Source organism: Melozone crissalis, unplaced genomic scaffold, assembly GCF_028551555.1.
Source record: "Melozone crissalis strain CALT ecotype California unplaced genomic scaffold, PUWL_Pcris_2 ptg000045l_1, whole genome shotgun sequence".
Classification (NCBI taxonomy): Eukaryota; Metazoa; Chordata; class Aves; order Passeriformes; family Passerellidae; genus Melozone; species Melozone crissalis.
The window spans coordinates 15,775,141-15,912,157 of record NW_026535823.1 but is presented as its reverse complement, the minus strand read 5'-3'; the positions used below and the strand labels follow the sequence as shown (position 1 = coordinate 15,912,157).

The window sequence follows — 137,017 nt, the reverse complement described above, 5'->3', positions numbered from 1 at the left end:
AATCAACTTTAATATATCTTATAGTAGTACTAAGCATTATCTTCCTGTCTTTTTGTGTATAACACATGCAACACTGGCAGCACTCCGCTATAGTATTATATTTTTAATGTATACTTAATTTTTTGTTATCTTATGCAAGAGTGATGATTGTTTATGTTCTTAATTATAGACATAAATGGAACTTGGAATATGCTGATAGCATTTTGCAGCTATTTTTCTCTGCTATGTTTGTGTATTGGCTTTTATATTAGTTTGTGTTGTCGAACTTCAAAGTATTAATCTGCAGTGAAGAGAACTCGTTAGGGTAACATAAAAATTTGCTTAAAATACATTAATTTAAGGAGTTCTTTGGACTCTAAAGGTGAATCCCTTAATGTCTTGAGTTAATTATGCATTCAGATGCTTTAATTTTATGCTAATAAGGTAGCAACTGCTGCACTTTTGGAATTTTCTTTGTTTCTTAATGTAATAACAGTAATCAGTTTGTATCCTGTGTTACAACATAGCTGATCGTGGAATTGAGGGAATATTTTATTAGTATTTCCCACTGTAAATATCTCTGATTCTTTACACGTATACATTATTATCTATTGTAACTTGAATGCAAAGCATTGTTTTAGGATGAGACTTGTTACAAAACAGCTCTGCATGAGAACATTAACTCTACTTTGTGCTGCTTTTCCTATTGTCAGCTTTTACATTCCTATGTATCAGCTATGGGAGGCTGTCCAAGGATCAGTTTTCTGGAGCTGAGCTTAACAGGCCAACCCAGTGTGTCGCACTAGATCTCAGTGCCAGCTGGGTGGAGGCAGGCTGCTCTCCAGGCCTTTGTGGGACCACTTTTGATAACATCTAACTGCCACTGAAGGGATTAGCTGGATATTTCTTGAACTTTGTGTAGAGAATCGATGGAATGAATTCCGCCAATGCAGAAGGTGAGTGGTTGGCTGCTGCTTGATCTGAGCTTTACATAGGGAAAGCTCTCTGATACTCCTTTTATGTTAGTGCCACAGAGGGTAATAAGCTAAGTTTACACATGTGCTAATCCCAGGGAACACTGCACAGCAGAATCAGTGCCACGATTTTAAGACTGAAGGTGGTAAACTCAATGTACTTTGACCATTTTTTAGTTGTACTTAGAAAAAAGACCAATGGAAAATGATTTTGTTGGTCTCTGATCAGTCACTCATCTGTAGTGGTATAGAGACAGGGTGCATTTTTATGGTAGATGGTGCTATGACTACCTTTCAGCCAAGATACAGTAAGAAGCAGTTCTTTTATGAAGTAAAATAACTGAGTTGCTTGTGAGAACACTGTCCACGTGAGATGCTGAACAGAAGCTGAGCTGCATGGATTGAGCTGTGCCAGAGGCTGATTTTTATTTGGTGGAAGTGGAGGTGTTAGAAAGGAACAGACAGCAATAAAAACACTGGTGATGTGGCTCTCAGAGAAGCCAAAAGGAAGGGTTTTTGCATTGATTTCTCTCTGGAAAGAAGTTCTGGAGTATAAGCAAAGTTTCTACTGTATCCAAGCTTCAAGTAGAAATGTCTGAAATAAATATGCAGCTTCATTGTCATTTTCTCTTTTTAGCAGAACCAGCATGTAGAACTGAGAACAAGTAGTGGAAGTTTTCACAAGTATAGAAATGACAAACCTCACTCAAGAGCTGTAGGCTGTCCATGCAGGAATTAGCACAGTTCTTAGAAATTGTCCTCAAATGACTCAGAAATGACAGAGACTCTGTAGAGACGACAAACTCCAAAAGTCTCATGGTTGAAAACCAGGCTGTTGTGTCCCTGAGCAGTTGGGAGGATTGATGGAAGAGGTGCCCAGCAGCTCCCAGGAGCAGATTTTCTACAAAAATTGAGCGTTCTGGAAAGCAAGGGCTAAGGGGCTAACAAATCACTTTTGGGAAAAAAGGTTTTGCTTACATGTGGAATCAGAGAATACAGGTAAGTGTTTAATTTTTACAAGACTTTTTCTGCATTGATACTGTAGACACATGGTATGGAGATTTTAGATGGTCCTTGCTCAAATAGTGTCTAATGTCTTGGGAACCTTATGTATTTCAGTTCCACATCAATTAAGAAGATTCTTGGGTGATATTGGTAGTCAGTGGCATGAAAAGATTTAAGTACTGCAGACCTATTCTGGATCAAGGATTTGCTCTGGAATTAGGAAACAGCTTTTAACTATTAATTAGACAAGGCACATCTAATATGAGCAAAAACAGGAGGGGAAGAAAACTTTTCACTGGAATAACTACAAGAAATCCAGAAAGTCATGTTTCTGAGGTACTGGTGTGGCAAAGGAAAACTTCAGGTTACCCTTGCCCTGACAAGGTGCCAAGTGCTGTAAGCTCATCTAGGTGTGAGGGTGTCAGTCAGAATTTCCGGGCTGCACAGTCAGTGCTGGGCACAGTATTTGTGTCTTCTCTGCCAGCATTGCACCAGATTTCTTTATTTTTTTCACCCCCTTTAATTTTTTAATTTATTTGAAGGAAGCTGCAGAAAGGGAGCTTGCTATGAATTCTGTTCTTACAATACTAAAAGATGCTACAGGTTTCATTCAGACTAATTTTGAAGAAGAAGGGGAATACTTTTTAAAACAAATAAGGCAACGGAGATAAAATCTCAGGAGAAGCTTTTAATTTACATATTTGAGCTGTGAAAAAAAGATGTATCACAAGATGAAGAATCATAAAGCAGAGTGGGAATAAACATGTCCCCCCACTGGTCCAGAGCTGCCGTCTCTCCGAGCTCTGGCAGAAGCTGATGTTAGTGCTCAGCAGAGGAGAACAGGTATTTCTACTCAGTAGTGCCTGATGCTGGCACTAAAGAGCTTTTGGTGCTGGAAGACTGGGGACAGCTAAAGGAAAAGCTTGGAAGCACAGGCAGCATGCTGACAATTTTTAGGGTCTCAGCTTTTGAACAGTCATGAAAGCTGGGCTACTCGCTGTGCGACACGTAATACCCACAGGAGCTCTGGTACTGCCTCTTATTTAAGACAACGAGTCTATTAGAAAAGGTAACAAAATTGAATTTGTGTAATCATTCCCAAAGAGAGGTGATGATTGTAGATGCTGAAGCTGTTCAGTACTGGAGAGCACTGGTTTTGGAAAAATGGGTAGTTTTCAGGAGTGGGGCAGTGAAAAGCTTAACCGTAGGATTTTTTTTTTACATGGTTCTTAGCTGTGAAAAAGGGAAAAACATTGATTCTTGCTTATGTAATTAGGGAATATTTTTTTCTAGAAATTCATTGCTAAGTTGAAACAAATGAGTTGTGGATAATTGTTTATCAGCAAAAGTTTTACTGCTTTAGGTAGAATGTGAGAGAGTTCTAAGAGAAATTTTAACTGTTAGGTTTCTTATGGATCTGAAGTAGGAATGAGTTACAGCTCCCTAAAAATGTCTTATTAACAGCAAATCATTAAGTAACTGATACAAGCATTAGAAAAATTTCAACTGCTATGGAATAAACAACAGGAAAAAGTTGTGAGTATAACTGCTGTTATTCAGTATTTTTCAGGGACCCTTGGGATTTGCAGCAAGGGGGGGGTCAGAATTTTCTGAATAGTAAGAATTTAATTTTGTTTTCCTTAGCCAGCAAAGAGTTTCCATTTATGCCAGCTTTCTGACATCAGAAAGAAAAGGGATATAATTCTGGAATACCATGAAGGGGTAACAGATTTTAACCGATCTGTAGGTCTCATTCATAAATTTCAAAACCAAACACCATTGAACCCCAGAACAGGGAAAACATTACTTTCATGATAAAATATAGCTGGTGGCAATCTAAAATGATAGCTTTTGGGTTGTGTATATGTATTTGAGAGAGTGTCTGCTCAGGTGTCTTTTGGTTTGGTTTTGTTCTTTTTTTCCTGTTAAAGCCAGAAGGGATGCTGGCATGCGCTGAAACATTTGAGCAAGAACTGGTATGTGAACAAATAACCTGCAGTAAACCTCAGGTTACTGCTCAAGGTCAGACATGATGTGAGCTGTTCCAAAGGTGTGCTGAGGAATACATTCAGTGCAGGGAGCTCTGGGTGAGCCCCAGCTGCAGGGAAAGGGCCTGAACTGCTGCCCTTGACCTTGGCCCAGCTGGGGACTGGACAGGAGCCCAGGGTCCCCAGACATTCCCACCCTTGGGTTGTGAGGGGTAAAAGCCTTGGTGTTCCTTTGTTTGGGGTCCCTCCTCAGAGGCACCAGCTCCAGCTGTTAGTGTGTTATTTAGTTATTGCACAATGATCAAATTATCTTCAGGAGCAGGGATCTGAGGCTGTGCCATGGCACAGCTGGGGTTGAGCTGGTAGGGAAGTGTGGTGTGACTGAGAGTGGGATGTGCAGCTGGGAAGGGGCCTCAGCCCCAGCTCCGGTGGTGTGAGAGGCATGGCCAGAGTGGCTCCTGCATGGCTGGGCAGGAACAGGGAAGCTTCCTTAACAGGGACTAGTTACCCTTGGATACAGAGGAAGAAGGATTGAAGTTCTTCAGAGAACAGGAAGCCTTGGCAATTCTGGAGGATAATTACACAATATGGTAAAAATCGGAAATGTGCAGTGGTTAATGTTACTCTTTGCTCCATTTGGCTTCACAACCCCTTGTGTAGTGAATGCAGACAGAATGGTAATTAAAGGGCTAGTGATTACTAATTCTAATAGAATTATTAATTGTAAATAAAGATGTAGTGATTGGCTTATGGTGGCTGCATCCTAAGGTTTTTAGTGAAGTGTCATTTCCCTGGAAAGCTGTAGCTGGCATGGTAAAGCCACTGCTTCCCACAGAGGGTGCTTGTGGTCAGGACAGGCTGGGTGTTACTTCAGTGTTTCCATTTGCCAATAATCACCAAGAGAAGAGAACAGAGGTTTGCTTGTTCCAGGAGCAGGCACATGCTGCGAGCAGTGTTCTCCCAGGCTTTCTCTCCTGCAGTTTGTGTTGGTGCAGCTGCTGGCTGAAGGGGCACCAGATGGGCAGAATTTCACTCTGGCTGGCCCCAGAACTGAGGAAGGGGCTCTGGCAGCTGGGGCTGGAAGAAATGGGAAAGCCATGTCTGCTCTGTCCAGGCAAAGGGAGCAGAGGCTGTTCCCAGCCCTGGCTGTTCCTGGCCACCTTGTGACAGGCACAAGGGTCAGGTGGCTATCAGGACTGGATTTAGGCAGCATGAGGACTGGTGCTGACAGTGCCTGTGGGGACACCTGACTGCCACCCCACATACATTATGTGCCACATTGTCCCATCAACTGTCCAGTCTACAGGGGTGCTTTTGTGTATATGGGCATTTCTAGCCCTGACACAAGGGACTGCCTTGCTGTCATGAGGATGGGAAGACCTTAATTCCAGAGCTTTGTGCTACAAATCACCATTCTTTTGTCTTTTTACCATGAAATGTCTTTCCATTTCTACGCAGTAAGGAAATAACCAAATGGTGAAAGTCAACTAGACAGCAAAATACTGACAGCATGGGATGTAACTGTCAATCTGTCACTTATAGAAATGGAACAATAATTGTTGTTCCTCTTCAGAAATGTAGTTTGTGGAGTTCTCTATAAAGGCATATTATTTAGTGCAGTGCAAGGAAAATTCCTTTTTCCTATCTGAAACCAATTTAATGTTAACTGATGAAACCATTAGAAGATACTGAGCCCAGTATGAATCCCTTTGGTGGAATACATCATGTGGAGGAGGGGCTTATCTCACAAAATGCCTGCCTCCATTTTGGAGGTAATGGGTTTTTTATTTTTTCGCTTTCTTAATAATAGAGGAAGAGAGAGGGATAGATCTGCTAGAATATTCTCCTTATCATCTTTGCAGCCTATGGTCTCATGGAGAGGAATAGCTGAGAGTTGAAAGGGGGAAAATCCTGACTATTGTGCTTTCCCTGAGATAAGAAATATTTTAGAATCCCTTGTCTCATGCATGAAGCCTGGTAAAAGGGTTCCATATTAACATATGGAAGAGTTTTTGGGGAAAAACAGATCTTAGCCTCAGGAGTCTGCTTTTGACTCTTGGTTTGTCTGGGTGTTTTATATGTCTTTGAAAATGAATGTTAAAAGGGGCACTATGAGCCACACAAGTTGAGATTGCTGCATTGACCTCAAGAGGTGAAAGCACAATTGAAAAGGTCTGTTTTAAATGTTTAAGGAATTAATAATTGCTGAAAAGTGCAGATACTTGAAGAACAAGCATCTTATATGCCGTGTACAGACAGATCTGGCACTCATGGGAGGCATTTGTGACAACAGTCTTCCAGTGGGTGACATTTATGTACATGATAAAGAGACAAGACCTCTTTATGTAAAATTTACAATGAGCTTTCTAATGTCATCAGTTTTTTTAGGCTTACAAAATTGTCTCTCTTATAAAATTAACTCCTCATGTTCGGCCATCGGCCTTTGGGAGGTGTGGAGAACAGTCCCATGGGTGTGTGTGGCAGGGGGTGCACGGGGTGCCAGTGGGGCTGGGGACACTCAGAGATAAGGGACAGGATGCTGCTGGCCATGGGCATGTGGCCATCAAAATGGCTCTGGGCAACAGCTGCTGCTGTTAGTCTGAGTGCAGTCAGCCTGGAGGAGACTGAGGTGAGACCTCTCTGCAGTTACAGCTGCACCACGAGGGGAAGATAAAGGGCAGACATTGATCTCTTCCCTGTGGTGACAGTGACAGGACCCAAAGCTGTGTCAGGGAAGATTTAGGTTGGATATCAGGAAAAGGTTCTTCACCCAGAGGGTAGTCAGATGCTGGAATCAGGGAAGTGGTCTCAGAACCAGCCTGGCAGAATTCAGAAGTGTTTGGACACCACTCTCAGGCACATGGTGTGACTTGTGAGGATGGTGCTGTGCAGGGACAGGAGTTGGACTCAGTCCTGTGGGTCCCTTCCAACATAGGATATGCTGTGGTTCTATGAAAGTGCATCATTATCCCCATTTTTTCCTGAAACTGTATTTGAGAGTTGGGAAGACACTTTTTATTGATAAGGGCCAGCAAAGAATTACAAAATAGAGAAGAAGTAGTCTGTACTAAATGCTAAATGAAGGAGGAAGAAAAAGACATTGGATTAGAAACTGATGCCAAAACCAGTGTGAGGGAAGAGAGCAGAGAGTGCCAGACAGAGCACAGTGTGTTAGAGCAGAAAGTGTGAGTGGAGACCACAGACTGTAGCAAGGCTTCTGTGTCTCCCTGCAGCCTCCTCTGAGCAGTGTCACTCATGTCACTTGGTCTCCCAACCTCTGTAAACTCCAAGTGTAGGCACTGACTGCTTGGTTCCCTTGTTTGGAGCAGGTGGCTTCTACATGATGGAGATCAAGAGAAAGCTGTGTCTACTGACTTTAATTAAACTGGGAATTGCCTCTTGTGGTGAGAGCCCTGGTGAGAGGTTTATGGCATTGTTCACCCAGAATGCTTTCTCATTTTCAATGTATGAATTGATAATCACTTTCAGTAGAAAGCCATAAGCATTGTGTCTCTTGAAAGCAACAAGATTCTTTCATCTCTCAAGCCCTTTTAAAAAACGAAACCCAGTAATAGCTAGAGCTGTCCAATCTGAATTAATTTTCTCAAGCAGAACTCTGTATGCTAGAATTTTTTTGTTGGGTGATAGATGGACAAGGCTTTGAATTCAGCCATCACTTGACATTCGTACCTTCAAAAGTAAGTATTTTGTTTTAGGGTATTGTAGGTGACACCTTTGTGGTTGTTTGAAGGATATGCTCTCTCTGTAGGATACATGTTTTTGTGCAACGTTTCTGCAGGGAAAAGGCAATATGTACAGGGAGGCTATGTTTTGCTGAGCAATGCTCTGGAAGGACAATTTCAGCTTGAGAAATCCAAGGAGGTGAATGGGTGCTCTGGGGAAGTGATGGGGGCTCTGACCACATGCTTTTGCTGGCTGTGATCTCTCTTTACTCATTTTATCCTGTTTAATATGTCAGTAGTGTGTACAGGAGAAGGTTTATGGTGCGGAAGTGAGCTCCCCCTGCTCTCACAAAACTCTGCCTTTTTGCTGAGCCTGCTGTGTCTCTGGTTTAAAGCAGAATAAGCTGCATTTTGCTAAGAAGTTCACTAAACCATTCAGATGCTGTCTTAGATCTGGCAGCCTGCAGTGCATCAGAGTATTTTGATAAGCATCATGTCTCCTTGGAAACTACTACTTAGCAGTAACTTGACGCTACATTTGGAGTGTTATGATTAATTTAAGCCTTGCTTCTGCAAAGACACATGGTATGGGCCTCCTCCTACAGAAGTGCAGAGTCTTGTTGAGCTTATCAGAACAGCTCGCGTGTTCCAAAGTGTCCCTGTGGGGTTTAGGAGTTCTTCTCTGCATCTCTTCAGGCTCTGCTTTAAGCTCGTTGGTTATAAATCTCACTTGTTATTCTAAGGTACATTTTTAGGAGTCTGTTGTCTAATTTGATATTTTAAAAACATTTCTAAAAAGTCTACATTCACAGTTATGAATAAATATAAAGCTCCTTCTGAGGCCATTAAATAGTATTTTAATTAGGCTGGCAAAATTGCTTTTGGCTTGTCTTTAAAGTCTTTAGTATCTTATTTCTATTAACAAAATGGTAATCAAGATTAAATTCTAAAATGTAACCAAAGTAGGTCATATTTTTATTAACTGGAGATAGATAATGAATGTGCCCTATATAAAGATTTGGATTAAATCTTCTGAGATACTGTTTTAATTAAGGTAATCCTTATTGCATCTAGCCAACACTATTGCTGCTTAGGAATTTAAGATACCAGTCATGCATATTAGTACATTACCTCAACGAATCTAATAGAGATTTAATACTTGTATTTGAAGTAACAATCTGTTATAAATTAAAAGCATTTGAATAATAAATTTAAATCATGTCATTCTTTTCAGAGTTTTATGTAATTAAGGAATGCATTCAACATGTTCATTAATGCTTTGTAATTTCTGTAGTGCTAAGAAAGTGTGCTTTGTTGTTGCTAGTTGTTGTTTTCACCTGATTGTAATATAGAGAAGTCCAGCTATTGCAGCAGTGTTTTATATATGTGCTGTGTCTCCCTAATCCCCCAGGCATTTGGGATACTTGGCATAAAGGGTGGGACTATGTACTATCCCACAGAATTCTAGAGTGAGGTTTGCAAAATAATGCTTTAAAATTAAAATAAGAATATAAATAATTCATTAATATAGAATAAAAATAAAAGAATGCTTTAAAATGCTTTAAAAATTGACAGAAGGGTTACTGATTTGTGCTGTAAGTTTCAGTGTTTGAAGATTTGGCCTCTGGTACTTGCAAAAGGGCTGTACTTGATGCAGTATGTTGTATTCTCCCAGTATAGATGTGTATGCAAAGGCAGTACTCGTCTGATTTCAGTGAGAATTAGCTTAGAAGTCTAGGCAATTTTTATGTATTAAATAACATAACTGGAGGCTTTTACACTGCATACATTTTGAGCATCTTTTTTCCATGAAACATTATCGTTCCTGTGATCTCTCGGTTGCATTTCTGCCCTGTGCTCTGTATTTATCCGTGGCAGGAACAGCTCAAAGGGAAGCGGGCAGACACTTTCTCACACAGCTCTGTGCTCTCCGTGTGCATTGTGATGCCAGGGTCAGCTGGAGTTTGAGTAAGGGCTTTTAGAATACCCTGCTCTGAGTTAGGAGAAATGCCAATGTTTGAACTCAGCTTAGCCTGAGAAATACTGGTTGGAGTGTACTGAGGTGCTGTCTGCCTCAGCACTTGCTCCCAGTGAGCAGTGATGGATGCCTGTAGAGCAAGGATAAGGAATGGGCAGTATCTGCAGAGAGGCTCCTTCCTGGTCCGTGTTGCTTTGGTCCTTTTACTTGCACTGGCTTCTCCTGAGGAGACCATCCATCACTTCAAATAGGGGATGTACAGGGACTTTCTGGCCATGTTGCTCCCAGAGCCCCACTCCCCATAGGAAGGGAAGAATGTGACAGCAAATCTGCCATCTTCTTCCATTAAAACGTCCCCGATGCTGATGTTACTACCATTGTGCCAGATCTTTCTGTTTCACTGGGATGCACAGAAGAGTCAAAGCACATCCAAAACTGCTTTGTTGAGTTCCTATAGGGGTAGGGGTTTCCTTACCTCCTTTAATTCTGCTTTTCCTCATGGGAGAAAATCATACTGATATTCCAACTTTAATTTTTGTTTGCATAAACGTAACCCTGCTGCTCCTTTGGGAAGCATGCTGCACAATTCTCATCTCGTGGGTATTTATGGCCATCAGAAACAGTATCTTTCTTGCTCACAAATGAAAAACAAATCAATGGGAAGATCATAAAAATTATCTTTATTAGCTTCCTCCCTGCATAACTCTACAACCATAAAACAATGTTCTATAAATTAACATTGTTCTATAAATTAATGTAAAAGAATGTTCCTGTTAGGAGTTTCCTGTTATATGCAGTCAAGTAATATTAAATAATTTATTTATGTCAAAGTCACTGAATATTACATATTCTTGCTCTCTGTAGATGACAACTACTAGAGTAGTCACAGATTAATAGCTCTCTCTTTTGGGATGGATAATTTTGCTATCCTTGATCTGATGTTCTGTTTTGTGGTCTAGTGAGGAATATAAAGATAAGCTGAGACTACTTAGTACAACCAAACAAGCTTGTTTAGGTTCTTCACTAACTGTTAATGTTCACTATTTCTTACAGATTTTGTCATTTAAATTGGTAATTGATATATAAACTTTACACTAATTTACACTGTTTGGTTTTGGCATCATTAGTTAGAAAATTATAACCTTTCCTGTGTTTGTTATACTTTGTATTCTGGTTGCAGTGATTCTGCCTCTCTCCTCTATTTTAGCATTCCCTGGATTGATGCTGAAAATTACATGTTATTTTTTCCTCCTTCATAAAGCAGTGTCACAGAAGTAGAAAGACCTCAGCTATTGAGATCAAAGGTTGCTCAACTTTGCTGGATAGCATGGCATAAAGTTCGGCCGTGATGAATGGTGCCAGGACTTGAAATAAGAGTAGCAAGTCTAAGAGCGTGAGTCACTGTACTAGGTCTTCATGCCTGCAGAAAATTTGTGTGAACTGCTGGCTGAAAGCATTGACAATTTTCCATTAGTAATGAATTACAGTAGTAATTTCATTAATTTCTTCACCTCAGTCAGGATATGTTGGTGTAAGTTGCTTAACCAAGCATCAGAGGAGCCATTGCTGTTAACCTTTAGTCCTTTGCTGTGTAACCAGGACCAGTTAAGAAGTAAATTAACGTAGCATCCCTTTAAAAAAAATTACTTTAGATAAGCAGTGGACATAATTTTTGCCTGTTTTTAATTTAATAGCAGGTTTATGGTTTTATGCAAAACCATTCACATTACAGCTGACCCTCTGGGAACTGGGCTTTTTCGTCTGTGTAATTTGGTGTCTTTAATAATCTGCTGTCTGTTAAATCCAGCACAGGCTTGATTAATGAATTGTGATGAACCAATGCATTAATTTACAGGTTTGGTCTAATACCCTAAAAGGCTACATCAGTGCTTCCAGTTATTAATGTTAATAAACTTGTGAAAGAAAGCAATGTGAGGAGGGGTGAGGGAAGGTAGTATGTAGCAAGTTTTGTCTTTATTCAAGCATTTATTTCTGCAGCTATTTTTCTTACAAGAGAACTGCAAAAGCCCTTGACAACAGACAACATCAAATGGAGAACAGCTTAGTAGTATTTAAAAAGACTGTAGAATGTCTGAAGCTGTGTTCCATAGTAAAATCTTTTTTTCTGTACTGAAAGTCCATGTTCAACCTAGGCTTTCATGCTGTTTTTCTAAATACTGTGTAATAGTTTTGAAACCCATTGCTGTTAAATCTGTGGCTGAAACACAATCTTGAATATGAATGTCTCTGAAAAGTCACTCCAGAAGCCTGGCTGGTAATAGGTAGGTGTGCATATAAGGAGGCATATGCATGAGAATGGTGGGTATTTGACATTTACGGCATTTGCTATGATGAGCAACTCTTTTCTAAGATGATATTGAAGCTTTTAAGACTATCCTTTTGAAGACTTTAAATAAATCTGCAAGGTAAATTGCAAAATTTTATTCCATTTCATTTTAAAAAAAATCCTTCGTGTGTCTATTGCATGTAATGATTCCAAAGAGTCGAGTATATTCTGTTCAGTCTCAAAAGAGCTGGCACATTGAGAAAAGAGAATAGTAATTGAATTTATTTATTTTTTATTGGGAAAGTAGGGTTTGGGAATGGGATAGTAATATGGTGTGAAGATTTTAGGAAGGTGTAAAAAAAGTATGAAATTTTGTCTTTGATGCTGAGCCTTTAGATCTTGAAAACATCTTAAAACAGCATAGAAGTTCAAAGAAGGAGCTATGTGTCCTCTCTCCTTGGATATTAGCTCACAGTACTGGAACTTAGACTTCTTCAAATTAATTCAAGCCTTTCCTTGTTCTGATAAATATAATCTAAGAATTATTATTTTAGACATTGATGTATCCATCTTTCTGTCTATTAAAATATAGCATGACGTTTAAAGCCCATTTTAGCAATCATGCCTCGGGCATTGTCTTTCTAGTGGGGCACAGGAATTTTCACTTGTCCTTGAGATAAATGACACTGGTATTGAATTGGCATCTCTTAAGTCTTGCTTCAGCATCCATGGTACCAAAGTATTGCTGGAAATATTGGAATGAGACAGAGAACACTGTTTAGATTGAACAAAATAAATTCCCCCTGTTTCTGTTGCTTCTTCCACTTCCTTACTGGTAGGGAGAGAATAATTTCTGCTACATCTTGGCTATTTTAATAGGATTCAGAATGCATGATCACATTAGACACTGTACCTGAGGCAATCTGTGTTTAGACTGGTGATAATTACATGCAAAAGTCATTCAACAATGAGGCAATTAATGCTGATGAACTTTAATAAAGTCAGCTGTCAGCAATAGATATTGCTGGCAAGTGTCCTAATCCTATATTTATAATACTTTCAAATTCCCTTCTGTTCTATTCTATAATGCATTTCTGTTTAATGTGTTAAAAAAAGCACCAGAAAATATTGCCAGGAACATATTTATATATGGCACAAATATGAACAAAGAGGTCAGAAGTCAGCCTGCTTACCAGATTTACTGCAGTGATTGGTATTTACCAAAGGAGATGATAGACAGAACAAGGCAAATCCTCTAACTCTCTCAGCAGAGGAAAAGGAAAGCATTAGATAAGGAACACAGGGCTTACATTTCCCCTCATTGTTGATTAACAAGCATTAAATTATGCTTAATGTCAGATGTAGGCAGGTCATTGTTATGTGGTGTCAGTGTAAATTAGAAGATCAAGCCAGTTAGTGTCTGGGATTTGAAAAATTCTGGAATCTTTGTCATTTGCTGCAGAGACATACTTCTGTGAATTTCTTATTTATCCGAATTGGTTATATGATCAGATGAATTTTGTAATTGGAAAATTTCATTTTAAAACCATTATTCTTTGGAACAGAAAGCAGAAAGTGACTCCCAAACTTTTTTGCCTTTCTAGCACAGGCAACAATGAAGTTGCAAGGAGTAGCCAATGGAGGAATGGGCGTCCTCCTCATTAAACTTTATTGAGCATTACAAGGGCAATGCAAACCCCTGTGTGCCTTTTCCTGGGGATGGATTGTTCCTTTGGTGGGTTGCAGTTCGGGAACCACTCCTCTGATATGAGGAAGATGGAAAATATGGGAAAACCTGCCACAGGCTACAGATGAGAGAGCTAACACAGGGGTATGGAGCCTTCTGTGAAATGATATAAAAAGTCTAAATATGGGAGTTGTTTTAAAATGGCAGAAATATAATTTGTCTCTTTCCTAGTCCAGTCAAATTCAGATAAATCATGTGGCACTGCAGAGCTGTTATGTGTTAGGTTTAGGACATGAGCTTGCTCTGGGTCTCCTGGAAGAGCTGTTCTAACAGGAACACTGCAAACTGCCAGTTTGGGGAAGGACTGCTCTTGTCAGAAGCTTTCTCCCCCTTTTTTAAGAGGAATGCAATGGGAAACAGCAGAGAGGTGTTCTTCCTTGTATGTTTTCTTGTTACTATAAAGGCATTCTCTCTAAGGCCACAGATGGCCAGAGGGACTATCCCTGTAGGTGTGTGTGTTCTCCTCCTTTTCCCTGTTGGCTGGGATGAGAGCCCTTGCCTGGATGCCCTGGTGGTCTAAGCCAATGTGACTCTTCTCACTCTCTTCCTTTATCTGCCTGGAGCAAAAGCAGTGTTGGCAGTCCCACGGGGCAGTGAGCAGCTGTTAAATACAGGTTCAGTAGCTGAAGCTACATAGTATTTTCTATTTTAGCTGTTGTACTATGTTAATCAGTAAAAAACATACACAGCTGAGGAAAATCTGTTTATGGTGGCTGAAAGTGTGTTGTGACTGTTAAGGTTATAGATGATGGTTCATGTGTGTAAGCCTTTGGTTTCAGTTAGAAAATTCTCTGGTATTTGAGATGAGGTTAAGTTTCTAGGGTGAGGCTGGAGATGAATCACAGCTGGATTTTGGCTTTTGGCTTTAACATCTACAATCTCTTTTCGCAGCTGACAGAAAGATCACATTGTACTAGATAAGCCGTACAAAATTCCTGCTGTTTTAACCTGAAATCGTATGATAGAAAGGTTGAGAGTCGGAAATGGAAAATGTAATGGAAATGTTTGTCATGAAATGTTGGAGGCAAGGTGCAGCAAAGCCCCAGCAGGAGACAGGTGAGAGTCAGGAGAGTCCCACCTGGGTCTCTCTGACCATGGAAAATGTCTGTTTTGGCCTGTCTGCCTCTGGCTGCTTGTGTCCCTCAGTGAAAGTAGAAGGGAGAGAGGAAACTGAGACAGGGACTCTGGGGACAGTGAGGGGATGGGGGCCTTGGCCCAGGGAGGTGGAAAGGCACAGGCAATGGGGACAGAGGAGAGGCAAGTGGTGAAGAAAGAAGTTAATGATTTAAAATAAATGGGGTTGGGGGTTCAAATCTTTTCCTGCTTGCACTGAAGCAGGTGACAGCAGCATGGAGTGGCTTGTACTTGCTAGTTAGATCTGTAAAGTATTGAAACATCTGTTACACTGTGCAATGACTCCTTGAATTGCTCAGGCACTTATGGCATAAGACAATGCTGCATAAACAAGCGTGTCTGTAAAGTCAAGTGTAGGACATTCCTGTGGTTTTCCTGCTTCTCCACTCTTTGATAGGAGTAATGGTCTTTTCCAGTGGTTGGGTTGCTTATTCTGCCTATGGAGGAGGTTTGGACAGAGACATTTCTTTTTGTGCTATGTCAGTACAGGACAAAGCACTTTTAAATAGGAGGAGGCTGGCAAGCACCCAGCTTAGGATGCTGAGACCTGGATGGGTAGAAAGCAGTGAGGATATAAAGCCAGGGTAGGTCTCAGGAGGTTATGGGTGATGGATCTTGCTCTGCATGTCAAAAGTGTGGTACCAGGGTCTGTCCTGTCTGATATCCCTGTCAGTGACCTGGGGAGGTGATGCAGTGCACTCTCAGCAAGTGTGCAGGTGTCAGCAGCTGCAGCTGGGGGAGGGATACCTGTCAACATACTGGAGGCCTGGGCAGATCTACAGGGAGAATTAGCCAGGCTGGAGAAGGGAGCTGCCAGGGATCTCATTGAATTCAATGGCAACGAATGCGAAGTTGTGCCCCGGGGAAAGAGAAACCCCTGGGGTTCCCCTGGGATGGGCTGTGTGGGGACAGCTCTGTGGAAAAGTGCAGCAGAAATGAAGGCTGATAGCATCCTGGGCTCTTAGCAGGAACAAAGCCAGGAAGCTGAGGAAAGTGATTATTTCCTTCTCAGGACTTGCTAGATCTTGTGTAGATATCCATGAAGTTAGTGCCTCCAATACAGTAATGACATCCTTAACGTGGATTTCAGTGAAGGGCCAGCAGCTTGGTCTGGGGCTGGAGCCCTGACAGGGAGGTGAGGGAAGGGAACTTGCTCAGCCAGGGGAGGGCATGGAGGATGGATTTGGTCACCTTCCAGCAGCCTGCTGAGGCACTGTCCCCATTGTGGGGGAGCTCCAGCAGTGCAGCAGGGGGGAGCCTGTGCAGCCTCCACTCCTGGAGGTTTTCAGGAGCCTGACAAAGCCCAGAGTCACCTGGTCTGGTGTCCTGGCTGCCCTGTCCTGAGCACAGGCTGCATAGGATGGACTCCCATGCTCCCTTCCAAGCAGCATTGTCTGACAATTCAGACAACTGAATATAAAAAGGAGGAGGAAAAGAAGAGTTGATCAAAATACATTGCTCAAAAATTCAGTGGTAGATACCCTAATGTTGTGACTCTTAGACACTTAGGTGTCTGTGGACTCCCTAGTTCAGAATCTGTTTGCCCAGTGCAGTCTGTTTAGATTAAATTTAACCATTTGCATTTGTTCTGGTTGGATAATTACTTGAAAATAATGCTGTGGGCTAATTTACCTGCATTTATGTGCTTGAATGACCCTGGAGATATTTGTAACTGCAGATGGGGCTCTTAAAGGTTTTTTTTTCTTTTTTTCCACCCTTTTTGAGATTTTGCCCACTTCTTTTTGAAAAATTGGTGTTCTGTGACAGGGTGTGTTTTAAGTACTATGCAGGCACAGTGAAATAGACAACTTTCAAGAACAGTCTGAAAAAATGCAAGGCCCCACTTTTTCACATGGGAGGAAGCAAACAAAGCTGGAAAACTGGATGTAAAATTCAGCTGCTGGTGCTGCCTGAGCAGAAGCAATTCCTTTTCTAGGTGCAAGAATGAGTCATGCATTGTGCTAGAGTTGGTGATTTAGGCAGATGTGCTTCATCTTTCCCTTCAGCAGTACGGTGTGGCAGTTCCTGCCCTCAGTTTCCACAGCTCAGTGGCAGCACACGAGCTGCTGGTGCTGTCCTAACCCACGGATGGGTCTGTACCTGCACAGCTCTGCCTTAAAAAAAAAAAAAAAAAAAAAAAGGCAGGATGAGGAGAAGAAATGGTGTGCAGTGGTTTGGTTTGTCCTCATGAAGAGGTCACTGCGAGATGTTGGTCCAGGGTGTGATGGTGCATGGCCTGAGCTCCTGTGCAGGCACCCAGCACTGAGCAGTGGCTCCTGTGTGACCCTCAGTGTGTCCAGAGCGCTGTGTCAGTGGATTACAAGGATGTAGAAGAGATTGTGTAGAGAGCCCACGGGCAGGAGCCTGATACCCCATGATTGGGGTTTAACATGAACCCCTCGAGCCTTTGCACAGCACAGCTGCAGAGCCCCATCCCCAGGGCTCTCGGGGGCCTTCGGATGTCAGGTAAGTAGCAATTATTAATCGCGAGGGCTGAGATTATTCACACTGTTTGCTTTCCTCACATTCATTCCTCCCTTTCTTGTTCAAATAAAGTGACATTTAGTTGAAACTTAGAGTGGAGCTTTTTATCTCCCTTTCAGTGATTTATTTGATTTCATTGATCTTTTTAACTCATAGCCAAACTGATTTTTGTATCCAGAAACTGTCTGATCTTACCCCTTTTATTTTCCTGTGTATTGAAGGAGCAGTTGAGTCTTGCAGAGCTCAACAGCCGTTGTTAGAACCAAGTTTGGGTGGGGGCTGTGGAGCAGTCTTGGCTTTCTGCGTGTCCTGGTGTGGGACAGGAGTGCGGAGCCGTGGGGGACATGGGGGCTCCTCCCGGGCTCCTCGTTGAACGAGGGCTCGTTGCCTAAAATCAGGATCCATATGCGACGCCTAATATCATACACGGCCTTTTAAACCCAGCGAGGGCCGCGATCGGACGAAGTTTTGGAGAGGAAATCTTTGCAGAATTGCCAGCTTGTCTGCTAAATCACCTGTCTGAAGATAACGGCATTTTAACGAGACGATTAGACATTTCTGAACCTTCCCCACTGGTTTTCCCTCGCTGGGTGCCAGGAGGAGCCGGACGGCGAGGAAGCACACGGCGCAGGGAGCGGTACGTGTCCCGGGGAGCAGGGCCGCTGCGGGCGGTGTCGCGGCCGGGGCTGTCCCTGCGGCGGGCGGAGCGGCGGCGGCGGCAGCGCCTCCCCGGCTCCGCCAGGGGCTGCTCGAGCACCGCGGCGGCGGCGGCCGGACCGGGCCCCGCTCCGCACCGAGAGCTCTGAGAGCCGCGCTCCGCACCGAGCGCTCCCCGCCCCTCTCCGCTCCCCCAGCTCCGCACCGAGCGCTCCGAGAGCCCCGCTCCGCACCGAGGGCTCCCCCGGCTCCGCATCCCAGGCCCTCCGGCCCGCTCCCCTCGCCTCACTCCCTGAGGCGTGCGGGGTTTCCCCTGCCGCCCCCGCCTCCCGTTACATGCAGGCTGTAATTAATTAATTAATTCTCCGAGCCGCACGGGATATTTTTCTTTTTTAAAATTTTTTAAAAAAAATTATTTTAGTTTTTTTGTAAATTCTTCTCCCCCCAAGGCATGAGCGCGGTGATTAAACTCTAGGTCCCGGCCCGCCGGTGCGCTGGGAAGGGCCGGGTGCCGCCGAGCCCCGGCGCTAATCAGAGAGGAGCGTGTTCGCAGGGGATAACTCACGCGTCTCCCTTCCGTGAGGCGCTATCAGCGCGATTTTCATCTTGGCTGTGTGCCAAACACAGTGTCGTGCTGCCTGCTTATTCCTCTTCCCGGGCTCTGGAGTTACTGGCTTCTTTCTGCTTGGTTTCTGTAAAATAATGATTTGGAAATGTATTGTTTTAACATTGGAATTAATCTAAAAAGCCCTAAAAACGTTTCTAGCAATGCTACCGTTTGAAAGGTTGATCTGGGATGGAGACCACCCCATTAGGTGTTCCTTCAATGCAGAAATACGTAAGGTAATATGGCATTGAGTAATGCATTTTTTGTTTTCCCAAGGCTAATATCTCACTTGTAATAGTTAAAGAGTTTACACCAGAGATACAATAGATTGGAATAAGCAAAGGCAAGGCTTTACAGATTTCATTGCAATTTATGGAGAAATCTGGTGTCAAGCAAAAAGTCCGTTTTCTGAAAGCGAAGTCACGGTAATTAAAATGCTTTGATAAAATGTTTCACCTTCATAATTGGTGTCCTTGGTCTGTTGCTTCTCAAGTGTTGGGTTTTTTGTTTGTTTGGTTTTTGGTTTAATTTTGTTTTGTTTTAATCTCCCAAATTTTTATAACAGCTGCAGTAGAAGGACCACAGTCTCAGAGTTTTGGGAGAAAAGGAGTTTGTTCCTCCTGGTTTTGTTTTACTTTTGAGTTGGTTTCAGGAGTTTGTCAGTAATCGTGCTGAAAGCATGTTTGTAACTAATAGTGCTCTGTTGTCAAAAACCTTAGCAAACCTTTAAGTGAGTCTAATTAAAGCAGTCTTTGATAATGGAAATAATAAAAGATTGCTTTAATTTACGCTGTAATGAAAGGATTGTGCCATTAAATGCTACAGGAAATAGTAGAACTGCTTTTCCAGACTAGGCAGAAATTGCATGCTGTGCTTTTATGATCTCAGTCAAGTCCTAGTGATTGTCTTTCCGGCCATCAGCCAGAACTTCAGAAATGAGGTAGTTCCTCCCTCTTCTGAGAGAGAGGCATGTGTAGTCCAGTTATCCTGTTTGGTGTTTCCAGTGTGTGTTTCTTCTCTAAACCTTGCACATCTGCCCCCAAAGCCTGTCATTTTAATGGAGTCTGGCAGGCTTTGTGCTATCTGAACACCAAGCTTTGGGCTGGAAACATTGTAAGATTTTTTCGTTGGTTGGTTGATTTTTTTTTTTCCTCCTTGACATTTCTTTTGCATTATATTGTTTCTTTATATTGTCCTTTAAGCCAGGATAGTTCTGGAGACAAGAAATGACAACTTATTTTTTGGACCATGGTTCTAGATACCAGTTGGATTGCCCTTCTCCAGTGAACAGATTGCCAGCCTGAGAGCAGTGGTGGGGTGCTACAGACATGTCAGCAGGACACGTGGCTTTACACTGCAGGGTAATCACCAGACGGCCTCATGTCTCTTCTCCACTTTTCTGCTGCAGGTTCTGCTTTCTTTTTTATTGTGTACTGAATTTTATATTTATTTTCATGGGACCCTGGATGAAGCCTGAACTTCTATGTTTTTGAGAGGAGAATCCAAAAAAGAAAAGTAAGCAACTTACCCCAGGTTATTTCTAAGGTAAATTAGAACATTGAAGTTAAGTTCTATTTCATTTTCTGACGTTTCAGTGTTGTAGTGAATGAGCAAATGAGGTTGCCAAAATGTGACTAATTCACACGTTGAACTAGTCTTTACATGATAAGCTGTTGGAAGGACTAAAACCATATACCTTTAAATACTGAGAAACAAGCATAAGAGGAGACTCAGGAACCTCAGAGCAGAATATAAAATGATGCTGCTGCAGCTGGAACTCATGCTGATTCTGTGTATTGTAGAGAAAACACCATCATAACAATAACAAAAAGAAGATAAGAAACCGAACTGTGAATTTCAGGTTCATTTTTCAGTTCTACCTAACTCTTTGTAACTTTACAATGAAAGATTCAGAAATTGGAGCCAATTACCATAATATGTGGTGGTTTGGTGGGAGCATGTTCTACATCAGACAGTTAAAAGGTTTTATTGCTATTAGGAGCTTGTTAATGCCCTTGATAATGTCTTTAGTTGCTTTGTAATGTCTCTTGTTGAAGTATAGAATTCTTTTATCTTCTTATTACATTATGCAGAAACTTGAATTGAAACGATATTTGCAGGAACATTTAAAGTAGTGCATCAATCAGTTTCAAAGAAGGGAAAATGTTCTCAGAATAGGTTATAAAAGGATAACTGTCAGTTTTATTTTGGATGAACAAAGAAACCAACGTAAAAAGCACTTTATTGTAAAAGTACACTGTGCAATTCAATAAATATTCCATATAAATATAAAGGAAAAGAAAGTTCATAATTATCTGATGGCTTGAATATAATTTAAGTAATACTTCCAGAATTCAACAAGCTGAAACTCCTTCTTCTTTCTTGTGTATTCTAACCCCAGCTCAAGTCCTCAGTAGGAGATAGTTTAAATTGACTTGTTAATGATTTGAATGGCTAAAATATGGTTATAATTTAACATTATCTTGCAGGGATGTAAACCTCCTCACAAAACACCTTGCTGCGCAAGAAAAACAGCAGTAGGACCTTCCGTCACTCTCCTTGCCTTTTGTTTGTTTCGTTGGTTTTCTTCCTCAAACGTGATTCCTTGTTGTTTGTTTTCCCTCTGGCATTTTTTACCTGCTTTAACACAAAGTTATTTGAGTATTTATACATTTGGATTCCAACCCTTCTATATGATTTGGTTAGAAAACACTTGCAGGGGGTGTTATTATCCAGGAAAACAGTTGCAAATACTCTGCTCCCTGAACCAGTAGTAGCTTGCTAGACCACACAAAATATGGCATGTTGCAAATCTCATCTTGTAGCCTGTAAACCAGAAGCAGCACTCTCCCCTTCCCCCCTTCTTTATCTTCTAAAAAAAGAAAGAAAGAAAAAAAAAGAAAATACCAAAGACTGCACACAGAGAATTGTAAATGCTCTGCTCACATGGCAAATGTTTCCCAGAGAAATTTGAGTCTTGCCCTTTGGATCCATTGTCTTTTCAGAATCCAATGTTCACCCTGTGACTTCAATAGAATAGAGTATTTCTAGTTTAAGAAATGTATGTTTATTTCTGAAGAGTTTATTAAGGCAGAGAAGTAATTGACTGTGAATGCACAGATTTTGGTTTATTTATTTCAGTCTATTTTGGTAACTAAATTCTATGGGCAAGGCATTTCTAACCTTTTTTGTTGGTCATTCTGAAAGGGTATGCAGCATGTACCTGCATTATTCAACTGTTTATTTTTAACTTCTGAAACTTTGAAAAGATAATTTATTTTTATTTGATAATCATACCACAATAAACTCACCTTGTTCATGCCCCGTTCTCAATTCTAAGCTTCAACCTAGGTATGTTTTTTTTAAAATTGTGGGCTATTAAAAAAATTGTGGTTTTAAAATTGTGGGCTATTAAAAAAAACTCCTGTGGGTTTTAGGAACTTACAATAGTGATTTCATTGAAGTCTGCTATAATTGATCAATCAATGCCCAATATTCACAATGTATTTAAGATGACGTTTTACTTGCATGGCACATTTTTCTACATAGGACTTCCCTCCTTTAACTGCTGCCCTGTGTTTCCGTGGCTATGCAGCAGCTCTAAAGGCAGGGGTGCCGGGTGGCCTTTGTCCCTCCATCCCCCTGCCCTTCTCTCTCTGGCCCACACCTGCCATTTGTGGCACAGGTGTCATTACAGTGCCCCAAAAAGAGTTTATTTCACAACACTTCACACAACCTCTGAAGGAGCGCCCCCACAAGTTACCAAGCTCTTGATAAAACAGTAATTTCCAGCGAGCAAGCTGCTGGGCTGCATGCATCCGTGAGCTTTGCCTGGGAAAAGAGGGTTCCCATGGCAACTCCCCACGCTGCGCCTGTGGCATCCTGCACAGGTGAGGCTGGGGCTCGCTGTGAGCCCTGCCCTGCATGGCCCCTGCCCCCGGCTCTGCGCCTGCTGCATCCAGCCCTGCCTGGCTCCACACTGCTCTCCCCATGGGCAGGCTCCTTCCTTAACACTTGGCAACATCAGCCCTGGGCTAGAAACCCCAAACACCCAAGGTAAACAAACATCACGCTCTAAAAAATATTGCACAGAAATCACAATCGAGCCCAGGATCATGCAGGGATCTTACCAGAAGGCATTGGTAAGACATCAGATAATCAGCTCTTTCTTTGTTTGGGAAGGAATGTTTACTTGCCTTAACTTTATTTGGCTTTTAAATTCAGTTATTAATAAAGGAGCTTTTGCTGACCTGAGGTGAGAGCAGGGTAAGAGCAGCGCTTGCTCCAGGAGAAACCTGACACAGAAACCTGACTTGAGCAAGACACTGAAACCAGGCAGTCAGAGCAGTTTGCACTTCATCTGTTCCAAAATGTAGGTTACTGTGCCAAGTGTGGTGATGGTGGCTCTCATTTTGCAGGAGTTCCTAGTAACTAGATGTGATGCCATTTCAGAGCAGGACTTTGGTTGGGGAGGTGGCCAAGCTCTGCTTTCAACTAAAGGTGCAAAAGAGGTAAAACACAGGGCATCCTCGGGGAAATGGGGGTTAAGGCTTTCTAATCCAGTATGGGTTAAACATGAGAGACTTGTGGCATATAAGGAATTACACAAACATATGTAAAATTGTTGCTAGTTGAGCTGGAAAGCCTCTTGTAACATGTAATACTTTAAATATCTGTGAAGATAGGAGGAGGAATCTGGCTTTCCTAGATAGAAGCATTTTTGGAGGAGAAGTAGAAGATGTTATGAATAGATGTGACAAAGGCAATGACAAGACAGACTTTTGCATGAAGCACAGAAAGCTGATCTATAGGAGGAAATGTAGTGGCTTGGGTGACAAGAGTGTGAATCATAAAGAACTTTAGAACTGATGGATGTTTTACTATTGTATGACGAATAACCAAAAAGAAGGGACAAGCAGCAGCGCCCACAACACCCAGCCAAGAACAAGAGATGTGAGAGACTCCTCCTTAGTTTACCCCTTTCTAAATCAAAATGGAAGGGAAGCTGTAGAAGGGAAAAACCCTTCTGAAGGAGTAGCCTTGAATGGTTTCTTCTGGCTGCTAATAATGCTTCTAAAGGTGTGACCTGATGTACAGAATGAAACCTCTGGCCCAGGTAGTGAGCATCACATCACTGTGACAGAACAGGGCTCAGTTCAGATTGCAGCAGAGGAAAAGTGATGTCTTGGCAGAAGAATTGAGTGGGAAGTGACAGCTCTTGCTGTAAAAAAGCAGAGAGTGTCTAAGAGTTAAAATAGATTCTTCTCTGAAATGCCCATGTAGCTTCAATAGCTCCACAGGAGTTTTAGGATTACAAATGACAGCAAAATTTGTGCCATTCTGCATAATTGTATTCTCTACAAAGAAATTTTCCTACATCTCCTAGTAAAGACGGTACTTTCATTAGAAGGAAAATAATTTCAAAATTACATCTCTTTGTGCCAAGGATTAAAAAGATCTAACAAGGAGTTCTTAAAAAAAAAGGCATTTATGTTGAATCCTTTGGTTTTACAGGTAGAATAATGACATGAAAATAAAAGGAAATTTTAATTGGTGAAGGGAAGGGGAAACATTCTAGTTCCTGACTCGTCACTATGTTCACCCTCTCTTGTAGCTCCCACCATTTTCACTCACAATATACAGGACTATATTTGTCTTTACTGAGGTTCAGGTCTATTAAAAACAATCCATTTCTATCTGTCTGCCAGTGGAAGATTTCAGCCTTCCTTAACACGAGTCTCTGACAGACAAGGAACCCAGAATGTCTTGGTTTGGCAGTGGCTCAATCCCCTGTAATTTTGTTAATTTAAATGTAGTGACAGGCTGCACTCTCAGGAAATGCCAGCTCTTTTTGCCCCACCACAGCCTGGAAACTCTCCGTGATGGCTCTGCTGTCATAGCTGGAGAGCACGAACCCTCTGTGCTCAGCTTGCAGTTCCGACTGCCATGTATGGACATTTCTAATTACTTTGGAGGCGCTCCATTTTGTACTGCATGCATAATTAGTTAGTTATTTACATTTTATTTCAGCATTTTTCCTAGCCGGTACACTAATGAAATCCCGGCGTGACATCAGAACCTTCCTGTTGAAGTGGGTCTTCCCTTCAGGGATCAGCCACCCTTTTAAATTAATGAGCCGCTTACAGAAACAGCTTCATGGTTTTATGTGCACTGTTTGCAAGGAAATTTATAAATGGTCTGACTCCTTTCAGATCCAAAATCTGTTGAAATTAAAAGAAAATCTCCCACTAGTATTGCACGCTTTGGGTCATCTCTTATGTGGATTTTTTTTCTCATGTATTTACCATAACTCAGGGAAAAAGGTCCTCCTCCATCTTTCACACAGAGGAGCAGATGTATGGGTGGGAAGGAAAAAAATGGATGTAAGGAAGCTGATAAGCACTGGACCCCCCCCCCCCCCCAAAAAAAAAAAAAGTATAAAATGGCCTGTAGGTAAGAATCAGTAACATCATATTATTAAGAAACTTGTTTTTCATTTAAAGACTTTATTTGAGGAATGTAGGAAATACAGTTCAGTTAGTATCCACAAAAATGAGCTGCTTTTTGAGGCGCTGTTTTCATAAAGAAAATGAGATTGTTAATTTTATGCTGTTTTTCTTGTAAGTGCAATTGAACAGAAAAAAGAAAACCAAAACAAAAAACCCCTCCTAAACAAACCAAACTGACCCCAAAAAAACAAACCAAAAGAGAAAGGAAAAAGGTGTTGCTTAGCAACAGCCTCATTCAATTGGTCAGAAATGGGTGTATTTGCTGGAATTTGGGAGATATCTCACAGAGCTTGCCGGGTGCACAGAATAAGGAAAGAAAGAATCAATGTCCAAAGTGGAGAAGGGAACCACTACTGCCATCAGATTAAGTGTGTGCACTTGCGTAAGTGTGGTTTGCAACACACTGCTGATGGCTTGGCTTAAGCACGTTTGTACCTCCTCACCTGGCCCTGTTGTTTCAGTGGCTTGTTATGTTTGTTAGTGTGTTAATTTTCCTTCATTTTTAGGTATGCTCATCTTCTCTCTCCTCAGCCTGGCTTACTCACAGAGCAAGCTTGTCTCAAAGGCAGCCCTTTCCCTTGGGCAGAGCAGGAGGACACAGCAGCTGATGTTTGCAGCAGCCGCCTCTCCCTTGTGCTTTCTTGCCTGTTCAAGGGTCCAGCCCAGTGTGGAAAAAGAGCAAAACTGCCCAGTGAGCACACCTGTCTGTCTGTCTGGAGAGGAGTGGGGGAAAGGAGGGCTTGAGAGTGTTTATTCCTAAGTGAAGTCCTGCACCTGCCATTTTCTCTGTCTCCTAGGAGAGGCAAGCCTTACACTGGAGGCCTGGGAGAGCAGCATCATTGCTGAGTAGGAAGCCCACAGGGCACAGCTGAAGGCTGTATTCGTGCTGTCCTGGCTCTGAGCTGCTGCCTTTGGTGGTTTTTGTCTCCAGTAATGCTGTCAGCTTTGTGCACTGGTAGGTGACCACGTTGTGTTGGGGCTGCCATGGGATTATTGGTTTGTGGCTTGGATTGTTTTTCTTCAGCCGTTTTTGTTCCCTCCCTTTTCTTTCCTATGGTGTTTGAGGAAGGAGAGAGAAGTGACTCAGTACAATTCCTTATACTCTTGATTTGCCATTCATCAGCCTGGAGAGGGATCTCCAGCCTCCACATATCCTTAGGTCAGGCAGGATGAAGAGAATGTGGCACTGGTATTTTGTATACCTGGGCCTCAGGAAAAGCACCCTTGAGGGTGTGCATTATTCTGCATCCCTGTTGAGAGCTAATTAGCCTTTTGCTTTCCTCAGTATTGCCAGGGATTTCTTTAATATCACTGTAAAAAGTGTTTGTAAGTCTGGTTGTTCTCTTTAGACCCTGTAGCTCGGGCATGTTGACTTTGTGGCAGCCAAGTATTTACACTCTTGTACAAGAGAGGGGAGGAACTGCAGGAAGGTGACTGAAACATCAGCTCTGTTTTGGAGTTGACCATTGCTTTATTCCTGCCATTTCTGTTGCTTTTTGGGAATGGCTGCCTTTCCCACACAGCTCCAAGTAAGAAGATGTGCAAAAGAAAAGCTAGGAACTTTGCACTTGCACAAAATGAGGAAAGAGCTCTGAGAGGGAGAAAGTGACCAGACCTCACAGGCAATTCCCTTTGCAGGGGAAGAATCTCATTCCTATGCGGATTGACTTACCAACTCATTTGCAAAAAGAACTATAAAATGCAAATATTTATGAATCAATGTATATGTTGTAATCTTATTTCTAAAACAAACATTGCTTTCTACTGTGCCTCCTGTGTGCTGTGAGTTGAAAGATTTTCCAGTGTTTATCCCATTTTGAGCAATAAACTGCAGGGAATAAGTGCTGTTAGTCAGAACTGGGATGCAGTGTCTCCTGGAGCATTTATCTCCTGGCAAGTTGTTGTGTCCTTTCAACAAGTGTTAGTAAAAATATTCAAATTAGCATTAAAACTGGGTATTTTCTGATATTTAACTTATAGTTAAGGCAGATGTTATAGCCAAACATGTGATAGCATTCTTGTTAAAGGTCTGGCTGCGGTTTCTGGTTTGCAGGAAGGAGCTTCCTTCAGTGTGGCTCTTCTCCTGCAGCTGGGTGTGGAGGGCAGGCTGTGGAGACACAACTGAGCCTGCTGTGTGCTGAGATGGCCTGAGGCAGGGACAGCTGGAGGGGAAGGGAGAAAGGGCTAAAGACCCAGGGGACCATGGAGGTTTGGGATTTTGGTTCCTGCACAGTGAGCCTGCAGGACAGAGAAGGAGGAGTGCTTTGTGTTTTTAGGAAGCAGGGTCTTGCAGTCAGGCTGGGTGGGATCCCTGCTGGGTGGGTGTTTGTGCCTCATTGAGGGGATACCTGCTGGGTGGTGATGGTGGCACCACTGCTGCCCCTTGCAGCCCTCCCTGGCAAAGCATTCTGCTGAGCAGCACTGGGCAGGGAACTCTCCTCTTCTTGGTCTTGGCTGTGTCAGAAAATCTCCTGTGAAAAAAGTCAGCTGGGCTGATTTTGAGAGAAAGCAACTTGTGATCCAGTGTATTGGCAACTGGCAGGAAATAAGGCTGCTGCCATAAATTATGCAATGAATATCTATTTGCACTATGAATTCTGGTGCCCTTTCTTGATTATATTTCTTCTTATAAGAGGCTAAATAAATATTGAGGCTAAATAAAAGAGTAGTGTGGCTGCAAGGAGCTGCTTTGTGTCTGGAACAATTGGTAATATGGTTGTATACAAGTGCTGATGGTTTGCATGAAGCCTGAGGACTTCAGGAACTGGATTGGTTACAAAGATTAAGACCAGTCCTGATGGATGGGTGCAATGTCCTTCATCAAAATAAGAAAGAAAGAAAACAAGAAAAATAGGAGAGAGTAAATCAAAAGGTATGGAGGAAGCAGATTCTTTCATTGTGGAAAATATCTTGAGCATTAATCACTTCCTTTTGCTAGATAGATGCAAGCATGAGAAAAGAGATTATTTCCTTCCAAATTACACAGTGGTTTTTAAGTAAGGTATTAATCCCTGTGCAGAGCAGTAGGTGCTGGTCTCTGAGCTGAAAATTATTATGCACTTCTTAATTTGTCTCTATTTGTGATTAAGCTCATATAAATCAGGGTATAAATGCATTATTAGAATGAAGTTATATAATAAGCATATGCCTCTAATACTAACATGTTATCTGTCTGCATATGCAGCTGCATCACACAGTGTATTTATTAAAAATCTAGCAATTCTACATTCCTGAAATTGCAGGTTTTTACTCACCTGCTTGTGAGCCTGGGGGTATGCAATAGCTGTTTATCATTGTACTCTGCTGAAACTGCTGAAACCCTGATAAAAATGAAACTGCTGCAAAGAAATGTGGCCTTACATTGGGAAACTAAAATTTCAGGTACTAATAACACTTCTGCTTTTCAAAAATTGACTTATGCCTTTGCTTATTTCCAAATAACTCCTTTATAAAATAGCAAAGAATATGTAGTCTCTTAAAAATAGCAAAGTCTCTTATAAAATAGCAAAGAATATGTCAGAGATAGTAGAAATAGAAAAAATTTTAAAAGGCAAATTGAATATAATGTTATGTATTTAGGATGCTTCTCAGCCTGGTTTTGATTGCTCTTGTGTTTCCCCAAGAAGTCAGACTGCTCAAAGAATAAATGAAATAAAAGTTTAAATGACAAGATCCAGCCATGGTCAGAGGTGATGATGAGGAGCAACACATTGGTGAGTCAGAGCTTTTCAACTTTCAACTTTTTTTTTTTTTTTTTTTACCTCCTGTGACAGGTCATAAATACTTACTGTTTTTGAAAAAAAAAAGGTAAAAGTCTACTAATAAGTAAAATCTTAGCTGAGAGATTATGAAATGGACTGCAAAGACATTTTATTTGATTACATTTCTAACCATTTAGCTTCTGGGGAAAAGACTAAACACAATAAAATTGTCACTCTTTTGAGCAGTTTTACAGGTAATAAGTAAACAGGAGAAGGCAACTGTCTCCCCTCATTACAATCAGCAGGGTTTTTCTTGGAATATAGACAGTGCAACAAGGAACTTCTTTGTGAGTTACTGGAGGAAGTAATCCACAGGCAGAACAGCACACACGTGCTTTCAGAAACAGGATGGCTGTCACAGCTTGCTGAGAGTGGGGTTTGTTGTGGAGTACTGTGGGACCCCTTCACTTTTACCAGGCCTGACAGCTTCACAGGTGTGGGTATGAAGGAAGACCTAAAATTCCAGTTATGGAATACAGAAAAAGGAGCTATTTTGCGGCACAATCCAAAATCTTTTTCTTCAGCTATCATGTGGTGTTTCTTTTTTTTTACTTAAGCCAGACTCCTGAATCATGAGAGCTGGCTTTGTGCTTCATCATTTTCTCTCACAGGAGCAGGGAAGCACAATGTGTTTTATTTCATGTTATTAGCTGGGCTATCACTGGGTTGCTTCATGATTGCAGCCCTCTTCCTCTTGCCTCATCGTTTTCTGTCGTGGTGGTAAAAGCATGGCAGTGGTGAAGGAAGCAACCAGCCATCAGGAAGGAATGTAAACACTGTAAATTACAGTAGGGCAGGAGGATCTGTAGCCATCTCTTGTTCCCCTTTGTGGATGTCTCTATAATTCTACTGGCCCTGAGCTGATGTGAGAAGGCAGTAAAATTTCAAATAGAACGGACCGTGGGCAATGGCACACGTGGCTGCACGGGTGCTCAGCAGTGGGCAGTGCCGCCCATCCTCCTGTCCTGCACTCTTATGTAGCTGTGTAGGAGGGCTGGAGCAGACTGAGCCTTCTGCAAGGAATGCAGGTTTCCAAGAACTGCTGCAGTGATCCATGCACTGCCAGAGGCACAGCTTGGAGTGAGCCTTGTTTGAATATGCATGTTCATAGTGAAATGTCTAGAAAGAACTAAAGTCAAGATTGTCGTAATGAATGAAATGGGAGAGTCACCTCCTTTGACCATTTGAGATCTGAGGACATTGCACAGCTGGTATCAGAAGTAGGGGAAGTCCTTCAATCAGAATTTGCCCTCATCACTCCACAGTTGCCATGTTTTATAAGAGCTGCTGAGCTTGTATTCTGCATTTGAAAACCAAGTGGCAAAAGTACAGATTATCCAAGCCTTCAGTAGGCTGTCAGTTTCCAAAAATGGCCCCAAATATTGGCTTCAGGGTAGCATATCAGCAAGAGCCTATTTTGAACTTGTCCATGACTATTTAAATGGACAGAGATGCTTCCACTGCGAAGGCAGTGCAGAAATATTATAAATGCAGCTATTCAATGGTTTGTTCTTTTTACTTTTTTTTTTTTTCAGATTAAAATACTTTATACAGCTAAAGCTTTTCTGAATTTCCCAATTAAGACAGCCAATATGTATCTTTTCAGGACTTTGACTGCTTGTATATATTATGGTTTTAAAAGCTATTTCCCCTTGCAGAATGGGAATATTAGAATCAAAATTATTGTGCTGTGTAACTGAAATAAATCACAGTTTCTGGCCTGTGCTGTTGTCTGTCCAGAGATGGGCATAGTGACAGAGAAATCCTAACCAAGAGTAGGGAAATGCAAAGGTTCTGGTCCAAAGGAATGTGTCCATAAACAAATATTTCCTAATGGAGTTTCTAAAACAATTGGTTCTGAACTGGTGAAGGGTAAAATTGAGCCTTTATGCTTAGTTTTCCTGGGAATAACTTGTCACAGCAGTTAAGAATTGAAAACTGCATGGTTTGTAAAGCCCCTCAGTGCAATAAAACACCTGCTATTTGCATTGGAGTGTAATTGTGCTGTGTGTACCTGGATATGAGGGCCTGTAGCACCATCAGTGAAAGGTGCTGCCCTCCTGACTTCTGGGAAGTTACCAAGCTTTGGACATAAACCTCAGGGATGAAAAGTATTTCAAGAGAAACAGCTCAGCCTGGTCTTTGGTGACTTCCTGTTGACTCAAAGCAAGAGAGTGGAAGGTCAATGCCTCTGACAGGGCTTCAGAAATAATGCTTAAGGACAATACCCAGAAGCAGTACTGCCTTATCGTGTTTGGCGTGACAATTAAAAGACGAGTTGCTAAAGGACTGAGGATCCAAGAAACAGCAAATCAAAGAGGAAAGAATTGGTCCAGAACAGCAACACATGATGAGCCATGGTACAAAAGAGACAAGAATCACTTTTAAATGAGCACCAAAAGCAAAAGCTGCCATTCCTAAAGCATATTATTGAAGCTGTTTGCTGGCAGCACACCACACAGTTTTGCAACATTGTGTAACCTTTTAAAGAACAATGCTTTTACCTTGGATCATAGACTAAACTACTTTTTTATTGTATTCCCTGGTGCTAACCTCTTTTGCACTTGACTTTTGAAACTCCTTGCAAGTTTGAACTCCTCCTAGCTTCTCAAGTTAATCTTTTGTCCTCTGAATTGCTGAAATGGGCATCCCAGCCAATGAAAATATTATTTAATTCTTCCCTATGTTTTCCATTATTTCCCTAAAGAACACCAGAAGAAACTTTCATATTATCTCTGTATTTCTCTGTACTCAGTAGGCCTTTGGAAAGAACTGGCTGTGGCAACTGACCCCCAGTCTGTGAGTGGATAAGCAGCATTTAGCTAATTTTTAATTTTTGGATTTTATATTTTTTCTGCACTGGCTAGAGCATCTTCTGGGGGAGTTTATGGATTTTCTCCCATTAAACCAGTCCATAGCCTGCATATCTCTCTGTGTGCTAATTGTCATTAATATCTTAGTAGTGCCCCTGTTCTAGAATGACATATTATGTTTAATTTTCCTGCCTTCTTTCAAATAGAAATTACTATATTTGCACATAATGTGGAAACTTGGACTTAATTATTTAAGAGGTTGGGATTGGGCTGAAGAAGGAAGTAGGACACTGGTGTTTTAGGAGTGTGAAAAACCAAGCAATGATTTGGACCTTATAGTAAAAGTGTCTTCTTACCTTAAGTAGACCATGACTCTGACAGAGGATGGAGATGTACCCATCAGATTTGCAACAGATTTATGCTTAGATTATCAGAAGGGGAAAGAACAAATATGTCTGAAAAAATCGTGACTAAACATGACTAAAAAAATGAATCACTTACATGTAAGAGTTAAAAGTCCCATTTAAGGATGGTTCTCTTCTGAAAAGCAGATGTCATCTTCTAACAGCTTTCAAACAGTTGACCAGAACATAATAACCATTCAATGTTAATATATACTATGCTCGGCTACTCAAATTTGATTTTTATTTCTTTTTTCTGAATGATACAAAATCTACCAGTCATCATTCAGTGAGCTGTTTTGTCAGAGGCTTGAGGAAAGTTATTCCCCATGCTAGTGCACCACTAACACAACTTTCTTTCAAAAATACTTTTAGAAAGTGCCAAAGATTTGATCTTAATTTTGTAAATGCCATTTCAGTCACATTAGTGCTTTTGCTACCGTCATTCTGGAGCTCTTTTGTGCTAGCTGTTGGGCATTCCATACCTGTGGTTAGAGATTGAAGATTTTGGTGTTTGAGTTCTCCACATTTTTTCTTTTTTTTATGGTCAAAGGCAAATGCATTCCTAGATTTAACAAAGGAAGATGAAAGGAGAAAGCCTGGGCCAGTAGTGAGCAGCTCTGGAAAGAGGAGATAGAAGGATACTACAGCACTGCATAGTTTTTAGCTTCCAAATTGAAATGCAATTCCTAATGCAACAAGCATGGTGGTTTCCTGGTTTGGGTGAGCAGCACTGTTGCTGCGGGCCAGGGTCAGGTCCCAGGCAGGCTGTGATGGTCAGTGGGTGACGGGTGGCTGTGCCACATCCGCCCTGGCCAAGGGCAGCCCTGCTCTCCTCCTCTCCCAGGCTCTTACCTCGGCATCTGCATTTTCCCTGCTGTTTCTGCTCAAACATGCTCAGCCAGGCAATAAAACTGGGACAGTGAGTGGAGCATTTGTGATGGGTACTGAAAACATGAAGTGTTTCCTTATGGGATGAGAACCTGTATGTCTGCAAGAACAGCACTTTGAAGAAGCAAAGTAAACTCATACTGATACATCCCTTTACATGTTGAAGTCATGTCATAAGTACAACTCCAAAGGAGCTTTTGATGGCCTTAGAAAAGGAAGGAAGAAGGAAGACTAGCACAGTTATAAACTACCCACAGTTGTAAATCTTGTTTTTGGTTTTGTTTCTTTTTTTCTGATCAGCACTGCCCACGTACTGTAATGTCTAGCAGACCTAATCTTTTCATGTTGCTGACCAATAAAAATAAGTGTCACTATAAGCCATTTAGATTGAAAGGAGCAAAAAAAAAAATCCCTTTTGTGTTAAAATCATTCTTCAAAGTACAAGCTTAAGAATTATGTATGGCCTCAAGCAAGTCTCATTGCTTGATCAGACTCTGTAAAGAATGGCTGGGGCACTTTTCCTGGCCCAGAAATGGAAAAATGATGCTGTGAGTGTTCAGAGAGTCTATCTCCAGCAAAAGGAGGACATCATTCTCTCCATGCCGTGAAGGCATGGTTCTTTCCTACCTCCATAAATACATGTGCTTATTCTGAGGGTATGAATTCCTAAATTTGGTGTTATCCCTTTCTTTCCCGTAAAGGATGAGGAGGATGTTTGGAGAAGCAGAGACTTCAGGTGTGACAGTGCAGTCAGTTATGCTAGGAATACTGAGGATTGATTTTATGAAAGTTAATTCTTCTTCCTTTCAAGGACTGAAGGTTGTATACAAGGGCATGAGAATATATTGACTGGCAGGGAATGAATGTAGGGTTTAAGGAGTCTGAGCTGCTTTGTGACACATGTCATTTCTGGAAAAATGAGCCATCCAGAGAAACAGTTTGTCTGCCCTGATGTGCCAAGGAACTTCATGTATTGGCAACAGTGATGGAGTGAGAGTGCAGCAAAAGCTAAGCATTGTGAAAGACTTGAATTTTCATGAGGTACATAAGCAAAAGACAGAGCTGTCTGAAACACAGACCATAGAAACTGTGCTAATTTAGTGAGCCTAAGCAGCATGCTTAGTAGGTAAGTACTGCAGGTGTACCAATAACCAAATCAAGAGCAGTCACAGCCCACTCAGTTACATAAAGGACCATAAAGGAAGCTTAGGTAGCTTGGGAAGATAAAGAGAGTTTTTTGGTTGTTGTTGTTTGGGAAGGGGGTTTCTTGTTTTGTTTTGTTTTTAATTTATATTCCTTTTGATTGGGGATTTTTTGTAACTACCGATGTCCCACCAAAAGTGTTTTCTGCTGGAAAAAAATAGAGTTTTAGCAGCCTGAGGTGCTATTTCTTAGAAGGAGTCTTTTGAAAGTAATCTTTTTAGTTCTGTTATCCACAAGTTTGAGAGCTATTTCCACCTGATGGTTATAAATCTTGCCCATCTTCTCAGCAGTTTTAACATATAAGGAGAAAGTGCCTTCACTGGTCCCTACTTGCTCTGCAGACAGTTATCTTTGATATGCTTAGACTGTGTTTGATCTCATGTCCTGGAATGGGTCTGTTTTTCCTGTTCAGGAGTCAAACACCATATCCTTATGCTCAGTGTCAGATTGGAAGATGGCCAGTGGCTCTCTCTGTTTGGACAGCTTTAAAAATATCTGCTTGCAAATGAAGTTCTGCTGAGATTTCTTCTTCTGACCTACAGACACAAGTCTGCTATTCTTGCCTTCCTTCTGGCAGCGTGGAGGGATGGAGGTGGGTGTAGCAGAATGCAAAGGTATGCATTCTTTGAAGCAAAGAGTAGAGCACAGACAAAGAGAATACTGCAGGGGTAAGAAAAAAGCCCAGGAAAACTTAACTATCAAAGAAAAAAATACCAAATGCAGCAGTTATCATGGTCAGTGGTTTTCAGGGCTTTGGCTGGACTTCTGTCCTTTGTGCCTGCTAGTGCAGTTTTTTGCACATGACTAAAAAAATAGGGAATCTAATATCTGGTGGTTTTTTCCCCTTCCCTATTGAGCAAACCTTCTGCTTTTGATTCATGCTTTAATGTGGAACAGGTTAAAATTAAAAAAAAAAAAAGAAAAAAAGACAGTGCACATCCTCTCTGTACTGGTACTGTAGGACTATTGAAATTTGTGAGCCACAACAGATGAAAGCCTGATATTAGAAGTTTAATCCTTAAACGTTTCTCCTTCATTTCATACTAAACCATAAAACATCCATCTCCACTCAGGAAACAAAACATACATGCAAACTTAGAGTATCAAAGCTAATGGTTTTGGCATTATTTTCCTAATACAGGAGCCAAAAGTCTTTTTATTAAAGATGCACAGTGGCTATGCTTCTTTATTTTTTGAAGAACAGCATATTACTTGACTGAATACAGAGGTAATCAAAATTCAGTCAAGTGGGATGACACTGTGAGTTCTGACATCAAAGGGCAATGTGTTTGATTGATATCAGTCAGATGGCAATATTGTTTGAAGAAATGTAGTCAGAAGACTGGCAATTTAAAGGCTGTAAAAAGTTAGGGGATATGTGAGTGCAGTGTTCCATACTGATTTCCAGTGTACAAGACTGTGTATTAGAGAATTGGAACTAACATGGCAATCTTGTCTCTCAGACACAGGCATCATTCGAAAGGACAGAGAGGAAGAAAATCAAGCTCCTACTTTTCAGGCAAGACAGTCAGCAAGGCATTAAAGATGCAGTAGTAAAAAACTGTTTTCTCATTGTGTTCCTTGCTACATGAGACCAGGGTTTGCATTTTGCTTGAAATATATACAGCACATGATATAACAGGGCTTTAATAAGCAATGAGAACCTTAGCATGCCTTTTTGTGGTTTTCAAAAGCCTAACCCAAGGCGTAACCCAAACCTTAGGCAGCCTTTGGCTCAGGTTGGTTCCAAGGAAAAAGCTGTGGAGGAAGCCATGTTGTGGCAGTTTTGTGTTCCCCTTGGCATGCCTTGTGCAGCTGCAGTGTGCCTGCAGCTCTGGGCTTTGTGGTTTTCAAGACTGTAACCCTAGACAGAGCAGTGAAGGCAGCCTTTGGCTCAGGCTGGTTCAAAGGAGAAAGCTGAGGGAGAAGCCATGTTGTGGCAGTTCTGTGTTCCCCACTGAGAGTTTGGGTGTTCATGCTCTGAGAATGCTGAGTCACTTTGGATAAAAGGCTCATTGCTCCAAAGCTGTCAGTGCAACAGAAATAACCATCACACGCAGTGAGTAACTTCTGAGGCACGTTAGGGGTCACGCAGTATTCTGTTGCTGTTCAAGAGAGGAGAATCCTTCTTGGAGGTAACATTACCATTTTAGCTCTTTAATAGTAAGCTGTGCAATCTTGCCACTTGTTTAGGGATATTTCCTCATAACTGTATGGAAATACTAGCTTGGATTTTCAGCCAGGCAAAATGACTGGTGTTGCTGTGAAGAATTTGTAGCATGTAAAAGACAGCTGGTAACACTGTCCACCTGATTAGTGTTCCATCTTTCAATTCCAATTAAGTGATAGCAAACCTGTTAACCTAAAGTTTTTTTTGTCTCTTTTGTTTGTTTGTTTTTTAACCAAAAAAGAAAAAAGAAGAAGAGAAAAAGGCAAAAAAGAGGAGTTTGGAAACTCCTTTGGATCTCTAAGCATAGTTTTGTTGCCAACAAGCTGGGGGATGTAGGCTGACATGCATCCTGTTTCTAATAGCACACACACTGTTTCTTTATTTAGAGCCTCTTTACCAGTATCAATTAAACCCCAGTTAAATTTGACACATCTTAACCTTGCGTTGGATCCAATTCATTGCTACAGCAGAACCCATATGGCACTGAGACAGTTGCAGGCATCAATTCATTGCTTATGTAGAGTTACTGGCTAAATGCCAAGCAGTAATCACTGCTTTTTGTTAATAGACATGTTTGCTTTTGCAGTCGTTTCTATACACAGTGCTCTAGATTAATTAGAACAAAATCTGTCATCCATCTAAGAAACAACCAGAACTCTTGGGATTTTTTTGCCTCAGATTTAAAGAGAAATGAGTTTTGGCTACCAAAGGTGGTGGTGGAGGAGAGTTGCTTATTTTATATACTTTGTTTTTTCTAGGATAACCTATTCTGTCTATTCAACATATAAGTATCTGCTATTTTCTTGCATTACTGGTGTTGCATTTTAAAGATATTTTAACTTGTGATTATACAGTTTTGGCCTCCCACCCCCAGCTTGATGCCTGAATAATTAACATAGTTAAGTGAACTACTGGATATTGAAGTCTTCTGGTTAAATCATTAGCAATTTAAGATCAAATTACTTTATATCCAGATCTGTGCTGGTGAATACATGTATGATGCCCTCTGCTAAGCCTGAAATGCACTTGAGAATATTTTACTGTGCTAAAATAGGGCAACCCTTTTAATCTAGTGCATTACATGATAGAAATATCATAAGTTCTTTCACCAGAAATTCTTATATTGGTGCCTACCATCATCAAAGAAGTTTAAGAAACCATTTTGGGGCACGTTGTTTAATCCATTGTGTAGTTTTTTATCTCTATAAGGATATTTTTGTGGTGTTTTCTTTAGGTCAACTATTTTTGTTTGCATGAATCCACAGTAAATCGTTTTGCTTACTCTGATTTATAAGTAAAGCTTTCTGATACCCAGTTTTTCCATTCAGAACTGTGTCACATAGGACCAGATGAAAAATCTACTGAGACTTTCCAGTGGATTTATTAGGGATTGGATGGTGTCCACTGTCCTGAGTAAAGACCTCAGACTATTGATCGTCCAACTACTCGCTTGGCTGTTTCTTGCTAAGGGTTGGATATGCCCCCATTTGAAAGGAAGAGGTTGTTGTGTTCAAGGACTAACGGCACCTCCAGATTTCATTTCAAGTAGCAATGCTGTTTATAAACTTTGAGGTATTTCTGTTTATAGAAGTGATTTAATATGATTTAAACCTTAGCAGAGGATCTCATTAACTGACTCCCTTACTTCTTCCTCAGTATTCCTGATTTATGACCCGTACATGTTACATAAGAAAACATGTGTATATACAGATCTGTCTATCTATCTATCTGTCTATCATAAATAATTTCTCTTTGCATGAAGGGGCAGTAAAAACACCTCTATTTTATGGAAGTTGTTATCTATTTCAAAACTTTTTCCTAATGTTGCGTTAATGTTTTAGTATTCCAGTGCTGTTGGTCCATTGTTCGGAAGTACAGCTTTATCAGCAGAATGTGTGGCAGATGGTTTACATTTGCATTAGCCTTCTGGAAAAGGAATCAGCTCCCACCAACATAAGCTTCATCTTTTCTTTTCAAAATTTACAACAAATTCGTCAGAATGGCATTTTTAGAAGAAAAAAACCCAATCCGACTGTCTTTGAGTTTCCTTTTTGAAGAGAAAAAATGAGTCCTGTTCTAATGCCCTCATCTGCATATATATCTTCTGTCCCCTCCCCCAGTGTTTGTTAAAATGATTTAAGTATTTCATTATGCAAAATGACTTTTATAAAAAGACCTTCCTTTTTGCCCCACAGTCATTCTTAATTTCGTTTGTCACTTGTTATAGAGTGGAGTTATGTGAAGCTAGGATATATTATTTGTTCTAGTCTGTATTGGATAATTTATTACATTAAGAAACCAATAATTTTCAAATATAATCAGATTTAAGTTTTTAATAAGATTCATCCTCCCATTCACACTTGCTTAATTTAAGGATATTAAATGTGCTCAGGAATGAGCTGCCTCTCAAAGCCTCATGTGCCTATTAAAGGATTTTATTCCTGATGTGTTAATAGGATTTAATTACATTAGCCTTATAGTCCAGAGACACACTACAATTGTTAAACTTGATAAACCAGGCAAATACATGCTGAAAGAGTCATGGCCAGCTCCTCAAAAAGAAAAAAATTACAAGGTGTTAATATTTTAATATCTCTGCTATGTAACTATAGGTTTGCATAATGCTGAAATTTTAAATATTGAATGTTTAACACATTGCTAATAACAAAAAATTAAAATCAAGGCTAATGCAAAAATTAATAAAGGTTTCTATTGAGTGTTTGTATTTGTTTCTTATTTCTGATTCCAAAAGATTAATTTAGATAAACTTTCAGCTTTTCTCTTCTTATGACATCCTCTTGTGTACAGACAAAAGCTGCAGCAAATCATTCTGGAAATTCAGCATGCTAAACACTGTCTTGATTTCTTGTTTCCTATTGCTAATTAGGTTAATGGCACAGTGACAGAAACAGACAACAATGGTTTGGGACATTTTGCAGAGGTGTGGCTGGGGAGAGGGAGAGAGAAGCAAGCACTGAGTGCTGCTGTGTGTGAGTGTCACCAGGAGCTCCTTGGGCAGCAGTGGCTGGAGCAGGAGCTCCGTGGGCAGCAGTGGCTGGATCAGGAGCTCCTTGGGCAGCAGTGGCTGGATCAGGAGCTCCTTGGGCATCAGTGGCATGGAGCAGGATCTCTGTGGGCAGCAGTGGCTGGAGCAGGAGCTCCGTGGGCAGCAGTGGCTGGATCAGGAGCGCTGGCTCCTGTCAGTGCTGAACGCTCTGCGCACGGCAGGACGTGCAGGGATGGAGGCACTGAGGGGGCTGCAGGGAACCACAGGCAAGGGAAAACAACTAGCAATCTGCCATCCAGTTGGACATCTTGCTTCCAAAATTAGATTGATGTGCATTATGGCACATTTCCATTGGTGATTCCAGACACTCAAGATGTATTTTGAGAAGATTTAGGCCCTGAGTTTTTCTCTCGCTTGCACAGAGTTAGGCTTCGGGCCTCTCAAAACATGGTCCAGGCCGCATTTGTTTGGAGGAGCTAAACATGTAAAGTAGGCTTTCATTTCAAAAAAGGAACTTTCTGGCACTTATCCTTGCCATGGTAGCCTTGGAAATGTGAAATGATATAAGCTGTTTTTTGGGTTAAGCGGGAAGTAGGAGCAGGGCTGTGTCCTGCCCGGTGAGCACTTGGTGTGACAGCCCAGGCTCTGCACCACCCTCCTGCCTCAGCCTGCCCGGGCTGGAGAGCTGCTGCTCTGCCCTGAGCGGGACAAGGAGAGCTGGCTCTGGGATGGACCTGCAGGGAGAGGCCTGAGAGAGTGAGCACAGGCTCCATACATGAGAGAACTCCATCCTCACCAGTCTTCTGGCTCTAAATAAAACAGGCTTTCTGAAAATCTCATTACTCTGGGGACTCCAGCTTGTGATTGAAAACACCCAGACCCACACCAAGGTGGGAGATGGATGAGGTGAGCTGCAGCTGAGGTCAGCTCTTGTTAGGGCTTAGGCTGGGCTGCCTTTGGACCACCTATGCCAGACTTGGGAGCTGTTTGATGTAGGAACTGACTGTGGGGTCTGCATCCAAACCTGCAGGGAGGCAAACTGTGACTCCTAGCTGCCAGACCTTGGTTTCCTGGAGGAAGTTGCAGAGTGCAGGCGAATAAGCATCTATAAGAGAGAGTCTGTGTAACAGGCACATAATTATGGTGGCCTTCTTCTACTTAAGGTCCGTTCTGCTTTTTTGTACACTTGTAATGCCTTGTCTGTGTCATTTCTAATTTATGAATAGCTTTTTAAGACAGCATTACAGCTTTCACATTTATAGTTTGATAAACTCTTGAAAAAAATTTTCAGGCTTGGTATCTACTGTTTGAGCAGGATTATTTATTGCTTTGTCTGCATTGGCATATATAAAAAGCTGTGTGTGTTTATTAAAGACAGAAGATATCTTGCTTAAAGATGACTGCCTGTAAACATGCAGCTCGTCACCATTTATACATATATTCACTTTTTTTTTGCCAGCAATACTGTGCTAGGTCTTTCCTAATTTGACTTGGGATTTATGGCTCTGTGGTGGTTTTTTTTCCAGTTAGGTGCCCATATTTCCTTTCACATGAATCTCCCAGGCATTTAAAGGGATATTAGCTGCCTTGTGTTGCCACTAGAAGCTGAAGCTGAAATGGTAGCTGCCAGCAGGGATTAGCTGAGTGTGCCTTTGTTGTATCAGATACCAGGAGCATGAACACAGCTGTCTGCCAGGTCTGGCAAGGCAGTCACCCCACTCTGCCTCCTCACTGCTCCTGGGGTTTGTTGCTCGGTTTATAAATGATGAAAATGGAAATGACATAGAAATTGTGTTCCTGTGAAAAATATTGAGATTTTGAAATTCACCTTTGTTCCTCTTCCAGAGTTTCAGGACTCATCACTGAAGCAGGAAGGATGGTTACTCAGTGAGATTGCTGCTCCCGGGGGTTATGGGGCTTGTTCTGGGACACTAGGGCCATGCCTTGTCAAATGCCAGAGAAATGCTCCCATGGAAAAAGGGTCTGAAACCACATCTCAGGCTGTAAGCAGTGCTAAGGAACTAAACCATAAAAGTTTAATTGCAAAGGAAAAACAGGAGACCTGAGAGTAGGGGGATGCATTTCACAGGGACTCCCAAAGGACAACTGATATACAGTTTGAAAAATAATAGCAGAGCTGAAAAAATCAATGGTGTTGAGCAGATATAATGATAAAAATTAGGAGTTACTTTCAATGGAGACAAGAATTAGACTGTGATGTGAGCAGAAATAGGTCACAGTGCACAATGAAATACAGAAGTGGGATGAGTTTCATGGCATTAAGTGTAAGGTCCTCTGGTGCAGGTGTGATAGGGAGAAGAGCAAAACCTTTGTGGGGACATCTGTGATGAGACATTACAGCCCCAAAGGAAAGATTCTTCTGGGCTGAGGCAGGTGGAAAAGACACAAGCCTCCTCACTCCCTCCAGACATACCTCCCATCCTTGGAAAATGTAGCCTGGCTTGGGAAAAACCAGCAACCTGACATGCCCTGCTGGTAGAGTCTGTTGGCAAGCACTGCAGTCTTTAACAGTGTTGAATTTACTCTGCACATCCTTTTTATACCCACTGATGCTTCTCTCTAATGCCTTGTATGTTGGTGGGGAGGAGTATCTATTTGCACTTGAGATGCTATTGTTATTCTCATGGTCTCTATCACTCACACTTTTCCTCTCACATTATACTGACAAGATGATTTTACCTCTCATCCTTTCAGTGCTTTATTTTAATTGGCTTGCCAGGCTCCTGCCTGCATGTCCTGCATGGACCTGGCTCTTTCTACATCTCTTTGTTCAGGTTTCTAGTAGGACCTTACTGGAGTACAGTAGGAAATTCACATTTCAGCTCCTTTTCTCTGCATCTCTCCTTGCCATTCCCTGCACCCATCCAGCCTGTCTGGCATGTTTTCTGGCTGATGTTCTCCTTTGTGATGCATTCATTTGTTTTTTCTTTTTCCCTGAACCACTTCACCTGCTGTTTGGAATCCTTTCCACCTTTTTCTTCCAAGTGGGAACCATCTGGTTCTCTGTTTGGTGTGTCTCCCACAGGATTTGGGTGAGAGGAGGTGCAAGGATCCTTGCATCCTGTGCCATTGGGTGCCAGGTCAAGGTCGAGCCGAAGTTACTGCTTCTGTTTCTTCCTCACACCATGTTTGTCACTGGCAAGTCTTAGCTTCTCTTGCAGTTGTTCCTGAATTTTCATCCTTCTCCTTTTCTTTCAGACTTAAATTGGCACTGAGGAAAAGGTCACATTAATAACAAAATTATTAATTTCTAGGCGTCCAGAATAGTTCACTTCAGTGCTACCAGGCATTGTGTCGTCTTGCTTGTGTGGTTCATGAACTACATGCTAATTTTCTTTATATTTAATTACTGTCGAATGCCTCCTGTGCTTCAGGGTACAAGGCATCTTCTGAACTAATTAGGGCTTTTTCTCTGAACAGGCTGTTCCCTACAAGTCTACAAAGGGTTTCTTGTGCTTTCCTTTGAAGCATGTGGTAACCGGCCTCTGCCAGCAGTAAATGGATTGCTGGACACTCTGCTCCCAGAGTTCCTCTGTTATTAAATCCACAAATTTACACAAAGCAAACTCAATAAATGTAGAGCGGGCTTGGATCTTTGGCACGCAGATGTGATGGACTGCATATTGGACAAGCTACTGTGCTTAAAAGAAAATAAATATATTTTATCTTTAGACAATTACACATTCTTTCATCATAAGAGTGCACTCCATGTTAACCCCTTCTAGTCCAGGCTTTATCAGGCAAGTCTCCCTTGTCATTATGTAAAAGCTGTGCAGATATCAGAATTTCATCTTCTGTACTGCTTGGTCAGTGATTAAATCAGTGCATGCTGAATGCAAAAAGTGCTACAGCAATGTTACATGTTATTATTGATTATGCATATAGCAGTCAATACCAACATACTGTGTTTCGACTGCAAAAATGATCATCTTAATTAGCTAATGATTTTTAGTCTGGTTTCTCAACAAAAGGAGAAATGTGGTCACTCTTTCTATCTGACTGTTCTCCCTCTCCGCTGTCCCTGTCACTTCTGAACTTGCTGGGTTCAGACAATGTCAGTCTGGTTTGACTGAGGGTGGAGATTTCAGAGGCATCAGGTCCTCAGGTGTTTAAATAGGGCATCAGGAAACCTCCCTGATACAGCAGTGATGTGCTAAACCAGGTCAGGCACTGGACCCACTGGACACACCGTGGGAGGAGCTGTGTGCAGCTGTGAGGCTTCACTCCAGCTGTTGCTCAACAGTTCAGAGGATGTTACCAAAACTTCAGCTTTTGACTTAAGAAGAGATGATGTGCCCTCTGCTCTCCCTTACGTAGCTGAAGTGCTGAAATCATGTGAAGAGCCAAGTCATGGTTACCACCTGCTCAAAAGCAAAACTTTGTATTATTTTTCTTTCTCTTGTAGATCAGGTTATCCATTTCAATTAATGAACCAAACATGCTAGGCTGCTGTAGTCAGTCTTTCAGAAGGAATAAGAGCCATTTAATGTACCAGTTTGTGGTGTAAATGACAAAAAGCTGCCTCCGCAGGCAGGACTCCCCTTTGGGACGGGTTACACCAGGCTTCCTCACACAGCAGTCACTTTCTACTAGGAACTACATCTCCAAAGCCTTTTTACTGACATTAAAGCATCTCATTTTCTGAAGTTGGGTCATGTCCAAGCATATGAGCTTCTTCAAGCATGAAATTCCACTTGACCCCATTAAGGTTTCCTTGGCATCAGATATGTGCACCACAGAGTGGATAATGTTCATAACTCATTTCACATTACCCCCGGGTAGTGGCAGTGGAGAAATCCTGTCTAGTCTAATGTAATCAAAGCTGTGAATATGAGGAAATTGAAACATCTGGCCAGGTTCCTTGTTGTGCCCCAGGAGGTGTGACATGAGAGATTCAGGTCAGAAAGAAGGGGGACAAAGGCCTCTCTCTAGGGATGCATGCTCTGCAGAGGACAGATGTCCCAGCAGTGTCACCAGCAGCACCAAGGGGTGCCTTGGCTGAGCATCTCACCTCAGCTAATTTCTTACACTTACACTGAAGTTCAAAGGTACAGTTACAGTTCATGTAAACTTGTCTGAGCTAACCTGAGAGTAGGGATCTGCACACAAACAAGGAGATGCTCTGGGCAGGCAGAGCTTTTCTGGACTAGCTGCATGGATTTTGGAGTGCACTCCCACATTCCAGCGCTGTGGAGGGCTGTGGCTCCAGGACTGCATGCTGAGGGAGCCCAAGGGCAGGGGCTCAGGCCAAGAAGGCATGCTTAAATCCTTAGAGAAACTGTTTTCATTACACTTGAAAATTTGTCATCTTTTTATTTAGTGCCCATATTCTAAGCTTGGTCTTGGCCCCTCAATTTTGCAGTGCTGGATATGAGGTTTTCCAGGCTGGTTTCTTACTAAAGGAACAAATATTTTGCTGGAAGTCTCCAGGACACACTGCTTATGTCTGTCAGGGATGTTTTTGCCTATGCTGAGAAATTTTCCTAATGCTCTTGTTGCTTTTGTCCTTATGCTCATAAATATTTTTAGATTCTTTAACTAGAATTTCCCTATAAAATGTGTAGGGTATTATTCTTTCATTGCTTATTTTTAAAGGAGGAGGCATTGTTCTTTGCCTGCAAGCACTGAAACCTAGAGCACTGCCATTTCCTTCTCCATAATTTGATACCCTTGCCAGAATTTCAACTATTGTGATAGACACAGTTCCTGTGTGATAGACACAGTTCCTTCTGAAACTGCTGAAACTTACTGCGTGCCTTGAAAAGGAGAGGAGGGAGAGAGGAGAATGGTGAGATCAGACTTCAGCTTTTAAAACCATGACATTTTTTACTGGGTATCTCCTGAAGTGATGCTTTAACAGGGATTGATGACTAGGTATTTCTAGTCTTTACATTTTCTAGCTCAGTGGGTTTCAGCACAGAGGAGACCACAAACTTGTTCTCACACAAGAGTGATGATGGACAGACTAGAAAAAAATAGTTTGTAAAATTGTCCCTCATCCAAGTTTCAGGGAATAATACTTTTACCATTAGTGTTCAGCAGAAGTCTCATTAGCTTGGCTGGATGTGATAGCATAGCTGTACTGCCTTAATTAAAGCAGTTAAACTGTTTATTCACAAAGTGCCAGTGTGTCTAGGATATGTGTTTGGAAAGAATGAAAATCAGCTTTCCACAGAGGATGCTTTCTTTTTGAAGGATGTTTATAGCCCAGTCCCAAGGTATTCTTCCTTTCTGAACACATCCAATTTTTTCAGTTATCACTGGCCGTTCACCATGATGATTGATAACAGCACAAAAACAAATAGTTATTTAACCATTATAAAAAAAAGCCTTTCAAAACAAGCCTTGAAGAATGGCTCACTTTGTACAAGTAGGATTTTGCTGGGCTGTCTGAATCAAAATTAACCTGCTTTCTTCTGTGTCAGGGAGGATGTAATGGATGGCTCTCAGGGCTGGCAGGTTACTCCCACCTGCCTGCCTGAAGTTACTCCTTCGAATGTGGGCCAAGTTGACACAACTTGAAATTTACCCTCAGGCAACATTCAGGACCATATTTGATGATTTTTGGGCTCAGTCCTACTCTCTCTGGGCATATGTTCTCACAATAAAAATATGCTCCCCTTCCCTGGCTTGACACTAATTGCTCAGCCAGGAAGTGAAGGATTCTGACACTGATTTAAGCACGTACTCGAAGCCATCACTCTTCAGCACAAAAATCAGGGGCAGGTAACACATTCTTAGCTGCACTTCAAGTGCAGCAGCATACTTTAACACATGCTGAAGTGCTGTCCTGAGGAAGGGCACTTTCTGGGTCCACTCTGTGACCTGTCATTTCTTACCTAGATCTCATTTGCCAAAAATGATGTGGCAACATGCATGGATGTCCATGGCATCTATGATTTTTCCACAGCATCAGGAACAGGGAAAAGTCATCAGTGGGGCACTTTCTGGAACAAGTAACTTCCCTTTTATCCTCTCTGCATCTCCTGGGAGGTTTCTTTTGTTTCCCTTCTCCTGTGTTAGCTAGCTGGAGCCTTGGGATACCACATAATGTCTGGAACCTTTTCTTTGGTGTTTTTATTTAAAGCCTTCATAATTTACAAACAGAAATCTAACTCTGAATAGACAACTAGCCAGCCCCATGCTGCATGATTACTAGCTGCACCACAAGGAGGAGTGAATGTGGGAGCCAATGCCTGGAGAAATGTTTTTTAAAATATATTTAATTTTTTTTTTTGCTTTGGCTTTCACTCCTTGTTTTCAGAATGTCTGTGGTTTTTGACATGTAAATTTGCCTGTCCTGAAATGCATGTGGCTCCTTAATGCTCTATAGTAAAGATGTGTTTTTGTTTCTCACCATCTTCCTAATCTTCAGCTCTCCTGCCTTTCTCACTGGGGAGGCTCTGTTTTCTCTCCTGTCCTCAGGAGAAGTGTCAGCACTGTGTGTCAGAGGGGCAGATCCTTGGGGTCCTCCCCATAAGTACCTACTTGGGATGACTTCTCAACTATAACTAGTTACTTCAAATTACTAAGATGAAACCTAATTGCCTGTTTTTAACACATTAAGTGCTAACTGTGTTGACCCCATATTATTTGATCCCCTCTATCAGGACTAGCAAGTCAAATACCCTACAGAAGGCTAAGTATATTGCCCTTTTCACTGAAACTTGTATTTTTCTTAAGAAAGGTAACAACTGCTTGAAAAGTTCTATTCTTCTCCATAAACCCACGTTTTTTTACATTACACCGCCTTTCAACACTTCTTTTAAAGCTGCATTCTGTATCAAATGCTTCATTATTTTCCTCTAGCTTCAAGTAGGGCTGAGAAGTCTACAACTATCCCGATTATCTCATTTGCCCCTGTCAAATATTGACACTAAATATTTAATAGTAAGTACTGATAGTAATGGGTAAAATGTTGAATTGGTGACTGTACCAGATTCCTGGCCCTAATGCAGGCCAGGCAGGCTCTCAGCCCTCACTGTGCTGTCCTGGCAAAGAGCTGAGGGCCTAAGCACCTGAAGGAGACACAGAATGAGAGTCCTACCTCCAGTGTGTAACCCTGTCTTCACTGTTAGCCATTCCAAGTGCATGCTCACTTTTCCTTTAGACAGTGCCTGAAAGCTATTTAGGAATCATAACAACAGCACCATCCTCCCAGGTGAGCCCTGGGTTGTCTGTGGCGTTTCATGGTTTTAGGCACTTCTACTGAAATCTGGAGCACAAAGCAGATTCCCTTCTGATCAATGTCCCTGGGAGATAAATGTAGGGCTATTCATCAACAGTGTTAGGAGACACCTTGCAAGTGAAGCAGCTGTACTTGCATCTGTTTGAAAAGTGAAATCAGATCCCATAGGTACTGTGTGTGGATGAAAAATAGTCAAGAGTTTTGTTCTAAGGTTTCCTCCTTTTGTATTTGCCAGGATGTGTGTGTGAAGCATCCAGCATCACCAAACAGGTGGTGCTCTTTGCATCCTTTCCATGTTCCTATTCATGCATTTTTACTGTGATTGCTCTTTCAGGGGCTATCCTCTGTGATAGCTGAACAAATTAAGGCAGCCCTGAATTGGAAGGTCTGCAATCACCAGGTTGACCTATATCAGCCAGTTGTATTACTTTAATTTCTTTCAATGACCTCTGCTTCTTGCATGACAGCCTTCTAGTATATGGATGTTTTGTAGTGGAAAGATGCTGAATGAGGAAGAAAAAGCTGGCCACTCACCTTGAATATGAATCATGAAGAGCTTTCTCAGAGCTGCCTCTTCTTAATTTCCTGTGGTCAGTCTGTTAGGGACATTGCTGCTGGAAAGCCAATATGATCTGTGTTGCTATTTCAAAACAAATGCCTCTTTATCTGGTAAGATTATGTGTTCTTTCAGCTTCCCAAGCAATTCCAACAGGAAATAAAGGAAAATCAAATGGCATTCTATTATTTTTTTTCTCTTTCATATTATTTTACTCACTGTTGGAAGTAGAAATGCTTAAAAAAATACTTAACACATACAAAATAATAGTAGTAATAATATTATATGGGGATATCTTGTCTGTAAATCAGTGGTGACAGAGTAACCTGCAGCCCAAGCAAAAAAAATGTTCAAATGGCTTTATTGAAAATCAATATGCATTTGTAACTGAGGATTGTTTTTTAAATCCTTTGTGTTCATTGCTGGCTTTGTAGTGATGACACTTGCAGGGGCACTTACAGCTTTGTTTCCAGGAGTTAGTCCTAAATTGCTGGAGCAGGTAACTGAATTTCCTCCCTGTTTTCTTTTTCCATCTGTCCTGACTGCCATCATTCTTGAGTAAAAGGAAGCTGGGTGGCGAATGCTGCTGTAGTTCACACTATTGCCTGTGGCACAGGCAAGTCAGCAAAGGCAGGTGGGACACAGGTCCCTGCAAATGGCTGGCAGTCACCTCCCCATCCAGAGAAGAAGACATGACATAAAGCAGGAGGATGAGAAGGACCCTGGTGCTTGGCTGTGTCCCTCAGACACTTGCTCTCTTGCCATGGATGTAACACTTCTGACATTTTGGTGGTGGCAAATTTTCTAGCAACAGTGTGAGAAATGTGTGTACCTGGTGTTTTTTCCTCTGCACAAAAGAGAAAAACACTTGGACCTCAGCCAGTCCAGGGAGTGCAACTAAAACTGATGTCAAAGGCAGATTTCCATTGAAACACAGTTTGTGTGGGGCAGCTGAGGTGTTGATGTGTGAACTTCCTCCATCCCTTGCAGAACCCCAGAGGAGTGGGACTCCTGGGAGCTGCAGCAGCTCCTGGGCTTTGATTGCCTCAAGGTCCAACTGGCTCCAGGTGTGAATAGAGCTTTTTAGGGGTCCCTCAGCTGAGTGGGTCTGCAAAGGTCACAGGCTGTGGTTGGGGCAGCAGCTCCTCAAGCTGGATTGTCCAAGAAAAAGTAGGTTGCTTTTTTTTTTTTTTTTTTTTAAATTCAGTTTTGTATTTGTGTGTGTCAGCTGTTTGTTGGAGAACTGTTTTTCAGCAATTTCTACTTCTGTCTGTATTGGCTTCTGGCAACATTTTTAGTTTATGCAATCTGGTATGTTTTCAAGGTTGTTTTTCCTCACTAGAGATCTTTCCTGTATTGTTATTCTATCCATGTGCATGCTATAAACTTAGGTGACCTTTTCTGTGCACAGCCATCAGGTACATGTGGATCTCAGGAAATGCTAAATCACAAAACTGCTGTGATGAGGTCTGTGTGCTCTGCACAATCTCCAGTGACTGGGCCAAGCTAGGGTGCATTTTTAGAAACTGAGTAATAGAAGTTAGAGTAAAAAGTGTTTTGTCTAGGGAGCATTGTAATTGTCAAGAAAAAAGACTGTTCTAACCTTTGTAAAAAATGCAAGAAGATTGTCGATCTTATGACTGAAGATGAAAACAGGGAATGCTGCTTTCATTTGACTTTTGCTTGATCGTCTAAGCAGTTTCACATGTATGCCATATGCTTGCATTATTTATACTTTCACATTTCGTTATGTATATATTACTCCATCTGTGTTTTTTTCTTTTTAGTCTTTACCATTCTACATTAGGATTGTATTTGAATAGAAGTGTGTAAAGTAAGTTAAAACACCTGTTTCACTACTTGAAGTGCGGCACGATGTATTTTTCAGACAGGAGTCCTAATTAATGTTTTTTCTGGTTTTCTTACAAGATACAAGATGATGTATTGGGCATAGAAATGCTTTCTTAAGTTATGGCCTACTGACTTGTTAAAACAAGACTGAATTAAAAAGAAAAGTCTGCTATAGGCAAATCAACTTGTGTTATCCTTGGTTGCCTTATTTCAATAATTTTGCATATAAAGTGATAACATTCTGGGCATAGTAAAGGCTTTTTGTAGAGTTTCTGAGAATGGCAAAACCCATTACTTTTCACCTAGTATGTGAAGCAAATACTTTCTAAAGCAGACTGTTGTTAATTATGTCCTGGTGTGTTGGCTGAAAGTCCCTATCACCTGTGCTGCTCTAAAAAGAAAAGATTCTTTAAGGTGTGTCCTTTAGCTTCAGAAACCATTCTATCAGCAAAGGCAGTCTCTTTGAAAACACAAGGGAATAAGAGAGAGAGAAAAACGCCAGATACTACTTGATATGTGTGATTCCTATTCTAGCTGCTTACAAAATATCAGTTTTCCAAAAGGAAAAATGTTGGAAAAAGCTTTTGTGCTCTGCTGTTAGAGATGCCACTGCTCATTACCACCTCTTCTTAAAGAGGAATGAGTTAAACACAGCTGACTTGGGTATCACAAGGATGCACATGGCACAGAAAACCAGGAAAGAAGAAACCTAAAATACAGTGAATTTGATCTAAGAAGCTTTTTAGGGAATATACAAAATTAGATTAAAAATGTCACATAATATGTGTTTGTTTCAGTGTGGAGGGAGGGGAAAAATGTTGATTCTTAATTAATGTACTGGCATGAAACAGTGCTAAGGGTTCAACTGAGTGTTCATAGCTGCTGCTTCACCAAACTATGAACCTTCTGAAAGTTCCTTTGTGGCTGAAATATTAAGTTCCATATGATAAATAACCAGGATTTTACATATATCTGTTCTACATGATGCAATTACTTGAGCTAGCTGTAAATGGGGTAGATAAAATATCAGAAATAGTTGAACTGCTAAAATGTGGCATATGTGGAGAGCTGCTTAATCCCACTGGGCAAACAAAATAATACTGCTGCTTTTATGCAAGTTAGCTGCTGTCTAGACATACCTGTAGCCTCCTAAATCTCTTAGTACTTTTGAAAGTTTTACTGCTGCACTCATCACTCATTTTATATGCTTTAGAAAGCCATGAAATGGCTGTTTAATTATGCAAAGTGAAGGTATAATTAAATTTCACTGGAACTATGGGGATTTGAATATGATGAAATAAAATGGGTTTAGTTTTACAGGCTCAGTGTGCCACAGAGTAATCACAAAGCCTTCTGATTTTTTTTTTTTTTTTTTTTTTTTAATTCATATCTGTATACCTCTGGGGGAAGGGAGAGTTTGGGCCCAAGGTGGATCTCTGCCTTTATGCCAGGCAATATGGATGTACACTTTAAAAAGTTAGATGTTGCCAAGCACAACTCAAAGATGATATTTGTTTTGCTCTAGAAAATCTGCCAGTGCTCTTAATATGCACATCTGGAACTTCTTGAACCTGGTAATAGGAGCAGTGACAAAGGCCAAATGAAGAGTCTGAGAAAGCAGCTCTACAATACAACATTCAAACATAGCAGCATGGACCTGGACCCCAAAGCATGAGAGCTGAGTACAGTACTGCCAGCTAAGAGCTGCTGGCTCAGCTGCTCTGGATAATTGGGCTGCTTGCCTAAAAATGGGTGTAAGAGATTGGCTTTTCCTTGATACTGGCAGCTTTAAATCTTCCTCCATCAGCCTTTTAACATGGAGCTGGCTGGTTGCTTCTGTGTGCTGCTTACCATTTGGGATAAGGTGGTAGAGATTTGGTTTCACTTTGCTTTTTCTGATTTAAGACCCATTTTGGAGAAGACCAAGATTGTTGCTTTCTAATGGAGTGGAGACTGGGGAGGAAGAAATGGCTGAGAGAGAAGGAAAATGTGGTGGGAATGCAGCATTTCTCATCTAGGCCAGGCTCTCCTGATGGAAGCTCAGTGCTGTGGGCTGGTGCATGCTGGCTTTTCTCTGTCTTCAATGCTATAATTTTGAAAGATAGAGGAGGGGGAAGTGCTTTGTACAGTTGTGGATGGGAGGCACAGCTCGAGATCCTGCTCTGATGTGGTTGTCTACTATTGCAACTGGATTGTACAGTGATATAAAATATGCACCTGGCATTACATAGGTGTTAAGGGCAAATTTGTAGCTAATATCATGACTCTTATTTCTTATAGTGTTGTCTGATTGTACCTGTTGAGTCTGAATTTTTCAACAAGCTGTCTGACTTGAGCTGGGTTCCTTTTGTTCTCTCCAATTCAGCCATTTCCAGAGTGGGCCTATGTAGAAAATGGCTATTTTTTTTTCTGTTTACATCTTTTGTGGTCTCTTTTGTGGTTTGTCTTTTTTTTCTTTTGGGATTAGTATATTGTTTTTTCTCCTCAAGTCTCTATGTAATATGTCAAGAATTCAGTTTGATTTGTATGTAGTCACACAGCCCCCATAATTGTTTAAGCAAATGCTTTGGAGATCCTGCACTACAAATAACTGCTGGTGGGTAGGCAATAAGTGCATGTGTCAGGAAAGCCTTGCTGGCCTTGGCAACCCCTGTACCACTGCAAAGCCCTGAGGTGACAAGCAGCAAGAAGTTTCCCTCTACATTATCTGTCAGCTGAGGAGGAAAACTACATTCAGCAGAGATACCCTCCCTTTATTTCCTCAGTGCTTCCCAACCTCACCTGTGGGCTTTTTGGGATATGTGTGTATTTTTCTTTATTCTCTCTTAAAGCTGCCTGAGTGTTACTGAGTGGTGTTGGACCATCTCTGATAGAGCTGGCTCCTGCAGTCTGAGGAAGTTTTGACCAACTTGTTAGATAATAGCTGTGGTGTATAAACCATTTGCTGACTTGCCTTGTTTGAGCTATTTTCCTTTAGAAAAAGGAGCAAGGCTCCCCAAGGATAGGTGAAATTGAAATGCAATTGCAGAGGAAAAAGATGCTTTTTGAGACAAAACAGCTGTTTCCCTACATTCTTTTGAGGTAGATGACTGTGCCTCTTTAGGTTTCATATAATCTTTCTAGACTGCAAAGTAAGGCAAAGGAAAGGCTGAAACCAAAGTGGTATGAAGTTAAAAGCTAATCTAATACTTTAAAAGATATGCTGGATGCACTTGTGACACTCTTACCTTTACCTGAAATGATGTTGAGAGGGAGGGGTAGTAACCATTGATATCACAAAAATGAAACAAAAAACCCCCAACAAGATGGAATGATTCCTTCCAGAAAACACAGCTACTTGTTTATTGTCCATCTTTTTGTCAACACACTTGCAGTGAGGGAAGGAGGAAATCCTAGTGGTTCATTTGAATTTAGTATTTGATATTTTAGTTGTGCTCCTCACTTTAATGCTTAAACTTCAGAACATTTGCACACCTTCCTTCATAACTGCCCTTGGTTTTTTTCCCCTTCTTTGTGAGAATATCCTGAATTACTGATGAATTGAACATTTTCAATGGTTTCTGTCACTTTGTCAGTGCTGTGTGGTTCCTTCACCTTTTCAAAAATGTGATGTTATGAGAACTTGAGGTAGCATATGCAGTAAATGGGTGATATTTTTCTGTCATGTGATTAAACTTCGAACAACAATCTTTGGGGCTTGTGAATGCCTGAGCTATAGTTCCTGCAGGGAGCTTATGACCAAGCTTGCAGGTGACTAAATAGATTTGTTTGCAGAAGTGCTGAATGGGTAGATAGCATGACTTTCCACTTGACCCTTGCTTGTCAGATTTTTTTTTTCCTTTTCAAATATTATTTTTCTCTAGAATACAGGGCAGGCCCTTGTTAATGTTTTCATCTTTATTTGGGCAGGCTCTCCAAGAGTGACCTTATAAAAGAATCATCGTTCATTTCTTTGAAAAAAGCTTGTCTACTAAGGAAACCAGTTGGTTTGAAGACTTGTGGTTATATGTAACTGAGATCTATGAGGGAATGAAAAAATTAAAAGAAGTACAAGCTATTCAGACTTAAAACTGTAATAAAAATAGTTTGTCAGCAACAGGTGTTCCTTTCACGCTGCCAACTTTCTGTTTATTACACTGTTGTCCATCTGTGTAAGTCTGTTGCTCTTGGAGCTTCCTAGTGAAATGAACAGGACATTTTTCTCTCTGAAATCAATATTCTGATGAAATCTGCAGAGCAGCACAGATGAGGGAGTTGATCTTACCTTGTCCCTTTTCCCACAGGCATTGTTCCAGGGTCTGTGTTTTGCTGGCAGTGTGTGAGGGTTGTGTTAAAACATGAGAAGGGGGAAAGAGGGGTTGAGGTGGTGCTGGCAGTGGGGAGAGATGAGAGGAACTCTTTAGTACTGGAAGAGTGGGCCAGAGGGGAAAAGGAACTGAACATGTTTTTTGTTAGAAACGTCTTACAGACAAGAAGCCAAAATAAGCAGTGAACAAGGGTTCTCCCTTTTCTGAATTCTGAAGAAGGAGGAAAAAAATAGTGACAAGCTGTAGTACATGAGCTCTACAGTCTATGGGCTAGTATGTTCAGTGACATGAGAGCACATCTTCATAAAGTCAGAGTGCATTTTTGGTTTGGTCTGTGGTGACCACTAAAGGCTTTATACTAATGCTGTTACCAGGGGCAGCTGCATTGTAGTACTGCTTACGTGTTAATTCACTGCACTGACAGTCACATTTCATGTAGCAGCTGCTGAAGCCACAAATATTCAGCAAGGATGAAATGTGATAAAGCTTCAAAGAGGCTTTCTTCTGCAGTATTAATTCTTTATATAGGAACAAATAGTTTTCTATTACTATTTTTAACTTTTCTCTTTAGTATTATCAAAGAAATTCATTAGCTACTGGTTAGGAGTGTCAAGTTCACTTCATAGCATTTTCTTATATATGTATCTGTTCTAGATTTGTACAACCTAGTTCAGTAAAGTCTTTACTATGATAGGAACAGCCCACCTCATGTTATGAACACTTTCAAATTTCCTTAGTTCCTCTAAGTATAATGAGGACTTAGCCTCTGGGCACAGGGAGGAGAAAATTCAAGTTTAATATACAAATGATTTAAGAAACTCTTGGCATGTGCAGAAAATGGTATCTGTTTTGGAAGGATTATTGATTGTGTCTGCTTTTTAGCTAAGCTTTGATGGGGAAAGGGCAAACTCTATCATGCAGGATACCAATGAGATTCTCAGGTTAGTGAGCAAATGTGACCAGAATGTCTGTGGCTTAAGGGTCTTTATTCTGCTGTGATTTTTCAGTGTAGTTGTTTTTTGTTGTGTTGGAAACTAGATCAGACGTATCTGGGAGCTGTGTAGGGTTTTGGAGTTAATGGGGCTTTTTTGGGTTTTTTTGGTTTGTTTTTCATGTTTTTTCTTTGTTTTGTTTTTTGTTTTGTGGGTGTGTTTTATCGGTGCATTTTAGTCATTGCTTGTGAGTTTTTACTTTGAGGCTGGAAGTAGCAACTTGTATGGCTGTAACTGAAGGTTCTGGGTTTGGTTCCTGCTGGCAGCCATGCTCTCAGAAGCAGCTCCAATACATTTGATCACCAGTGCTAAAATGTGTCTTTGCCTGGCTGGGGAGTTTGTGATGTGGTAGCCAGACCTGTGCTGGCAGGATCCTGTGGTGGCTGACCCCAGACAGACCTGCTCCCTGCCTGTGGCAAAGCTCATGGTGCAGGGGCCAGTCTGCTTTTGGGAAATGACTCCAGAGTGAGCTGACTCACAGACAGTTTGTCATCTTTTCTCTGTCTGCATGAGGGGTTTGGTACTGCCCAGCAAAGAACAGCACTTAGAGGAAAAGGTTTTTTGGCCCATTTCTGTTCATCCTTCACTTAAAACTGACAGTTTTCTCTCTTAACTTTGAAGGAAAGTGTCTATAACTTCTGGTGAAATACCAGTACTTTCCAGTGTGTTTACCTGGACAGTAAACACACATACACACATGTGCCAAGGTAATAGAGGCTATATGAAATCCTGACATAAGTTGCTATCATAGACATGTCAGGCTTTCTCATGGTTGAGTACTGGTAGGTCTGAGAAAATACCTTTGATTTGGGATTTGCTGGCCATGATAAAGAAGGCAGTATTGGTACTTGCATTTCACATGCTGAAGGTCCCTGAAAAGCAGAGATGTTTTGTCTTCAGTACATATACATAGGACACCAATAAGGTGACCAAAATGAACACTAATGTGCTGTCTCAAGATGTTGCCCTCACACTTCTCATTTTTTTGTGAGCTGTTACATAGCTGTAGTGATGGAAAACAAGTTGCTATATTTAACTGTATTTTTAATATATATCAGTAACTGACATATGTTTCATATATTTAGCTCTAATTAACAGGTTTCCATATTTATTTTATCAAGCTTTCTGTAAGTGTTTATTTTAGTGCAGCACATGTAATGTTATATTCACAAAACTGGTCAGAAATTTTTCAACAAAACAAATGTCAGAAAGTGGCAATTTGTTGGAAATTTCTTAGGGAATGTGGAATTTTTAATGAAAAACTTTTTTCCTGAGAAGCTTTGACTGGGGTGTAGGAAACTGAAGGAGCTGATATGGGATGTGCTTGTTTTGGCAGAGCAGGGAGTTGATCCTGGTGAATCTTCTCTCTTTGGGTCATTTACATCCCAGGAGGGAATGCAGAAATACTAAGTCTCAAACAGATACCGTGTGGATCTAATCACAGCAGAAATTATTAACCTTCTGCAAGTAATGTAGCCCCAGTTAAAACTGTTGCTCTGTTTGTAGGACAGCTGGCACTGGGTGCTGCACACTGAGCTCATGGGCAGTGCTGGGCACCTGGAATCTGCCTCTGGCTTCATGTGGCAGTCCTGGCTCCTCCTTCAGCTCAGCCATGCTTTGGAAACCAGACCCAGCCTCCATGGAGACCTGTACCTGCCAGGGTGGTACAGGGATAATTCTGCTTGAGAGGGCTTCCTCTGGGCCAGGACCCAGGGGTGGGATAAACAATGCAGTCTTTTGACAGTCTCTTTGAAGGTATCTGGGGGGAAAAGCCATGCCCCAACTCCTCCCTCCTCCCTTGTGTTCCAAACCTCGTGCTCATTTAATTCCTTTTGAACATTGGATATCAAACATCAAATACTGGATCTGCTCCTCCTCATTCACACTGGTCTCAAAGAACAAATTCACAGGAGCTGGTGAGAAGTTTGCCAAACCCATTTGTCTGCCTAAAGGTTTATAGGATAAAGGGACACAAAAAGGTCTTTCATTGCTTTTCAGGTCATGATCTGTAAAAGGCAGCTGCCTCTGCTGATTGCAGTCAGGTCCCAAGGAAGGGCTACATTCAAGGGAGGGTGGGACAAACTCACAAGGATGTTTGTGAGCCAAAATGCAAGTCTCCATCCAATAAAGCAGTCTTGTTCTTGCAGGGAGTTTGTGACAGAAATGGTGTAATTTGCCTTGAGTACAATTTTTGCCCTCTTTACTTCCTAACAGCAATTGCTGATGTTCTTTCCCTATAGAGAAATTTAATAGAAATTCCAAGTTTGTCTCCTGTAACACCAGGTGTTTCTTCTGCACTGGGCCCAGTGGAGCCAGAGCTTGATATGCCTGGGCTGTGTGAGGTGTTCAGAGAGGTGTTTGTTGCCTTCGCTAGGCTGTGGATGTGGCATTGCTGCTTGCCATGCTTTCTGAGCTTTCCTTTAGCACTGGGGCTGGTAGTTCTACTTTTCTGATACCCCAGGCACTTAAAATAATATAACTTTGTTTGGAACCCCATGCCTTAGCTGTGCTCTGTGCAGCTCCTCTCTCCTACGTGATAAAGGTAAAGAAAGCATCAGCATCTCGCTTCTGGCTCCCCTACTTGTTGCAGAAGTTTCAGTAAATCATTGCCATATTCACTGCCTATGTAGCATTTGACTTTTTTTATATTTTTTTTAACTGAGCTCTGTATCTCTGGAATGTGATGCCACAGTTTCCATCATTACCTTCCCTACACAGGGCCTGATTTTGAAACACACGTTTTGACTATGGTGAAACCATCTGCTGCGTGTGGGGAATTAGCAGTCCTAGGCATAATGTTTCTTTATACTATCTAGAAATGTGCCCAAATAGTGCAATATGATGGGGTATAATAAGATTTAAATGCCTGTTCAGTGCATAGATCTGCAGGAAGGCCATTTTCACATCATCTTGCATTGCCTTACATTATGCAGTATTGAATTTCATTTCAGGTTTTGTTTGCTGGTGTCATACAGGACCTGCTGTTGTCATTACCTCAGATACATGTGGTTTTAATAACAGTGTTTTGGGAGTCAGTCTAGTTGGAGTTACATGAGCTGAACCATGAATGTGTTATAAGCTGTCTTGTATTTACTGGACAGTAAAAGCATATGTGTGGGTAGTTACTGTAGAGTAGAGAATGTGTTGTAAATTCACACAACTTCCCAGGTGGAAACTGTTTGTGGAGCCATATCTAAGGGTGGTCAAGAGTTACAATAGTATTATTGTTGTTCTTTTCATAAATCCATAGCATTTATAGGGCTTGGAGCAAGCTATATACTTCTTTTCACAGTTTCTGTTTATCTTTAAAGACTTCTGTTTTCTTCTTTCCTTTTATTTCAGCATGTGCCATATACAAATCTGGGTGCATTCTTTTCATAAAGTATTGAATTACACTTTCATGGGCATCACAGAAAATGTCCCCCCCCCCCATACCTGGTGACAATTTTGTGCCTTTTCAAGCCTTTAAGTCCCTTTAAAATATTAATTAATCCCTAGCCTGTAATTATAATCTGTAATTTGCAGAAGTTAAAACTGAGGCAGGGAGGTTAACTTGCTGCAGATGTAGTGATAGAGCAGTAAAGCATGAATTAATCATTGCAAGCCTCCTTGTGGCACCCCTAGTGCAGAATCTTGTCAGACATCTGAAGTGTGTGTGGCTCCCCAGCCCCAAATTGCAGCAGTAATCTCAGAGCATCCCCTCTGTGTTTGTCTTGTGTCCCTGATGATGGCTGCTCATCCAGAGTGATGTATGCTGTGCTATTAGTTATGCTTCCATACTGCCAGGACATGAAAACTACTGATGGTGAAAGATGTGGGGACACCTTTTGCTCCCTGCCTCCTTGCTGTTTCTGCAAGCCTTTTGCAAATTATCAGTGTTGAAAGAAGTCATGAGGGAAGGAAGATGAACGCATGACTGAAGAGAGCTGGAGATGCTGGAAACCTGATAAGCTTCTCATGTCCTTTGGCTTCCTGGCAGGCTGTGAGGGACCAGAAATCTGTTTTTACTGTTTCTGATTTTATGAAATGCTGTTGGCTGAGAAAAGGAATGTTGAGGCCAAAATATTGGTTATGAAACACTTTATCATTCCTTTTGTTCAGGCTGATAGTGTCCAGAAAAAGCAAATGTTTCACATGGATCCTTGGTGTTCTGTGCTGACACACAGAGAAATGTGACTCCATTCTCAGCACACTGGAGCAGGAGCTCTCTCACACGTTTTCTGTCACAGATCGGGCTCTCTCCATACCAGAATATTGATGTGCTCTCTAATAATTAAATAGTAGTAATTGTTATCTAATAATATAAATAGTATATTTTTATTTGATTAAATAAAAAATATAATAAATAATATAAAATAATCTCCTTTGATTCTGGCCCACTTTTATTTTGTGAAGTTATACTCACAAGAAAAATCAAACCAAATTTTACTTCCTTTTATAGAACTTCCCTGCCTCTACTGCCAAACACCACAACTTGTAGCAGAAGTGGGATTTAGTCTGTGGTGTATTACAGTTGCAAATATTCATCTTGGTACCATGCCAAGTGGTTAGAGAACATTTCATCTCTACAAAGCCATGAAAGAAATACAAAAATCTAATTGGAATTGGTGTTGTTGAGAGGAGTGGGAGGATTTAAGGCTAATATCTAATAACTACAAGCTATGTTTGTCTGCTATTTGTGGAAGTGAAGTACTTGGAAAAAGCAAAATGGCTTCTGAAAGAGCCTTCACAATAATGTACAGAATACAGATTGAAAACATTTTTATGTCCAGAAGAAAGGCTTGAATCTACTTTTTGTTGTCTTTCATTTGAAATCAATAAGAAAAACTGTGTTTGCTTGCTAGATTTCCCCAAAAAAGGAGTATTGCCAGCTCTTGAAATGATAGATGTATTTTTCTCATCTCTCTTTCTCCAGACTCTTTAAATACCTTTGGGTCTGCCTTGGACCTAAGCAGTGAAGCACTAAGCATTTCCAAGGGGTTTGTGACTTAGGGGCAGTGTTGGCTGGCCCACAGCATCATCCAGTCCTGCTTGTGTTGTGTCTCTTGTGTCTCTGTGTGCTGGAATTACAGCTGGTGAGGGCACTCCAGATGCAGTCAGTGCTCTCTGGGCTCCAAGGGACAGCTTCTTGGGAAGGCAGTGCTGTGAACCGGATCATGGTTTCAAGTCCATTTTGTGCAGGCTGCTGAAGGCACACCAAGCTGCTTGGATGTTATCCCCCAGTGGCAGATTCCATGAGTACCCTGGAGCCAGGAGGTTTAATGCTGTTCTACCCCTCCCACCACATTTCCTTGCCCTGTAAATATCCTCCTCTTTTGCATCCCTCTGCTGCTTCTGCAGACCTGTGCTCTGCTGTTATGGGAGGAGCTGTACACAGCTTCTGGCTGTGCAGCACTTCCAAAGCTAAGTACCAAACTGTCTGGGAAGTACTGAATTGTGTGCCCCCCACAATTCTGGGCACTTTCCTTTAATGTTTTAGGACAAAGGATATTATTGAGTTACCTTAAGTTTTGTGGCTCTCAGCTGTTTTATTAAGCTGTTTTATTAGAATGTCAATTTCTCAGTCTGGTAAGGTGGTTGGCCTTGTACAGACCAATATAAATGGTAGTGGTACCCTGACTGACTGGGGTGTAACCATGTAGATTGAAAAAAGCTGCTGCCAAATGTAGGGCTTGCACAGCACACACCAAGAACCCTTTTATTTCTCTGGCATCCCACAGCCAGAGGCAGGATGGACAAGATGTGAGGGAAAGAAGCGAGGCAATGTAAGGTTATCCTTGTCAAACAAGATGGAACGCGGCTGTTTGGTCTGGAGACACAGGATTACATTTAGGACTCTTAAGAGAAGCAAATGCTAAAGTCAATCCCACTTTCACCTAGCAGATGGACAGACTGTCTCTTGGTGACAAAGACCCTCTGACAGGCATCAGAGCAAGTGAAGCTTGCTGTGTCACATTTTGTGGAAAATAAGATCGGACTCATTCTATCAATCTCCTTCTCTAAACCTCTTTCTTTTTTTTGTTCTGCTGCACACCCCAGAGGACATGATGGTTATTGGATATATTTGTTTGCTGTGTCAGATGAGTGAAAAGTTTTTCTCTGATGCTGTGGCTCGTTCCGAGCCCCTGGTAGTGTCTGTTCAGCTGAGGCTCCCATCTGAGCCTGCGGGTGTGAGCGTGAGCACGTGCAGAAGCTGCCTGTGCCTGCCAGGCACAGAGAGAGCTTGCTGTTATTGCTGTCTCATCTCCATGACAGATTTATTTTCTTCTGCATGGTTGCAGTGACTTTTGCTCGTGTTCTATCCTTATTGGTGTCACTAGCCTCTCCCTCCGAGTCTGATCTAATGCAGGGAGGAAACTCTTCTTTGCTGATGCTGTTGGGCTCCTTGGCTTTGTTCCCCTGCTGAATAGCAACTTGAATTTCTTGGCCCCTTGTCCAAGGTCCCACTGTGCTGCTCCACAGCATGCCAGGCTGTTGGGATTTGCAGCATTCCCTGCAGCCATCAGTGCCCAGTGCATACATAGGTGCCTTGCAGCTTGCTGTGCTGCTCTTCGACTTCCTGCAGCTCCTTGGGGAGCTTGCAAAGCCTCTGGGAGACTTGCAAATTCAGGTTTCTATGTACCAAGTTTTTGAGACAGTAAATAAACTTGCCATGAATTTCTGCTGTGTCCGTGAGCATCCTTAGTGGCTTGTCTGGTGTTTTCTGGTTTTCTCCCTGGCCTTGTGTGCAGAAACATTCTGTCCAGAATGTTTCCAGTCCTTTCCAGAGTGGGTCCTTGGGGGAGCTGGCAGGATTTGCACAGGTCAAACACATTTCTTGTATTGGTGAGATTTTCTTGGTGTCTTGCTAGCAGAGTTTTCCCAAGGTTATCCCAGGATGATGGAGGGAGCTCCATCACATGCTGTAAAAATAAACTGGAGGCAGTAATGATGGTTAACTGGAGTGTCTTACAGCCAGAAGCTTGTTCTTTCTTTTTTTTTTTTTCTCTCAGTGAACCAGAAGCTAAGCATCCAAAAGCAGACCCAGTCCTGAGCCTATCTGCAAGATCTTAAAATGGAGCCAAAATCCCTTCTAAATAGGGCTCCCTGGCTTTCAGTTTCAAGAACATCTGAGCTCTGGGAGTCTGTCACTACCCACACCCAGGCTGGTTTCTGCAGTCTGGTATCAGAGCTCCCTCAGCTTTGCTTTCTCAAAAACCAGCCTTTGGGATCCATCACAGCCACTTTTGGCCAAACTGAATATAACCTGGTGGTCTGACAGCAGCACAGCCAGCCGTGGCAGGGGCTGTGAAGGGGCCAGATACCCATTTAAAGCTCTAAATTAAAATGAAACTGCCCAAATAATATAGAAGAAAAAGAGATTTGGCTCCTCATGTTCACTGACTCTTTGCAATGAACAAAACTCAAACCAGTTTTTCAGTGGAAAGCAGTCATTTAACTCTGTACCTAGTTAATTATTGCTTGCTATTGTATTAAGTGAAGAATTATTGTTACAAGTGATTCTACTTTGTTAGCAAATATACCCATACTGTCCTAGAAAAGCCCTTCTCAAAAAAACTTATCTTTATTTTGCTGTTCCCAGATCCTAGAATTTCCAGTAAGATCCAGATGGTACTTTAGGTTGTTTTTAAATTGACCTGCTTGGTATTTTTCTGCCACTAAACACAAGTTTTTCCCCAAAAGTGCTGCCTGCTCTTCTTGAAATATCTAGGATAGTGCCTGATGCTGCCAGCAGTAAATAACAGCCCAGGTAATGGAATTGGTTCCTGCTCAGTGAAGAGATGTGAAGGAGTTAAAATTTCTCAAAAGTGGACTGTAGATGGAACTGAACTGTGCTGATGCTGAACCTCTGAGATCTATTAGTTTTGACAACATCAGTTATTCTGGTGCTTCTCATCATCTGTAAAGTTAACAAGGGCTGATAAGAGATGATGAGGTACCACACGGGTTTGTATTTCAGAACTCATAACTATCTCACAATACCATTTTTCTTACAATCAGATACATTAATTTGTCGACTGTAGATGTTGCTGAACATTCACTTGGTGCAGAGGTTTAACAAAGGCACTGCAAGGATAAACATTTTTAAATCAGCAGATTGGAGCCATGGGTTGTGCTGTGTGCTTAGCTGTTACGTGTTTTCAAATGCATGTTCTAATTTTACTGAAATTGTTGATTTCTTTGACCTGCTTTCTTCCTTGAAAGTATGATTCATAGGCAACCTTCTCCTCCAGCTGTATTTCTGTCTCTTTTTGGTATGACTTGGTAATTTCATACTAGCGAGTCAGATACCTGAGGGTGAATTTAATTTGAAATAAACCTTACTCTTGGAAGAACAATTTTTACGAGGGGATCGAACAATGTAACATAAAATTTTCTCAGGCTGCATGTCACCTGGAGATGCCTGCAACTCAAGTTAAGATGCTCTTTCAAGCAAAAAAATTATGTGAAATATAGTGTGGACAAACTCTCCAAAGTAGTAGTTATTCTTGCTCCTGCTATAATAAGATGAAGCACACAAATATCACTTGATTAACAGCTGCAGTATTAATTTCCCTTTTTGGTTGCTTGACTCACAGCAAGAATCGTGTCAATGCAGCAGAGAAGCAATTAAATTGATTTTAATCTTTGTCAGAGAAGATAACATGCCTTTTTCTCTTCTCATTTAAATAATTAAAGTTTCAGCAGGTATTATTTCTGGCTTTAAAGAAATTGGTATCTTAATGTAATAGAATCCTTGTAATTATACACTTAATGGATCTTAATAAGTTAATCATGGTTTTTCATTTAAAATGTTTTTTTTTTTTACTTATTAAACTTTTATTTGCTTTGATGGTTATGCTTTTAAGAGGGTAGAAAATATTAAAAAAATAAAGTTCTAAAAAAAGCCTCACATCTTTTTCTCCATATTTCTACATGGCCTTTCAAATTCATTCTCAGTAGCTGGATTTCAACACATGCTTTAAAAATTCTTATCCAGTGAAGCTTTCTGTTATGCTACAGTTAATTATTTTGTTGAAAAAGCTTCATGTAATGAGGACAAACAAATAGTCTTTTATCTTCGTTGTAGTGCAAACTCCAATTCTGCAGGAGTGTAGCAAATATTTTTTTGTCCTCTTTGATCCAAGCTGTTAGGCAGTATTTGGGGTCCTGCAGGTTATTCCCATTAGGCAGGAAAATGGCTGGTGGAGTGAGGTGTGCCTTTGATGCGATGCTCTGTTTACCTGGAGCGTATGCTCAGCCTTCCCCTGCACCCAGTAAGGAGACACTGTCTGCCTGGCACACCCGAGCTTGCATGCTCAGGCGGCACTTTACCCCACAATCTTTCTCTTGGTAATGACTTGACATTGCAAACTGCATTTATTTCTTTTGCTTTGAGTTTCCCCCACTCCCTTGGAGCAGGAATGCCACCAGTCTTATGTTATTTGTTCTGATTTTCTGCATGACAGAGCCTTAACCCTTCTTGCTGAGAAAAAACCAGATCCAGCAGCAAACCACTTTTCTCTGGAGCATCCATGAATGCTCCCTGCTCTGTAGTGACCCGCTTCATGTAGGAAAGGCTGTGGTAAAAAGTTTGCTTGCCTTTTAAAGGAGACAGATGCCCCAGTCTAACTTGGGAAGGCTGTCTCTGGGAAGACTTGATTTTTGGGTTCTGGGACCCCCAGCTGTTCCAGGGCTGTGGTGAGCCCTTGGAGCCATGAGTACCTTGTACTCACCAAGGGCAGGCACTCACTGGTGCAGAGCCAGCTTTGCTTTGGAGTTGCAGCCTGTGTCTCTTGTGATTCTTCCTCTACTGGCAAGAGAGGGGAAAGGAAAAAATAACAGAGATTAACTACTTTGCAAGTAGTTAATCTCTGTTATTTGGTTTAGGTTTAGAACAAAGGGCTCTAGAAATATCTGGAAAGTGAGGATGTTTCTATCTGGTAATCTTACATTTTGAGAATAAAAATAATGCAAAGTAACATAGTGACAGATCATGCTAAGTTTCAATAAAAAATCATAAATATGACTAGCATACTTTGTATTCTATAAAGAAAAGTTGAAAATTCCTGTACCTACTCTATGAATCACTAGAAGTTAACAAATCATTGAAACGGATGTTTTCCCTTGTAGGGGATTTGGTCATGCTCTTTGAGAATTCCCATTTGCCCAGTGACCTCAGTAGAAAATATTTGTTTGTGAGTATCATTGTTCACATTCCTGAATCTGCACTGAAATCAGTTGCACCCTAATTTTTTTAAATAAGAACTTTTTCCCCATGTATAAATTATGGTAGTGATGAGCAACACCGCACATAAGCAGCAGGGAGCACACCAGCATCTGATTTATGTCCATGCTTAACAGCAGCTCTGTATTTCTTGGTTTTTTTACTGCATATTAAGATTCTTTTTATGATATTTTGTCTCTTTGTGTAGAAAAATGCTTCGTATTTGCTCTTTTCTTTGAATAGATATAAAATCTTCTCTTCTAAAATACCTTGTTATGTGTGATTTGGAAGCTGTATTAAAGTGACAGATTTCCTTTTCCTTGGATTTCATCACAGGTGATGCAAAAATTTTGGCAGGGTCTAGATGTAACAGATAGTAAAACTACATGAGAGATGTTTATCTGACTTTTGTGTATCCCTAAATCCCAGAATGAAGTAATTAAAAAAAAATCTGAAAAGCAGAGACAGTCACTGGTTTGTAGTCTCTTTCAGGCTGGTTCTAATTTCTCTGTGAGTAAAGCTATTGCAATGTGATTGCTGCACTCTCAGGATTGTCATTGCTTTGCTTGGTAAAGGTCTTCACGTATCTTTTGAGCTCTAGATGTGGCTGTGCCAGTTCTTAGGTATGTACACTTCAGGGAGACAAAGTTTCATAAAGCAAATGTGCATAGAAAGACTGCTATTCTTTCATTTCCAGTTTATGAAAGGAAGAATTCCTCTCTTCTGTGCACAAATAACTTGTGTGTGCAAGTGCTTGTTGCTCTGTAGCTTGGGTGACACCTCAGTGTTCTGCATTGGTGAAAAAATGCTCATCATTGAACTTAAAATCTGTTTCATGGGGTCTAATACAATCAATTAACTTGGTCTTGTCTTGTTTATATCATTGTGCCATATGGTGTATGTGCAGGCAAAGATTTAGTCCAGGCAGAAATTTTATGGAAGAGAATTGCAAATGGGGAAGCAAGGGAGAAACAGAGTGGTTAATCAGCAGAGCTGGGTTCTTGATAAATACATACTGTTTACCCTAAACAGGGGAAAGATACGTAACAGATGCTGAATTCTTCAGCACACTTGGCAGCACAGCACGCTTGGTAGCAGCAGCAGTGTGAACAATGTGAGTGGTGTAGTACATAGGAAGGGATGGATGCTCCTTAACTTGGGAACCAAGGCATGGATACTCCTTAACTGGGAACCAAGGCATGGATACTCCTTAACTGGGAACCAAGGCATGGATGCTCCTTAACTTGGGAACCAAGGCATGGATGCTCCTTAACTTGGGAACCGAGGCATGGAACTCCTTAACTTGGGAACCAAGGCATGGACAGTCCTTAACTGGGAACCAAGGGATGGATACTCCTTAACTGGGAACCAAGTTGGAAAAGATACTGCTTGTTGCAGTGCCTACCAAGTCGTTACTGGGAGTGTTGCAGGCAGTCTGCAGATAAAAGATAATGCTGTCTGAATGGAGTAACATTGGCAATTACTGCCTACATTGCTCTTTGTTTTTCTTCTTTTAAAATCTCTGCTCAAAATGATTGCAACTGCTTCCTAGTATAAGATTTTGTAGGGCAAATATACTCTGTCATGTATTCTCAGTTGCATCCTAAGTTTTTGATCAGAAATATAGAGATATAAACCTTTATCTAAATGATTTTTGAGACGTTATTTTAAGAATAATCACTCTTGGCCATCCATGTCTCTTAAATGTCAGCCAGTGGATATTTACCACTAGTAATACAGTGCACAGATTGTTTTGTTTAAACTCTTTAGGTGAAGCCTTTGAATTCTGTTTTTTTTTTTTGGTGATGAGCACAACCGAGAGTGTTTTTTACTTAATTGGTATATGTTTCAGGTTGATTTCCTTATTTGCATAGTTCTTGCAGTGCCACCTTACTTTTAGGACAAATCTGTAAGTCTTAAACTAGGATCTGAACTTTTTTTCAGTCAAAATTTCCCTAAGTCTGGCCTAAAATGGTTTGTGTAGTAAAAATCATAGGGTAGAAGATGCCATTGTCCTGAGAGAGATTTTTGTTGTTTTTATTTGATTTGGTACAACCTGAAACTGATTTAGCAAAACCCCTTCACCCTCCATGTTAGTCATATAAAATATTATCATTGTAAAAAATCCATAGGAAATGCCTTAAATGACTCTCCTATGAAAAATTTTACTAGCTCATATATAGAAAACCTTAAAATCTCCATCACTGGGGGTATGTATGTGTTAATAATGCCCTCAGTAACCATGCATGACACACTGTTATCAGATGGCAAAAGACTCTCAATCTTCTTTGTCACTTAATTTGTTTGAATATTTTATCTAGGAGTCGGTGATTGAAATCACTGGTGTTGCTGTATCTGGAGTGAAGCTGTATTATACCTTACCGCTTACTTGTAGTTCAGCTGAACAGCTTCTCAAGAAAGTTTTAATTTTTTTTTTTCTAAAAGCAAATTGAGTTGTCCTGTTAGTAGCACGGGTTAAAAGCATTTCTCCATTTTAGAGGCAATAATTTCAGTCTAATAGCAGTACCTTATCTTGCCCTCTTCTCAAGTAGTTTTCAGATGTGGTTTGACAGGAAAAGGTATGGATGGTATGGCTGTGTGATGGTGGGAGAGTAGAGCTGACGATGCAGGCAGCCCTTACCTGTCCTGCCTCCCAGTGCTCTGAGGTTTGGGCTCAGCTGTGTCTGGCCAGGCAATGCAGTCTCAGCAAGGTGGCTCTGCTCAAAGGGTGCCTGGGCTGGGTGGCAGCTCCACAGGTCTCCTTGCCTGTGCAGCCTGGGGCCTGTGCTGCTTTCCATGTCAAATGCTGAAACCTGTTTTGTGGCTTCCTAATGCTCCATGCCAACCAACTGAGATGGAGCATTCAAGAGCTTCAACCTAGAAAATTAATGGGCTGATGTTTCAGGTGTGTTTACCTTTTGTGGCCTGCAGGATACTTACAGCTTGCACAGGAGGAAAAGGAAGCTGAAATTTCACATCTCAATTAGGCTTGGTTTTCAGCCTCTCAGGCTGCTGGCAGTGCCAAACACTTTTTAGTACCAGCAGTGTGAACGTAGTTTACAGTCAGTAAATTTGTGTGCTCCTGACTAAGCATGGCTGCTTTATTTTGCCCTCCTTGTGAAATTGCCCATTGTCAATACTGTGAATAGAAGGTGTTTAGAGTAGCAGTGGGAGGATGTAATGTGGTAACAGGTGTGATGGAGGGCAGGAATCTGTTAAAGAAGCCAGAACTGTAGCTGCAGCACAGAGGCCTTTAGGGCACGGTAGTTACAGCAGTGGTAAGATGTGAGCCTCTGGGGAAGAGTTAGAGAATGTGTACTGACAGTTAGACTTGCTTTTCTCTACTTTTATTTATTTGTGTGAAGTTTTACTAACAGTCACTGTTTTCTTTGCCTAGTATGAAGGTCTTGTATTTTTTTCATCCTGCAGTGCTTTGGCAGGGTGGTAGGCAGGGTAAAAGTGTGGGTGCTCTGCGATGTCCAGTCTTAGTTAAACACTTCCAGGGATGGTGATTCCACCATCTCCCTGGGCATCCCATTCCAATGCCTAATCACCATTTCAGTGAAGAATTTTTTCTTATGTCCAAGCTAAGCTTCCCCTGGTGCAGCTGAAACCTGCGTCCTCTGGTCCTGGACTCTCCTCAGGTTTGATCCTTGACCTGACAAAGGATGCTTCCCTTATGGCTTTGGTTATGCCTCTTCATGGAGAACAGAGTAATAAAGAATGGAAGCCCCCTTTTCAAATGAATTTCTCATTCATAAAGCTTAAATGAGAATGTGGGACTTGCAGAATAGTGAAAATGATATTGAGAGTGTGAGCTCTGATTTTACCTTGTAACTCTGTGCTGCAGTTTTTCCTGCTTTCCTGTTGTGATAATAGTGGAAAGATAACTTTTCTTTCACAGTGTCTATATGTGAAAGCTTTGCTGTTTCATTTCTTGCCAGTTCACCTCTGCAGACCAGTTTTCCTGTGCACTCCCAGCGTGTTTGTCCTGTGACAATAACAGAGCCATAACTGGCTGATGGGGAGGTGGGAACTGCTGTGGTGGCTCTGCAGCTCCACAGGGAAAGCTGAACCACAGCTGGGCATCTGCAAATTAAATGAAATTCTGGATTTTTTGGATATAACTCTAATACTGTTGCAGTAACTTCTGCAGGCTTGTTCTATATGTCATGTTGTCCACTTCAAAATATATTGCCTTCTTGTATCATTGAGAGCATTGTGTGATATGAAATCTTTGAACACATTGAAGAGTTGTACAGGTGCACCTAGCTGACCTCTCTCACTCCATTCACTATATTTCGTGTCATATTGTTTCATCTTTTATTCATCTCTTCACTAGCTAACTTTCCCTTCTTTTTAATTGCTCATTATAAATTTTTTTTTCCAAACTTGTAGTACTTTTCATTTTACCTCTGTGAACCTATTTTGGTTTTGATTTGTGATTTTTTTGTCTTCTTTTAATAATTGACTGTGAAAAAATATGGCATTATGCTGGTTTTGGCTGGGGCATAGTTAATTTTCTTCACAGTAGCTGCTCTGGGGTTGTGTTTTGGATTTGTGTTGAAAGCAGTGTTGTTAGCACAGGGATGTTTTAGCTATTAATGCAGCACTTAGCATCAAGGCCATTTCTGTTCCTCACCTCACCCCACCAGTGAGGAGACTGGGGGTACACAAGAATATGGAGGGAAAACAGCTGACCCCAGCTGATAGCCCAGACCATATGGAGATATGCTCAGCACATGAAGCTGGGGGAGAGAGAAGGAAGGAAGGGTTTTTGGAGTGATTACACTCAGCTGTATGTTTCATGGGCATGGTGGTTATTTGGTCAATGGTGGCACTTGATAATATTTGAGGTTTTTTCCAACCTCAATGATTCTGTGATGGTGTTTGTCTTCCCAAGTCAGGATTATGAGCAATGGGGCCTGGCTTTCCTGGAAATGGCTGAGCACCTGCCTGCCTGAAGTATTGAATGAATTCCTTGCTTTGCTTTGCTTGTGTGTATGGCTTTTACTTTCCCTATTAAACTGTTTTTATCTCAACCCACAAGTTTTCTCACTTTTCCTTCTCTGATTCTCTCTGCCATCCTGCCTGGGGGAGTAAGCAAGCGAGTGACTGTGTGGTACTTAGTTGTCAGCAGGCATAAAACCATAACCAGTAAAAGATGAAGAATAATGATATAATAGCTCCAGTTGTCTCCTCTCCTATACAACCTAATGATTATCACTAGTGTTGGGAAATGAATTTTCAGAATTTATGATTCTCCAGGAAAAGAGGTAAGAGGGAAACAGGAGTTGGGGCATGCAGATAATAGCAGAAATGACTTCAACAGAGATAGTCTTTCTCACCTTGTGTCTTATCTAATTATGACCTGATTGTCTGCTGTTCTTGGGTATTTACTGTATGGGCAGGTGAGCCCATTTCTGAGATTTAACAGATCACAGATGAGAAAGCATAGATTAGCCTGAGCTTTCTTCTCAGTCTTGCTGTCTCCAATGTTGCCTGCACCAGATGCTCCCTTTATTACCAAACTGTTCCTGCTGGGTGTTTGTTGAGGGGTGCTCACATGCAGGGAGGTAGGGGTCTCAGCTCTCACTGACTTCTGCTTGGCAGATTCTTGAATAGCAAACTGGATGAGTTACTGAGAAATAAAGGTGGCGTGCAAGCATAGTGCCCAGAATAAGAGCATTTTATCTTCCTGTAAGTATGACTTCAACATTCTAGTTTTGGAAGTCTAATTTAAAAATAATTCAGTGCTTCACTGTTTAATTCTCTTGTGCTGTTGATGTGGGAGACTTCAGAGCAACAACAAAAAAAGGTAATAAAAGCAGACAATGACTTTGGTTATGTATTGTGTATCATAAATATTTGTGTCTCTGACTGGTTTCATTTTAGCTAGCTGAGGAAATATAACTTGCTGAAGGCGGTTACCTTTGTTCAAAGCCAACTGAGACAGCACCAGCACTCAGTAATTACAGCCATACAGTTTCCAGGAGACTCCTTCTTCACCAGACCTGTCGTCTCATGTCCCCATTTGTAACACTGTTCATTATATTCAACCTGCTGCCGTCACTCCAGAGCTTTCAAAAGGTGTTCTGTGGGCGATCGTGCTGCAGGACGTGGATAATGAAATAGTTAGACGTGACTTGTATTATAATGGGCTCACCTAACTTTCATTTGGCTTGAAAAGTAGACTTAATAAAAGCAAGAGTGAAAGGCATTTTATGTTTTTAATAAGGAGTCTCATGTGCTATAACCTGCCGTTTTTCATTGTGTGTCTCTTCTCATGGTTTCTTTTTGAGGCACCTGACAGAAGAAGAGCAGTGAATGTCTCTTAATCTTAAAGCTTTTTGAAAAACTGCAGTGGTAATCAACAGTACTCATCAGTAATTTCCAACTGCAGTAAGTGACTCAAAGTTTTTACATCTACATCTTCTATTTTAAATGGATAATTATTTGTTGATGGTAAAGATAGTCCTCTTCACCAAAAACAAAACCGAAATATGTACACACTATAGAGCACCATGTCTGTTTAATCACTTATTAGCAAGTTTTTTTTCAATATCTAATAATAATTTTTAAAAAATCCCCCTACCCTTGCAGTATCTCCAGTTGGACTGTAAAGGAGCTGAAGGAGTTTGTGCTGCTCTGTTCTGTGGTGAGACAGAGCCACGCATCACATCAAGGTTTAGAAATTCCTAGAAGAGCAATGAATAGAGACAAGTTCAAACACTGAAACCTGGGTGTGATGGCCGTTGGAAAATAGCTTCCTAATGTAAACCAGAACTCTCTGTTGTAGTGCTGTTAGCTTTGTTTGACTAGACAGTCATTGCTACAAGTGAGCCACAGCGCGGCTCCAGGGAAGCCTCATCCTTGCTGCTGCAGACTTGGATAAGCACACGCACCACAGCACAGGTGAGAGGCAGGATGCAGGTCTGGGGGCAGGATAAATTGGAAGTGAGATGGACATGCAGCCACTGTAGAAACTTGTAAATAGATACCTGATTTCTGAGGTCATATGCATAGTGATAATAACAGTATTACAGTTAGGGGGAAGAAAAGCTCTGTGTCCCAAAATGGGCAGCTGTGCTCTCAGTGGAATAGGTTCAGTAAATGCAGGTGTGACTGATGGGATTGCATGAAACAAGAGCTGGCTAAAATACTCATCTTGCTCTGTAAAAACCAGAGGAAGTGTTGGTCAGTGGTGGAAAGCTCTTTGAGGGAGGGCAGCTGGTTACCTGCCCCTTTGATTAAGCCCCTTTGGGCTTTGGTGAACACTGTCTTCACCTCCCAGTTCTCTTTCTACTTGTATTTCTGGTGGTACAGCTCTGGGTCTGTATCCAGAACTACTTTCAGCTCTGACTGTACTGTCATGGTATTCAGTTTTTCTCCTTGTCACAGCTACTAATAAATAGTCATGTTTCCTGTAAACTTCAGACATCTACTTTCCCCTTCTTCCACTCAATTTTGCCCTTAACTCCATCTGAAATTGGTGGAACACTCTTCTCATGATATTAGTTGTGCAAAGTATACATTGGCTTTAGTAACAACTGCCTTCTCTTGATGGTTTTTGATGGATTGGTTCAGGGACTTGTGTCAATACCTTGTCTTTTTAGCTCTGCAAGAAGCAGGTAGCCAATGGCTGGATTTTCTAGGGTGTTTACATTTGGGAAAGGTATGTGTATGGAAGACAAATAGTTGTGATCATGCAGGAAGATCTTGCCTTTGTGTATTTAGAAATGCCCAGAGAAGTAATCAGAGATATCTTGTGAGTGCTATAGACAGAGCTAGGAAAAAAATGAAGAAAAATAAATTTAAGAAATCTTTTAGTTAAGCTTATTGCTGAAGAGAAGACCTGGAACAAGAGCCTTGGTCATGGTCTTTGGAACCATGCTGGCATCTTTTAGCTCTCATCCACCCCCTCCCCACAAAACCCATTACTTGTCATCCCTTTCCCACTAACAGTTTGCAAGATTTCCTAAACTCCTTTCAGCTGCACTCACACATGACTACTCACTGACCCTTGTAATCCATCCTGTCACTCACACACCATTCTGCAGACCCAGCAAATCCATGTTTTCTCTTCCCTGCTGCAATGCCTGGATCTGGTGCAGCCCAGCCACGCCTCGGTGGCCTTTCACCACTTTGACTTGCTCTGACCTCTCATTCCCAGCTTTACAGTGTTTATGGTTGGCACAGTGTGGTCACTTGGCACAGGTATGGTCTGTTTTCAGCTCCTTTAGCCAGGCATTGCTTGTGCAGTGTGAAAGGGAGTGCTGCCTCACTGCATGAAATGGTCCAGCTGTTGAAAGTAGTATTTTTAATTACAGGATATTGAATGAAGCATGATTTGTCATATTATGTACTGACTAGTGGATATAATAATACTTTTTTTTTTCTGCAATTACACAAGTTAATAACATTTCTATTGACTACAGTTTCAGGAAAGGTCTCTGTGGTGGGAGATATTTAGTCTGTGGAAGTCAGTGACACATGTCTGGTTGAATTCAGTAACACCAGGATTTAACCACTAACTGACAAATCAGATGAAAAATAGCAGTGAAATTATCAGAGCACTTGCAGGTTATTCTTACTCTTCCTCAAGCTGCCAAAGCTTTATATGATACTTAAATCAATTTGGTAAGTCTTTTTCTCTACAACTGTGACCTTCACAGCCAGAGGTATTGCTGGACCTTTTCCATAAGTGGTAGCCAATACCTCTGTGGTAGTATGCACCCCTATTTTAAAAATAACAGAATCATATTGGACTAAATCCAGGAGTGGTGTATGTGGAAGTGAGTTGTTGCTCATACCCTGTGTAGGAGGGCTGCTGGACATTGAAGTGGACATAATTTGCTCTCTTTAGGGGGTTGGTCTGAGTTACTTGTGGGAGAGCTAATGCTCCTTGGAGATGTCAATCAGTTTTCATTTTAATAACATGCCTTGTTGAATTTAAAACTGGCATTTAATATTGACACTGTGCTTGAACTGCCATGTCATTATACACATGCTAACCTAGATTTATAAAATAATAAAATCATTGTGGTTTAAATTCCCACAAAATATTGATGGAAAAAAGTGTCATACACTTATGAGAGTAGCTTACTTGCTAATGTATTTGCCATTTTTTACTGACCTTGCTGTGAATGCAACCTTGCTGCAGGCTCCTGCAAATTGGAGCTCTGCTACAGTATTTCTGTTCAGTTAATACCTGCAGAGCCACATATTTACTGGAAGAGCACTCTATTCTTCCTCCCTTCCTTCTGGAATACATTACCCTAATAACCAAAATGACAGTCTAGAATAATACATCTTTATTTATTGATGTATTTCTTGGTTCTGCTCTGTGATAAGAGGCATAGTGATTTCATTCAAGCAGGGTATTACACTGACAATTTCTTTCTACTTCAGTGTTCGTCTACCTGAAGGAAAACCAGCCTGAATCAGGAAGAAAGAGTTTCCCTTTATTTTCTGTGCTAAAATAAAGCTGTGCTAAGGGAACATGAGGGCTGCAAAGGCACGCTTTCAGTAGGGGGAGGAGATTCCAGGATTAACACGGTCAGTGTCATGTTTTAGGACTTTCATATTCATGCATTATGATCCTGCCTTTTGTTAGAATATGCATACTATTTCAGTTGTACAGTAATGCTCATAATGCCATTTCAGTTTAAAATGGTTTTCAATTATGAGTATGGTAGGCCTTTTGGGGAATACTAAAGACAGAAGTCTGATTTTTGTAATTTCTGAGCTAGAAATGGTGGAAGGATTGAAGGAAGACAGAGTGGGATTCATGTGGTAAAAAGGTGGGCTGGTTTTTTGGTAGTGGGGTGTTACTTATCTCCTAGAGGTAAAAGCTTAAAACTGGAAATGAGGTTAATTTGTGGCATATCCTCCACTGTAAACCAATTACAAATTAAAAAAGAAATTAAACAACTGAATGGAATTATTGGCCAGCTTGGAAAAAGGCCAAGTGTTGATCTTTAACTGGAGCTCTTTACTCCATTTTTTGTTTCTATATTTATCTGATTATGGTATTGGGTAATTTTAGGAGTGTCTCTGAATTTTATTGCATCAAATTATTATTTTATTCTTGTGACAACAATGCCTTTTTTATTGACTCACTGAAATAATCATGCTACACCTATGTGCCTGATTGAATGTCGAAGTCTTGATTATGCATTTAAATAGAAAGCATGCTTTTAGAAGGGGCTGCATGCCCACTGTTTCCCCAGCTCTTGACTTTTTGTTGGCTTCCCTTCCTTGTCTGGTTTTCAATTATGAGCGCTGTAGCTTGGATCCCTCCTGGAGGAAATTTCCTTTTGTGGTGGGCACAAACAGCATTGTGCTGATGAGTTGTGTGTATTTAAGAAAAGAAAAATATGAAAAGAGAGAAATGTTCTGGAAAAAAAATTTGTAATTTGGCCCTGAATTATCAAACTTTATATAAACACTGTGCAGGGAATTCTACTTTTGTGTTTCAATATAACAAAGTGAGATGACAGCTAGAGAAAAAAAAAATCTAAGAAATTTAAATAAAACTAATATTTTAGGAATTTACATGGCAAAAAAGGAGCAAATATTTAATAGAAATATGGCTCTGAGCAAGTAAAGTCATGTTGCCCTGAAAGGATCCTGTCAGATTAAGGCTGTGAAAAGAAATCCAAATTAGTTGTTCCAAGTTGTTTTGGACAGTACGTATCAGGATCATTAAAGCCAACCTTCAGATACAGTGAAAAATTAATTTTCCAACACAGTAGAAAGTGAGAAAGGAACTGAAACTATGACATCTGTATTTGAATATAAAGAGGACACAGAAATTGAGGGAGAACAGATCTGAGATGCTAAGGGAGGCACAGGGGGCTTGTAATGACCTTGTCACTTGTATTCTCCAGTAATGTGCAGTTCTTCCCTTCCTGCAGAGATTTCTATTGAAATCACCCATATCTAGACTGTTCTAATAAACCTGCTTGTAATTAGTTGGACCTGAGCTGCTTTCTGAGATTTGCTTTGGAAAGAAAAATAGGACTAGCTGTTCTCAAGTGAAATGAACTTGGTATTTGATCACAGAATGGGCTGAGTTGGAATAAAAAGTTCAGTATTTGATGTTTTGAGAAAAAGAAAACAATATTAGAATTGCCTCTGAAGAAAGAGGAGCAAATTAATTAATTGTTTCTTTGAGTTGGTAAATGGAAGTGTTGCAGTGTGTACAAAAGAGAATGCTTTACATTTCTCTTGAAAAGAACAGAAAAATAATGTTGGGTGAGCAATGCAGAGAGAGTTCAGAAGCATTGGAATAGATGCTAAGTGTTGAAAGAGGCGTTTGAGTTCAATAAGTCATTTATGAATGGCATTGAAATAAAATAATGATCTTTTAACAACAAACATGTTATGCATTTTGAAGAGGTAACTTTTAAAACAGTTCAATAGTTTTCATGTGATTAATTGCTTTGGACTTGAAACCTAATAGATATTTTTGCCTTTCTTTTTAGTTGTGTAAAGGGGACAAATAAAATGAACAGTAAAGGAAGCAGCAAGACAGAGTGTGTTTCCCTAATTCTTTCCAAAATTATGTATGATTTTACTAATGTTATTGTTCTCCTCCCTCCTACCTCCTCTTTTTATAGATGTACATGGATTAATGTGCTAAAATGGAAATTTGATTTGGGGCTAAGCAAAATATTTCCATGGAAATAATAACATTGTTGATGTTCTTTGGTTTGGGAAGCATTCCAGAAAATGCAATCCATCAGTTTTTCTTCAGTCTAGACACAGGACAGAAATAATGATCACTTTTGCAAATGAGTGCAGTATTAATAGGAACCTTTGTATTTGGATTTTCATGAATTTTGAGCAGCTGAAGTTTATAGGGGGTTTGTGTGTGTGTGTATATATGTATATATATGCACACACACACATACAGAAATAAAAAAATTTCATTGTGTTCAGATTTTTTTTACCATGTCAGTTTTCTTAAAAGACAGTAGATGTCCATGAAATTTTCTTTGACTGTATTTTAGTCTGCAGATTGTTCAGCATAATTTGTATTCTTAGCCATTTATCTAGTTGTGGTGAAGTAAGGACTAAGAACCATTAAGTGTATCTGATCTTGTGTGGGACTAATGGCTTTCTTGAGATTAATCACAAGCAAAAGTCTAGATAAATCTAACCCATTTGAAGAGTTAAGGATAAAGTAGTCTCACAATGAAAAGTTAAAATTTGTATTCTAGTTCCAGAGCACTGTGTGATAGGTTTCACCAATGGACACACACTGATGGTGCTGGGAGAGCCAAGAAGTTACATTTCATCTTGGCTAGAAGCAGGGTAGTGTTCAGTGGGCTTCTGTCTGATTCCCTTGGGTACTTCCAAATGGCAAAACTAACATGAAAAATGTAAAAACACCTTAATCTGGTGTAATTATTTGTACTTATTTGTTAAGAAAAATACCCAAAGTACTGTTTTGCTTTAAGTGATGGCATGGTTTTGTATTGTTTGCAGTAATATGTATGAAACTTATGGACAAAAGGCCATTGTTAAGCCTTTTTAAAAAAAAAACATAAAAGACACAAAGGCATTTTCCTTAAACATCAGTGTATATAAAGCAGTATTTATAAAAGCTTTATAAATTACAGTCTTTACTGATAAGCATATTCATATTGATGTTCAATTTATTTACCCAGGAGACCAATTTATTTTGCTGCCTGGCTGCTAACTGTTCCCATTGACATCCAGGTCTGCTCTGAGCAAGCAACTGTGACAAGTGGTTTATTGAACTGTGAACGGGCACTGTCTGCCTCCAAACAATGGCTTATCTAATTATGAACCCCCTGCACCATTGCAGTCCAGTGTTGTTCGTTAGGCAAACAAGATTTTAATGTTATTGAAAAATTAATTTGAGTCTGGGTAAGCCATGCTACGGTGAAAGATAAGTCTGCATTGACACTCAATGTGTCTGCATTGTGACTGTATAAGCTCAGATGAACTGACTGAGATGTTCTGGCTGCAGTTTGTTGGAGACTGTGAATACTTGAGAGGGCAAAAGTGAACTGCCTTAGAAGAACATATAAAGGAAAGGAATTAACTGAATAAAATCTATTGCTTATACTTTAAATGAATCTGATATTATCAATATGATTTTTTAAGAATAGCATTGATAGAAGAAAAATAGGTGTACTTGTGGAAAGGAAAATTAGATCTTCAAGAAGAAGTTAACTGTGAGACTTGGAACTACTAGCAGAAATTGAATATACCCTCTTGAAAAAACCTCCACTATTGTCCCTATTGCTTTGCCAGAAGATAATTGATTGCAATCAGAGCTTTTGTTTTCACCTATCGGTAAGTCAGCTTCTTCAAGAACATTCACCAATAACCATAGAAAAAAATTCAGAGGGTTTACTCTACTTTATTGCAAAAAAAAGATGGAACCAAATGTGTGTGTTACAGAACTGAAGAAGAATGATATATTAATGTTCTAGTAAAATATATGATACATTTGTGAGTAAAAACAAATCTCCTTTCCAGTGAGAATTTGCACAAACTGGTTTGTAAACAAAATTCACTTAATTCCTTTTTATCACTGAGAACTGTTTGGATTGCTTTTTGAGGCATTGCTTAATGGTCTTGTATAATTGGTTCGCATGTTAAGTCCCTATTGGTAGTTTCACTGTGATTTTCTTATGAAATATGAAAGTCTTAAAAATTTAATGGTGAATTAATATTAATTTAATCAAATATTTCAATATTAAACATATTAATATTTCATCTTCTATATGGCTATGCAGATTTTTGAAAGCCACTCCAATGTTGTCTGGCAAACTACTTGGTTATACAAAGACTGTTTAGAAATTTCTTGGCTCATGTGGTTTCTGCACAGTAGTCAGGCTGCCTGGGTCGTTGGTTATTTTTATTCACCCTCCAGAGTGAATATAAATGAGGTGCAGGAGATGGAGAAGCTAAAGAAAGTTTACCAAGTCTGATGGAGTCTGTGGTTTTGCTGTGCCTGCCTAGAACACACACTTAAAAGGAGCCCTGTATGATTTTGCAGGTTAATCTGCTCGCAGCAGGGTGTGACTTGTATCAAACCTGCTGTGCTTGGGCACCTGAGGGCTGTCACTGACAAGGGGCTGCCAGGGAGGGACGGCCACCCATTGGGGCTAAATGAGTCACTTGCACAGAGCTGATAAAGCCAGAGATTTACTGAAGGAGACAAGCCCGTGCCAAAACAAGCTCCTCTCTCGATTGAAACCCTGTCACTTTAATCAGTCATCTCCCCCTGTCAGGCACAGCCAGGGCTGAGTGCAGGAGGTGCAGCTGAGGGGTGGCAGTGCCCGGTGGCTGGGACACTGCAGGGTGGCTCCCTGTGCCACAGGGCTCTGCTGGGCAGAGGCAGTGCCATGGCACGGTGCTGGGCGTGTTCTGCAGCCCAGGTGCTGTCCAAGAGCTGATAGGTAGCGCTAAAGACAGACTGATTTTCCCAGGTGATCTGTGCCTTTTCCTGGTTTTTTAATACAACACCATTCTCGTATCCCAACTGTGCTTTTCATAACCTGGAATAGTCTCCTGGACAATAACTCAGCTCTTCCATCTCTATTATCTCCATTGCCATACAGAGCTGTTGTTGTAGATGCATACCCGGGTTCCATAACAACATTTTGAACCGACAACCAAGCGGTGACTATTGATGTAGTAAGGAATATTCAAAGTAAGGTTTTTTTGGTCCAGGAAATTTCAGTTTTCTAGTCTCTACTTTACACAGAGAAATCAAAATCCATGCACAAACAAGACATAATGACAAATTGTGAAAATGCACGAAAAATAGCTTTGACCTTAGAAGCTCCCCAACTGCATCAGACAGATCCACTTGCCAAAGCCAAAGTAGTCTATTGGATCATGTAGGTACCATAAACTTGGCTGAAGCACTAATTAAGTATGGTGATCTTAAAAGAATTCATGTTTCATCCTGGCAAGATGCCCATAAGGAAAAGACAGATCTGTCACAGTCTTGCAGACTTTAGTAATTAAGGTTTAAAATACTTCTCAGTCTAAAACAAGAACAGTTCAGACAGAGATAACTGTTTAAAGAGCATCCCTTATGAACCGACACCGCTTTTCCATTTCAGACTGGCATGCTTTAACTCTTTTTTATTATTGGCATCTGTGCAAAATGTAGAGGAAAAACAGAAATTAGGATTTCTGAGTCTTGCATTTCGTCTCAAATTCCAACCTGAGAATTCTGAAGGAGGGAGACCTCCACCAATGCTTTAGTCATATTGCTTTGAGTAGCGACTAAATACAAAATGAAAGGTCAAGTTGATTGCATATGCCCTGACTTAAACAGGATAAACATAAACTTATATGTGAGTATGATCTCCCAGTATAATTTGAAATAACATGTAATCTTTTTAGATCTCGGAACTCTCACAATCTATTTTCTATTCAAAAAGGTCAGGCTAGTTTTAAGGATGCAAGGTATTCAGGGGCCCAAGATCATGAGCATTTCTGTAGTGCACTATTAGTCTGTGTTACATTTCTGGAGTAATCCAATACTTGTCTCAGAACAGTCTGCCCTCTGGTATAGTCACTCTGCTGTCATAAGAGTTTAGTTTTCTGTGATCTTGGTGGTATTTAACAATAAGGTCTGAACTGCATGTTTAGCAAAAGCTGTGGGAACATGGATGTCAAGTCCATTAATCACAGGTAAAAAAATAAAAATCCCCTGACTGGCCTGTCAACCAAGGATTAGCTGTGTCCTCACTGCAAAAGCTATTCAAACAGCCCACCAGTTAGGTCAGATAGTCCTCCTGCCCTGAGACTTTTTAGGAGGGACTGGCAGCTACAGCTTACAGTTTTTGAGTCTGTGTGCAGATGTGTGGCTGGAAGACCACAGGCCACTCCTGTGCAGTGTTTGCTTCACTGATGCCAGGCTGACACTATTGCATTAAATCCATGTCAAACAGCAGGTGCCAAGAGGCAGATGAATGTATGAGATGGATGGGAATCAGCAGCTTCTGATAGCAGCTTCTGAGCATGTTTCTGTTACTCAGCAATTCATTTTTGATCTGACTTTATTTGGAAGGTAAATATTCCATGTATGCATTTATTAAATGTAATAAATAAGACAAATTTGGTGGCATGTTTTCTAAATGTTTTCTCATATATTGAAAAGATTAATTTTTTGCAGTGATTATGTGACTTTCATATAAGCATGTCTGAGGGCACCTGAGGCAACCAGGCAAATGCTGCAGAAATTTTGTCTGGATCTGCTGCTTTGGTTTGGCTGATGAAAACAGGCAGTCTCTCTTCTGGTGGGGCCTGGTGACCTATCTCTGTCTTTTGAGTGATGTTGTGCTGGTGATTTGTGGTGGATGAATTGAGATGACTTTTTTTTCATCTGGTTAAAAAGGTCACAAAAATGTCTTGCAATCCTCTGTTGTGGAAAAAACTTTTATTTTTCTCTACTGCAGCTCTCAATCAATGTGGCTGTTCTGCATGGTTAACAACATATCTCCAGAATCCTATTACTATGCAAAGTAATTTCAAATTATTTTGCAAATAAAGTGCTCAGACTCTGTTGGATTTCCTGACTTTCTGGAGTTATCTTAAATTCTCAGAACTATTTGGCCCCATTCATTTTCATTTGCAAAATTATCAGTAATATGGAAATCAGTGTTAATTATTTCTCTAGCCACTACTGTCAGCACAAGCCAAAAGTGACATTTTAAATCTTTGTCTTATTAGCAATTCCGATACAGGGGCGCTCATTCAGCATGGTGATCTGTGTCTCTGGCACCTTCACTGCCCATCTCAGTCCAGGCTGCCCAGGGGGTCAGGGGGAAGCAGAGCTGGTGGGATGTTCCCACTCCAGTAATAAATGCAGCAACATCATCTCCCTGGCGTTGGCCTGGCTTTCCAGGAGCTGCTCAAGGTGTTTGCCTCAAACCCTCTGATGCTGGTTACTTTGCATCCAGGCCTGGCAAGCCTTGTTCCCTTTATTAGCTGGATCCAGCTCCAGCAAACACTGCAGCTGTTTAGCCTTTCTGGCTTGGGAGCTGGCTTTGGACCAGGATGTGAGGTAAAGGATGTGGGAGACATGCCCAAGTTGTAGCTCAGTGCACCAGCTTTTGGATGTGTGCTGAGAAGGCCTTTCATTCATATTCGTCCTCTTGGTATAAAGAGTTTCTAAGGTGTGCCCTTAACTTTATAGTTTGACACATTAAGATTTATATTTAAAATTCAATTATACATTTATTAAAAGGCTGAGGCGGAGTATGAATATGTAAAGTGAGAATTGAAATTAAATGTCATGTTAGGGTTTGCTTTAGGGTCTGCAAAATTTGGTGTACCTAGAATATGGCTTAAAAATCTATAGCAGCCTTAATGAGTTTTCAATATACCTGTAATTCTGAAGCTCTTGAGAGAGGTAATAATTTTTCTTTTTTGTTAGATAATGAATGACAGGCCAAGCAGAATAAGTTCTGAAATTTGATTTTTTTTTTCAATGAACCATATATATATATCTGGTAAAATGGTGACAATGGAACTTGTTTATTAAACTAATGTAGTGATTTTATCACTTCATACTTGGTATCTTAGTACCTGATATTAGCCTGAAATGGTTGTCATGGTAGCAGAACACACTGTTCCTTTAATTTGACCTTAAGTTCAAGCCCTGCTGTTGTGGCAGAAATGCCAAGAACACCTCCACTTTTATAAAAAACATCCTATGAAATACATGCAAAACCAAAAACGGCTGAAAAGGAAGGACAATCTGACATGACGTTATGAGGCCAAAAAAGAGAAGAGCTTTATTTTAACTAGGGGACCAAGAAATAAACAACTGTGAGGATGCATTCACTGTTGACAGTGTGTTTTCTGTCTAGGCTGACTTGCTCCACCACCACTGTATTCCTTACCCCCAGCAGAAGTGGCTTCCCTTCAAAAATTTGCTTTTCTTTATATTTTTGAGGGTCTGTTGAGTTTGCTCTCAGAGAGCATTGACCAAACTGGCCAAGTGCCAAGGCAGCAAATAGTTGGAGGGGTCAGAGGAGGTTCAAATTGGGGTCTGGCCAGAGGAGAGCTCCTGCTGGCTAGTGTTTAGGGATTTCTGTATCCTTTTTGTCTAACCCGGTCACTCCACATGACTTTGTGGTCAGTGATGTTTTTGAGCCTCTGATCCATAACCCAATGGAATCCATTTGCTCTTGGATGGAGCTTAGAAAATGTAGAACTTCTTGGTATTGTTGCAGCACGTGCCCTTTCCTGAGGCCAGCTAGTGAGATGAGAATGTAGGGAAGATGATCTCAAAGAATATTCTGGAAGTCAGAGCATGCTCAGATCAGTGGAGGTTGAAAATGTATGTTGTGCTGAAGGAGTAATGCTGTTGTAATATTTGGTGAGATTCTGGACACAATGTAAATCTGTGATGCAGCAGAAAGGGTAAAACGTGTCCTACTGCTTTGTGTCCATGTGCTGTGCTACTCTCACTTTGCATTTTTGTACCTTCAAGGAAGGTGTCTGCTTCAAATGCCCCTGGTGATCTAAACTGGTCTAGGTTTTCAAGAAATTATTGAGGTAACAGTTTATAATCTCCAACTTTCAATTTGAGAACTATGGCAACGACTTAAAAAAAGCCTCATGACTTGAGCAAACCTAATGAGATCTTGGTGCTGTACACAGCATGGGAGCTTATGCTGTGCAGCTGCCCAGAGACTTTGCTTTGCCAAGTGATGCAGCAGCTGCTCTATTTTTGTTATTTATTGCTGCTGAACTTCAGCAGGAGCCTTTTCAGTGTGATGTGTGTCATCCATGCTGCAGCACATGTGCACATTGCCCACATCAGCAACTGTTTGGCTAAATCAAGGCGGATTGGGTGCCTGGTTGCCTCTTTAGAGTTGAGGGACAGAACTGTGGGACCTCATTCATCCATGGAATACTGTCCTGGCCCAGGATGTTGGCTGTTGACTGAGGACTCGCTCAAGATTAAAAGAAATAGGAGTGAGCTTCAGCAGTCTGCATGCAGTGGTCATTTGGGATTGGTGAAAAATTCTTCTAATACCCAGAACATTCTATCAGGACTGGGCACTGACAGAAAACATGAGCTAAACACTAAATCTTTGATGCATAGCTGTGCTAGAAGCCAAAAATCTGGGAAAAATCTGCTGAGGGTAACATGGGCTTGGCTGATCCACAGGGGCTGGCAAACTGGGGCTGGAGGACTAGGGGACCCTTGGGATGGTACCCATCCTGCAGTGCCCTCACACAGTGCCTGGGGCTGGCCCAGGACAGTAATTGGGGTCAGGCACGCATCAGTAGTTGTCAGGTATGTCCATGGTGGTGAAGCAAGTCTGATGTTCAGAACAGATAAATCCTATGGTAATGAATAAATGAAATCTTGAGTGAGTTTTCAAGGTCATTTACTGCCCTAAAGATTTAGTGGTTCAATTTTCACACTGCTGTAGTCTAGAAGCATGAAACCTTTGTGGGTATGTGGTTGGTTCCCCCTGGTCCTTTTTGAGACTTACAACTATTTTGGAGCATATTCTAAAGCTGTGAGTTACTAGTCTATTGCTGCATTTACTCAGAACAAAATGCTAGGGAGAATTCTGTGTCCTGGAGAATTATCATTGCCTCCAAAGAGTGAAATATGAATACAAATGAGTTTGCAAATATCATTCTAACGTCAGTAATTTTCAGTTGAAGAAAATGCGAACAAAGTATAAATAACCTAATTATTAGTGTTCTTACTATCAGAAATGATGCCTTGTGAATTCAGATCTTATGGGAAATAGATGGAAGAAAAAGACACAACACAAGTACAAGCATGTGAGAGTTACTCTGTTCCATTCTAATAGTAGATCAGCTTAGGCTTATTTGCCATGCAGTGTGCCCTTTGATAAAGCCAAAACCTTCCAGCTTATTCTTCTCTTCTGTGTTTTCATGGCTGTGATATAAGCTTGTCTTTTATTTTACAGTAGTAAAAAAGAGTACGAGCTGAATACCAGGGTCAAACAAAACAACATCTCCCAATGTTGCTTCTAATGTTTCTTTTGAAGATGCCTCTTCTCTTTCCCTCTAAAAGTGAGTCGCAGATTTCATCCAATGAGTTGTGCTTGTTGAACCCCTCCCAAAGGGGATGAGTGCCCACTATCAAGGATGCAGCTTTTGGACCATGGTGTGCAGCTCTGGGGCTGTGGAATTTCATGGCTGTGGGATTTCAGGGCTGAAGCACACAGAGGGCCCAAGCTACAGTGCGCAGGCAAATATAGGTACTTCCTTTTTTTCTTTTTCTCCTAAAGTAATGTAAAAAACCCAACCCAAAGCAGCCCTTCCCCTTGTCTTCCAAGCCCTTCAGGTTTGTTTGATAGCTCAGGAGTAGGCACAGCCCTGCTGATCTTTCAGAAGTGCCTAAAGAGTTATCTGTAGCCTTTGCTTGGGTATGGCACAAATATGATTTTTGCATGTTTCCAAACTGCAAAAATCAGAAGCTTCAACATTTTGGTATGCCCATTACAGCCTGCATATAATGGAGAAAGATCCACTCTCGAAATACTTGAGCAAAGATTTTTTTTTTTTAGAGTGGTTTAACAAGGGTTTTAAGTGTTCGATTTTGCACCTCCCAAAGTTTAAGTATATGTTTCTAAAAGGTGTATAATGGTCTTAAGTTGTCCTTAGAAGAATTATTTCTGTTGGGAACTCAGTGTAATATTCTTGTTGGGTGTTTTTTTTTTAAGCCCTGGGCTGTGTTCTAATGTAATTTGTGCTTGCTTGTTGATGAAAGAAAATTTTGAAATGGATAATGAGGATATAGTTGACCTTGAATAAAAAGTTATGGTGTGTAAGAATACTGTTTGTATTATTAAATCAGCTTTGAATTTTGGGAAAAGCAAATAAATTAGAATGTATATTTCTTTCTCTTACTGTTGCTTTATCGATTCGAAGGTGGGTTGTGCCTTCATTTTTCAAGAATGATGTATCTTGATTCTGAGTCAGTCTTGACCAAAAGAAGGGTTAGAACAAGAAAAATTCATTCAGATAATTTTAACTGAAGAAGTTAAAATTCTTTAAACTGCTACCTTAATGACCTTTCCTGAGGAAAAAAACCAATCAAATGATAATTCTTTATTAGTAAAAGCAAACAACTTTCATTTTGATTCTTATTTTGTTTTTTGTTTGCATGTTTTTCAGTTACAAACTTTCATTAGCAGTAGTCTTTGCTACCATTTTCATTGCACTCAAATTCTTAAAAACTACCATACTTTACATTTTTTCCCTAGATTTTTTTGGGGTAGTTTTTGTTTAATGTAACAATCTTACTTAAACCATAAACTCTCTTAATGTACATCGACCAGGAGACAGTTTGACCTATAAGGTACTGTTGTCTTTGGAAATAGCATACTACATGGTGTAAGGACTTTAAAAAGCATCTGAAGAATGGAGTAAAAATCAAGGAATATAATTTCAAAATTCTTCCAAAACAGTATGTTCAGTGTGATTTCTGTAGCTGTTTTTGCAGGAAAAAAACCTGGTTTTGGTCTAGCTTAAATTTTTTAATTGTTTGTTTTGCAGCATCACTATTCTAGGCAGAAAGAATCTGAAGTGTGTCATGTTTCGGACAGCTCAGGCTAAGAATTCTCTTGGTCATTCCTCTGTGTGATATGTGCAAAGGTGTCAAGTAGCCTGTGACATCTGATAACAGCACTCCCTTCTAAACAGCCTGTGCAAGGAAATTAGAATATTGCCAAGTTCCATATGCATAAAAAGAGCATATTTTGTCTTATCCATTTATTCCTGTTAAAGGTAATCCAGATAATAGCATGTAATGTGTGTAGGAACATCTTTAAGTAATCTACACTGAAGGTATAGTTCATTCAGAGTGACTAATGTGTGTTCTACTAGAAGAGTTTTAAAAGCATTACATGAACTTTTAAAGCATAATCTGGTTAGTTAAACAAGAACTGGAAATTCAGATTTGTTCATTTTTAACTTGACTCTTTCAAGGTGTGTGCAGGAAGGGAATATGAAATTCAGTTTTCTGTAGATTTGCTTGATATTGGGAAACTTTTTCTTTCAACTCAGCTATTAATCTCATCCTTTTGTTAGCCTAAGAGAAAATTAAATTAATCTTGGTGTTGAGGTGCTTGCACAAATAAATTCTGGAGGTGATTGGAACTCTAATAATTATGGTAGAAGTCAATTATTCATGAAAATGACCATTTATATCTCCTAATTATTTCTCATTTGTGCAACATGAACTGGTGGCAGGGCCCAGTCTCTCCAACACAGGATGGATGGGCCACAGATCATCAGCTGCTCTGTTAGCTCCTGGGGGCAGTGTCAGTGTTGCAGGGAGGTGGGAGCTGTGACTGCCAGAACCATCTTGATTTTCATTTCATTCTCATCTGGTTATTGATCACCCAGGGGCCTGACCACAAATCAGGTGATGGACTAGAATCGGTGGTCTCTCACCAGGGAGGTGCCAGGTTGTGCACCTCAGATTTTAAAAGAAAAAACATTTCAAATCTGGCCTTAAGGTTGGTTGGGTCTCTGGTATTAGGAGGCTGGCTAGTGCAGAGTGCTGGGCTCAGATGAGCCCTGCTCAAATTGTGGCTTTTTCACAGGTATCCTACATATATTTTTTTTATTGCTTTGACTCTTTCTGCTGACATGACTGTTACAAGGATAACTATGCATATAGTTGAGTCAAGAATGTTTTTTTGTCCAAAAGAAAGCTGTATTGTTACATCCTGGTGTTTTGGGGACAAACTATATTTTTCCCACTTTAGCTAGTGGGGAGTATAAATTATTTTTCTACTTTTCATCTGCTTATCTTTCCAGCCAGCCACTGTGGGAGGCAGAGTATCTCTGTGCGTGATACCTCCTTCCTGCTGAAATCCTTAATGTTTGTAGGCTTTTTTTTTCTTTCCCTGAAAGACCACAGTTGTATGTACTGGGTCAACCCAAAGCTGTGTTGATGTTGATAAAATCTAAGGCTGAGGAACAGTGGTGCTGCTGCCCACACCCTGGGCCCATCCTGCTGCCTTCAACTCCTCCCCTGGCTTTGGGCTGCATCAGCTAGACCGGGATCCCTGGGTTGGGTCTGTCCAAGGGTGCAAGCTGCTCCTTGCAGTGTCTTTGCATTTAGCAGGGAAGGGAGAGCCTGCAGCCTCTGACCATCCCAGGGACATGGGCTGGCTGCCTGTCCAGCTCCCAGCCCACATGGAAAGCAGGGCACCCATGGGAGCCCTTTGAAAAGGGCAAAAGGAAGGATTTACAGGGGAGGGTGATCCTTGCCACAGCTCTTGATTTTCAGTGGCATTTGTGTTACTGTCCTAAAAATAACATTAGTAAGTGCTGTAGAAATGGCACCACAGCTGGTGGTGCATATTACATAGGAATTTCTCTCTGAGCTTTTTCTTCTCTTTATTGAAATAAATTTTATTAAGGAATATATTGCAATTTTCTTTCAACATTGAAGCTACTCTTAAATTTTAGGGCAGCCACTGTAAGTTGTGCCAGGAACTTTAGTATAGCTGTTAAGTTGGTGGCAGCTGTCAGCCTCGCAGTTTGGGAACTTTTTTGATGGAGTACAAACCTTGAAAGCATTCAACACGCACAGCTCAAAATATTAGTTCTGCTTCTAGGAAAGTGTAGACAAGGATGGTGAAGTTGCCAGCTGTCATTTTATTTTGGTGCTTATTTATTTATAAAGTTACCCTATTGTCATCATGCAAGGGTAGTGGTGGGTGGAACTGTGGCTCATTTTTAGCTACTGCTCAGTGTTGAGGCTGCACCTGGAGTTTTAAATAGTTTGCCCGGTTCCAGAGGAAAGATTTTTACCAATCTCAACAGCCTGTTACACTTTTAAACATGGCTTGCATTTTCTGTCATGTTGCACGTGTGAACAACAGATCCTAGGTTATTGTACTGGAGTTAGGCAGGTGTATTGTGGTCATTAGTTTACCTTTTCAAGATCCACCATGGGTATATTGTGGAATTTTGCTCTTAAGAATAATAAATATAAATGTTTCCATTATTACCAACACCATTTGCAATTCCTGTGTCCCAAGATGAGAATTCTGTAATAAAAATTAGACGTTAGAGGTTTGGGGAAATGAAGGAAATACTAAAATAACAAGAATATAATAGCAAAGGAATATTGAAGCCTGATTTCTTAAGGAAAAGAGGCTTGGATGGCTGCACTGTTGATATGGCTTAATAACTTCTGAGGTTGCTGGAAAACTTAGAAAAATTCAGTGGGTGTAGTGGGATCTCAAAGATGTTGAGTTTCTAGAAGTTGTATGAGAACAAGAGTCTGGAGAGAAGAGAGAGATACACCTGGACTCCAGCCATGGGGGTTCATGTAACTGAGCTGCAGAGTGAGCTCAGTTATATGATCAGAGCTTAGAGGTTTGGAAAAAGTAGCTCTGCTGAGGCTGCAGCAGGACAGGATTCCTCCCAACTTGCTCTCGTACTCCATTTCTCCAGGAAATGGAATCCTAACTCAAGACAAGGAGCAGCAGGGAAGCAGGCTGTATGGGGCAAAGGTGTCAGTAAGGAGACAGGATGCTATGAGCCAATCCCAAATGCAGGAACATGATGCTGAACTTCTTCCCATCAGTTTTGACTGGTGTCTTGCCTGTTGGATCACTTGTAGTATGAAACTGAGCTGGTGTGATTCTCCTGGCTCATTCCTAATGGCTCAGATTGCACTGGGTTGGGAAAATACCTCTGTAATGGAACGCTTTGTTCATGGGAATAATTGCATGGGAATAGTCTGCAGTGCTGCTGAAGTTGCTGCAGTGTGGGGTGGTTCTGGCCCCCCCTGCTTTATCTTTGAGTGGGGCTACCTGAAGTGCTGGACTCAGCTGCAGGGGCTGGCTGGGGAAGCTCAGCTTTCTACTTCTGTATGAAAACCTATTGGGTAGTTATTACCCTTAGTTTTCCTCTCTTCCTTGCTTTTATTAAAATAGGAGTCATGAAACGACTGCCACAATTAATTTTGTGAGTTTCGGCTCCTTAATAGATCCCCACGTAATTTTGGTACACATCCTCTTGGGTCTTGCAACTATAAACCAACTCTATAGCTTTCACTATGGCAGCTTTTCTGCAGAATCTGTTTCATAAAATGGCCTGTTAAAGGTCTTCAATATTTCCTTATTGTTGCAGGCTTCCAAAGTACCACCCTGAATGGCTTATTATATTTCTGTTCTTTCTTATGCTCCTTAAGGAGAGCATTTTTATATTAGGTCTTGTTCCTCAAGGACAGACTCACTGTGCTAGGCTTGTTACAATTTTAATAGACTTTCCTGTCACTTAGTCTTGTACATGGGCCATGAAACTTCAGGAATCTCTAAGATGTAATGTTATTTAAAAAGTGCCTCCTGCTTCTCTAATTAATTGCAATCAGAAAGGCTAGTTGGTGGACACATGGTGTCGCAGCTTCTGTGAAATACTGCCTGATGGCTATAAACACTGCCATATGTTCTCTGTGAAATATTGCCATAATCATTGGCAACAGGAACAGCTGATAGGAGATGAAGGATTGGTTTTCTTCTGTGTTTTTGACTTTATTTTCAAAATCTGGGAAACACTTCTTGTTCACCTCAGTGTTTTATGTAGTTGCTGCTACCTATAGTGGGCTTGTTTCCTTATAAAATGATATTTCAATAGCTTTTATCTTTCTTGTTACAGCTGCTAACAGCTTCTTTGCATGACATGTCCATTTGCTAAAACCACTGCTTAATCAAAGTTGGCAGTTAAAGGGAGTTTTTTTTCCCCAAATGAAACAGATAATCTTGTTATGAAGCTAAATAGTTAAACAATTAATTAGAACTCTCAAAAGCTTGACAGGCACTGAACTGCAAGTTTTCATCTAATGAGAAAGTTCCTGTTCTTCACTCTAACATAGGTAAAAGCACAATTTTGGACAATTAAATAAACAGCTTAGCTATTTACTGACTCTTGATTGTGAAAAATGAAGTCTTCATTAATGTTAGATTTCTTTGCTGCCTTTCATCATAAAAGGGGTGGCTGTTGCAATTTGTAGTAACATCCAACAGTGTTAATAAAACATTATTTCCTCTTCTAATACAACTTCATTACACTGTAGCTGTAGCCTAGTAAGAAAGATCATCTTTTAGTTAAAGTATGTATTTCAGGATTGTTCATTGACATTTCTGAAAAGCTTTCCTTTGTACGCTTTGCCTCTGACAGTGTTTTGAACACTTTGGCCTCCATTATAAGGAGACCATTCATTAGAGGCAGCAATCCTCCAATTACCTCAGAACCGCTAGAAGTCTCAAAAGACTGTTTCCACAATAAGCATGATTCAATAAGAGGGAAGGCAGTGCATTAAGCATGTAAAGTGTTTCTGTGTCTCTGCTTAGAAGCATAGGGTCTCATGGAAGTAAGTGAACAGGATTGATTCTGCTGCTTTTATTAGAATTCGTTTCTTCTAAGCACTGCTTTTCTGTCTCAAATTGCTAATTTTAATAGGGTACTTGCTAGCTCTGAGAAATATTTTGTTTTATTAAAGCAACAAATGGTTTTACATGTCCCTCTATACTTCAGGAGTTGTGGGCTATTGAAGCAAGCTCTGTCTTACATGCACAGCTCAGGCTATTAAAGCGTACACAGGTGATTGATCTCTTTAATAAAACCCTGTTCTTTAGTAAGGAAAGAGTGATAAACAAATGTACTTCTTTGTCCAGTGCTTCAGAGATTACAGTAACATGAGGACATCAAGAATGCCATTTTAATGAGTAAGTTAGATGAAACACATCAATACAGTCTTTGTTTTAAGCATGTCTGAAAACCAATATGCTTTAAGTTAATTTGATTCATGCTTTTCATTCATTTGTAACACCATGTACATTATAACAGCAAATATTTTGTACTCAAGCAAAGAAAAGATCTGGCAGGTAAAAGATTCTGGCACTTTCTGCATGAGAATTGAGCCAGTGAGGAACAGCAACTTTGCAAATCCACTCTCCTGTGGCTTGTTGTGGCTCTGGCTCCTGCAGAGTTTCGAAGGATATGTCACAAGTGTGCCTGAGGGGGGCTGGCTGCAGAGCTGTGTGTGGTGTAAGGGATAGCTGGAGAGCTGCCCTGAAATGCAGCCCTGTACACATCACCACAGCCCCGATGCCAAAAATTCTCCGCTGTGAACGTACTGGGTTTGTTTGTTCATGCTGACGTTTCTCAGGAATAACTCTGCTGATGTCAATAGTTACACAGATTTATATCTTTTTTTAAGACAAGTGAGAAAGAGGGAATCAAATCCTCATTTCTTTTGCCATCTACTAAAAAGCTCTATTCTTTCCATGGCAACCCCTGTTTCCATGGTACATGCTGTATTGCCCTTCAGAGAAGCTTTATTAAGAGACACATATACACGCACACACTGTCATGTGAATGTGGTTGCATTTTATAGCACTCTAAAGGAAAGCTATAGTGAATTGTAATTTTTCTTTTTTTAAGTTGTAGTGCTTTTTTCATTATACAGTGTGGTGAAGGATTATTGCTGCCACTGCTTGGCGGTGTCATGGGAGTACAATAAAATGTGGTTCTTTTCACTGTTGTTAAAGGATATTAATCAAACCTCTCTATTTACTAGTACATTAAGATCATTTTCTAAACTCTCTTTAGGCGTAAGTTGCCATACAAAGTAATCAAACTCCTTTTGCAACATCAAAAATAAATATACAATAAAGATTTTCTGCTCCTAGGTTCAATGTGGGAAATAATAAAGATATTGGCAAATTTGGAGTATTATCTAAGAAGGGTTACTCTAATAAGAAAATGTGAATCCACAGAAATTTGTCATCTTTTCAATAATGGCACCTATTAGAAGTTATTTTGGATGTTTAAAATTAGCTAAATTTATGAAAATCAGACACCGTACCTTTCTTTTTTTTGATGATAACAGTTTCACAGTTGCACCTTTAAAAGTTATATCATTACTTTTACCTTAGGAAGGTTCATTTATAATCATCCTTTTAGACTTTACAGCTCATAATGACAGTAGGTAGAAAAGGTTTCTGATACTAAGTGTAATATCAGTCTTTCTCAATATACGCTAATGCATGCTCTAAGTACATGTTAAGATGACACAGAACCAAAAAGGTATCAAAATTTCCCTGAATTTTGGAGAGCTGCTTCAGGTGCAATAATTGTCTGGGACTGGTGTCTGACAAGGCTCTGCAGCTTCATTTTGGAGACTGTTTAGTGTCTGCTTTTCAAGTGTTCTCTTCAAACTTTGGTCAGAAGATCTGTGTAAATGGAGTAAACCTAAAAGTATAACTGTCTCCAAACAGGTATATATCAGTTGTTAATTTCAAAGGTACCCCGACAGAAACTTTGTAAGAAAGAACGGATCCTCTGTGCAAAAGGAACTTTGTCTGTGGCCTGAGGCTGCAAAGATAGCATAGTGGTTTCCAGCCATCTGCTCTAGTACATGTTGCCCTCACTTGGTCACTGACAATACAAGTAGGGAAGTAATATTTGAGTTGATATGAAAAAAAAAAACCAACATCAGAAAGGTTGGAGAAACTCTTAAGGATCTGCCACGTGAGCAACAAAATGCAGCTATCAGCACGTCTGATGGTGAAGTTGGGAAAGTCCAAGTGATGAGAACTATCAGGAGCTTATTTTGGGGAATTATATGTAACCTTTAAAGTTTAGTCTATTAGTCAGTGGATTTACAGCTTATGTAAAAATTAGAGGTTTTATTCTGCGTTCAGATGTGGTGCCTGTCCTTTCATCAGGAACTGTCCTGTAGCAGAGGTTTCATTAATGTCAATTAATGAAAATTTTATATTAGTATTTTAAATATCTTTCTATTCTGTTTTTCAATAGAATGAAAAGTACTATTTGAATAAACAGTTTTATCCTTTTAGAGTAAAACTCTGGGTTGGTGTTTGTGAAAATGCTGAGGAAACAAAAGATTAAAATAGGATTTTTATTTATTTATTTAAATCACCAAATACATCTGTACTAACGGTTTTTGCAGTATTACCCTGCAGTGGTGCAAATGAGTCAGAGAAGTCTGTGACAATGCCTTTCACCATAATGCTCTGTTAAATTTCATTTTTGATTTTGCTAAATCTGGGCTGAATCTCCTCAGTGATCGGAGGAGAGGGATAATACTCTGAAGTCAAGCAATCCTCATAAGGAGAAAAAGTGTTTTGCTTTCCTTCATCCTTTCCTCAGTGCTGCACAGCCCTTTCTGTGAATGGGGCATTTGGCTGCTCTGTGCCACCCTGGATGGAACACTGGCGCCAAAGCAAGGTGTTGGTGTTAGTGGCTGTGGGAGCTGCCACAGTGCCTGGGGCAGGGCGCAGGAAGAGCTGCTGGTCAGCAGCCGGGGGGAGGCTGCCATGCCTTGAGCCCCTCGGGATCTGGTTGTGACAGTGCAGGATGCTTTGGAATGGCAGAGCCCTGCCTTGGTGGGTTGGTGACCCGGCCCTGGCACCTGGGGCCTGCAGAGCAGCTCCCTGCCCAGGCTGCTCTCCAGCCTGCTGAATGCTCCATGCCACTCTGGAGCCATTGCTTGACTGCAGCCCCGGGGCCTGCAGAGTGCTCCCTGCCCGGGCTGACCACCCTCTGACCCTCTGAACACCTCCATGCCACTCTGGAGCCATTGCTTGTCTGCAGCCCTGCACCTGGGGCCTGCAGAGCTGCTCCCTGCCTGGGCTGACCACCCTCTGGCCCTCTGAACACCTCCATGCTGCTCTGAAGGCATTGCTTGTCTGCAGCCCTGCACCTGGGGCCTGCAGAGCTGCTCCCTGCTCGGGCTGACCACCCTCTGGCCCTCTGAACACCTCGATGCCACTCTGGAGCCATTGCTTCCTGCCGCTCCCTCTGTGCTGGCAGCAGTGTCTGGGGCCTGACAAGGTCCAGCCCAGCCTCTGAACACCTGTGTTGGAGGGCCAGGTGTGCTTGCCAGTCTGTGTGCTTATACAGACCCTGATGTTCCCTCTGGGTTATCCATTGCAGAGGATTTTGGGGAAGAAGTATTTGTGGAGAAAGATTTTCCCTCCTCTTTGCTCTTCCACTAAGAGAGAATTTATGGTGGGAGTGGAGAGCCCCTGTGCCCTAGGGCTCCTCTTCTGTTCTGGCTTGTGGTGTGCCCAGGGCAGGGCCTCCAGGCTCTGCCAGACCCCATGGAGGCTGCCCTGCATCCAGTATGGGATCACTTGCATCCCCTTGTTTCCCTCTTCATTCACAGCAATATTTCAAGATCATAGAGCTTGGAAGTTAAGCAGAAGACATCATTGCTGGTGCTGCAGACACCTGAGGGACATAAAGTTACACATGTGGTTTTCACATTAACGTGACTTGTCACCAGGCAGAATCCCTCAGCAGAATCCTCCTGCAGCCTGTGGTCCTGGAGCAGTGTTTGGGCACAGTGCCTGGGGTGCAGCTGAGCACAGGCAGCTCTGCCATACTGGCAGCACCCCTGCCCTGCCCTGGGTGCCCGCCCTGGCACTGGGCACTGTGTCTGCAGCCACTCTGTGTCTGCAGCCACTCTCACTGCAGCAGCAGCGTGGGCTGAAGCAGCAATGCAGTCAATTCTTCATAGTAATGGTGCCCTAATAACAACCCAAAATATGTTTTATGGTAGATGTTGATAACTAAATGCTTATCCCATATACAGATATTAAAATAATTGGAAATTCTTATAGCCTGGATCCAGTTGAGACTGCTGAAGGATACCTTGATATTGAAGGTTAAAATCAATAGAGTGTGTTTTGATTATTTTTCAGGTGTCTCTTCTGTGTCTAATATAGCATATTTCTATTGTGGACTCTCATTTCTGTAAATCTGAGGTCTCCCATTCTTGAATGAATGAGGAGATAAGCAATTGAATTTGAAAGATACTTTATTCAACAGAAAAGCAATTTGGTTTCTGGTTATCAAAGGCCAAGAAGCAAACTAGCAATTGAATCCTCAGTATATATAACCCTTATTTTGCCAGTGTGCCTGCACTTCTGAGGAGCTCTGGTTTTGACTGTGCTCTCAGGGCCTTGTACTCAACAGGGGTGCCATTCTCTGGCTCAGCATGCTGCTCTGACATCAGGGTGGCTCTTGGCATCCTTGGAAATTTTACAGGATGTCTTCCTCGGTGTTAGTGTTTCCCACTAGATTTTTGCTGTAAAAAGTCATTAAGAGGAACAAAGAGGAGGCAGAGCAGCAAGTTGCAAGTTAGTGCCAGGCAACCAGCAGTGATGTCCCTGTTTTGAGGCCTCTTGAGCCTCTGTGGTGGCTTTCCTCAGCCCATGGCTCCTCTGGCTGCTTGGTGCTGGGACAGGAGCAGAGCAATCATCAGCTATTGCTGCTATTTCATAAACTCATCATAAAGTCACTGGTAGCTGGTGAAAATGAATATGTCTGGATTTGGCACAGATGCTGTACTTGTTCCTGTAGCATATTAATGCTGTTGACTTCACAGTTTTGGGAGATGTGAAAAAAAATAAAGGGCTGGAAGGTTATGTGGGAGCAGTGGTTGAGAGTCAGTTTGTCTGCCTGGCTGTGTGTCTACATTTGAAATGATGTAACTCAGCTGTGGCCTTCAGTTGCATTTTCCTTCTGAGAAGGCTGTGATTAACTATCATAATTAATTGATTGTACATAAAATATAATTATAGGTGTTTTATACCTTAAGTATAGTTAAAAAAGAAAAAGGAAAAAAATGTTAAGAATTCTGGAATTGAGACAGTAATAAAAGTAGCAGCTGGATATGCAGATGTTCATAGTGAATATAATGGATGCAGTAACAGGAAAGTCTTTTTAAGAGGGACTTATCTGAGAAAAAAAAATACTTGTCAGCAGTATAGCTTCACCTCAGTGATGGCTGGGAGCAAAGGAAAGAATGTCTTGCTTAGGAACCTGAGAATTTTCTATCTGTCCTTTGCATGTGGGCTGCTGCTGCAGGTGTTTGAAGGCACCATCGACATCCAGTGGGGGTGGCAGAAGCCTACAGCCAGCAGGCCCAAAGCTGTGCCCTGGTTGTGTTCATTGTGACAGTGAAGGGACACTGCTGGCTTCAACTTTTAAACCTCTTTTTTATTAAGCAAAAACCTAAATCAGAGCAAACACATTTTTTTTAGGAAAAGCTGTTGCAGAATCAAAATAGCATGAGAAAGTCTATATATTATTCTTATCAGTAGTTATTTAATGACTAAAAAATTATAAAAATACTAGATTTGTGGATTTTATAACATGATTGAAGAAAATAATCCATTAACTGGATATTCTCAATAAAAGGCAGTGTTGCATATCAAATTTGCTTTCAATTTAAGGATGCCTTTCAAGGTGGTAGCAACAAGCACTCATCAGCTCTTTCATCCACTGTTGCTAAGAATGATGTATAAATGAAAAATTTTTAACACAAGTCAAAACTGCCTGGCCACACTTAAGATTCCTGTTTTAACATGATAAATATATTCTCTAGGTACTACTTAAAATTCTCCTTAGCAAAGGTAAAAATTAAACTTCTAGAAATTTTTCATAGTGCATAACTGCAGATTTGAAATGGAGATCTGCAGAGTTAAAGGAAGCTGTGCTCATTGCATGTCATGGAAATGGCACAAAGATTTCTGTGACAGGTCTTGTTTGATGGTTCTGTGGATTTTGTGTTATTACTTCTTTGTGATGATCTTATTTCTAAGGGATACTAGAAAAATGTAAGTACAATAATATATATTGTCAAATGTAGTGACTGTTAAAAAATAGCCAATTTCAATGGCTATTAAAATTGGCTCTTTTCATAGCCAAATGGATATTATCTTTACAGGTACTGTTAATGTGTAAAGGTACAGGATCTGAACTTGTGTCAGAGCTTGTAGGAGGCATCTGTGGTGAGCTGCAGAGCTGTGAGGTATGGAGGGTACAGCTGGAGAGGGCCTTAGAGAGATGCAGGTTCCTTTTAGCTAAACAATATTTACTAGCATTGCTTCAGCTTACAGCATTGAACTAGTTAATGGGGCACATTTCCTCAGTGCTCTATAGCAAAGGTTTTGGGTATTTTTCAAAGAAAATTAATGCACTTTGCTTACCCTTTGTCAGTGGTGGTTACAAATAGAACTGCTATTTCAAGTAATAGTTATAAGCCATTATTTTAATGGTTTTACAAATACCTGGGAGGACAGACTGCAATATTTCATCTGAGAAAGGACTGAATATTAAATAAATGTAACCTCCCATTGGGTCCTGCTTTAACCTCCTACTGGTTTTGGAAGGGGAATTTAAGAGCTGAAAGCATTTTAGATTAAGTGTTAGGGGAGAGGTTCAGTAGGACTTAGACAGCAGATTAGCACTTTGTGTTCATAACAATCCTTTCCCTCTTTGCCTTATCACTTCAAACACATCTTTGCAAGATGCAGACTTTAACTTTAGTCAGGTATACAGCTGGCTTGTACTTATTTTCTAATAGTTATGGGTAATAGATTAGTCTATTGATTATTAGTATTTTTTCTTTTATTTAATGTTTTTCCATACTTCTGATATGTTGGACTGAGAACTGGGATTTTCCCATTAATTCAGAAGGCTGAACTTCTAAACACAATCCTTGAGGCTGGTACCCCAGAGAGAAAATTCTCAAGTCATGACCTGTTTTGCTTTAGAAGTTAGAAATAGTGAAGTTGTTGAAAATGTTTAACTCAGGACTAATGCAAGACTTAAATGCAAGCAGAACATTTAACTTCTCAAACCAAAAGGAACTGTTTGCTATAATAAACTATTCCTTCTTTCTATGCTATTCCTTCTTTTTATGGAAAAATACTTCTGGCATTTCAGCAAGGTATTGCCAGTGTGAAATATTTTTGTCCATTGTGAGAAGTAAAAATGAATTGCTAATTGTAGTAACTTTTTTTTTAATGGTTGTGTTATATAATGGAAATACATGTCTACATATGGAAAGAGATTTTAGAATAATTGCAAAACATTTTAGTACAAACAATAGCAAAACAGCTGTGGGACTATCAAGCCCTTTAATTATATGGAAGAAAAGAGAAAAACATTAGAAGTTGCATGCAATGTCTGTTTTCATTCTATATTTCTTTTGACAAAAGAAGGCTATTTTGAAAGGATTTGATTATTCAGCTTGTAGGTGTTATAGTAGACAGACAACCAAAAGGCAGTTTGTCTTTCTAGAGAAATTCTGGTTATCAATCATGTAATGCAGACCAATTAAAAATATTTTAAAGTTGTTCAGGTCCCTTCATTGCAGTCATAATTCAATCAGTAATGAAATAAACTGATAAACAAAGTCAATAAGAAAACGTCTCACACTGAAACTAAATTGCTACTATCACAGTCCCTGTTCAAACCTCTGTTTCTGGTTCCTCTTCTGATCCACTGCAATGCCTGGCCTGCACCTGTGACATGTTTTACAGAGTAGTTGATTTCCAAAGTGCCTTGATGGAAACCAAGGGATTTAGTGAGCAACTAACAAATTGCCCCATGTCTCTGGATGAGGGGTGCATAGCTATAGGGAAACAGCAAGAGTATCTCCCTGTGGAGCTATCCTGGATGACGCAGGTTGCCAGCTTGTTTTGCAGATGGATCAGTAGTCACAACAGTATGGTTCTGGTGTCCAGGTGTTCCAGTGGGTTTTTTTGGGAGTTGAGCCAGAAGCCTATCTTTTCTAAGAAAAGAAAGTGATAATGAGTCATTCACAGATGTCTCAAACACACTTAGAAGCTAAATGTCTTCCTACTGTAGTAATAATAACATGATATTAAGAGGTGAAGGCCATCAGCTCAGTCAAATGGAATTAAAAAAGAGTCTCATACTTTCTTTTTCCTTTCCCTTAAGTATTATTTATTACTTAGCAATAGCAACCATGATGGGCTAAATGCTTTCTTGCAGCCATAATATCTTGGTCTCAGCAAGGAGCGCGTAATTTGGCAGATGGATGTTGCTGAGGAATGAGTGCAGAACGCAGGCAGGGTTTTTCTGATGAAGTGATGAATATTAGTTAAATTGAAATAGTGGTATCAGTGCTGGCTTCATATAGCCTGACCTTGCCCATTCAGTGTGTTTTCTTCTTTGTCCTTCTTGTCTGCTTTGTTTCCATGACTTGTTTTCGGCACTAAATGAAAGAGCCTCATAGAGCTGCTCTGTGTGTATCTCCCAGTTAGCTGTGCACAAAGCAGTGGGACTCCAGCACGGCTGCAGGTGAAGCCTCCACCATGGCAGCAGCCTCTGCCCTGCTGTGGAGGATGCAAGGTCCAGGTAGGGAAACACCTGCTAGCAAAGAGTGGCCTGATTGCTCAGATGCAGCTGTTGCCAGCTGCTGCTGTAATTTCTTCTTGCATGTTCCTGTAGCAGGGACATCTTCATGGGCAGGAATGTCAGAGGTTGCCAAGGGAGCATGGCTGATTTTCAGGGTACACCAAACAAGCCTGCAAGGGACAAAGAAGAGCACAGTGAAAGAAGAAAGGGAGTCCTCTCAGAACATCTGCAATGCCACTTAACAGAGGCAGTAAGAAGCAGTAATGAGAGATGGAGAAAAGGAAAAACTGGAGTTCTGTCCTACCATCTTTAAGGCCTGTAACGTAAGATGAGGGAATTTGGTGTGAAATGACAACTTTGGAAAACAGACCTGGTGAAAGGAGGATAATCAATGCTGCCATATCAGCTTTATAGGAAAGATGTGAGTGACATTCAGTTGTAAGGGAGTGGTGCTGTACAGGAAGAATTTTGTAAAGCACAACAGCATAAAAATGTTATGGCAGAAAAGCAGATCCATGGAACCACTGTGGGCAGAAATCTTGTGCTCTAATGATAATGCAGTGCTAAGATTGTGTTACCAGCCCCCTGCTCAGACCTGAAATAGTGCTCAGGAAATGTGAAATGAGAACAGGGAAGCTGCAAATTCAGTACAGGCAGCAACAGTGAGACATTTCAGCAGGTGCCCTGTAGGGACTGGATTGGTGCCTTTTCATGATGAGAAAAAGAGAGGATACATCCAGATGTGCAAAGTGGCTGCCTCCTAGAACACCTGGTGCATCCAGAAAGGTGTTACTCTGGATGTGCTCCCGTGTGGTGCACTGGAGCTGCTTGGTAACTAATGACTGCCATAAGATCACATTGAGCTCTACAGCTGAAGAGAGCGAAATAAACACATGCAGAACATGGTCATTTGATTTTAAGTACAGGATCTTCAGAGCAAGCAGACAACTGGACCACATACACTTAAAGAGTTATTCTAAAAGGCCTATAAGCCTCCTGAAGGCTATTAACAATACAGGTATTTTAATAAAGTTATCAGAAGCCCCCACATATATCTCAAAGTAAAAAAAAGAGAATACTAAATCATGCTCAGGAGCTTACCTCAGTAGATAGAAACCTCACTGGAGGACACTGTAACAAAGTGGCCAGATGCTGGAAACAGGAAAGCCTGCTCAAATGAACAGTAGAGGCAAGTCCTTAAAACATGACTGGCCAAACACAAGCAGGAAATTAAAAATCTCATAAAGAATGAGAAAAATGCCTTACAAAAGACTCTCAAGCTGTTGACAAAAAGCTCCTTAGTACATCAAACCCAGGAAATCAGTGAGACTACTTGACAGCAGCAGCATAACTGGGGGCACTCAGTGGAAAGCCTGGGCCAGGGATGGTCAGTGAATTCTTTGTGTTGGTCTCTGCTGCTGAAGGTGCTGGGAAGATCTTTCACAGGAGTTTCTTATTTTCTGTGGGATGATGGTGGTGTGTTTTTTTCTTTTTATTGTGTTTTGTATTGGTGGCTGTTTGTTTTTCAGCAGGTGAGTCAGAGAAAACAAATCAGCCTGGAGTGAGTATCGAGAAGCTGTGCTGCTGCATCATCCCATCCTTGCAGGAAGCTGGTGGGCTGTCAGTGTAAGTCCTGTCCATAAATTTGGTTCTAGAGGGTAACCTGGGAATTACTGACCAGTGTGTCTGATCTCCATATGTGGGGGGATAGAATGTAAGAAAATATAGTGCAGAAGGTAATCTCACCCCTGAGGAATTGCAGCTGTACTAATTACCAGAGATTAGGAATAGGCCTGCCCTTAACAGACCACAGCTGTGTCCGATAAGGATGAGTGCTATAAAAGAGTGGGTTAGCTGGTTGAGAAACAAGCCTGGAGTGTTTTGTCTGTGCTGTGAAGAAGGAGGAGTCAGTGCTGCGAGGAGATGCCCATGAGACATCACTGAGAAGGTATGGGAGCTTTGCAATAAGATGACAGCATCCAGACTTGTGAGCTGGTAGCATCTGTTTTAAAGAATAACACTATTCAATATGTGGCTAATCATAAGTACCAGGTCCTTGCAATGTGAGCAGCCTGTAGCCCAGAAAGCCAGCTGCCTCCTGGGCTGCGTCACAGGTAGTGTGGTCAGCAGGCTGAGGGAAGGGATTCTGCCCTCTGCTCTGGGGAGACTCCACCTGCAGTGCTGCATCCAGTTTTGGAGTGCTCAGCACAGAAAAGACGTGGACCTCTTGCAGCAGGTACAGATGAGGCCATGAGGCTGATCAGAGAGCTGGAGTACCTGCCTTCTGAAGACAGGCTGGGAGAGTTGGGATTATTCAGCCTGGAAGTGAAGGCTCTGGGGAGACTTCTTAGCAATGCTTCTGTATTCACTGGGGGTTTATAAGAAAGAGGGGCACAGACTTCTTAGTAAGGTGTTGCAATAGGACATGTGGTATTGATTTTAAAGTAGCAGAGGATAGACTGAGACTAGAGATGAGAGCACTGGTGAGGCTGTGCCTCGAGTTCTGTGTCCAATTCTGGGCCCCTCACTTCAAAAAGGATGTGGAGATGCTGTAACATGTCCAGCAAAGCACAGCAAGGCTTGAGAGCCATCACTTGTCTGATGGGAAATGGCTGAGGGAGCTGGGCTTGTTGAGTCTTGAGGATAGGAGGCTCAGGGGACCTCACCACTCTCTAGAGCCACATGGAAGGAGGGTGGGGCGAGTTGGAGGCTGGTCTCTTCTGCAGTGGAAGGACCAGAGGAAATGGCCTTAAGCTGAGATGGAAGATTCAGATTAGATATGAGAAATTTTTTTTTTGCTGTTAGGGTAGTTGGGTTGCCCAGGAGATCATGGAGTCACCGCCCTGGAAATGTTTAAGGCACTGGGTAATACAGTTCTGGATCTGGCAGGGAGTAATACAGTTTAGTGGTTACGGTGGTGGTGCTGGACTGAGAGTCAGACTGGGTGATCTTAGAACCATAGTCATCAGGGTTGGAAGAGAATGTTAAGTTAGCACACGTAAGGGGATGGTAGAAAAACGGAATGTACAACTGTTCACACAGTCCTGAAGTCCTTCAGTCCCCAAACAAGGGGACTTTTGAGGAAATTAGGGCCATTATTGCCATTTCTTTTTGAGTCTTGAAGTTTGGGAAGGGAAGAGAGCATAAAGTGGGAACAGGTCTATCAATGTATGTCTTTAGTTCATCCTCTGTGCATATATTAATTAACTAACAAATAGAGAAACAAAACACAAAGTTGTGCTACTGGACCTGCGAACTTGAGAGAAATATACTTCCTATTAGTCTCTTCCTTAAATGACTTTTTAAGAAAAAAGATCCTGAACACCAGCCAACTTCATTGTAGCGAACTTTATTGCAGCTAATTTTATGTTCTTTTCAGAAATCAAACTCTTGCAAATGAAAGTGATATTTGTGTTGATTCATTGGGACTATGGTGCACTGTGTGCATAAGCTTAATTGCAGAAATATTGCTACACAAATACTATTAAATATTGACCACAAATATATGAGTTTGTAGCTAGAAAGTGTGTTTTTAATTCACTTCTGCTGGCGTAATTTTCTTTCCTTTTCTCCCTTAGGCAGTGGTGTGATTTGTTTATAACATTATATGTGGGTCCCAAAACCACCTCATTGAGCAAATAGTTAAAGCAAAATTGACATTACTTGTTATAAGTTTGATACAGAGGATTCTGTTTCTTTTATTAATGTGAGTATCTGTAAAATGCCTAGGCAAATCATCAACAGTAAGTCAATCTTCTTTAGCTGTTAGAATATGGCTTTTCTGTGGAAAAATATATATAAATAAACTGAATTCAGGGTGTTTTTCAGAGCCTGGGTCTGACTGACTTGCCTGATTTTGTCATGTGAGGAGACCCATGGACCTGGTTTCTTTATAACTGTGTTTGTATATTTTTTTTTGTCTTGCGTGAGTCTTTCTATTATGAGAAAAAAGTCAAAATCTTGGTTCTTCTAAAGTGAAATTGAAGTTTTAATTTTGGAGACCAAACTAACCAAAAGCAAACAAAGCATCCTCTCTAATGTTTCAAATAAAGTTAGCTTTCATTAAAAGTATGTTGATTCTCTTAAGAGCTTGTGCAAAAAGATACTTTATATGGAAAAGTAGGCTGGATAGATCCCGAATGCTAATAGGACCTTTATACTATCTGTGATGTTCTAGGTAATTTTATGTAAAGCCTCTAAAGTTGCCCTTTGATTACAGTCAATAAGAGGCCAAAACCATTTGTTAGCCAGGATAGACAGTGCTCAGGGATGTGTGTGATGGCTGCACTGCTATTAGGTCTGTCTGGTACCTTTGAGGCTCTTGGAAAGATATCTTGTAAAACAGGGAGTAAATAGAAAGTATTGAGTATTAATATGGTCATTTTCCTGGGTGCCCAATAGCCTTCAAGTCATAAAAATGAGTAATAAGTTTTGAAAGAAAATAATTAATACGTACAGTTTCAGAAATTACTCTGTTAATGGGTGTTCTCATCAATTAAACTTAATGGTCTGAAAAGTGTTATTGATTGCTTTGATGTTTTATCTAAACACACACAGAAAAGGGGGAAAAAAGTGATTAGTTTGATTTTATTTGGTGGCCATTTTCATGCCTGTCTGTAGTGTGAGGAATGCTGAAAGAAAGTTGTATCAGTCTTTTTTTAGTCTGTGAATCTGTTTGCTCATGTAGTATGGAATGAGTGGGCCTGGCTGCTCTGTGCAGGAGAGACTGATAAGATCATTTTAGGGAGATCTAATTATTCCTTGAACTGGAAACTTTCTTCTGCTGCATGGCTGAGGGAAGCTTGCACACATCTTATGTACCATTACAACCGGTTTATTAAATGAGAGATCTGTGTGACTTGAAGATCAAGTACTATATTATATGTACTTAGTATCCATAGGGCTTACTTTGACTTCATTATTTACTTGCTAGACTTGATAATTTTTTAGGAGATATTGGGTAATTCCTGTTCTTCTATTCCTTACTTCTCTTCCCCCCCCCGATTTTGTTAGGTGATCCAATCAGAAAGTGGGTTTGGGTAGTGATAGGTAAGGGGATGATGTGGTGTGGCTGCCTCCTGTGTTTGCTTTGCTGTCTCACTGAGTTTGGGGGCAGGCAAAAGCACCAGTATCAGTGACTGAAGTTTATTCAGTTCATTCCTTCTGGTCCACAGACCATGCCAAGGTTGGTTGTCATCTTGTGCACAGGATTGAAAAGCTACTGGAAGGGTAATGGTGACTAAAGCTACAGGAGGTATTTGTAAGCCAAACTTACATGTCAATATATTTATGTGGAGGCATGTTTGTAAATGGTGTATCTTTATCTGTGGTAACAGTGATTCATCATGTGCCTTTTTTCCACCTTTTACTTTATGCCATGTCACCACCTCAAGCTGTTGGTTCCTTCATGTGCAGGAAGGGGCTGGAGGTTGCATTTTGATGTTAAACATTACATTTTTATGAACACTGTTATAATCTTTAATCAATTTTAGTTACCTGATTCTTCAATTTCACGTTTTATTCCTGGTTTCTACTGTTACTGCCATTTACTTGGCAGGGACAGGAAGAAGGTGACTGTTTCATCTAATTTATAACTTAGAAACTCATTTTGAGAAATAAAAAACATATGCAGCTGATTTCTGGGGTTAACTGTATGGCCCCGACAACTATCTGTCTCTTTCAGGAAATACTTAATAGGCTTAAAATCATGTGGTCTAGACTTTTAGGATTTTTATTTTTAATTCTGTATTTGGGAATATAGACGAGAAAGTTAGGACTATAGATTAATTTGACTGCCTCTTTTTTAGTGCATTTGAGAAGTACTTGACAAAGCTTTCTCCTGTATCTATTTAGAGATTGGGTTTTTGGAGTAGAAGCTCTGACAAGTGTTGACTTGTGTTGGGTATGTTATGCTATCCCTGCTAGAACTGAATTTCCAGGTATTTCCCCACCATTAATTTACCTGTACTTTTCCATCTGGTATAAAAATCTTATCCATCCCCTGTCAAGAGACCAAAGTAGAGCAATTGAAACCCCAGCTCTGCTCTGCTGTGACCACAGGGAGGCAGCTGCTGAGCTAAGTCAGAAGGTGCTCATGTTCTCCCTGCCAGGAGGTGCAAGAAACACTGAGTGACACCCACTCAGTGATTTCTGGCATTTCTCCTTCCTAAATGCAAGGCTACCTGCCAGCATCTCTTCCTTCTGAGCTATGATGCTGTGCCCTTGTGGTTGTGAATAGTCCCTGGCCTCTGCTCAGTCTTTGTAAAGAGCTGCTTTAAAAACAATACCTTGTTTGTTGCATTCATCTCTGACTTACAGCAGTGACCTTGCTTATACCCACATCTTGTTACAGTTTATTTTCAAAAATCTTTGATCTTCTTTGGTACATCTGTTGGAGGAGCACTAGTCTGCAGACTCATGCATAGGATATATCAGTTGCCAGCTGAAAATACAGAGCAAGACTGTGCTAGCTTGTTCTTGTAGTTCAGAGTTAATTCATTACCCTGAAGATTTTACAGCCTGGAAAGGCTTAATTGAGTGGCAGTAACCATAGCCAATGTTTGTCCTTATGCCTTTTGCCCCTGCTCCCAACCCTGAAATATGCTTGATACTGACTTCTCTTTTCTAGTCTGCTGGTGTGGAGGCAGGCTTGGTTGGATTTATTCTTCTGTGATGAGATTAAAAATAATACCAAGTTTTTTTTGTCTTGGATGGGAGGTGGCAGAGTTGGAGAAATGGACCATGCCTCTCTATCCCCTCATATAAACCAACAGGGGGTTTACTCTTTTCATAGAGATGAACAAGTGGTCAAAACTTTAAACCTTGGAAGTGATGTACAGAAAAAAATTGTTGTTTACGTGCAGGCTGTTGGGTAAAGAAATAGAAAGGGAGAAAGGTTATGAGTAAACATCTGTGTATGTTTTTTGCTCAGTCTTAATTTGGTAATGATCTGAGCAGATAAGGGTTCATTTTGCTGTAGCTGGAAAAAGATGGCGTATCATATATAGTGTATACACGGAAAATGAAATGATACCATGCTTATCTATTAAGGAGTATAATTTTGTGGTATGAGAAACTGTGTCTATACATTTTATGGTAATGAGATGATTAAAACCTGTGTTAAAGTTGTATTCTGAAATTCACTTCAAAAGTACTTGCAATTAACATAGGAAAAAGTAAAAATTCACTTCTGGAAAGATAATGAGATACTTTGCATTAAAATATGCATTGATCATGGTTAACATCGTGTGCTTTAAGAAGTTAAGAAATTAGAATGCTAAGATTTGCTCAAACTTGCTCTTGTTATACAGGATTAAATTTTATTAAGGAGTAGAAGGGTTTGGACTACTTTGGTTATTATTGTAGTTTTTTCCTAAGCATTTTCAGTACACACCACACTCACTTCCATGAGCACAGCTTCCATGCTCACTAAGAACCAAACATGAAGTATTTATTTAAACATTCCTGAACATTTTTAAGAGTCATCAAGTTTAATGAGAAGGTACAGAACTCCATTGTCTCTATGAGATAATAATTGTCTTCAGTGGAATGAAATGGGTGTTAAGAAGTCATATAAAGATGAAATAACGGTAGGAATCTTGCTAATTAGAATAGGTGAAGTTTATCAATATCCATTTATTTAGTGGAATTAAGCAGTCTTTTGTTCTCTTTGGGTTAGTTAATAGTTCCATGTGTATGATATTCCAAATCTTTTTCATTGTGGTTTATTTAATTTCTTCTATTAACCTTCTGAACTTTGCTATACAGGTGAGGAGTATGGAGCTGTAATGTTATGTCTGCTGCTTATGCTATATGTTAAGCAGTGGCACTGTATTTAGATGATACACTCTTTTCTTCTCAGTGCTACAGGGAAAGACTTTGATCTTCCAGGAGTTGTTTTCTGTCAGTAGTTAAGTGCCTTTTGTGTCTGGGTATTCGCTTTTATTTGAGTACACTTAGTCAGAGATAAAACCGTGAACAAATTACTGGAATTTAATCTTTGCAGATGTGGTTTCTTTCTCAATCCTTTGAATATTGTTCCAAAACCATCTGGTACACTTAAATTCACATTTATGTGGATGCTTTAGAATGAGTATTTTCTGTTAAGGCTATCTCTGAAGCAGACAGTCTTGAAGATGATCTTGTAACTCCTTGCATTGCACCATTGACTGTTTGGAGAGTACACCCTAAGGCTCATGCTGATGATTTTAACTCCTATTACTATTGATTCCAGAAATGCAGTGAAACTGCACAATACATTTTTTTTCTGTTTCCATCTATTATAATATCCATGTTTGTAAACAAACCTTCATGATGGAGCAGAATTTTTTCCTAAGAGTCTCTCCTGCTCAGAAGTCTGAATCAAAACCAGCTTGTCATATTGACTAAGAGATAAATTTGATGTTGCCTGGTCCATCTCCTTATACAGACACATTTTGACACAGTGTATTTGAGTGCTAATAATGACATTAGAAGATGTTGGAAAGAGATCTAATTTGGCATGCAGGAGTGACTTTGCTGTCATCTCCTATTTTCTGCACAATTGACAGCAGATACTTGGGGCTGAATTTTTCTTTCAGGTCAGATTTCCAAGGCATGAGGCTGTCTGTTAGAAACAGATAAGACCAAAACCAATACGGAAGTACTTGTTGGAAGTGTCAGCAGTGCTGAGGATTTAAAAAGAGTGCTTCAGTTTTCTGTTTATGACATGACACAACAACACATATTTCACTAGCAATAAAATCCAACCAACAACCCCATGCCAGTTCTTAAAATTTCTCACTGGGAAAATTTTGTATTAGTAGTCTTATCTAGGAAGAACAAAATTTTTTTTCAACCAATATATCTATTTTGTCACACTCCCTAGCTAGTACTGTTAAATTATTTTTCAAGAAATCAAAGTAGGTGTAAATGCCCTCATGATCCAAAATGCTTTCAAGTTTTCCCTGTCAGACAAATAAAATTTATATCTGTACTTAATTTTTAGTGTGCAAGACACTGAAAAAGTGCATGAAAACATTATCTGAGGTAAAACCAAAACAATATGCTTTCAAATATTTCCATAAATGTTTCATACACTGTTGTTTCTCAAACAGCCCATTTCGTATCCCACCTCTTCCCTTCAGCAAAAACAAGTGGGCTGCTTATACGTTCCTGTTGGTGAATGTTACTGTCTAAAACTTCCCTCAAAGAGCACCAGTGAAGAACAACTCCTACCCAGTCTGTAATCTGAAGAGTGACCAGTTCTGCAGTGGGCCAGGTGCTGTGGATGTCAGTTCAGCCTCTTAGTTGGGGAATTTGTTGTGTGAAAGTGGATTTCTGCTCTCTGGAAAAATACTCTTCTTTGAATTCCCCTGTCCTGACTAATTGCTGTAATTAATTTTAATAGTTTATTATCAATCTCAATTCTTCATTAAAAGTGGTAATGAAAATACTCAAAAGAAATTCTGAAAGTTTTGGAGTGAAATAGTGTTTTCACCACATTTGCTAGGGTGTTCCCAAAATCCAAGAGAAAATATATATATATATATATATATATATATATACACACATATATTTATTTTTTTTTTATCAGACTGGGGAAGAGAGAACTATAGTTTAATCTAGTGAACAATTTTGCTTCTCAGTTCTTTGTCGGCCAGATCAGGCTTTGAAAAATAGCAAAACTATTCTGAGATTTTTAATAAACAATCCAGGAAATTGGAAGTTTTCATTTTGACAGTTTCAAGATGAAGTGTTTTAACTTTAATATCAAAAATAATTTTTCATCTTTAAGCATCTTTTTAAAAGAGGCAGAAAGCAATTTCATGTGGAGATGACTGATCTTGATCATGGGTGATGTCATGTCCCGTTGGATTAACAGTGCAGGGAAAGTAGCTTGGCTGCCACTGAAGATACATTTGCTCTGTAAAAAGTAGAAATTTTCTGGTTTGGGGTTGTAATGAAATGTGTTTCATAATTATTTAAGAGTAGAAAGGAAATAAAAGGAAAAACTTTATATGGAGTTACCTGGATTGTTTGTTCTGCAAGCTGCTGAGCACATAAGGAGTGGAGCATCTTCCCCAGCAGGAAGGAGGATACTTGCCCCTCTGTGCTGGTCAATAGACCTCAGCCCCAGATTAGAGTAAATCTGATTGATGATGGTTTTTAAATATGAGACCTGAAGCTGAATTATGCGTAATATGATGGTTAATTTTTCTCCAACTCTAGGTAACAGTGTTCTGAGTTTTCTTTCCAAAAAAGGCATTTTTGTAATGAATTGTGAACAAGTAACACTATGTGTAGTGGTCGATGTATATCCAGCTACAAAACCAAATTCCTATATGAATATCTAGTGAAATAGAAAATAGACAGAAAATATATATTTATCCTTTAGTGGTAAAATGCATTATGAGAATACTGACATATGTTTTTTATTAAGCCAATATTTTGAACTGATAAGTGATTATCATCTACTAAAATGGCACCAATAGAACAAAAACCAAAAAGCTAATGCCACAATGAGATATCATCTTACAACCCTGTAAATTTTAATTCCCTATGTTATTAGGGAAGATAGCATGAGCATGTTAAATATTGTCTCATTTCATGATAAGGAATTAAAATAGTTTAGAAATAATTTTCCCATAAACACAGAGTATGTGATCAGCTTACTCCAGGAATAGCTAAACCGAAGTGCATGGCGTACGGCAAAGATGAGATATAAATTGCCTGAATTATTATTTTAGTTTATTTTTGTTTGTAATAAAACTTAATTTCTTTTCCAAACGTATATTTACAGGCTTTTTTGCTACTGTTACCTTGCCTGTAATAATTTTTACACCGTGCTGTATAAGGCAAGTACCACCATAGCCAGTGATTGGACTTGCAGTAAAAATAAAATACTGTCCCTATTCACAGGGCTGTGGTGAGCTGAAACCACCCCTATGTGTGCTCTGCTGGTCTCAGTCAAGCTCCCAGAGTCTCCAGGAAGAACAGCCTGCTCCAAATCCTCATTATTCAACGTGCTGAACAACATCCTGTGAATTGCCCAGGTTGCCCAAGGGGCTTGTGCTGTGGCTGGGCCCTGCCCTGGCGCTGCACATCCTGTGTGCCTCCAGCACCTGGCACAGGTGGGAGCCAGGGGCTCAGCGCTGCCCTGCCCCGGGGAACTGAAATCCTGCCCGTGTTCTGCGAGAGTGGAAGGCCCCGGACACTTCCCCTCTTCTCTCTCGTCCCTCTCTTTCCTTTCTGCACATTGCATGCTCCCGTGTGGGGAATGCTGGGGAGGTTTGGAGGGTCTAGGTACTACTTTTGTGGAGATATGTTGAAAAGTTGTATAGATAGAACTGTAACTTTACCAAGTAATATCTAAGCAATGCAAACCTGTATTGGTATTTGGTATTACTTGGTAACATTTGAAAGTTTTGATGGGAACTTACTGCTGGTCTTTGTATTTTGATGCCTATATACTTGTTATGTGGATGCCCTAAACTTTCTGTCTATAATAAGACTATTAATTCTTTTGATATTTTGCTTTTTACAAGACTATTATGACTTGAACTGCTTTTCTCATGACTCATGAGAATGGCAATTGGTAACCCACTAATATTTCTGCCCACAAGGGTTTGTAATTTCAGAAGTAATCACTTTGTGGCTGATGTAAATTTTGTAATGAGAAATACTAGATTTATGACTGCAGGATTTCTCACAGACTGTTTTATTGCTTAGAGGAATTGCTTTCTCTGTTGGGAAAATCCATCATTAGATGTCTGCCTCAAATGTTTTGTGGGTGGTTTATGCTTTGAGAATGCTAATGCAATCATTGAAACAATAATGATGATTTGAGATAGTATAATTGTTCCCCTTCCTTCACTCCAGTCACAGAATGAGCTGCAAGTGAAGCTAGGTGTGGGTTTGTAAGGGGACTTTACAGCCAGGATGTGAGTAATTGCAATATCTGGTCATTGGATTCTTGCCCCACCTTTTATGTTCAGTGCATTTTCTTGAAATAGGTAACAGATTTCTGTACTTAGAAGCTGAGAAGGGTTGTTAGGAAGAGTGCAGGATTAGTCACAGTGATGATGACAAGTGATTTTGAAGAAGGTCTTTGCTGATGCATTTTTGCACTGAACCTCTCTAGGCAAAAGTACTGCTTGCCTGTGGGACTGATATCCTTGGGCAAAATGTTGGAGGGAGTAAGTCTTTGCAGTTCCTAATGAAGCTCAGGCCTCAAAGGTGGGCATTTCCCAACCTGCTGGAATTGGGATGTTTCTGGACATGCCTGCTGGATGACAAAATTTTGGGACCTCCTAAGCTTTTGTGATAAAAACCTTGGCATTCCCAAGGTTAGTTGATGTAGGCTGTGAGGATTAAAGTTCTGTTTTGAAATACAAAATATGTGTATCTAAGACTGAAATCTATGGTGGATCTTTGGCCAAGGTTTGCTGTAGGCAACTTCTAAGCTTTCTGTTAAAATTTAATATAGTTTTGCCAGCTCTATGCCAGTAGAACATCTCCGCAGAGAAACTGCTTCCGTCAGCAAGGTCTTTCCTTCATGGGTTGGGGTCTATAAAAAGAAATAGAAAAGAGTGAGAATCATCTTAGAAACATCATGCACCACCATGTAACCTCTCAAATATATATATATTTATATATCTATTTCTCAAATATATTTTTCTATATGTGCTTTAGCAATGCTAAAGGCATCTATTTCCTGGAGTGTGGACAGCAGGGTAGAGAAGAAGGTGGGAACCTATCTTTGAGTCACTATTCCCTTTGCATCCTGCTGTATCTCATCCTGCCCCAATGCTTGCTTTTAAGGACCCAACTGAAGCCCTTCACTGCTTCTGTGAAGCTGCATTGTTACATGGATTAGCATTTCTTTTCATTTCTGCTTTCTGTGTGCAATAGGTGTATTCTGGGTGGAAACATGTGCTACTGGAGAATCACCTGTGATGTATTGGAGTTTCAATTCTTTGTCTGATTTAGCATATTTTTGCTTTTTAATGTAATTCATTTCTGCACTGCTGATCTTATTCTGTATTGAAACAGCACATTTGTGCATGATTCAAGTTCATTTCTGGAAACCAGTTTCAATAACTTTCATTTATTTAAACTATTAAAATAGTTTAAAGTACAGAGAACAGTACCACTCGCTTTCTATTTAAATTGCAGCGCTAACCGTTGAAATAGCCTTGAAATAAAGTATCTTGGGTTCTGCTTGACCTGATTCAATATAACACTTAAAAAGTAGAAGTACTGAAAAGATAGTTAGATGCATTCCCTATTTGGCTCAGGCTATTGAAATGGCAAGGGTATGAGTTTGCCATAGCTATTAATATGATATTAATCCAGGGTATATTATATATTGCTTTAAAGTCTTATCAGGAGGACTGGATATCCTTTTGTAATGTGTTCTTTTGCTTTTTCTATACACTGATATTTTGCAGATGAGCCATTGCTCAATCAGTGAAGTCTAAATGGCTCTTCTTATATGATCAAGTATGATGTTATTGAATGCCTTACAAAGAGGCTGTATCCTCTGCACATTAAGATTGAGTCTGGTGCTTATTACAAAATCCAGACTTTTCAGATGCTAAATACATGCTCTATCTTACAAGCTAAAAATGGTAGACTCCTGACAGTTTTGGGCTGTTGAGGCTAAATTACTCTCTTATGTCCATCTTTCTCTCTTTTGTCCTTCTGGTTTCAGTTTAGGCCCTAGTTCTCAGCAGTATGAAATATCTCTGTGGATCCAGATGGCTAGAAAGTAGCAATGCCATTACAGTCTCTAATTTTCTGAATCAGGGCATTTGTTATTTTCACTTTTCCTATAGAATATCACTGTAAAAATATTAGTTTTTGACATGGTGATAGCTTATTTTGTGTATTTGATTTGCTGTAGAAACTTTCATTGGTTATTTTTAGGCTGTTGGAGATGTGTCCTATAGCTTCACACTACTCAAGTTTGCTTCTACCTTTGTTTTTTGTAGGTGGGTTTTCAGATGCACCAAGGAAAGTTTTAAAATCATCTATATGTACAATTGTTTCTGTGATATCTCCTTCATTCCATGTAAGTAAATAGTTCAAGAATTTCTTGGTTTGTTTCTCATCCTCTGGTGAGAATCTCGTAAGAAAACTGCATGAAAACCAAAAAATTTTAAACTCTCTTGTCTGCTTTTATGAGTAGTCTGTCTCTTTCTGTACTCTAATTTTTTATAATTTATTTTTATAAGAAGTTGTTCTGCATCTGGTTTATCAATTTGTTGGCAGTGCGTTGATAAGAACTTTATTTCCATGGCTTCGTCTCTCTGAGATAATTAAAAGTTCCACTCCTGTGCTCCTGCACTCAGTTCATTCAGTTCAGCACAGTGGCTGCAGAGGCACAGTTTAGTCCTTCACCCTGTCCACTGTTCAGCTTCCCATGTATCAAGATTAATAATAATAATAATCAGAGAGCTCATACATAGAGGGAGGGAGGTATTGATTGCCATTAAAATGTTGGGTCTTGTCTTAAGGAATCTAGTTTTGCTCCTTACCATCACAGCACCTAATTGAATTTGAGCGAATAAAATTATTTCTAGGCTACGTCTGGTGCATGATGGTGCACCAGTGCCCTTACTTGTTTAAATATATGAGCCCTTTGAAATAGGGAACACTAAAAAAATTAGTGGAGTGACAAGAAAAATGATATTATTTTGGAAGGAATGCAGATACCCTTTAAAAAAGAGAAAGAAAATAGAGAAGGAAAAAGCTAATAAGCATGGGTAGTGGAACTGTTTTATAAAGGATTCATAAAAGAGGTCATGAAAAGCAAATCTGCTTTGATTAAAAAAAAAAAAAGTTTAAAGTATGGAAAGTGAGATGTATGCAGATTAGATTGTTCCTGAAAGAGATTATTAAATACAAGTGTCACTTGGTTTTATTTGGTTAGGTTAGTCACAAAATTGACTGCATAGCTATCTATGGAACTTGCTGAAAAAGCAGGAGAACTCCATAAACCTTTCCCTAGGCCGCTCATTTTCCACAAATTTTGTAGTTTCTGCGCGTGTGAGGAAAAATATTCTTTTGATCTACATCTTAATTCATGCACCAATAATTCCAGAACAAAGTTGAAAAACATATTTGAATCTGAATTGGAAAAAATAGTTCTATTGTAATGCAAGAAAACTTGGTGGAACTACCACTAAGAGGAGCATAAACAATGTGCAGCAGATGTAGTTTAATACAAAAATAAATAAATAAAAATAATATTATGTACCTTTCAGGTTTGGGTTGGAGCCTTTTCTGTGAATTGCAAATTATGTTTCAGTGATTGTTAATAATGCAAGTTTGTTATTGGTACATTAGTGCATATTTAATTGTATCCATACAAGTAGGAAACAGGTACAGAGTTGTCAGAACTGACAAACACAGAATTGAGGCTGTGTTGTGAAATGAAATAAAGCTTGAATTCAGCCTACAAGTTATATTGTTTTTGCAAAAGTCAGCAAAACACGAGCTTATTTCATGGATAAACTGAACCTTATGTTGACTGAGTCCTTTTTCAAAATTATTTGGAAATAATTGCACTGCAAAACCTTCTCCTTACTGCAAGAGGTGTTAATAAATATGCACCCAACTGTCAACAAAATTTAAGATATGTTAGGGAGAAAAAAGTAGTCCGATTTTTAGTAACAGTAATTTGAAGACCGTTCTCCCTGCTATGGTCTTTGCATCCCTTGTTAGCACATGCAGATTCCAGCTCTTCTTTGTACAGACAGCAGCTAAGGCCACTCCATTGCACTTACACATTTCCTTTTTTAAAGATTAGCATGTAGAAGGTGGGCAGAAACACATCACAACATTAAATCTGCATGTGTTGTCTTATTTTGAAACTGGTGGAAAATTGAAAAAAAAAGATCCCAAACCAACACAAATCTAAGAAAATGAAACCACCCACTTGGATGACTCCTTTGCTCTCCATCTCCGAAGGGAGAATTTCAGCCACGTGCCAGTGGTTGTGTGTGTTTCAGAGCAGACCTGGAGAATGAAAATCAGATCTCTTTGTCTAAGCCAGGTTGTCCTTTCTTCTTTTGAAATGGACCTGCAAATACCTCATAGTTAGGATACTGCCAGTAATTGTTACAGGTAAAATGCTTATTAGTTTTCCTATCAACCACATCTCTCTTTGCCAGTACTCACTTGGACAAGGTGAATTCTCTTTTCTTCATTAATTACGTAGGTGATCAGTGAGAGAGCAGAGTTGTGTGGAGTTAGAGAGAAGCGGGGGAAGTTGTGGAACATGAATTCACAAGTTTGGCCTGAAACAGATACGTGTCTTGATACACAGCTGACAATGTTTCTTGTCCCATTTGCAGTTTGGACAAATTTGTCTCCTTTGCCATGCTCTCTACAGTCTTAAGGAGGAGGCTGGACAGCAGACATCTTTAACATCATAGGCATATTTCTCAAAGGCAGCAGTTGAAATGATCTGACACTGAATATGTTTAAGGCTAAATTGTGCATATTTATCTTTAGTTGAAAAGGATCATTAGATTATGCCTATGCTCACATGAAATCGATAGTAACATGTGCAATGAGCCTGTCCTCTCTTTTATGACATTCCAGACTTGAGTATTTTACACATAAATAGGGCAAGATGTGAAACAGAGTGCATACTGCTTTGGGCTGGGAGACATGGACCATAAATCAGGATATGAGTGCATAATTACAAGGTATCAGAACAAGTTTCAAGGGTATTTTTAGCACTATAAAATGTTGGATAGACCCGTTCTCCTACAGAACATTATCCTTCTCATTTCTTCACTCCTAGGTACCAAACAGTTTTGTTGACCAGGTTACTTGAAATGGTAGCAGTGTGATAAATGGCAGCTGCAAGAGTATATTGTGTTTAATTGCACAATCAGAGTTTAAAACTTCTTCTGATTACATTGTGCAAAGGCTCTGAACTAATTTTCTGAAAATGTCTCCAGGGTCAAACACTTTCTTAACTAACATTTGGATGTGAAAACCAAAGGCTTGATTTTTTTTCTGCTGATGTGCAATATTTTGGGAAGACAGAATCACAGAACCATCAGGATGGAGAAGTCCTCTATGGTCTGACTATTCACCCAACACTACCAAGACCACCACTAAACCACGTCCTTGAGTGCTATATCTACACACCTTTTAAATCCCTCCAGGGATGGTGACACATCTGCTTCCTTGGGCAGCCTGTTCCAGTGCTTGGCAACCCTTTCAGTGAAGAACTTTTCCCTAATAACCAGTCTGAATCTCACCTGATGCAAATTGAGGCATTTCCTCTCATGCTACTGCTTCTTTTCCAGGACTGGCCCCACCTTGCTGCAGCCTCTTTTCAGGCAGTTTTAGAGAGTAAGGTCTTCCTCAGCCTCCTTTTCCCCTGACTAAGCGGCCTCAGCTCCCTCAGCTGTAAATTCTTGGCTGCCACTTCAGGATCTACTTGAAAGCCATCAATGAATACCTGGTGCTCAGAATCTCTGAGTGACACAGACTTTTTCATGCAGGCAGTGTCTTGGGCAAAATTCTCATTTCGATGCATATAAAATGACAGCAGAAAAACAAAAATGAGGGAGGAGTGAGATGAATTAGAAATGTCCCCTCTACTTGTATTGTCCACTTGAACTGCCATTTTCTGAGGTGACAGGAGGGAGGAAAGTGGAAAACAAACCATCTCTAAAATTAAAAAGTGTGAGAAGCATCTCAGTGGTAAGAAAAGCTGTGCTTTTTTCTTTTTCATGTAATGGAAGCTTCTGTGCAGCCTGAGAGTGTGTATTCCCCATTGCAGCAGAGTTCACGCTTAGGAGTTTAGTTAGAACTTTTACGTGATTATTTTGCCTAAGATCAGATTTTAACCCTGCTCTTTAGTTAGAATTGAGGCTTAGATTCAAACAGAAGGGGGGTTGTTTGTTTTTTTCTGCATTACCTGGCACTAAATCTCTAACTCTGCTCCCAATGTAATGAATCCAGATTCAGTTCTCCCTAGTTGTTCAGCTGTGTTTAAGTCCTGTGCCATCCCCTGTACTCTCCTACATTTGCACAAAGTCAAAGCAGGGTTCTTATAAGGCCTTAAAAAGCAGTTATCCCATGTAATTTTCATAAGTGACTAACAAGATTGGTTGAGCTGTCCCTAGTGTCATTCCTGTCTCGGTGTGAAAAGAAGCACCTTGGATGGCAGGATGTTTTCAAATGGGTGCAGCAGGTGCAGTGCTAAGAGGGGATGGAAGAACAGAGCTACCAAGCTGTCTCCTTTTTCCTTGAGGAAGATAGAGAGACATCTGAGATAATGGGTATGAGAGATCTTATCTATTTTGTGGAAGAGGATCTGGAAGAAAAAAATTCTGCTGTGCTTTTTCCATGAAACTCTCCACAGCTGCTGTAACACCTGTAATCTCTCAGTGAGTTTCTGAATATGAATAACTTGCCATCCCTTTCTTAAATGCTTATTTTTCTGAAAGTGAAGATAGAAATGTCTTTTAATGTGCTTTGAAGATTCAAAAGGAAAGACCTCTGCACTGATCTAATTCTCTGAAAGCCCCTTATTGTGATATACTACTAGCTTTTGTGGAGCAACTAGCTGTCATTTAGCTTGATTCAGCTAATTTATTCATATCAATTAATTGGATAATGAGCCATAGACAGGCTTTTGGTATCTGAAAACTATCTTCCTTTTGCCATTCCCCGCAGGAGAAAATAGAATATAAAATTTCCCCAAATATTCAAAAACCATATTTTTATTTTAATAAAATTGCCACAATGTTGTTTGTCTTTGATGTTCAATATTATCTTCAAATCAATTTTGACATTCTTCTTCCCTTATTTGTGCTGCATAAGGATGTTCTCATGTTTTAAAATGGTGGGATCACTTATGATGCCTGAGCATTTGCACCTATTGCTTAAATTGTGTAGCTTGTACTAGTAGTTGTGTAGGTGATAGGTAGTAGATAATTTCAAACTAGATTGATAATCATATACCAAATTTGATGTAATTTCATTCCTTGATCTAATAGATTAAAAAACTCAAACTAATGATAGTTACTGCTAAGGATGGCTTGTTGATTTTTTTTGTAGCTTGGTAAAGTATTTGTAACACGGCTTAAAATATTTTGAGATTACATGTTCTAAAAGCAGACCTTATCCAGCACTTAGAAATAAATGCAAAGAAAATACTTTGCAAAGGTATTAAACATTTAACAGCCTTAAAAAGATTTTTTTAATAACCTTACAGAATGGGCTTTTAGATTAACTTCTATGCAGTGGTAATGTTTCTCAGATTTTCACATATACTGATAATAACATCAAAACACCTTTAAAGTTCACCTTATGAAGCAATTGGGGAACTTTTTTATTACTTCTGGTACTTGGAGTTTTATTATTGGTTAGAATTATTGCTATTTGACTTACACATACCTTTTCTTTATGCTCCCACCTAGGTAAATCAGTCTGTTTAGTCACAGTAAACTACTGATTTTTAACAGGATAGAGCTTTCAGCAGCAGTCCAGAATCTCTGGATTTTTCACACTCTGGATGGACTTCCAGGGTGACTGGAGTTCAAGTCCTTTGCATCTTAGAGACACCTCCTCTGTGAGCAGGTGATATCAAAATGTATGAGTCATTTTATATGCTGTTATTAATTTCTGTGAGTTTGAAATGTCACACTTTCTATGCAGAAGTGCTGGATCTGTAACTTTTGTGTTTGTCCTCATGACAGGTCTGTTTTTAATGTAGAGTTCAAATGTATGCCTGGAGCAAATAAACACGCATTTAAAAAAGGTGATATTTTTTTCCATATTTGTATTGTTCTTATTTATTTCAAACCATGTAAATTGTATGTGTTTCTATCAGGAAGAGCGTAGTGATGAGAAATTTACATTAACCCTGAGCTAGACCTTGACTATTAAGAGTGAATCTTCTAAGGTTTTAATATGCATTAATATGTGTTTTCCAACAATTAGTTGAAACACTAAGGGTGCATTTAGTGCTGGCCTGGAGCATGTTCCTGAGGGCTCATTATCCTGTCAAAGCCTGTAAGATGTGGACCCTGCAGGAGTGATGTTGGTACTTAGTGAGTTAATATGGAGTTCGATGATTTTTTTTTTTTTTTTGCATGGTCATAGGAGGGAAAGGCTACAGTAGATACAGATGGAGATGAAAATGCAAGACCCTGGTTCTAAATTTATTTTGGGAAAATTGGATTTTTTGCTCTTCAGCTTTCCTTCTGAAAACTCTCTTGTGGCTTTATTGTCAGCTGAAGTGTTTATTGACTGAGAAGTGCTTGCATTTTAGTGGTGGATATAGTGATCCTGGTAAACACTTTGGGGCTTTTGTGATGCAATATGCTGTGTAAGTGTTTGTGTTGTTTTATGATGGAGTGGGCAGAAGATTATTTAAATAAAAAGTAGAATAAAACCCACGCAGTTTCAGCAGCCATTAGTTTCATTAAAGCTAGTACAAAGATAAGAGTTAAATGATTTGTGGATATATACAAATGTCTTAAAGTATAAAAGCAACACAGAATCCAATGCCATTATTGCTGGGAGAAGTGCCAGGATTCTCATTATTTTTAATGACTTCCAAACTGGGCCCTTAGTGACTGATGAGGTAAGCAATTTCAGATGGGAAATGTGATATACTCAGTACCGGAACGTGCTGAATGCCCTCAGTTGTTAGGGGCCATGGCTGTGCTGAGGGTACTGTAAGAAGCAGCAGACAAATTGTAGGTTGAAGGTTACTTTAGAAAGAGGAATTTTTTTCTAGGTTGCTGAATAAAATAGAACAATCTAGATGACAGAAATTGTATGTAATGACACTGCTCATGAAAAAACATTAATCACTGAAGAATGGTAGATACTAAAGAAAGCAATCTTTGGGTTCATCCCAATATAAAAAAAAAAGGCACCAAACAAAACCTTCAGTAACTGTTTCTGCTTATTGAAAAAGATAAGCATCTTATGAAGATATGGAGGTTGTTAATAATGAAGTGACTGCTGTGAGAGGCACTTACCCCAGGACCAGGTGGCCTGCAGTTCCCATGTGCCCAATGTCCCCCTTCTGTACTGCTGGATGTGCTGGAGAGCTGTGCCCCTCGGAAATCCCACCAGCACTCTCCTTGTCTCCTGGCAGGGACGCAGTGCTTTGGTGTCTCCTCCTGGGTAGGAGGAAGTTGGCAGAAGGAGCTTCTCCAAGAGGGCAGGATCTCAGCTGGGAACACCCCTGACTGCCCATGGGGCTGCCTGGGCATTAAGCAAGACATGTGAGTCAGGAGTGCTGAACAGTAAATCAGGAACACCACAAATCCTGGAAGTGTTTTAATGGTAAAAAAGGGACTTCTGCAAAACCTGGGCACGTCTTTTCAGTGTGTAGAACAGGAGGCTGGGCAGCCCCTTGTCCCTATCTGCCCCAGGCAGAGAGCCCAAGTCACCTGCTGGCAAGCCTGGGGACAAGGCATCCCTTACCACCCCTTCTGGTTGGGTGTACCTGCAGAGAAATGCATTCTATTGTGCCAAATATAAAAAACTGATAATACTTTAAGTTTTACAAAGCTGCCTCTTGGGGCTTCAGACAATGAAAAATATTGCTTGGTCCAGAGCAGGGAAGTTGCATAGTGCCACTTGTGTGATGATGAAATGTCTGCCTTGGAAGTTAAAATTACTGTGAAGATGACCCAGCAATAGCCAACAAACCTGCAAATTTGTAGCAAACACAAAGCAATGTTTTTTTCTATTCTTTTTTCTCTTCTTTTTTTTTTTTTAATGATGGAGTTTGTTGCAATGTGATCCTTTGAAAGCTAAAAATATACCTAGTTTGCATAGATACTAGATAATTTCATAGAATATTGGTCAACTGATGGCTATTAAAAAAGAAGCTGATAGGTGGCCTGATCTTAGGAAACGCATAAATCACTGGTTGCTGAAATTTCAGGAAATGAATCAGAGGCAAGTTCATGCTCTGTCACTCCATTAGTGATCCCCACAGGAATGGGGCACAGTGGTGACCTCACCCCGGAGCCGGTGCTGTGTGCCCCCTCCCATGTCCAAGGGTGATTTGCAGGGTCAAGTGTGGATGTGAGAAGCTATTATTGTCTCATTTCTATTTCAGCTCGGAGCCTTGCAGTAGTAATCCAAGCTCTTTGTGCCCTGGTGGCCCTGCCTGTTCTCAGGCTCCCCAAATGTGGTCCTAGGCCAGGGAAGGGAAGAGCAGCATCTCTCAGCAGTCTAGGTGGGCTCTGCAGCTGAGCCGCTGCTTCACGTGGAGTTGTGGCCACTGGAAATTCAGGTGAGCACTCTGCTGTACAAATTGTCACTGCCCTCCAGTGCGAGTTACTCTACACACACAGAGTAATGTCTATAATTAAAATGCTCCCTTGAAGTAAATAATTAAATGAGGATTACAGTTATGAGCCACCAAGTGACACAGGTGACAGGCTTACTTTAAGTAGGACAATTAAACTGTAAATTAAAATTAAACCTCTCTGTGTAAGTAGAATATTGTGTTAGGTAGTTATCTAAGAGTAATAAGTTAAGTGTATATACTGTATCAATAAATCTTAAAGATCTTTAAGAAACAGATTTTCTACTTGGGTTTTTTTGTTATCTGTATTTTTTTGAAATATTTCCTAATTTAAATGAGAAATAAAAGCCCAAAGTGCATTTTCAATGCTTTTTGGCAAAATTGGATAATTTTACTGGAGCAGTTTGGTTTAAGTAAGTAGCATTTTTCCTTAACAAATGCCTGGGTTGTTGTTGTTGGGTTTTTTTTTATTTCTTTAAATTTTTTTTTTTTGGTTGTTTTTTTGTTTTTTAAACATAGTGCAGATATTGAGTCCTTTAGGAGTGCTTGCTGGAGAGGTGCCTCTACACTTGAGCAGATCATGGCTAGAAAGAGAATGCATCATCAATGTTAGAAAGTTACAGCTGCTCACTTACAGGATGGGAAATAATTAGTTCTTGGTATTAGTACCTTGGTACATGCTCAAAGATTATTTACTGACAAATTACTGAATTCACTATATTTCACGTTTTTGAAAAAGTTCCTGTGCCAGATAAAAGACAAGTTTTATTTTATTCTGTTTTAAAAGAACTAATTTATTCTCTAGGTACAAAGTGGTCTAGATCTTGACAGTTCCTAAAACATGGAGTTATGAGCTGTACAAAATGTTCTCTAGATAGTACAAACATGTTTTTGCTCTTTTTTTTTTTTAAGCAGACCAGTGTTGTAGAAAATACTAGTAGTAAACAAAATTTTGAAAAAAAAACCCCTGGTGTCCTAGTCCAAATTCAAAAAACCTTTTCTGAAAAAAGTCCTGATTTTTGGGAAAAAGAAAATATTTTCCAAGAAAACAGTGTTTGAAAAACACTGTAAATGAATACTTTAGCTGGAAGTAAAAAAAAATAAGGGTTTTTTAAATAAAAATAGTGAATTGAATTAAGAGTAAATTAGCTTTAGGCAAAGTAGATCTTTAAAAATCAATATCAGGAGTCCTGGAGGCAATCTTAGAAGCTTTGAGCACTTTTAGTACTAACTTCAGTGCCCCTTTTGGAGTTATAGATATTTTTGGCTTTGTCCAAGGCAGTAAAGCAGCACGTTGCAGGGTGCAACTGGGGCTACTCCAGTGTGTTAATGGCAGGATTGACAAATCCTTGCCTGTTTGATTGTCCCTCCTTACAGAATTAGTCTGACTCGGCTCCTGGAGTTATTTTGTGAGTCGGAATGTGCTGAGGTGCTGGCAGGTCACCCTGCTCCTGTCGGGCGCAGCCTGGGGAGGGGGCTCTGCTGGGCTCTGCTGCTCTCACTGAGCACAGCTGCACCATCAGTGTGGTACCTCGTGCTTAGTTTATGATTTGCTACACTTGCACAGAGTGGGATTCTTATTAAAGGTTTTGTTAAAGTAAATAATCAGAAATTCTGATTTAAAAATCCCACATAGACTCTGAATAGAGTGTCTCTTTGCTAAGCTGTGCCACACTGCTGAAGCAGAGCATCCAAATGCCTAAAAATATTTTAATATTTTTCATTTTATATGAAGTAATTTTTTGCTCTAATTTTAAAACTCTGCTTCTAATGTTATGTTTTTAGCACTTTATTAGGAGAAACAAGAAGCTAGTTTTGACATCTTTGTTGTTCTCAATTCAAAAAGAAAGGAACTGTTCTTTCTTTGATGTACAATCTTAAAGCTGGAACAATTCAAATAACTTTTTAGATATTGTACTTTGTTTAGTAAAATATTTAGTACCATTATGATAGTGTAAACCATTAGATTGCAATTACACTAGCACAGCACAGAGCCTGATAGTTCTGTTGGAACACAGCAGTGATGCATGATTGCCCCATTAGGATCAGAAGTCTTGGAGAACTAAGATTATTAAAAAAAATGAATTATGGTTACAGTTGTGATTTTGTTAGATTGTAACAAAAATATCTTATTTATGCATCTAACTTCTACTGTGTTAACCTCTTAACAAAGTATTAAGAAACCTGCAAGAACTAGTAAGGATTCTTTGAATTATGATTATGAAGCTTTCTGTCTGATTGCAACTGGAAATGCAGAACCTCATCTGTATTTCCCTAAAAGTGCTATTCAGGCAGGTTGCACTGCATCTTTCCAGGACTTAAATGAGACTGTTTTTACATATATTTATGAGAGCAGTGTTTTAAAGATTGCAAAAAAACTTTAATTCATGTTATTGTCGAAATATTCTTTTTCAAAAATGCCCAAATGTACAGCCAATGTATTTGCATAATTTCAAAGTCAATTATAGATGAAAGGTAGGAGGAAGAGTTTTCTTTTTGCTACCTTGCTTAGCTCTGAAAACATTTAATAAGAGAGTTTATAGACACAGCCAAGTTTTCTCAGCAACAGGGGAATAAGAAGCATTTTGAAAATGCTTCTTAAAAAGGAGATTTTTCAAAATGAGTTTGGCCATTGAAGAGCTGCATTAACACTGGTAGTAACATCTAACTAATAAACCTGATTTCATTTGAAATTGCTGGCATTCCTTTACATTTGGGCACGTGGATGTCAGTAGCATATCTGAGACTGCAAAAAGACTGAGCTAGTCACCACTGAGATAACTGTTGGGTCTTTCACATTCAAAAGTAGTTCAAGTCAGTGGAAATAAACTTTAATCTTAGACTGATTAAATATTGTTTAACTTGCATTCTCTGAAATACGTGTAAAACATCTAGAATATGGGAACTGTCTGCATTTGGAATGAAACCTGTGCTTAAGTTTATGAGAATTATGGCTTTGATTAATAGTGAGTAGGAATTTAAAAATGTGTGAGCATAATTTAAAACACTCTATTAGTGAGAAAGGGGGTGCATTTTAATATGGAATTAACAAATATGACTTAAGGATATAAGACGTTGCTTTAAAAAAATGATCCCATTTAAATAAGGCAGTGGAAAATAACACATTAAAATGTCTTTAAGGTTGTACATTCTTTGAATTTTGTCCATTAGCTTGACAGAAATATGTAAGAAGTTAATTTGTATGAGCTGTGGTACAGAAGTGACCTAGACCTTGTTAAGGGTACTCTGGAATGGAGGGATCTCTGAAATAATGCAGAAATGTGCACAAACCCCAAACATTCAGGGTCACGTCACAGTCCCTGGGTTTGGACCAGCAGCTGGACACATCCACCAAACTCATCCTCCATCCTGTGGGCTTGGGACCGTGCTGACTGCCATAGAAGACAGTCCTATGGCTGGTAATCTGCTCCAGTAACTCCAGTTCCTTAACAGCTGTCAGGAAAAGAAAAGTAATTTGAAATTTGGCAGTACTGAAGGAAACTGCCCCAAAAAGCTGCAAGCCTCTTCCTCACCAAATTACCTTTAAAGAATCCCAGGCAGAATGCCTCAGCATGCACAACATAGACTTGTGATCTTTTCTGTGTATTTTAGAGGCAAGATCTTCCCTGTAATTTAGGATGCTTTCTAACAAGATTTACCTGTCATTGTGCAATTGTCTCTCATCTAGATAATGCAAGAGAACTGCTAAAATGAAGCACAAAAGTGCTGTATATAGTACTTTGTTGTGTATTAGCAAAAGTGTATGTAAAAGAGTCCTGTATAGCCTTTCAGGGCAAATCTGGTTCCTTGCCTGTGCTCTGTAGAAGTAGTGATAGCTTTAAGTGGACCTTGGAGTGAATCTGTACATTGGCAAATGACTGTAGCTGTCTGTGCCTTGGCTTTGATAGCCTCCTCTGGCTGTTGTTCACAGTGGCTGTTTCTTGTTTTCTAATTTCTTCCCACGCTATATTGTTTAAAATGAACCCTGGCTTTGAGTATGCAGCTTGATTTTGTTGTTGTTTTGTTTTGTGGCACTCTTGCAAGGATTTTTTCACCTTATTTTCTAGAGGAAAGAGGTGAATATGGTGTCTCCAGGGCACTCAGTAACTGTTGTGTGCTGTTGCTGAATTTCAGCCCCATTTGATGGCATGAGATGTGTGGGGTCCTTCCCAGGCTGTGCACCACATATTTATCCACCTGTATCCTTGGGTACCCCCACGTGCCTTGCTGATGTCTTGTGCTGGCAGAGCTAATCTTAGTACTCTCTTTCTTGATTACATTTTAATGTAGTTAGTTAGGATTTTTAAGTTATCTTTGTTTTTTCTCAAATATCAGCTGTCAGAAGCACACATAGGTCTCATGAAACAGGTGCAGTTTTTGAACTGATTTAAATGAATAAGGGAGAGACATTTGATAAATATTAATTGGAAGGCACTCTGAGTCAGAAGAGCAGACAAAATGGAAAAATGGATGAATTTGAAAGTGCCCAGAAAATGGGGATTATGGGGGCCTTTTTTTGTTGTCTGTTTGTTAGGTGATGTAAACTGTTGATTCTGTGATTCTGTGGGGCCCTTCATAAGGCTGTGCCCTCTGACTCATTAATGGATAGGAGCATTTGTTAACCAATTTTGTGGCACCTCTCAGTCATTATCTTTTTCATCAGTCTTCTATTTTTTGATTCCTTCTGTCTTCTATTATTTCAAAGAAGCAAAAATGATAACACAGGAAATAAATATGGAGATGTTTTTTGTCCAAGTAACATAGGTTTCACAAAGCTTACCTTGAAGTATTGGACATGAAGTGAATACAGGAGTCCAAGCCCCTTTTAAATGCTGTCTTGGTTTTATGACAACTATATTAGAGTTTCCTAACCTATGGACCTGCCTTACAAGAAATATTTGTAGATAAAACTTCATGGATGGTGATAAAGTAAGGAAAATGTTCCTTTATTCTATGATGATACTAAAATCTAAAACAAAAAAAATTGTCTACATGAAAAAACAAGAAAAATGATATTTATACTAGCTGGTACATTTTTTTGCACATTATTCAGTGTGTTTTTTGTTTATTACTGACTGAAAGGGTAACTTTGACATTGGAAAAAAGAATTCACTGTGTTCAGATAACAAGAAGGCTATGGATTGCATCAGCCTCTCTCCTCCTTGTGACTTCTCTTCATTTGTGAACTAAATCCTCTCGTATTCATGTGTTCAGAGTTTTACATGGAGCACTTGAACACAATGAGCCTGCGTGGGGGAGTGGGAGGAATGGCACACTTCGAACAAGTGTCCTTGAGGCAGAGAACAACAGCAAGGCGCATTGCCATGCATCATCCTTTATTTATGCATATGGAGTGCAAGGTAACCCACACTGGGGTCTGCTGTGGGAGAAGGCACAGCGGTGTCACGGAGCTCTGAAAGTTCAATGAAAGCACTGAAGGACGTGCCGCTTCTCTGTATCTGCTCTGCATAATGGCAGCTCTGGTTTGTACAGCCCTTGGACGCTTGGCTGTCCTGGGATTTAGTGAAGGACATGCAAAACCAGTGCATTTGCTGTGCATACTTCATGCTGATAGTCTGGAAATGGAGCAAGTCAGAGAGAAATGTAGCTTTTGGGATCATTAAAAATCCATTTTCATTAAAAGCCACGTATTGCAGTGACATATTTATATATTCATTCCCTGTCTGCCTATGTCTTACAGATAGAGTGAAAAAGAGGCTTTTCATAACAATTTAAAGCCTAAATGAAAGAAAAGCATTCTATTTCCCTTGAATTACTTACATGCTGCACTTGTTTGGCTTTTTTTCACGCTGTGTTGAATGGCAACTACTCTGCGTTCTTTCTTTACCTCCAGTTCCTTTTGTTTCATCTATCTATCATTTGTTTTTATCTATGTCTTCCACCTATCTATTTCCTCTTTGTGCTTAGAGTTGGTAGCAAATTATATTTGAGATGCAGGGAGCTTACAATCTGACTGTCTTGATATTATTTTATGAAACCATGACTACCGTAAAAATTGGCTTTACCGCCTGTTTTGTGTTATTGATTCAAGCCCATTTCAGAATTAACTTGTTTGGAATGATCTCACAATGTTATGTGCCCTAGGTTCTCTCAGGAAAAATTCATCTCTCATAACTAAATGCAATAAAATGTTCAAATATATCTAAACACAGTTATATTTTGAATTTAGATGAAAACCTTATGGAGTCAATCAAATATACAAGGCATGTGCAAGTTTTAGCTCTAGACTTACAAGTACTGTATTGCAGAAAAAAAAGTACTTGGAGACCAGCTTTTTCCTAGAGAGCTGTCCCTTATGTAGGCTTTATGAAATTCCTAATTGCATCATTCATGTTTCAATCCTGAATTGGTTGGACATAATTTTGACATTTTGACTGTAGGACTGTATCTATAATTTGAGATTATTGCCTAAATTCTTTTAGGGATTTGATGTTTCAGATCTAGGTTTTACATTTGTCCTCGTGGTTAGGTAGGAATATTTGTGTGCTGATAGTGGAAAATGATCTACAAAAATAAATCTTCCCTCATTAATGGCTTCACTGGTCAAATTTGAACTTTCTCTTACAGATGGAGAAAATTTAATGCTGGTATAAACAGGAAAATTTGGAATGTGAATTTATTGCAATGTTAAAATATCCAGGTGTTAGAAATTGTTCAGTGACATCAGATACTAGTCCTGACTATCTTTAACTGATTCATAAAACCAGTTAAAAAATAAAAAGCTCATCTTCAATCAGAGTTTTCTTTCAGGTACACAAAAATGGGAAGTAAACTTCTAATGACCATTAAGTCATTTTAGCTTTTCTATTTCACTGCCATTAAGACTGCCTGGGTAAGAGCTTCACCTCCTGGGTTGCAGATTTCAGGTTTGCTGCTGTCCCTGGCTGCTGACAGAGGCCCAGGAGCTACTGGCACCTGTGCAGCCCTGCCCAGCCCCTGCCCAAGGTGTCCCCAAATACACTGTGCTCTGCGAGCAGGCAGATTGGTGTTCTTTTAGCTGGTGGAAAAATCTGTATGCCAGCTGCCTTCTGAAATGTTTTGGTAGCCCTGGAACCGGGATACAAATTCTTCCTTTGATTCCCTTCATAGTTTTTTTACTTACCATCTTCTTGTCTTTCAGAGAACCAAGCCTTTTCTGAGTGTGTGTTTTAAATGTGTGGAGAGGAAAAAGCTACCCAGGTGAGTAAACAACAGATGCAAGTCAATCCTGAGAGGAGTGCAGTATGGATAAAGAACTATTATAATTCCTCCCACATTTGTGTTTCCATCTACTTATGAGATATATACGTGTGCCTTGTTAGCAATGATGTTATAATGCAAAAGCTAAAGTTTTCATATCAGAGGAAACATATATTGTTAAATGAGCTGAGAACATTCTCCCAAGGGTTAGCATTTCTCTAGTATGTGTGAAATCCTACTGAAACAAATGGCCCTATTATTTTAATTGGATCTTTTGGTATTAGAGCATTTTTCTTTGTACTGTGGTAAAGAACCTTGTTTTTCTTTTTTTCCTGAAAATGGGAAATGAACAAATGCAGTCGATGGATTTAAACATTTATGACTTCAGCAGTAGATTATATCAATATAAATAGGTGCAGATACACATATATGAATTAAATTCGTATTTTATTATGCATTCCTCCATTCTCTCTGAAAATCTAGAAACAGTCTTTGCACTTTTAAAATAAGTATGATTAAAATTTTGCCTTGTCCTTTTGATTGATACCTTGTTTGCAATGCTAACAATGACAGGGGCACTTAAAAAATCCAAACCAACCAAAAGTTACAAGAAAAGTTACCAGTTTTAAGCTAAATATAGTAAAAATTTTTTGAAAAGGGATTGTAAATTAATTACTGCTTGGAATCTGACACTCCTTAGAGTCGTGAATAGATTCAGTTCTTGAGCTACTCTGCCTAATTTGCTTCTGTGAGTGAGGGATTATGCAATACAATAGGTTAAGCTTCTATAGACCACTCTAATTTGTTTTGCAGAAGAACAGAGAACGAAGGGAGGAACTCTGTTTATCATGTTGTGATCGAAAGCACAATACAGTAAAAAATTTCTGTGAAGATTAGGCTTGAAAACTAATGTGCTGTATGTTTGTTTCCTCTCTTTTCTGCAGCTGTTCAATTACAAACTTACTGCTGGTCAGAAAACCAAATATCTATTCTCTAGGGTAGCTACATTGTACTCCAATGTTTGAAGATTTGGTTTCTGTTATAATTGGACTGAAATATTGATATTTTTTTAGAGGAATTCTCCTATGCCTCCATCTGAATACTAGTTGAACATGCTCATGTATGTATGCGCTGTGTTTAATACAGACGTAATATAAACCTCAAAACAAAATTAATTGCATTTATGGAGGCAAAAAAAAAAAATTAATCATGCATAAAAGATCAAGGAGCGATTTATTAAGAGCAAAACAAAAAAGTCATAGCGTTAGTATTAATTACATTTTCTTGTTTGCTTTTTGCAAGTCTATGCATATGTCCTTTAGAAGGACAAATAAGCTTTGAGGAGAAAACCACTTGTAGGCTGACTAGTAACCAAAATGCGGCTGAACTTCCCTGTTGCAAGTCACCAAATGTTGCTGTAGATGCCCTCGGTGAGGGGACTCCTGCGGGGCTGTGCATGGGTGAGGGTGCTCAGCTTGGTGCTGCCAGCTGCAGGGTGGGGTGCCTTGGGCAGCACCTCAGCCTCTCCCTCAGCTTGCAGAGAGGGGCTGGCTTCAGTTCTCGTCTCACACGTGTAACCAGAGACCGGCAGGTCATCTGTTTGTTACCCCAGAGAAGAAACTGCAGCCGCAGTGACAGGCGTGCAGTTGTCTCATTTTGGTTGTTCTCCTGCAGTGGAAATGATGGATTTTGTTTTTCATCACTTCACACAGAATGATCTGCTATTTCGAGCAAATTAATCGGATAACTTGCTACTTACAAAGTAGGTCAGGGCTGCTCGAGCGTAAATTGCAGTGGTTTTTGGGCGTTGGTGCTGCTGTCCTGCCCGGCAGGCTGTGGCAGCTCCTATCCCGGGGCACGGGGCATCTGAGCCTCCGCACGGCCCTCGGAGCACACGGCGTCTGCTGCTGTTTCCACAGCAACACACCTGTCAGAAAATAAATATTTGCTCCACTTCCACAATCCGTCATTATGCTAAGAATTAATTGATGGTAATGTTTTTCCCCCTCGTGCTTGAGAGCATTTTAGAGAGAACCTAGTAGTGTGTATGGGAACCAAACAGCATCTGAGGCCATTGCAGCTGGCTGTGCCCTGCCATGGGTTTGGGCTGGGAGCAGGAGCTGATAAAACCTCTCTGGTTTTGGTTTAAAGGCAGGTCAGACCCTGTCCTGCTCTGGAGAGCAGCTGTGCTGATGGGTCTGGGAGCAGAGAGCAGTATGGCGATGGGATGGGCAGGAAGGGGCTGTGGGATGGACACAGCTTCAGGTGGTCCTTTGCTGGTGTCCTCTGCCCAGCATCCCTGTCTCTAGGTGTCCTCCAAAGTCTTACTGCCCTCCCAGTAAGCCATGTCAGTCCTTAGAAGTTAAATCCCAAGTGTGGAAATGCACTGTGATAGTCCTGTAACTGTGAATACAGTACTCTTGGCTATATGTATCCAATTTTAGGCTATTTATAGTACCTGCTCATTTCAGTCCTTAAGGCTATAAATTCTGACTTTTAAAAAATCAGTTACTTCAAGAACTTTTGAAATTCAACCAGTGTTACAAACATTTGGATTTATAAATATTTTTTGAATGTATTTATTTAGTTTTTGTAATAGAGGAAAATTTACTTGTAGGCTTCTTGCTACTGGTTTTTTGTGTGAATAAAGACTTGTAGAAGGCAGGCCATAAGTTCTGCCATGGCAGCATTAGCAGCTGTGGGAACTGCTGTCACACAGCATATTATTACCTCAGCTGTATTGTCTTGATCTATTCTATTAGCAGGACACACTGATTTTGCCCAAAGCCCAGAATGAGGTTTTCTTCTGCTCTGTTTGGATTGTGTTAAGCTGTGCCCACCAGTATGACATCAGTGTGCCATAAACACCATGACTAGCAGCTGTTGTTTGTCATGATAAGTGAAACTGATGTTTGTCACCTATGTAAGCCAGGGACCAAACACTATTTACAGGACAGGAGGTTTTGACAGAGCAGTTATTATTGCACACCATCCAAAGCAGGGATTACTGAAGTTTTTGAGTCCTTGTTTTAACCATGGTTCATTTTCAGCACTATGAAAATTTCTTGTCTGTTAATTTAGAGTGATACAGTGCGAGAGCAGCTCTAGAACAAAACTTCAAGCCTAGGGGACCAGGAATAGTTGAATTGACTCTTGCTGCTGCATTGGCAATGGTATTTTGTCTATAGTTTAAGGGAAGGAAAACAAGGAGAAAGAATTAATGACAGTAGAAAATTAGGCCCATTTTTACAGAACTTGGGCTTTACACTCTATATGTGTTTACATTAAATAGGTGATTTATGTAAAGATCAAAATAAAATGTTTCTTTCTCCCTTCCCCCTCCTTTTTTTTTTTTAATAACTGGGAAGAACATTTAAGGCTGAGGAGTAACTGAGGAGTTCTTACTGCAGGAAGCATGGAAACACTGTAGATCTTGTAAAAGACAGGAATTTGGCAGGAGAATAGCTCTCTGTCTTTGGTAATCCCACTGTTCATACTGTGCAAACACTTTCTGAAGATGGTCTGAGGCATTCTTGTAATTTGATGTACACAATGAACTGAATGAACACCTACCAGCTGAAGAAGGTAAATGAAAAGGGCACAGATCTGTTTGATAATTATTAATTTGCTTAATGTCACTGTTCTACCTTTAAATTTGTTCATGAAGAAATTTACAATTACATTCGTATTGCTGCAAGGAGTAGGTTTAGAGCAGTATTTGAGTTGATGACCTGCCTATCATGCATCTTTTGCTCTTATTTTTGCATATCATGTTTTATATAGGCTGAGCTGTAACTCATTTAACAGCTGTGCTTTATCTGTGAGGTCTTTTTGGATAAGGTTAGAACAAGCCTGAAGAATGCTGTACAATTGGACTGATAGATCAATATGTTGATAAAATGTACCATAGATGACAGTGTTAATCTTGCTAGAACCCAAATGTGGCTTTTTTAACACCTAACGGCTCTATCAACTGAAGAGAGGAGGTTTTAATTTAATAATTAGTGTGCTATTTGTATTGTTAGTCTAATCACTAGAGAAAAACAATGCCACATACCTAACCTAGTAGTCATTGTTGAATATTGGCTTCAATATTGATGTAGTTGGAAGCTGGAGGGTTTTGGGGCCCTTTTTAATATTTGTGTTTAAATTTGACAAATTGTGAAGAAAGGAATGGTTGTATCTTTTCAAGATTTATGAGCATGAAGTCAAACATAAGTATCAATAAAGAGTGATGACTGCCAGATGGGCAACAGAATAGTGATAGGAGCTGAAGGGCTGTACAATTTACTTTGCAAAATGAAGTGGACAAAAGGGGAGTAATGAATTCTTGTGATAAAGTGTTTGAGTTTTGAGACCACATTTGAAATCTGTCCTGTAAATATGCTCCTTCCAAAAAGTCTTTGAAAAATGGCTAATGTTATATTCCAAGACCAGTTACAGAAAGAACACTCTTCATTCCTTTCATGTATCTGTGGTGGTTTTTTTTTTTTTTTTTTAACGTAAGGTGACCTACAGGGGCAAATTTTGGAGACTAAAGGGAGATTTGCTATTGCCTCAAAAGGGAGCAGGATGGATTTCTGAGCACAGCATTTCAACTAAGCTGAGCTGGTTGGGGTTCTCAATAAACTGCTGAGGCAAGATGGGACCTCTGCTCTTCCAGGCCTTCTCTGTGCCAAGGACTGACCCAGCAGCAACTTTCAATATTCATGGATGCAAAAAATTCTGCAAATGATAACGTGCAGCTGAGAGGCTGTGAGCCTTGAATGAGACAATTCTGCAGCAGAGCACTGGTTTTTCAGGGATCCTCTCCACTCTACCTGGGATGCCATGGTCTGTCAAATCACAGCAGCAGTGCAGGGAAGGTGGATTCACTTTTCTGGGGAAATAGATAAATAGTGTCCTTACTTGCTTTTTTTATTTTTCTTAACAGGGCAAAGTGTTTAAGCTGTGTAGCCCAATTATTTTTCCTTACTGCAAGTACACACTGGAAAATTAATAGAGAGTAAAGTGGCAGCTCCCAAAGAAAGGTTAGAAGAAACAAAGGAAATCCTTAAAAGCAAACCATTAGTGATAATGGTATTTGAAATATGCATTAGATTCACTTATAAATAAGTGTGTAAAGGAAAAATTGGGACTTCTTTTGGATCTACACTTTCTTTTGGTTTATTTTCCTTTAAGCATACAAAATAATAGGTAACTACTTTCAAATGGGAGCCTCTAAACAGTGATAGATCAGAGATGCCCAAGTTTACTCCAGAACATGGAATTTCTGTTCACTTTTGCTGATTGAAATTTCTGAATGCAGGATTTTCAGTCTTCTACTTTAAATTTCCACTTAAAATCAAGCTCTCTGTGCAATAATCTTTTTATGCCCAGTATTTGTGCTTGGAAGCATTTCCTAACCTATCACAGATGTAGTTAAGACAATAATTTCAGTTTAATGAGCCAGAGATCCCCCCCCCCCCCCCCCCCCCCCAAAGCAGAAGGGTAACATCATCAGGTTTATATTTTATGTTATGCATATGACTTGTTTTTAACTTGAAAGTGCCTACTTACAAAAATCCTGTATCTTATTCACCAGTGATTTTGTTCTATTGTACAGTGTCATTTTCCTCTTCCTTCATTCTTTTGAACCCTTTCCCCCTCTTCTTTCATTTCTTTGTTCTACATCCTTTTTATATTTTGTACAGATTTCCCTCCCCTCTGACATTTTTATCATTTTGAGGCATAAAATAGGGCCTCTCTTCTCTGGCAGCTGCGACCCCATCCCCTGCTGCACCAAATTGACACTTCTGCAAGCAGCAGCTCTGCTCAGTCACTCCAAGGCTGCTGCTTTCACAAGTGTTGATTTAGTGCAGCAGGGGATGATGTGCCAGCTGTAAAACTCAGACAATAATAGTAATAATGCTTGGGAAAAGTCTTATAATAAGAGAGAAAAATAAAAGGTTTTAGGGAGAAAAGGTAGGAAGGGTCCAGGTGGAGGGAGGAAAGGGAGCAGTGGTCCCTGTGGGGTGGTGGGGTATTGGGCTGCCCAAGGAGCAGTGGGATGGACAGGAGAGTGGACCATGAGCTAATTCTTCTCCTCCCCACTCTCTCTTCTTACAAGAAACTCTTGTGAGTGATGGGGAAGATGTTTTGTGTTTCTGTCAAACTGGGGAGTTATTTTGGGATAAAGTCCTAGTGGAAGTGGGTGAAGGACTTAAAGTATGATGAGAGAGTGAGGGACACCTGTGCTGTAGAATCACTTATTATTTGCAAATGCAACTTTCTGGATGAAAAGATAGTTGATATTTTTATTCTTAAGGTGTATATTGCATGTCTATGGATATAGAGGATGGATGTTTTTTATGTATACGAATAGCATGTTGTTATTTAAAGCACACAAATGGAGAGTTCCTTCTGAATCAGCCCTGATTTACCCCCAGTAATGTTCCTAAGGAAATAGTTTACAACTATTTTGTATGTGAGTGTTTAATAAGTTGTTGGCAAGACAAAAATTATTGTAGGTTATATTTACTGACCACTTTTTCTTTATTTTCATTCTCAACCATAACTCAGCAATTCATTATTTCCATGGCTCTGTTTAACTATTTTTCAGTGATCTTGGAGCAGTGAATGAAATATGTGCTAAAGTATGTGCTAAATATTGATATTGGTGATGATATGCCAATGTGTGGTAAGACAGAACAGTTTCAGATGGACGTGCAGAACAGGTCAGTGGAGACGTGAAAGGTGTTAACATACATGTCTACCAAATAGTATTGTTTGCTTAAATCTGCTTACTCATAGCATTTCCCAAGTCTGTGTAGAGAGTATGAAATTTTCCAAAGACTCTTGAGAAGCCTGTTTCTTTTAAGTTCAATTCAGACATGGGTTTGTGTTTCTTTAAAT

General features: G+C 40.2%; 1 long non-coding RNA gene across 8 annotated transcripts; it reads left to right on the top strand.

The window, feature by feature from the left end:
- Positions 1-70,528: 70,528 nt before the first annotated feature.
- Positions 70,529-136,747, top strand: LOC128943147 (uncharacterized). 8 transcript variants are annotated; one of them, XR_008483672.1, is made up of 10 exons: positions 70,529-70,676; positions 102,162-102,258; positions 114,606-114,685; positions 116,672-116,742; positions 120,066-120,225; positions 120,345-120,406; positions 122,732-122,908; positions 130,065-130,123; positions 134,631-134,988; positions 136,725-136,747. It is a non-coding gene; the product is annotated as an uncharacterized LOC128943147 (long non-coding RNA). The 8 variants fall into 8 exon arrangements; XR_008483675.1 differs by lacking the exon at positions 116,672-116,742 and having other exon boundaries at positions 120,111-120,225; XR_008483670.1 differs by lacking the exon at positions 116,672-116,742.
- The last annotated feature ends 270 nt before the right edge of the window (positions 136,748-137,017 follow it).